Below are 144,179 nucleotides of genomic sequence, written 5' to 3'. Positions count from 1 at the left end.
CATGTCAACTCCCATCTCCTCCCACATCTTTCAAATTCTAGGAAGCAGATCAATCCCCATATGATGTTATGGCTGTTGGCGCCAAGGAGAGATGCAGTCGGCTTGCCTCAAATGACTGTCACTTGTCGGTTGCCTCCTCTAGTGAGCCGATGGTGTGGTGCGGCTTGTGCAGATCTAGCCATGGAGGGGCAGCGATGCGAGGCCCTAACGTCCTAAGAGATGGGGGTGCCCGGCAACAACGGTCATGGGTGATGAAGCTATGTACCTAGGGTAGGGTCATGGACCTGTCCAGCATACCCTCCCCGAGGACGTCTTTACAAAGAATCAGAAGCAGTCGAAGAGAAAATATCATCCACTCGACCATGAAGATGTGCTCACTCGACTTCCTTGAAGACACTCGACCACCTTGAAGACACTTGACCACCAGAAGATGAGGAACCCTCCACTCTGCAACGGTGAAGACTTAAACCATAGCATTATGAGCATTTATGACATTTACTGTAGACGTTACCTGTAACGCCTTTCCTTTATGAGCATTGAACTCTGTGTAACGGAGGGGAGCTGGGGTCCTGGCGCACTCTATATAAGCCACCTCCCTCCTCTGGGATAAGGGTTCGCACTTTTGTAAACACACACACACACACACACACACACACGTATAATCCAGTCGACCGCCTCAGGGCACCGAGACGTAGGGCTGTTACTTCCTCCGAGAAGGGCCTGAACTCGTAAAACTCGTGCGTACAACTACTCCATAGCTAGGATCTTGCCTCCTCATACCTACCCCCCATTCTACCGTCAGTCTTAGATCCATGACAGTTGGCGCCCACCGTGGGGCAGGTTTCTTAGCGACTTGTTGGAGAAGTTGCAGTTTTTCCGATCCCCATCATCATGGTTCCAGGCGGAGGTTTGGCTGAGGGCCGCGAGATCCGTCTCGGCGCGCTCGTGTTTGTCACCGACGACTCCGCTTGGCTTCAGGAGGCACAACTTGACGTCGATGCGCTCCCCGCCCGCGGGGCGACGCACTTTCACGCGTGCGTCCGCGGCGTCCTCCTGCGGCAACCGTCGACCTAGTACCAGTCGACTCCTACAGCTTTCCCCCTCCCTGCGACCCGCCGGAACAAGCGCACCGGCCGGTCGAGGGTTCAACGGTGGGTGAAGCATGCGGTGGCCCGCCAGTCGGCCACCCCTCAAGTCGCGGCGCTCGAGCCCGACGAGTCTCTCTACGGCCTGTTCGATCTGTCGACTGGCTCCGTAGAGACTGCATCCGAGTGCGGCAGCAATGACTCGACAGCGGAAGTCCTGATGGTCAATGGACCACGCGGTCCTCCTGGCTTCGATCGTGAAGATGGAGGCGACGGGAACGGCGATCCGTCGCGCGTTCACAAGGAGTACCGCCCCGAGCCTCTCTCCTCGCAGCAGAGAGAAGAACTTCGTCGCCGAAACATGGATGCCTTGCATACTCCTATAGTTGGAGAAACGCCCGAGGCCCAGGCCTTGGAACGGGCTCGCTTGGCCAATCTGGCTGAGCGCACTCGGCTGGAGAACCTACAGCGCGCACTCGACGATCGCGCTCGTCAACGTGCTCCTGAGTCTAGCCGACGCCAACTTTTTCCACCTCCGACTCAGGTATACCGAACGCCGATCCAAAACCTAGCAGCTGCGGCCCGGATAGCAGAGTCGATTCAACCTTCCCAGTCAGAAACTGGCCGAGGTCTGGCGCAGATCAAGGCCCTGCTCCGGGCAGCAGGAGAGCAGAATATGGCCGTGTCTCAGTCACGGGATAGGATCCATAGCAGATCTGCGGTCGCAGATACGGTCCAGTCGGCCCATAGCCCGAGATCGCCCCCGAGGCGTGAGGGACGTGGAGAGCGGCGTGATCAATACAGAAACCAGGAGCAGTACGATCGTCGAGCCGATCGCGATGGTCGCCGTCGAGTGCCCATGCCTCCTCCAAGGAGTGGGTCGTACGTGCCGCGACCACATGAAGACAGGCGCCCTAACAGCGTCGGAAGAGGTATTCCAGTCGACCCTAGGGAGCCAGGCTTTGATGCGAGATCTATTCTCGTACAGGGCTTGGTCGACAGAAACAGAGGTCACCGAGATGGCCATGACAGAGGCCCGCAAACCAGCAACAGGGTGCATGTCTCTGGCCCAGAGTGCTTCAGCAAAGCTATCAGAGCTGCAGTGATTCCCCCCAACTTCAGGTTGGCGACTGGAGTCAGTAAGTTCACCGAAGAGTCCAAGCCTGACACCTGGCTCGAAGACTACCGAGTGGCTGTCCAGATTGGTGGCGGCAATGATGAGGTGGCCATGAAACACCTTCCTCTGATGTTGGAGGGCTCGGCTAGGGCGTGGCTGAATCAGTTGGCGCCTGGCAGTATCTATACTTGGGAAGATCTCGCCCGAGTGTTTGTCAGGACGTTTGAGGGTACTTGCAAGCGGCCAGCAGGTTTGACGGAATTACAGTGTTCCATCCAGAAACCGAATGAAACTTTGAGAGATTATATCCAGAGGTGGATCACCCTGCACCACACGGTGGAAGATGTGTCTGACCATCAGGCAATTTGTGCTTTCAAGGAAGGCGTCAGGTACCGAGAGTTGAATCTGAAATTCGTCGGACAGGGAACATGACTTTGACTCGGATGATGGAAATCGCCACCAAGTATGCCAATGGTGAAGAGGAGGAGCGACTGCGGAGCGTCAAGCACAAGGCAGTCGCCCACGAAGCCGGAGGAGGAAACTCCAGTCGGAAACAAAAACGCAAGGCCGAACCAGCTGCTCCGGGTGAGGCCTTGGCTGTGGTTCAAGGAAAGTTCAAGGGGAATCCCAAAGGGCCGTGGAACCCCAAGAAAGTAAAAGATCAAGATGGAAATGACGTGTTGGATCTGCCGTGCCATATCCACACCAAAAAAGACGAAGAAGGTAATTTAATTTACCCGAAGCATACCACTCGACAGTGTCGGCTCCTGATCCAGCAGTTCCGAGAGAAACAGCCCAAGGAAAAGGAGAAGGAGGCAGACAAGGCTGAGAGTGAAGGGGAAGATGATGATGGTTATCCTCATGTGAATTCCACTCTGATGATTTTTGCTGATGTTGAAAACAAGAGTCGATTGAAAGTCATCAACAGAGAAGTGAACATGGTCGCTCCGGCGACACCCAATTACTTGAAATGGTCGCAGACTACCATTACGTTCGACCAGTCTGATCACCCAGCGCACATCGCCACCCCTGGGAGGCAAGCGCTGGTGGTCGACCCGGTGGTCGAAGGCACTCGACTGACAAAGGTCCTGATGGATGGTGGCAGTGGCCTGAACATTCTGTACGCAGAAACGTTGAAAGGAATAGGCATCCCGATGTCCAGACTCAGTGAAAGCCACATGAGTTTCCATGGGATCATCCCAGGCAAGAAGGATGCGTCCCTCGGTCAGATTGCACTCGACGTGGTTTTCGGTGATGCCAAAAATTACCGCAAAGAGAAGTTGACGTTTGAAGTCGTGGATTTTCAGAGTGCGTATCATGCAATTCTGGGCAGGCCATCTTATGCACGGTTCATGGCTCGACCTTGTTACGTGTACCTCAAACTGAAGATGCCTGGTCCCAGAGGGGTGATCACTATCTCTGGTAATCGAAAAAAGGCGGAAGAGTGTCTCCAGAAGGGCTCAAAGATCGCCGATGCCCAGATGGCCGTGGCAGAATTGCAAGAATACCAGAAAAATGCAGACCCAAGTGACTTGTTGTGAGCCAAGAAGCCAGCCACGGATTCAGCATTCCAGTCGTCTGGCGAGACGAAGTCTGTTCACATTCACCCGACGGACCCCAATGCAGCTCCGACCCACATTTCGACCACACTCGACTCCAAATAGGAAGAAGCGCTCATCCAGTTCCTCCGTGAGAACTGGGACATCTTTGCATGGAGGCCTTCTGACATGCCAGGTGTTCCCAGGGGACTGGCTGAGCATCGTTTGCTAGTTGACCCGAAAGTGAAACCAGTCAAAGAGCATCTTCGACAATCCGCCGTCCAGAAAAGAAAAGCAATCGGCGAAGAGGTGGCTCGGCTTTTGGCAGCTGAGTTTATCCGAGAGATTTACCACTCCGAGTGGTTAGCCAATGTTGTCATGGTCCCAAAGAAAGATGACTCACTCCGCATGTGCATCGATGTCAAGCATATCAATTGGGTCTGCCCGAAAGATCACTTCCCTCTCCCTTGCATCGATCAGATAGTCAACTCGACTGCTGGGTGCGAGCGTTTGTCCTTTTTGGATGCCTACTCCGGGTACCACCAGATCCGTCTGTACAGACCCGATGAAATAAAGACAGCTTTTATCACCCCGTTCGGGTGCTTCTGTTATGTCACAATGCCATTCGGCTTGAGGAACGCCGGAGCCACATTTATGCGAATGATTCAGAAGTGCCTGCCAAGGTTGGAAAAGGCGGTAGGCGTAAGCGAGGCGGTTAGCCTCCGCCTAGTGCCTAGGCGGTGCTTAAGCGCCCTAGGCGCGGCCTAGGCGGTAATATAGTTTTTACTGTCAGCGTGTATTTGTGATTATTATGTGTGTTGATATTAATTTAGGGCATATAAATAAGTAAACTACCACATTTTGCCATTTGAATATGGCATATTTGGCATATCAGTGCAGTATGGAGTGATTTCTCACTTGGGTAGAAAATTCCTTGCTTGCCCTGCCTAGACTTCCATTTATGCCCTAGGCGAGGCATTTGTCTACCGCCTAGCGCCTAAGCGTGCCTAGGCGCCTCCTAGGCACTGCCTTTTCCAACAGAGGTGCCTGCTCACTTAGATCAGTCGGAATGTGGAAGCATACATGGATGACATTGTGGTCAAGTCACGTAAAGGTTCTGACCTGCTGACCGACCTCGCCGAAACCTTTGCCAACCTCAGAAGGTATGATATCAAGCTCAATCCATCAAAGTGCACGTTTGGAGTTCCAGGCGGAAAGTTACTCGGTTTTCTTGTTTCCGAATGAGGAATCGATGCTAACCCAGAGAAAGTAGGCGCTATACTTCGGATGAAACGCCCTGTGCGTGTGCATGATGTCCAGAAGCTTACTGGTTGCTTGGCCACCCTAAGTCGATTCATTTCTTGCCTCGGTGAAAAGGCCCTGCCTCTTTACCGACTGATGAAGAAATCAGATGCGTTCGAGTGGACTCCAGAAGCTGATACAACATTTGCAGAGCTAAAAGCCCTGTTTTCCACCCAGCCAGTGCTTGCTGCTCCAATCAGCAAAGAGCCTCTTTTGCTTTATATAGCAGCCACTGGACAAGTCGTCAGTACAGTACTTACGGTCGAGCGGGAAGAAGAAGGAAAAGTGTACAAAGTTCAACGCCCAGTTTATTATATTTCTGAAGTCCTGACCCCGTCAAAGCAGAGATATCCTCACTATCAGAAGCTTGCCTATGGAATTTACATGACCACGAAGAAGGTTGCACACTACTTCTCAGATCACTCTGTTACAGTCGTCAGCGACGCTCCATTGTCAGAGATTCTGCACAACAGGGATGCAACTGGTCGAGTGGCAAAATGGGCGATTGAACTCCCTCCCTTGGATATCAAGTTTGAGGCAAAGAAAGCTATCAAGTCCCAAGCAATAGCAGATTTCCTCGCCGAGTGGATCGAACAGCAACTGCCGACTCAAGTTCACTCGGAGCACTGGACCATGTTCTTCGAAGGATCCAAGATGTTGAACGGTTCTGGTGCTGGAGTAGTTCTGGTATCCCCCCGAGGAGACAAGCTCAGATATGTCCTCCAGATTCACTTTGATTCCTCCAACAATGAAGCAGAGTATGAAGCACTCCTGTATGGGTTGCACATGGCCATCTCACTCGACGTCCGTCGCCTCATGGTCTATGGCGACTCAGATTTGGTAGTTAATCAAGTGATGAAGGAGTGGGACGTCAGAAGCCCAGCCATGACTGGTTACTGCAACGCGGTGAGAAAGCTTGAGAGGAAGTTCGAGGGGTTAGAACTCCACCACATCCCCCGATTGAAAAATCAAGCAGCCGATGAAATGGCAAAGATAGGTTCCAAGAGAGAGGCCATTCCCAGCAATGTGTTCTTGGAGCATATTCACACGCCGACAGTTCAGGAAGACCCTTTCATTGAAGAGCCCCCACAACCCAAGAGCGCCACGGATCCGACTGAAGTCGAGGTCCCAGCTGTGGTCGACCTAATCATGGAGGTTCTGGCCATTACTCCCGACTGGACGGTGCCCTACATTGCGTACATCCTCAGGAAAGAGCTCCCAGAGGATGAAGAAGAAGCTCGACAGATCGTCCGTCGATCTAAAGCTTTTACTGTGATAAGAGGGCAGCTGTTCAGAGAAAGTGTGACTGGAGTCGGTCAGAAGTGCATAACACCAGAAGAAGGTCGAATGCTCCTCAATGACATCCACTCGGGGACCTGTGGTCACCATGCGTCCTCTCGGGCCATCGTGGCTAAAGCATACCGAGCTGGATTCTATTGGCCACGAGCAAATGAGATGGCAAAAGATATAGTCGACAGATGTGAAGGCTGTCAATTTTACTCCAATATGTCTCACAAGCCAGCGTCAGCCCTGAAGACCACCCCCCTCGTCTGGCCCTTCGCTGTTTGGGGACTGGATATGGTTGGACTGCTAAGGACCGGCAGAAGCGGATTCACTCATGTGCTCGTTGCAGTCGACAAGTTTACCAAATGGATTGAAGCCAAACCCATCAAGAACCTTGATGCTAGCACCGCTGTCAGTTTTATCAGAGAATTGACGTTCCGATATGGAGTCCCACACAACATCATCACGGACAACGGATCGAACTTCGATTCTGATGAGTTCAGAATTTTCTGCGCCTCTCAGGGCACTCGAGTCGACTATGCTTCTGTTGCTCACCCGCAGTCGAACGGACAAGAAGAAAGAGCCAATGGCCTAATTCTCAAAGGACTGAAGCCCCGACTGATGCGTGATCTCAAACACGCAGCAGGTGCTTGGGTTGATGAACTTCCGTCAGTTCTGTGGGGTTTAAGGACAACTCCTAATCGGTCGATTGGAAGAACTCCTTTCTTCTTAGTCTATGGAGCCGAAGCTGTCCTGCCAAGTGACTTGCTCCACAACGCACCCCGAGTTGAACTCTTCTTCGAAACAGAAGCAGAGTAGGCCCGGCAAGATTCAGTCGATCTCTTAGAGGAGGAAAGAGAGATGGCCTTGATCTGCTCGACCATTTATCAGCAAGATTTGCGTCGATTCCACGCCAAGAATGTGAGGGGTCGAGCCTTTCAAGAAGGAGACTTGGTTCTTCGAGTGGATCAGCAGAAACCACACAAGCTCGCTCCAACTTGGGAAGGCCCCTTCGTTGTCACCAAAGTTCTCCACAACGGAGCATACCATCTTTACAGTATCGAGCATCAGAAAGACGAGCCACGGGCTTGGAACGCGGAGCTGCTCCGCCCCTTTTATACTTAAACACTTGTTTGAATAAAATGTAATAAGCAACACCTTTTGTAATTCGTTTATCAAAGACAAGAGCTTACGGTTCTCTCATTCGATTGTGCTGTTCTTATTTACTCCTGAAATCCCTCAGTGGGTGGGCTTAGTCGCGAATCCGTTCCGCCTAAGTTCAAAAAAATCCTACCAAGTGAAGAGCAATCCTTCCACTCGGGGGCTTAGCTGCAGTCGAGCACTCGCCTAAGTTCTCTCACTAAGAGGCTTAATGGCAGTCCAGCACTCGCCTAAGTTTGAAAAAATCCCACCGAGTGGAGAGCAGTCCTCCCACTCGGGGGCTTAGCTGCAGTCGAGCACTCGCCTAAGTTCTCTCACTAAGAGGCTTAACGGCAGTCCAGCACTCGCCTAAGTTTGGAAAAATCCTACCGAGTGGAGAACAATCCTCCCACTCGGGGGCTTAGCTGCAGTCGAGCACTCGCCTAAGTTCTCTCGCTAAGAGGCTTAACGGCAGTCCAGCACTCGCCTAAGTTTGAAAAAATCCCACCGAGTGGAGAGCAGTCCTCCCACTCGGGGGCTTAGCTGCAGTCGAGCACTCGCCTAAGTTCTCTCACTAAGAGGCTTAACGGCAGTCCATCACTCGCCTAAGTTTGAAAAAATCCTACCGAGCGGAGAGCAGTCCTCCCACTCGGGGGCTTAGCTGCAGTTGAGCACTCGCCTAAGTTCTCTCACTAAGAGGCTTAACGGTGGTCCAGCACTCGCCTAAGTTTGAAAAAATCCTACCGAGCGGAGAGCAGTCCTCCCACTCGGGGGCTTAGCTGCAGTTGAGCACTCGCCTAAGTTCTCTCACTTAGAGGCTTAACGGCAGTCCAGCACTCGCCTAAGTTTGAAAAAATCCTACCGAGCGGAGAGCAGTCCTCCCACTCGGGGGCTTAGCTGCAGTCGAGCACTCGCCTAAGTTCTCTCACTTAGAGGCTTAACGGCAGTCCAGCACTCGCCTAAGTTTGAAAAATCCTACCGAGTGGAGAGCAGTCCGCCCACTCAGGGTCTTAGCTGCAGTCGAGCACTCGCCTAAGTTCTCTCACTGAGAGGCTTAACGGCAGTCCAGCACTCGCCTAGGTTTGGAAAAATCCTACCGAGTGGAGAGCAATCCTCCCACTCGGGGGCTTAGCTGCAGTCCAATAGTCGCCTAAGTTTGAGACCCATCCCTATCCGCAAGGACGACGAGGTGCAGGTCGACTGCAACCTTCTTCTTCGGAGCTGCGGCACTAATACAACGTCCGCTCCATCCCTATCCGCAAGGATGACGAGGTGCAGGTCAACTGTCACCTTCTCCTTCGGAGCTGCGGCACAAATACAACGTCCGCTCCATCCCTATCTGCAAGGACGACGAGGTGCAGGTCGACTGGCACCTTCTCCTTCGGAGCTGCGGCACAAATACAACGTCCCTCCATCCCTATCCGCAAGGACGAAGAGGTGCAGCAAGCAAAGTCCATCCGAAGGCAAACACAAGCACATTCAAAGACAAATCAAATTCAGATAAATACTAAAAGGTTCCAAGCAGCGAATCAAAAGTACTCGGGCACCAAGCCCGAAGGAGTTTAACGGTTATAGAAACCACTCGGCATTCCGAGGCAAATTTAAAGTGTATCCAAGTTTCATAAGATTGTTCACTCAGTCGGAGGAGGACTGGCAGGCTCCACGAATGAGTCCAGATCGATCCCATCAGCGATCCGAGTGGCAGCAGCAATGAAAGTCTCCATGAAGGACTGGAAGTCGTGCTTTTTGGTGTTAGCGACTTTGATCACAGCCAGCTTGTCTTAACGAACCTCCTTGCAATGGACTCGCACCAGGGACAGCGCCACGTCAGCACCACACCGGGCGGAGGATTTCTTCCATTCTTGCACTCGGTCAGGGATCTCGTTCAGTCGAGTCATCAGAGATTCCAGATCATTCTGAAGCGTCGCATGCGGCCAAAGCGTCGAGTCGATTCGAGAGACAACCTCCTTCAGGCGTGCGAGGTAGCTTGTGGCGCTGGCGATACAGGACTCCAATCGGAGCACGTTCATCGCAGTTTCGTCGCAGACCGGGGAAGCGATAGGGTCCAGGCCCGTCTCGACCCTCCCAGTTTCTTCGTCAAAGTCTTGACAAAGTTCTGCAGCCAAGAGTCAGTTCAATCAACCAAGCAAAATCCGATGGCAAACATCATCACAGTCAGATTAAAAGAGATACCTCCCAGCACTAGATAAAGCTTCTTGGCGAGGGTCCTCAGATAGGCTTCTGTGTCGTTCCTCTTGCGGATCGCAGACTCCAACTTTTCGTTCAGGGCGACCTTATCCTTCTTCAGGCTGGTCACTTCGTGGTTAGCTTCATTAAGACAAGATGTCAGTCTAGTCACCTCTCCTTCAAGCGTTCCGACTGAAGCAAGCTTCTTCTCTGCGAGAGCGGTTTTGTCTTGGGCTGCTTTTTGTGCGGCGGCGAGGTCCGAGTCCTTCTTGTCCAGAGCCAACTTCATTTTCTCTGCAAAAGAAATAATCGAATCAAAAAAGAGATCAAAGAGATATATTGAAATTCAGTCGGCAATCAGTTACCTTCCATACCAGCAGCCTCGTCTTGAGCTTTTTTCAGATTTTGCTGAGCCAATTCCAAGTCTAAGTTGAGTTGCCTCTGCTTATCTTCGAGTTCGGCAAACTTGGAGGTAAGAGTACAAGACTTCTGCATGAGGCAAGAGACAGGTCAATCGATAGGTTCGAAAGCAGTTCATTTTCGAATGAATAAAACCTAAAGAAGTGGACAACAAGCTGTTCAGACCCCAGTCGACTGCCAGCAGTCGACCGCGGTCTCGGGGACTACACCCAGCGGGTGCACTTGGCGTGCCCCCACCGGTTCTGATCCCACTCGCCCAGCCCGCCGGAGTCGAGTGCAAGGAGTAAAAGAGAGAGAGAGAGAGAGAGAGAGAGAGAGAGAGAGAGAGACAGAAAGAACAATTGCACCGTCAAGAAAAGAAGAACTCGGACCACAGTCGACTGCCAGCAGTCGACCGCGGTCTCAGGGACTACACCCAGTGGGTGCACTTGGCGTGCCCCCATCGGTTCTGATCCCACTCGCCCAGACCGAGTGAAAGAGCGAAACTACCAAAAACGACAGCAACACCCACTGGGTGCTCTAATTCAACGCGAACAACAGGAGATTGTGCAGAAGAAGATTTTTCGAGAACAAAAACAGTCGGAAAGTCTACTCACCTCGACGTTGGCCCGAAGAGCGGCACTAGCATCGTAGGCAGCCTGACTGCTCTCGTGCACTATCTTCACCCGCTCCATCATCATATCAGCCTGTTGGATGGCTTCCGCAGCCGCTTCCGACTGGTTGTCTGGGACAGGGTGTTGGGGAACGTAGCAGAAATTCAAAATTTTCCTACGTGTCACCAAGATCTATCTATGGAGAAACCAGCAACGAGGGGAAGGAGAGTGCATCTACATACCCTTGTAGATCGCTATGCGGAAGCGTTCAAGAGAACGGGGTTGAAGGAGTCGTACTCGTCGTGATCCAAATCACCAGAGATCCTAGTGCCGAACGGACGACACCTCCGTGTTCAACACACGTACAGCCCGGTGACGTCTCCCATGCCTTGATCCAGCAAGGAGAGAGGGAGAGGTTGAGGAAGACTCCATCCAGCAGCAGCACAACGGCGTGGTGGTGGTGGAGGAGCGTGGTACTCCAGCAGGGCTTCGCCAAGCACCGCAAGAGACGAGGAGGGAGAGAGGTAGGGCTGCGCCAAGAGGGAGATGATCTCGCGTGTGTTGCAGCCCCCAATACCTCAAGTATATATAGGGGAAGGGGAGGGGCTGTGCCCCCATCTAGGGTTGCCTCCCTAGGGGTGGCGGCTGCCCCCAAACCCATCTAGGGTTGCGGCCAAGGGGGAGAGAGGGGGCGCACCTAGGGTGGGCCTTAAGGCCCATCTGCCCTAGGGTTTGCCCCCTCCCCTCTAGGAGGCGCCTTGGGCCTTGGTGGGAGGCGCCCCAGCCCACCTAGGGGCTGGTCCCTTCCCACTATTGGCCCATGTATGCCTCCGGGGCCCGTGGCCCCTCCCGGTGGACCCCCGGACCCCTCCGGTGGTCCCGGTACACTACCGGTGATGCCCGGAACACTTCCGGTGGCCAAAACCATACTTCCTATATATCAATCTTTACCTCCGGACCATTCCGGAACTCCTCGTGACGTCCGGGATCTCATCCGGGACTCCGAACAACATTCGGTAACCACATACAAACTTCCTTTATAACCCTAGCGTCATCGAACCTTAAGTGTGTAGACCCTACGGGTTCGGGAAACATGCAGACATGACCGAGACACCTCTCTGGTCAATAACCAATAGCGGGATCTGGATACCCATGTTGGCTCCCACATGTTCCACGATGATCTCATCGGATGAACCACGATGTCGAGGATTCGATCAATCCCGTATACAATTCCCTTTGTCTAGCGGTATTGTACTTGCCCGAGATTCGATCGTCGGTATCCCGATACCTTGTTCAATCTCGTTACCGGCAAGTCTCTTTACTCGTTCCGTAACACATCATCCCGTGATCAACTCCTTGATCACATTGTGCACATTATGATGATGTCCTACCGAGTGGGCCCAGAGATACCTCTCCGTTTACACGGAGTGACAAATCCCAGTCTCGATTCGTGCCAACCCAACAGACACTTTCGGAGATACCTGTAGTGTACCTTTATAGCCACCCAGTTACGTTGTGACGTTTGGCACACCCAAAGTGAAAGATTGTGGATGTCGCCTAGAGGGGGGGTGAATAGGCGTTTTAAAATAATTACGATTTAGGCTTGAACAAAACCTAGCGGTTAATTTGTCAAGCACAAAACCTAAAACAACTAGGCTCACCTATGTGCACCAACAACTTATGCTAAGCAAGATAAGCAACTATGTGATAGCAAGATATATGACAAGAAACTATATGGCTATCACAAAGTAAAGTGCATAAGTAAAGAGCTCGGGTAAGAGATAACCGAGGCACGCGGAGACGATGATGTATCCCGAAGTTCACACCCTTGCGGATGCTAATCTCCGTTTGGAGCGGTGTGGAGGCACAATGCTCCCCAAGAAGCCACTAGGGCCACCGTAATCTCCTCACGCCCTCGCATAATGCAAGATGCCGTGATTCCACTAAGGGACCCTTGAGGGCGGTCACCGAACCCGTACAAATGGCAACCCTTGGGGGCGGTCACCGAACCCATACACTTTGGCAACCCTTGGGGGCGGTCACCGGTACCCGTCAAATTGCTCGGGGCGATCTCCACAACCTAATTGGAGACCCCGACGCTTGCCCGGAGCTTTACACCACAATGATTGAGCTCCGAACAACACCAACCGTCTAGGGCGCCAAGGCACCCAAGAGGAACAAGCTCTAGGGTGCCCAAACACCCAAGAGTAATAAGCTTCTCAAACTTCACTTCCACGTATCACCGTGGAGAACTCAAACCGATGCACCAAATGCAATGGCAAGGGCACACGGAGTGCCCAAGTCCTTCTCTCTCAAATCCCACCGGAGCAACTAATGCTTTGGAGGAAAATGAGAGGAAGAACAAGAAGGAGAACACCAAGAACTCCAAGATCTAGATCCAAGGGGTTCCCCTCACAAAGAGGAGAAAGTGATTGGTGGAAATGTGGATCTAGATCTCCTCTCTCTTTTCCCTCAAAAACTAGCAAGAATCCATGGAGGGAATGAGAGTTAGCAAGCTCAAAGAAGGTCAACAATGGGGGAAGAACACGAGCTCAAAAGGTTAGGTTCAATGGGGAAGAAGACCCCCTTTTATAGGAGGGGGAAAATCCAACAGTTATGTGCTCAGCCCGCACACGAGCGGTACTACCGCTCCTAGTCCCGGTACAACCGGGACTCACAGTATACGTGCAGAACCCTACCAGGCGGTACAACTAGGCGACCAAGCGGTAGCACCGGTTGAGAAGAACAACCGGACCAACCGCCCAGCCACCGCTCAACCACCGCATAGGAACAGAAGGGAGTCACCCCTGAGTGCGGTAGTCGAGCGGTACCGGGCCGGTGCAACCGCATGGCCTTGAGCGCTCAGGCGGCTAAGTCCTGAGCGGTAGAACCACTCCGGACACCGGTGGTACCGGTACGACCGGACCAACCGGGCCACCACCGCCCGAGTACCGCATCAAAACAGAGGCCTGACCGGTACTTGGGCGGTGCCTGGCCGGAACAACCGCCCAAGACTTTGCTGAGCAAGTTGGCGGTACCACCGCCCAGAAGCAGCGGTACAACGGCTGAGAGCTCCAAGCGGTACTACCGCTGGGGCACGCGGTACTACCGCTGGGACCAGACAAAAACCACTCTCAAGAAAACCAGAACTGCCATAACTTCTGCATATGAGCTCCGAATTGAGCAAACTCAAGCTTGTTGGAAACAAGACGACGAGTAGCATCAAAACTGCGACTGGATATAGTAAGAAGAGGCAGGGGAGGTATGCCAACAAATAGAGGAGTGAAACCTCCAACCGAGAAGAACCAGCAAAACCTCCACCATCGAAAACATCATAGAAGATGCATGTGAACTCCGTTTTCGATGAACTCAAGCTTGTCATCAAGATGACCATAAGCTCTAAGACTCACAAAGAGAACCAAGCAAGAACCAAGAAAGATGATGCAAGGATGCAATGGTTTGAGCTCTCTACGAACGATACGATCAAGCTACTCATCAAGAGCCCCCCTTGATAGTACGGCAATCGATCCTATAACCCGGTCTCCCAACTACCATCATGAGACCGGTAAAATAGAAAACCTATCAAGGGTAAACCTTTGCCTTGCACATGGTCCACTTGATCTAGATGATGACAATCTTGACTCCCTCAAGTTGGACCACCTTTCTTGATTGTGTTGACTCGATGAAGACTAGTTGATTGCTCCCCCATACTCCACTATGGGTGAGCCACTCTTCCGCACATCTTCACAAGTCCATTATCACCACAAAGGACGGCAAGCTTCAAGCATTTGATCTCTTCGTGATGCTCCACTTGAACTTGCACACCGCAACCTAACCCCACAAAGAACCCTCACGAAGACCATGGGTTAGTACACAAAGCGTAATTGACAATGCTTACCATACCATGGGATCACTTGATCCCTCTCGGTACATCTTCTACGCTTTGTGGGTTGATCAACTTGATTCACTCTTTAACTTAGTCTTGATCAACCTCTCACAAGACCAATCTTTAGGTAATTCCTTGAATAGCACCTTGGTCGACACAAACTCTCCTTGAAACCAACACATGTACTCCAAGAAAAGCCTATGGACAAAACCTTCAAATATAACTCAAGGCAACCATTAGTCCATAGAGATTGTCATTAATTACCAAAACCAAACATGGGGGCACCGCATGTTCTTTCACAAAGTATTCCTACGGTATCTGGGAGTTGCACAATCTCATGGTCTAAGGAAATGATACTTGACATTAGAAAAAGCTTTAGCATACGAACTACACGATCTTTGTGCTAGGCTTAGGATTGGGTCTTGTCCATCACATCATTCTCCCAATGATGTGATCCCGTTATCAACGACATCCAATGTCCATGGTCAGGAAACCGTAACCATCTATTGATCAACGAGCTAGTCAACTAGAGGCTTACTAGGGACATGGTGTTGTCTATGTATCCACACATGTATCTGAGTTTCCTATCAATACAATTCTAGCATGGATAATAAACGATTATCATGAACAAGGAAATATAATAATAACTAATTTATTATTGCCTCTAGGGCATATTTCCAACAGTCTCCCACTTGCACTAGAGTCAATAATCTAGTTCACATCGTCATGTGATTAACACTCACAGGTCACATCGCCATGTGACCAACATCCAAAGAGTTTACTAGTGTCACTAAACTAGTTCACATCATCATGTGATTAAGACTCAATGAGTTCTGGGTTTGATCATGTTTTGCTTGTGAGAGAGGTTTTAGTCAACGGGTCTGCAACATTCAGATCCGTATGTACTTCGCAAATCTCTAGGTCATATTATAAATGCTGCTTCCACGCTCCACTTGGAGCTATTCCAAATGGTTGCTCCACTATACGTATCCGGTTTGCTACTCAGAGTCATTCAGATAGGTGTTAAAGCTTGCATCGATGTAACCCTTTACGCCGAACTCTTTATCACCTCCATAATCGAGAAACATGTCCTTATTACTCCAAGGACAATTTTTGACCACTATCTAGTGATCCACTCCTGGATCACCTTTGTACCCTCTTGCCAGACATGTGGCAAGGCACACATCAGGTGCGGTACTCAGCATGGCATACCGTATAGAGCCTATGACAAAAGCATAGGGGACGACATTCGTCCTTTCTCTTTCTTCTGCCATGGTCGAGCTTTAAGTCTTAACTTCATACCTTACAACTTAGGCAAGAACTCCTTCTTTGACTGATCCATCTTGAACACCTTCAAGATCATGTCAAGGTATGTGCTCATTTGAAAGTACCATTAAGTGTTTTGATCTATCCTTATAGATCTTGATGCTCAATGTTCAAGTAGCTTAATCCAGGCTTTCCATTGAAAAACACTTTCCAAATAACCCTATATGCTTTCCAGAAATTCTACGTCATTTCTGATCCACAATGTGTCAACAACATATACTCATCAGAAATTCTATAGTGCTCCCACTCACTTCTTTGGAAATACAAGTTTCTCATAAACTTTGTATACACCCAAAAACTTTGATCATCTCATCAAAGCATACATTCCAACTCCGAGATGCTTACTCCAGTCCTTAGAAGGATTGCTGGAGCTTTGCATACTTATTAGCATCTTTCAGGATTGACAAAACCTTCCGGTTGTATCACATACAACCTTTCCTCAAGAAAATCATCGAGGAAACAATGTTTTGACATCCTATCTGCAAGATTTCATAAATAATGCAGTAATCGCTAATATAATTCCTACAGACTCTTAGCATCGCTACGAGTGAGAAAGTCTCATCATAGTCAACTCCTTGAACTTGTCGGAAAAAAAATCTTAATGACAAGTCGAGCTTTCTTAATGGTGATACTTACCATCATTGTCCGTCTTCCTTTTAAAATCCATCTGTACTCAATAGCCTTACGACCATCGAGCCGTTCTGCCAAAGTCTACACTTTGTTTTCATACATGGATCCTCTCTCGGATTTTATGGCCTCGAGCCATTTATCGGAATCCGGGCCCACCATCGCTTCTCCATAGCTCGTAGGTTCATTGTTGTCTAGCAACATGACTTCCAAGACAGGATTACATACCGCTCTGAAGTAGTACGCATCCTTGTCATCCTACGAGGTTTGGGAGTGACTTGATCCGAAATCTCATGAACAATATCATAAGCTTCCACTTCAATTGGTGTAGGTGCCACAGGAACAACTCTTTGTGCCCTGCTATACACTAGTTGAAGTGACGGTTCAATAACCTCATCAAGTCTCCACCATCCTCCCACTCAATTCTTTCGATAGAAACTTTTCCTCGAGAAAGGACCCGATTCTAGAAACAATCCCTTATTGCTTTCGGATCTGAGACAGGAGGTATACCCAACTGTTTTGGGTGTCCTATGAAGATGCATTTATCCGCTTTGGGTTCGAGCTTATCAGCCTGAAACTTTTTCACATAAGCGTCGCAGCCCCAAACTTTTAAGAAATGACAGCTTAGGTTTCTCTAAACCATAGTTCATACGGTGTCATCTCATCGGAATTACGTGGTGCCCTATTTAAAGTGAATGCGGTTGTCTCTAATGCCTAACCCATAAACTATCGTGGTAATTCGATAAGAGACATCATGGTATGCATCATATCTAATAGGGTGCAGTTATGATGTTTGGACACACCATCACACTATGGTGTTCCAGGCTGTATTAGTTGTGAAACAATTTCCACAATGTCTTAATTCTGTGCCAAACTCGTAATTCAGATATTCATCTCTATGATCATATCATAGATCTTCTATCCTCTTGTCACGACGATCTTTCAACTTTACCCTGAATTACTTGAACCTTTCAATAATTCAGACTCGTGATTCATCAAGTAAATATACTCAACATCTACTCAAATCATCTGTGAAGTAAGAACATAACGATATCCACTACATGCCTCAGCACTCATTGGACTGCACACATCAAAATGTATTACTTCCAACAAGTTGCTTTTTAGTTCCATTTTACTGAAAACGAGGCTTTCAGTCATCTTGACCATGTGGTATGATTTGCATGTCTCAATTGATTCAAAATCAAGTGAGTCCAAACGGTCCATTTGCATGGAGTTTCTTCATGCATATACACCAATAGACATGGTTCGCATGTCTCAAACTTTTCAAAAATGAGTGAGTCCAAAGATCCATCAACATGGAGCTTCTTCATGCGTTTTATACCAATATGACTCAAATTGCAGTGCCACATTTGTGTGGTACTATCATTACTATCTTATACCTTTGGCATGAAAATGTGTATCACTACGATCGGGATGGTATTATTCAAATAAACAGAGTAACCATTATTCTCCTTAAATGAATAACCGTGTTGCGATAGACATAATCCAATCATGTCTATGCTCAACGCAAACACCAAATAACAATTATTTAGGTTTTAATACCAATCTCGATGGTAGAGGGAGCGTACGATATTTGATCAACCTTGGAAATACTTCCAACACATATCGTCATCTCACCTTTAGCTAGTCTCCATTTATTCCATAGCTTTTATTTCGAGTTACTAACACTTAGCAACCGAACCGGTATCTAATACCCTGGTGCTACTAGGAGTACTAGTAAAGTACACATTAACATAATGTATATCCAATATACTTCTATCGACAACCTTCTCATCTACCAAGTATCTAGGGTAATTCTGCTCTAGTGGCTGTTCCCCTTATTACAGAAGCACTTAGTATCGGGTTTGGGTTCAACCTTGGGTTTCTTCACTAGAGCAGCAGCTGATTTGCCGTTTCATGAAGCATCCCTTTTTGCCCTTGCCCTTCTTGAAACTAGTGGTTTCACCAACCATCAACAATTGATGCTCCTTCTTGATTTCTACTTTTGTGGTGTCAAACATCGCGAATATCTCAAGGATCATCATATATGTCCCCGATACATTATAGTTCATCATGAAGCTCTAGCAGCTTGGTGGTAATGACTTCGGAGAAACATCAATATCTCATCTGGAAGATCAACTCCCACTCGATTCAAATGATTGTTGTACTCAGACAATCTGAGCACAAGCTCAACAATTGAGCTTTTCTCCTTAGTTTGTAGGCTAAGAAAATCGTCGGAGGTCTTATACCTCTTGACGTGGGCACGAGCCTGAAATCCCAATTTCAGCCCTCGAAACATCTCATATGTTTCGCGACGTTTCAAAACGTCTTCGGTGCCTCAACTCTAAACCGTTTAACTGAACTATCACGTAGTTATCAAAAAGTGTATGTTAGATGTTCGCAACATCCACAGACGACGTTCGAGGTTCAGCACACTGAGCGGTGCATTAAGGACATAAGCCTTCTACTATGTGCATAATTGCTACTATCAACTTTCAACTAAATTTTCTCTAGGAACATATCTAAACAGTAGAACTAAAGCGCGAGCCACGACATAATTTGCGAAGACCTTTTGACTATGTTCAGGATAATTAAGTTCATCTTATGAACTCCCACTCAGATAGACATCCCTCTAGTCATCTAAGTGATTACATGATCCGAGTCAACTAGGCCGTGTCCGATCATCACGTGAGACGGACTAGTCAACATCGGTGAACATCTTCATGTTGATCGTATCTACCATACGACTCATGCTCGACCTTTTGGTCTCTTGTGTTCCGAGGCCATGTCTGTACATGCTAGGCTCGTCAAGTCAACCTAAGTGTTTCGCGTGTGTAAATCTGTCTTACACCCGCTGTATGTGAACGTTAGAATCTATCACACCCGATCATCACATGGTGCTTCGAAACGACGAACTTTCGCAACGGTGCACAGTTAGGGGGAACACTTTCTTGAAATTTTAATGAGGGATCATCTTATTTACTACCGTCGTTCTAAGTAAACAATATGCAAAAACATGATAAACATCACATGCAGTCAAATAATAGTGACATGATATGGCCAATATCATATAGCTCCTTTGATCTCCATCTTGGGGCTCCATGATCATCTTGTCACCGGCATGACACCATGATCTCCATCATCATGATCTCCATCATCGTGTCTTCTTGAAGTTGTCTCGTCATCTATCACTTCTACTACTATGGCTAACGCTTTAGCAATAAAGTAAAGTAATTACATGACGTTTAAGTTGACACGCAGGTCATAAATAAATAAAGACAACTCCTATGGCTCCTGCCGGTTGTCATACTCATCGACATGCAAGTCGTGATTCCTATTACAAGAACATGATCATCTCATACATCACATATATCATTCATCACATCCTTTGGCCATATCACATCACATAGCATACCCTGCAAAAACAAGTTAGACGTCCTCTAATTGTTGTTTGCTTGTTTTACGTGGCTGCTAAGGGTTTCTAGCAAGAACGTTTCTTACCTACGCAAAAACCACAACGTGATATGCCAATTGCTATTTACCCTTCATAAGGACCCTTTTCATTGAATCCGATCCGACTAAAGTGGGAGAGACAGACACCCGCTAGCCACCTTATGCAACTAATGCATGTCAGTCGGTGGAACCAGTCTCACGTAAGAGTACGTGTAAGGTCGGTCCGGGCCGCTTCATCCCACGATGCCGCCGAATCAAGATTGGACTAGTAACGGTAAGCATATTGAACAAAATCAATGCCCACAACTACTTTGTGTTCTTCTCGTGCATAGAAACTACGCATAGACCTGGCTCTGATGCCACTGTTGGGGAACGTAGCAGAAATTCAAAATTTTCCTACGTGTCACCAAGATCTATCTATGGAGAAACCAGCAACGAGGGGAAGGAGAGTGCATCTACATACCCTTGTAGATCGCTATGCGGAAGCGTTCAAGAGAACGGGGTTGAAGGAGTCGTACTCGTCGTGATCCAAATCACCGGAGATCCTAGTGCCGAACGGACGGCACCTCCGTGTTCAACACACGTACAGCCCGGTGACGTCTCCCATGCCTTGATCCAGCAAGGAGAGAGGAAGAGGTTGAGGAAGACTCCATCCAGCAGCAGCACAACGGCGTGGTGGTGGTGGTGGAGGAGCGTGGTACTCCAGCAGGGCTTCGCCAAGCACCGCAAGAGACGAGGAGGGAGAGAGGTAGGGATGCGCCAAAAGGGAGATGATCTCGCGTGTGTTGCAGCCTCCAATACCTCAAGTATATATAGGGGAAGGGGAGGGGCTGTGCCCCCATCTAGGGTTGCCTCCCTAGGGGTGGTGGCTGCCCCCAAACCCATCTAGGGTTGCGGCCAAGGGGGAGAGAGGGGGGGCGCACCTAGGGTGGGCCTTAAGGCCCATCTGCCCTAGGGTTTGCCCCCCTTCCCTCTAGGAGGCGCCTTGGGCCTTGGTGGGAGGCGCCCCAGCCCACCTAGGGGCTGGTCCCTTCCCACTATTGGCCCGTGTATGCCTCCGGGGCCCGTGGCCCCTCCCGGTGGACCCCCGGACCCCTCCGGTGGTCCCGGTACACTACCGATGATGCCCGGAACACTTCCGGTGGCCAAAACCATACTTCCTATATATCAATCTTTACCTCCGGACCATTCCGGAACTCCTCGTGACGTCTGGGATCTCATCCGGGACTCTGAACAACATTCGGTAACCACATACAAACTTCCTTTATAACCCTAGCGTCATCGAACCTTAAGTGTGTAGACCCTACGGGTTCGGGAAACATGCAGACATGACCGAGACATCTCTCCGGTCAATAACCAATAGCGGGATCTGGATACCCATGTTGGCTCCCACATGTTCCACGATGATCTCATCGGATGAACCATGATGTCGAGGATTCGATCAATCCCGTATACAATTCCCTTTGTCTAGCGGTATTGTACTTGCCCGAGATTCGATCATCGGTATCCCGATACCTTGTTCAATCTCGTTACCGGCAAGTCTCTTTACTCATTCCGTAACACATCATCCTGTGATCAACTCCTTGATCACATTGTGCACATTATGATGATGTCCTACCGGGTGGGCCCAGAGATACCTCTCCATTTACACGGAGTGACAAATCCCAGTCTTGATTCGTGCCAACCCAACAGACACTTTCGGAGATACCTGTAGTGTACCTTTATAGCCACCCAGTTACGTTGTGACGTTTGGCACACCCAAAGTATTCCTACGGTATCCGGGAGTTGCACAATCTCATGGTCTAAGGAAATGATATTTGACATTAGAAAAAGCTTTAGCATACGAACTACACGATCTTTGTGCTAGCCTTAGGATTGGATCTTGTCCATCACATCATTCTCCCAATGATGTGATCCCGTTATCAACGACATCCAATGTCCATGGTCAGGAAACCGTAACCATCTATTGATCAACGAGCTAGTCAACTAGAGGCTTACTAGGGACATGGTGTTGTCTATGTATCCACACATGTATCTGAGTTTCCTATCAATACAATTCTAGCATGGATAATAAATGATTATCATGAACAAGGAAATATAATAATAACTAATTTATTATTGCCTCTAGGGCATATTTCCAACACAGGGTAGCTGGTAAAAAAATGTGCAGACAACCCAGGTGCAGCTGCTTGAGGCTTCGCAGTGTGGAGTTGGATAGTTGAAGGAACCTCAGGAGCGGTCGACCGCGTGGGATGCCCACTCGGCAAGGGTGCAGCGAACGTCACAGCGGCCCTGCGCGCATCTTCAGCCTGACAGACGGGAGGCGTTCCTGCCGAGCCACCCTGCCAGCTGTTACCTTCTTGCTCTTCCTAGGCTTAGGAGCCACATCTTCGTCGTCGTTCGGAAGGTCAATGATGTTGGGTGGAGCTGCAAGACAGAACATTCGACCCCAAGTGAACCACTCGACCCTAAAAGGATCAAGAATCAAAATCGCAAGAGTTCATACCTGGGTTAGAGGTCACCGCATCCTCCATTTCCTCATCCCGGTACTGGTATGAAGAGGTCCCTGACGTAGCAGCACTGCAAAGGCCCGCATTCAATCGGTTACATCCAGTTAATTGAATCCACATAAAGGACAAGTCGGATGATTACCCGAAGATAGTAGGAACAGTCACTTTGATCCGAGGCAAAGCTTTGGGCGGTTTGGAAGAGATGGCTTTCAGCCCTTTCGGCGCTGGAAGCGGCGCGACCTTGGATTGCTTTGGAGGCTTCTCAGTCGGCGTCGGGGAAGACGTCCTGGGGCGCTTCGAGGATTGCCCGATCGGCGCAGCCACCAAGTCCGGAGCGCGTGCCGGGTCATGAGTGTGCTTGGACCTCCTCTCCCTGCGAGGAGGCGAGTCGACTTCTTCCTCATCGGTCGATTCATCACTCTCCTCGTCCTCCTCGGCTTCTGAATGCTCCTTGCCGCTCTCGCTCCCGCTCCCTTCTTCTTCAGCGCCGGGGTCCTGCACACCGTTGGGCATCGAGTACATTTCAATGAGGGCCTAAAAGGATAACAATCAAAAGACATTTAGTCGACCACAAACGGGACATCACGTGGCGAATCAGAAAGATACTTGATAAAACAGAAATATACCTGCTCCAGCTGGCGCGAGTTGTCGAATGGAATCACCCTCCTGGATCCCCGAGGGTTGTCCTTGTTGCCAGTGATTCCCCTCAACCAGTTCTCCAAGATATCCTCGCTGACCTCCTCCGGGTGGATCCGAGTGGTATCTTCGAGCCCAGAGTACATCCACATCGGATGGTCGCGCACCTGAAGAGGTTGGATGCGTCGACCGAGAAAGATCTCCAGCAGATCCATCCCGGTCACTCCGTCGCGGACAAGCTGGACGACCCATTCGACCAGCTCCTTGACATGCGCCTTCTCTTCTGGAACTACCTTCAGGGGAGCAGGCTTCTCCACTCGAGCCAAGGAGAAAGGAGGAAGTCCAGTCGACTGGCCAGGGGTTGGCTGATCCTTGCAGTAAAACCAAGTCGACTGCCAGCCCCGGACCGAGTCAGGAAGGATCATCGCTGGGAAAGTGCTATTGCTCCTCATCTGGATCCCCAGACCACCGCACATCTGGATCACCCGCGCGCTCTCGTCACTCGACTTGGCCTTTTTAACCGACTGGGAACGGCAAGTGAAGATGTGTTTGAACAGCCCCCAATGCGGTCGACAGCCCAAGAAGTTTTTGCACATGGACACGAAAGCGGCCAGATAGACTATAGTGTTCGGAGTGAAATGGTGGAGCTGAGACCCAAAGAAGTTCAACAAACCCCAGAAGAAAGGGTGGGGAGGCAGCGAGAATCCGCGATCTACGTGGGTTGCTAAGAGGAGACACTCACCCTCTCTAGGCTGCGGCTCAGTTTCGTCCCCCGGGAGCCGAGCCGACTTGTGGGGGATCAATCCCCCCTCCACCAGGTCGTCGAGGTCGTCCTGCGTGATTGCCGAGCGGATCCAGTCGCCCTGGATCCTGCCCGCCGGCAGGCCGGACCTCGACGAGGATCCGCCCCGGCTGGTCCGCTTGCCCTTCGCCTTCGCGGTCGCCTTCTTCGCGCATTCCAATGCCGCCGTCTTGTCCTTCCCCATGGTGGCGGATCGAGCTCGAGCGGAGGTCCGGCGACGAGGCGGAACCGAGAGTGGCGGAGGGATCGGGAGAAAGAGAAGAGAGAATGGTGGCGTGCGGAGCAGAGGCCTGGCCCGAGACCTTTTATAAGACCTTCCGCCGAGTGGCTGACTAGTGGACCCAAGCGATTTAAACAAATCACGCAACAGTCGCGCGCGCCGTACGTGGCGAAAAAGGTGGCGCGGGGATCGAGGAGACTTACCTAATCCGTCCTGATAACCTCGTTTCCTCCCGGCGGGCACGCTTCCCAAAATTTGAATCCCGCGAGATCCGCGGAGAGCGGAACAACCTGTCAGACTGAAGACAAACACCCTCTACATCATCATTCGGAATTCAACTATGAAAGTTCACTCGACAACAACCAAGAATGGACCAAGGTGATTGAGAAAGGAGTCGACGTCGTCTCCTCAACTCATTGTTTCAGGACAAGGCATATTCACATCACAAAGAGTGGGTCGGAAGTGTTCTCAACCCCTTCCTCACTCAAACCCTGATCCATTCGGGGGCTAATGATGAAGCTATGTACCTAGGGTAGGGTCATGGACCTATTCAGCATACCCTCCCCGAGGACGTCTTTACAAAGAATCAGAAGCAGTCGAAGAGAAAATATCATCCACTCGACCATGAAGATGTGCTCACTCGACTTCCTTGAAGACACTCGACCACCTTGAAGACACTCGACCACCAGAAGATGAGGAACCCTCCACTCTGCAACGGTTAAGACTTAAACCATAGCATTATGAGCATTTATGATATTTACTGTAGACGTTACCTGTAACGCCTTTCCTTTATGAGCATTGAACTCTGTGTAACGGAGGGGAGCTGGGGTCCTGGCGCACTTTATATAAGCCACCTCTCTCCTATGGGACAAGGGTTCGCACTTTTGTAAACACACACACACACGTATAATCCAGTCGACCGCCTCAGGGCACCGAGACGTAGGGCTGTTACTTCCTGAGAGAAGGGCCTGAACTCGTAAAACTCGTGCGTACAACTAATCCATAGCTAGGATCTTGCCTCCTCATACCTACCCCCCATTCTACTGTCAGTCTTAGATCCACGACAATGGGCACGAGGGCGTTACCAGACGGGGTTTAAATCTAGTTGGGAAGAATATTATGTGTAGAGAAAACAGAGGGAGAGAGAGAAGAAAAATACCGAAACCTTTCCAAACTAGGAAGAAGCTACCAGGTGGAAACGGGGCCCATATTTGGCGCATGACACGCTGCGAACACAGCTAGCGTGCACCCCAAGCTCCCCTTGTGCCCTTTTTGGCCGGCCCATGTACAGGGCGGGACGCTTACCTCTTTCTCATTTTGACTTCTTATTTTTTCCTATGATTTTCCTTTTCAAAGTAATCCGAGATTTCAAAAGAGTTCTTAATTTCAAAAGAAATTTAGAATTTTGAAAAAAAATGTAGAAATCAAAAAATGTTCCTGAATTTAAAAATCATGATTTTGTAAAATGTTCAGATTTTCGAATAATGATAAATGCTCATGAATTCTAAAAATGTTCATCTATTGCAAAAATGTTCACAAATTCAAAAATGATCATGGATTTCTCAAAAATGTTCCTGAATTTCTACAACATGTTCATAATATTAAAAAATCCGGAATTTCATAATAGTTCCTAAATTTGGAAAATGTTCACGAACTTCAAAAAATATTTTTAATTCAAAAAATATTCACGGACTGAAAAAATATTCGTAAAAAACAAAAAGTTCCTGAATTTCAAAATTTGTTCCCAAATAAAAAAAACTTGCCGGTGCAAAAAAAATGTTCATGTGTTCCCAAAGATGTAAGAAAATTTTAAAAATATTAATGAATTTGAAAAATGATCATGAATTTGTGAAATATGTTCACGCATTTTCAAATGTTCCCAATTTCAAAAAATGTTCATGTATTTGGATAAATGTTGATGATTTCGTAAACTGTACACAATTTTAAAAATGTTCAAGAATTTCTATAATGTTCAAAAATTAAAAAATTAAAAATTAAAAAATAAATATAGGAAAAAATTGAAAAAGAGAGAAAACAGAAAAATGAAAATAAAAAGAAAAATAGAGGAAACGAAAAAAGAAAAACGGAAAGTAAAAAAATACAGTTCAAGAAAGGTCCTAGAACCTTTCAAATCCGATAGAGATGAAATCTGGTAATGGGCCGGCCCATCAGAATATAACGTGCCACGTCGCTCGGTGGCGACCTGCGCGCTAAATAGGAGCTTCCAGTGGGGGACCTCCTATACAATGCATTGTGTGCCACGAATCGCTTCTGGCGCTCGAAGGGAGCTAGTAGGGCCGCGACATATTAGGTCGCACGGCTGCTGGCAGGATCGCTTGCACGTACGTGATTCTCCATAAAAAAAAGGTTGCACCCACGCTCGCTGGATGCTATTCCCTCCGTTCTGAATTACTTGTCGCAGATATGGATGTATCTAGATGTATTTTAGTTCTAGATACATCCATTTCCGCGACGAGTAATTTGAAACGGAGGAAGTAGTCGCTAGTTGACCATAACCACGAATATTGACAATTGACCAAGACAATTAGACATGCACTTTAACAAAAGTAGTGTATTTGAAAAAAAAAGTTTACAAATTTGAAAGAAAAGTCCATCCATTTTGAAAAACAAAGTTCACAAATTTGAAAAAAAGTTCACTGATTTTGAAAAAACTTCATCAATTTTAAAAAAATTATGCAAATTTGAAAAAAACATCAATTTTGAAAAAAAGTTCATCGATTTTGGGAAAAAGTTCACAAATTTGAAAAAAAATTAGATTTTTTAAAAAATCATTGATTTTGAAAACAAACTTCACTGATTTTGAAAACAATACATCGATTTTGAAAAAAATCAAAAAAAGTAAAACAATTCAGTGATTTTTAAAAAAGTTCATCAATTTTGAAAAAAGCATGAAAAGAAAAAAAATCACTAACTTGAAAAAAAAAGCTCATTGAAAATAAATAAGTTAAGGAAATAGAAAAACAAGTCTAGAGAAAAACCAGATCGAAAAAATGGTTGGGAATCATCTTCAAGCTTCCTAAAACCAGCAATCTAACTCCCTTGTATACCTTTTTAATGGGCCGCCCAACCAGCATCACTGGATGAGTCGGGGGGGGGGGGGGGGGGGGAGGGGCAGTGCCCCCATTTGCACCAATGCATGTAACCGTTGCAACGGGCGCCATATAAGATATGTCGGCCGATCCATTGGTCGTGGTGGGAGGGGGGCCTCCCCGCTGGCTTCACCCCATGTCCACAGTCATTTGTTCCGCACTTCCTACTAATAGTGTTACTATATTCTCTCAACTCATTGTGCTCACCACAACCACCGTGTGGATGTTTTCCTTAGCGTCTGCGGTTTTCATCAACACCCGCCTTCTCATGGAGACTAAGAGGTTGTTTCACCGCAATGGAGCCACCGAGCCAATACCAGCGCCAATCCATTTATATGGCTTCATACTTACACATTTCGCAGACTATGACCCTATGCTTGCCTGCACGCCGCCGATCCCTCAGACGGGGCTCCACGCGGTGCTCGCCACGACGACGGTCTCCCTTCGCTCGCCGGCACGACATCCTCATCGGCAGGGATAGGCCTCGTCGGCACGCGGTGGTCGGGGCGACGATGCTCGCTGAAGGCATGTTGGCGACTCTTGCAGGGGTAAAGTCTGTATTTTCTTCAATCTATGCAGCTACAGAAAAAAAATTCTTCAGAAAATATCACAAGGCTGGGGGCGATGCCCCCCAGGCCTCAACATAGTTGTGCCGCTGTTTGGTAGTATACAATCACTGGGCATCACAACGAGGATACAATTTCACCGTTATCCTTCCCTTCTTCGTGTCAACAGTCCCGTTTTTTTGGCGTTGTTGGTCATCAAGGTTAAAAATATCACCTTTATTTGATCATTTGGTCTCGCACCTCCTACTAATAGTGCTACTTTATTCTCTCACCTCATCGTGCCCACCTTGACCACCGTGTGGATGTTTTCTTTAGCTACATGGGTTTTTCACCAATGTTCGTCTTCTTAGGGAGACTCAGAGGCTGCTTCACCGCGACAGAGTCACCGAGCCATTACCATCGGCAATCCATCTATACGGCTTCATACTTACACATTTAACATGCCAACTGTCGTTCCTATTATTCAAGCAGTAGATATGCATGTAAAACCATGAGACTAAGGATTGATTTGGAGAGAATCACGCAGCTCCATAGGGCACGATGTCATGACCGAAACCTTTTCAAACGGGGCAGAAGATACCAGGTGGAAACGGGACCTCATATTTGGCGCATGACGCGTTGCGAAGACAGAGCGTGCACCCCCACCAACTCCCCCTGTGCCCGTTTTGGGCGGGCCCATGTACGGGGCGGGATGCCCACCTGTTTTCTCATTTCAATTTTTTCTATGTTTCTTTTTAAAAATAATTCAGGATTTAAAAAAGTTCCAAATTTCAAAAAAATTGAGAATTTTGGAAATGGTGTAAAAATAATAAAATTTTCGTGAATTCAAAAAAAGACAAGTGCTCATGAACTCAAAAAATGTTTGCCTATTGCAAAAAATGTTCATGAATTTCTAGAAAATGTTCACAATATTCGAAAAATGTTTGGGAATTTCGAAATTGTTACTAAATTTCAAAAAATGTTCGCAAAATTCACGAAATGATCGTTAATTCAAAAAGTATTCATGAACTCACAAAAATGTTCGTCAAAAACAAAAAATGTTCCTAAATTTCAATATTTGTTTCCAAATTTTTTAAATCTCCGGTTCAAAAAAATTGGAGCCGCCGGTGGCGACTTGCGCGCCAAATAGGAGCTGTCGGTGGAATCGTATATAGAGTTTTCTAAGGGCCAGTTCTTTTCCAGCTTCTAGGAGCTTATTACCAAAATAAGCAAGAAGCTCGAAAGAACTCTTTTTGAACTATAGGGCTTAACTTATTTCCACCTGCCTTTCCTTCACAATGAGAAAAGGCTGGGGGGAGAGGTGCTTCCCGTAGAAGCTCACTTACAATCAAAGGGGTATATCTCCTTACCACTAAAGTTCAGAAATATTACAGTGAAACTGCCACCGAGCCCACCTGCCCGTGGGGAAAATCCAGCTCTCGCTTGTCGCTCGTTCGTCCTCCAGGAACAGGCACTCGTGCGACAGAAGCGGGTACGTCAAAGCAGCCGCCGCCACCGCTCCCAGCCCTTATGTCCGGCGCCACTTCTTCGCGTCCTTCCCTCCGCCGCGGCCGCGGCCGCTCCCCTCCCTTCCCTCCCGTGTCGCCTTTTCCCCTTGCTTCCCTTGGCGTCGCCTTTTTCCCTCCCTCCCTTGACCGCTGGATCGTCTCACACAAAGCTAGGGTTAGTGGCGGCCGCCGGCGTTCCCCGCCCGTCCCGCTGCTCGCCGCCCCTCCCTCTGGCGATGCCTCCATGGACAACGGGTAGGCCTTCTTCCTCCACTGCTCCTCCCTCCGGGGCGCAGAAGCTGGCCGCCCCTTTCCGCCGGTCGCCACCAACCTCCCTCCACTGCTTTGCTCCGGCCGACGCCCCTCAATGGTGCTGCTATATGGTGTTGAGGAAATTTCTGTAGATTAGATGTAGCCTCGCAATCCTGCACACGTAACATAATTTGTGATGTGGTGCCGCTATGAACAAAAATGAGTGATATTTTTATGTGCTGCTATATGAGTGTATATGAACATAATTTTTGATGTGATGTTATATCCGTTATATGAGTGTATGTCAGACAATAATCATGTTGTGGGTTTGGAAGTCCAATTTATGTTCATACAGGCAAAACATTAAAAAATAACTCGATGTCGTTTAATCAGAACGACAACAGTCACTACCGGACTCGCGGTCTATGCCGACGGCCCGCGGTCTATGCCTACGGCCACGGGCCGTCGGCATAGGCCCCTAAGCCGTCGGCATAGATCTATGCCTACGGTTGCCGTCGGCATAGGCCCGTCGGCGTAGATATCGTCAGCGTAGTCTTGTCAGACCGTCGGCATAGGGGCCTATGCCGACGGCCTGACGTCAGCCGTCGGCATAGTATAGCCGTCGGCAGTGTTTTTCGTCTGACGGCAACGGACGGCGCCGTCAAAAGCGCTGACGAATCACGCAATGCCACGTCACAGAGCTATGCCGACGGCAATGCCGTCGGCATACCTCTGCCACGTGGCAACCCCTGGTACTCCTGGTGGCAGGGCTATGCCTACAGCAAAGCCGTAGGCATAGATGAATCTATGCCGACGGCTTTGCCGTAGGCATATCTATGCCATGTGTCATCTCCTGGTTCCTCCTGGCAGCAGGGCTATGCCTACGGCAAAGCCGTCGGCATAGATTTTCAGCTATGCCTACGGCTTTGCTGTAGGCATAAAAAGTCTATATTCATAATAAATAAGACAAGTGATATTGCAAAAACTGAATAAAAGAAACTATATTCATAATAAATGAAGCATTGCAATTATTTGGCCTGAATAATAAACAATAGACTTTATTAATATGAATGTCAACTACAAGCATTCAGGAATTACACTTAGAGGAAAAGGAAATAAAAGAAGAAAGGAAAAGTCCTAAACTAAACCTATACTAAACTATCTACTTCATCTTCTGCTTCTTTCTTCTAGTTCATCAGCCTGCAAAACAAGAAACAACAAATAGGAAAAACTTGATTAAGGTTAAAATGTAGCATTCCCCTTATGGAAATGCCTTTGCTGTAGGAGCTAGCACTTAGGAGTTTGGAAACATTAGTCAAACCCCAATAAGATTAAGTTGATAAAAGAAACATTAGAAGAGAGCCAACACTGCATAAATGGAGCCAATGGAACAGTAACCAGCAAGGCCAAAAGGAATAGGTTCAATTGGCAGTAAAGAATAACCCAATAGAGAAGTAAAGCCAGCAAAGTATAGATCAAAGCTAAACCCAAAGATCAACTCAAATTAGCACTAACTCCATGATTAGGGGATCCCTCGATTAAGCTTGGGTTAGTTTTCAGATGAAATCCAACTAACCCACTACTAACCAACTAACCCAGAGGTAGGGTTTGAAGTAGGGATTGTCCTCAGGCAACCTAGTAGTGCTAGGACTATTGCATCATTGGATCAAGTAGTGCAGCATCTGCTGTTAAGTAATGGTGAGAGCCTCAGGACACCATCATTGGCATGGCAAGATTAAGGAGCACCTGTTCTTATCAGTGAGAGTATGAAAGAGAGAAAGAAAGTGAAGAGACCAGTGTAGCATCTGTTCAAATCAGATTTAAGAGAGGGAATTGGCAAGGAAAGATACAGTCCATAACCTGCAAGAATAAATAGGCCATTGATAGCACATTTACTAAACATCTGCCGTAAGCAGAAGTGCAGAACACATACACCCACTTACACATGGGTACTATTCTGTATATAGGTACACAAGCACAACACATGGACCTGGTATAGATAGGAGTATAAGCATGCAGCAAAATCATCTGAAACATCTGAAATAGCTAAAGCAAAGAAAGAGTTAACACTACATGCAACCATGAGGACTATATCCTGTACAATATACAACTAAACCACCAGTAGATGATGTACTAAACCATACAAGAAATACCAATACATGGTATTTAGATAAAGACTAGTATATATCAAACACACATACCAGCTTGAAAGAGAAACTATAATTTTATACCACTACAGGAGCAAATCATGAACAACACAGAGTAATTGCAGTAAAGAGATGAATCAGTATATGTTGATCAATAAGAAAGTTACAGCTATATACAAATGAAGGACTATATCCTTTATAAGATAACAAAGAAACAGTAGCACTTGTACATATGAATAAATAGAACCAGCAGCCAACTAATAAAGAAACTAGCATGTGCTATAGGACAGGAACAATAACATCTATAAGACCAAGATAATTGCAGTGATAGACCAACAGTAGCATAGAATTTCTTGTAATCAGTCCATAGACATGAACTAGAACTAGAATATGAACATGTAAAGCAGCAGGAGCATAAGTAGACCAAAGTCCACATTGCCAAATCCATAAAGATAGCACAGTAATCAATTGAGCTAATAATAGGTGAGCCAACCTTCACCAAGCACTAACAGGACACGCAGAGCAGCATCAAATCGACCATGACATGCCCGAAGAGAGTAGTATGAGCAGGGGAGCAGAGGGATTGAGGAGCTTACCATAAGCAACGCCACCACCATGGTTGCGGTGTGGCCAAATCACCGCCGTCGCACGGTGGCAGGCGATAAGGTAGTCGACGCTGATGGATCTGGGGCAGTAGCACCACAGGCAAAACCCAGGAGGCGCTGGTGCACAAGGAGGCACGGGAGGTGGCGCAGGCGACTAGATCCACGAGCAAGAGCACGCCGACGACAAACCTCTCCCCACCACCGAAACCCTAGAGAGGGAGAACAGATGGGGGCGACCACGGGCGGCAGGGAGAAGCGAATCGAATGAGTGGAGGAGGTAGAGCGGCTCAACGGGGAGCCCTGGGTAGCTAGCTCAGCGACAGAGCTCGCCGGAGTAGGCTGGAATCGGCCGGCGACCGAGGCGGCGATGTGAGGCGACAAAAGAGAGAAGGGGATCGAGAGATAGGGGCTCGGGATCGAGAGATAGGGGCTCGGGATCGAGAGAGGGGGGCTTGGATCGAGAGAGAGGGGGGCTCGGGAGCTCGCCGGTGCCTGACCCGCCGCCCGCTGGCCTCGCCGTCGCCGGAGGTGAGGTGGCGGCCGAAACCCTAGCTAGCACGGGGGACGATGGAGGGCGGGAGCGCTGATTCTGGACGGAGGGGAAGGAGGCGTGGAGCTTGGGGAGCTCGGGGGAGTGCTTCCCGTCGCCGGAGCTCACCGGAATAGGCCGGCGTGGGTGGTGGCGGCGGCGAGGGAGAGGGGTTCGTGGGGGAGAGAGGAGCGAGGAGCGAGGTCGCGAGACAGAGAGGGGGAGGAGGCGTTCGGTGGAGTTGGGTGGGCTCTATCTCATGGGCTTTTTTTGTCCTTTTCTTTAGATGGATGGATGGATGGCTGGATGGATGTGGGGTGGAGAGCTAGATGGATGGATATGCGCCACGTCATCGATCCGTGGCACAAACGTTTCCACCAATAGGAATCAAGCTCATGCAATTGTGTTCTCCCTTTTGTTTTTCTTCTAAATTTTTTTACTCTCTTGGACCGCTGAAGGAGGGCAAGTGCTAACCGCGTCCACGCCGGTGAAGGGTCTGGCGTCCTCTGGCCTCGCCGCCATCGGAGCAGCGCTAGAGGTGGAGGCCATCGAAATCCTAGCCACGAGGTAGGGTTGTGGGTGGACGGAAGGAGCGGATCCTGACGCATGGATGGACGCGGCAGGACGAGGTCCCGCGGACCCGGCTGTCGGCGATCTGTGAGGGGAGAGGAGGATCACAGCGGCATGCCGGATCCAGCCACTTGTAAACTGCACCATCTTCGAGTTAGTATCTGGCTATCGAGAGGGAACGTGTCTGGTTTATGAAGGAAGTGTGTTGCCCGTTGCTCCGTTGACCTCGAAACTTCTCGTGCTCTCAAAGGGGGGCATTTCATGACACGTTCCCGGGCATGGCATTTTTTGGGACCGCCTGGAATATTTGAGACATTTACTGCATCTGTAGGGCTTCAATGTGGAAAAATGCAGATCTGCACGGCGGCCACTTGAAATGATGTCAATAAGTGGTTTGTAAATCATATATGATGTCTTTGCAGTATGCGTAGGCCTAGTGCAACGAAAGGATGAGGAGCCATACCACTGGGGGGCGAATGTACCTCGGCGGCATGTCGGATCTAGCCGTAAAAATCCACGGAAAATCATATGATGCCGGAAATCCTCGGGACCTGGCACGGTGTCGTCATATGGCCCTTGTAAGGTGTGGTAAAAATTTGAGCGTGTTTCGCAGAAGTCTGACCGGCGGCCACTTGTAAACCGCACCATCTTTGGGTTAGTATCTTGCTATAGAGAGATAATGTTTCGGTTTGTGAAGGAATTGCGCTGCCCGTTGCTCCGTTGACCTCGAAAATTTTCATGCTCTCAAAGGGGGCCATTTTATGACACGTGCCAGGACATGGCATTTTTCGGGCCCGCCTGGATTATTTGAGAAATTTACTGCATCTGTAGGGTTTCAATGCGGGGAATTGCAGATCTGCACGACGGCCACCTGAAATGATGTCCAGAAGTGGTTTGTAAAATCATATATGATGTCTTTGCAGCATGCATAGGCCTAGTGCAACCAAAGAAGGAGGAGCCCCACAACTGGGGGGCGAATGTACCTTGGTGGCATGCCAGATCAAGCCGTAAAAATCTGTGGAAAATCATACGATGCCGGAAATCCCCGGGACCGGGCACAGTGTCTTCATATGCCCCTTGTAGGGTGTGGTAAAAGTTTGAGCGCGTTTCGCAAAAGCCTGACCGGAGGCCGCTTGTAAACTGCAGCATCTTCGAGTTAGTATCTATCTATCGAGAGAGAACGTGTCTGGTTTGTGAATGAAATGCGTTGCCCGTTCCTCCATTGGCTATTTCAACCCTCCATCGCACTTGTATACATATATTAAGACACAATGCAAGTTTGGGTACCATTGATACCCCCAAGGCCCCCGACCGACCTAATCCTAGCCCGGTTGACCCGAAGATCTAGGCCTTTGACTTTCACCGAACCGCCTTTGACCAACGTACTTTTCCACCTGGTTGTGATAGGTCAGCCCATAGGAACATTTCAAAACAAGGTCTGGGCCCAACACACCAGCGGACCCCCCTCGTGTCGACCCGATGCGGCCATTCCCCCCCCCCCCTGCAAGTGTCGGCGGCAGCGCCTTCCGTGAAGGGGGTCACATTCCGGAGCCGCGTGTCGTTTGTTTGCACCTGACAGCACACTTCCAGACATGTAAGAGGACCTGGCGCAAGATTTGATGGCATAGCTAGCCCCCAAAGGCCCCCGACCACACTCGTAGACATGCGAAGAACAATCCATGGTGGGGGATTTTTTCACATACTCCTGCATCTTACAAAAATATAAGAAATTGCCACACATATTATATCATATGTGTCTGCACTGTGTAAAAATCTCATGAATTGATTACGCTTCAAGTGTTCAGGAATATTCATGCAACGCCAAAACCGCAGAAGGATTACTTCGATTGCATCGCCGTTCATGAGGGCAAACCTCACACCGGAGCCGCGTATTGCCTCTTTAGACATGGCACCACATCTTTCGACATGTATGAGGACTCGGCGCGATGCTCTGGTGGCATTGTCCCCCCCCCCCCCCCCCCAAGGCCCTCGGTCAGCCGAACCCTGGACAAGTTGACCCGGAAATCTACGCCTTTGACTTTCACCGGACGATCTTTGACCAATGGACGTTTTCACCTGGTTGTGATAGGTCGGCCCATAGGAACACTTGAGAATAAGGTCTGGGACAAACCCACCATAAGATTCCCTTCGTGTCAACCCGACATGGCCGTTTCCTCCCTCCAAGTGACAACGGCATTGGCGTCCATGAAGGGTCACACTCCTGAGCCAGTTGCCTTTGCACCCGCCACCACAATCCTTGAAACAGTCTGATGAAGCAAACATGATTTAAGTTTGTTCAAATTTGAAACATAGTATAGCACATAATCCTTTCAAGATTCTGATAAAAAACCATATGAATTTCGTCAAAATCAATCCAAGTATCAATTACTTATGATTTTAATAAAGCAGAAGGACCTATATGCAAAAGTACAGGAGGCCACATTTCTAACATACTCAAAAACAAAAACAAACTGGATATTCATAATCTATGGAAAATTCTACCCTAAATCGATGTATAATTTGTGTATGTTTAAGTTTAGATAAGTTAGATTTAAATTAAACAAAATTTAACTTAAAAATAAAAATAATTTAAAATAAAAACAAATAATATCTATGCCTACGGCCATGCCGTAGGCATAGTTCTCGGCCAGGGGCTGCCAGGAGGTGCCACGTGGCGGGGCTATGCCTACGGCAAGGCCGTAGGCATAGATGGAAAACTATGCCTACGGCTTTGCCGTCGGCATAGATCTGCCACGTGGCAGCTCCTAGTAAAAAATATAGATAATATCTATGCTGACGGCCGCCGTCAGGGCCGTCGGCATAGATTTGACGGCGTCAGCCCGCCGTTTGTCCCTGGGCCACCAGGGCCACATCTATGCCGACAGCCTAACTATGCCTACGGCCACCGTAGGCATAGATCGATATATGCCGACGGCCTAACTATGCCTACGGCTGCCGTAGGCATAGATGGAGGTATGCCGACGGCTTCTCTATGCCGACGGCTTTTCCCAGGCCGTCTGCGTAGCTCGAGTTATGCCGACGGCATAGATAAGGCCGTAGGCATATAGGGTTATTCCGGTAGTGAGTCCAAGGGCATTATAGAGTTTTCATTGGCTATGCCACAGATAAGCTGGAAAAAAAAGCACCGAAAATAACTGGTTGGCTTATTTTTATAAAAGTTTATTTCCACAACATAACTTAAAGGAACTGACCCTAACTGGGCCAGCCCATGTGGCGGAAGGGGTGAGCGTTCCTACTGTCTGCAAACTATAGTATACACGGGAGTACTAAACCGTCTCCGTACTTAATGAAAAAAAAAATACTGTCTCCCACTCCTACCGCTAGTTTTTTCCTTTTTTTGATGGGACCTACCGCTAGTTTTCTAATGTGAAGGCGATAGCCTTGTCCGAGTTCGACCGGAAATAGATCCAAGGCTCTACTTAGTTGGAAAGGCACGTTTTATTTCCGAATTCTCCTATCCATCATAACAAGAAAGAAAGCCCGGGCTGCTTAGCTTATAGAGTGGCTAACTGGGAACACTGCAGCATACTATTGGAAGCTGTCAGATGCTTGCCGCCTCCGGGCGGGGCTGGGATCATGGCGCGTGCTGTCGGAACTCCTGCTGCTTCTCATATAATGCTACGAACATCGACGTACCGCCAGACAATCAATCCTCACCGATCCTACTCCGACGTAACACATGGCGACAATATTCGGCGAGGCGTTTTTTCTGATCCTGCTGCCGCTGCTCCTCCAGTGCCTCTGCCGGCCGCTCCAACGCGGCCGGACGCACGGAAGAGTTCGCTCGGAGGAGGGTACCTTCGGCCGCAAGGGCGTTCGCGCCGCCCGCCGAAGCCCGGCGTCGTGTAGATGCCGCCAGATGTTTTTGAGCGTGGGCGATGAGGAGGACAGCGCCGCCGGCAGAAGAAGAGCATTGTGCCATTGTGATCCGGCGATGTCGACGTTGTACTGCCGTCTGGTGATGATCAATAGACTACGAGCTTACATCGCCGGGATTATATTGACGGCGGCTACACCCACTGGGCCGGGTGTTTACACTTTGGCGCGCTGGCGACATGCAGATGATATCGAGCCGTTGACACGTGAGACGTCGGGTGACAACTTTCACGGCACGTTGCCGTGCGTGGAGGGGAGCACCGCCGGCCGAAGGCGAGCCACCGCGAACGATCGCTGGACGACCTCGGAGAGACTCACAGACAACGTTGTGAAGGCAGAGCTTGGCACTTCGACGGGCATAAGAGGCCCATATCGACTGTCGGCTCTCGAGTGCCTTTCGATGCCGACCCTCGCGGGGCTTCAGTTACGCCACACCTTTCTACACCACGTGCTCAATCAACATTGTCCTCAGAGAACTTCGACCGACATCTGTATCGTATGCAATTGGGATCGGCACGTGAAGACGGAGTTTGGCACTTCCATGGGCACTAGTCCCGAGGGAACTTCGATCGACCTCCATATCGTACGCGATTTGGATCAGCTATCACGGTGGTTCATTGTATATGGAGGCCTAGATTTCCCCATGGGATTTTCTGAGCAACGGAACAAAGGGTCATCGCGGGCCTATTCCCCCGAGGGAATTCCGGTGGAGGATGAGGACGACTCACATGATTGGAGAGAGCGGACATTCAAAGATTCGACCCGTGAATTTTCCGATAATGACCCATGTCTTGATCAGAGCAGTGTGTGTTCTGACAGCCACAAGAAGGCCCACTGCAGCGCGACAATGACTACTTCGACGAGGTTAGCAGAATTTTTGTTGCATCGACCCGCGGACATGGCATGGTCGTCAATGCAGGCCCAGCTTGGAAGTAACAATGACAATGATTCACATGATTGGAGAGCGCAAACATCGAAGATTCGACCAACCAATTCTCTGGAACAGACAAAGACTCATATCCTGATCAGAACATTGTGTGTTCTGATAGCAAGATCGGTGCGCATTTCAGCGCGACAATGACGACTTCAAACAGTACCGTGGCATCTTCGTCAATGCAGCTTGGTGGCAGCAGCGACAACCTGACTAGCTCGACATCAGAGCAACCAAATAGCAACAATGACCATATCGAGACGTCTAATGAAGTTGATAAAACAAGTACACCATATTGGCTCTTTCCAGGATTCACATTTTGCCCGACAGACGAGGATATCGTGCTCCACTATCTCAAGCCCAAAGTCCTGAATCTGGCGCTTCAACCATATAGGAGAAGGATAGAAGAGCTGGTTAATATTTATGCTCTGGACCCAGATGACATAAGACGTAAGTTCCGAAAACATCTTTTACTGAGTTATTAATGTTTTTGTTTTGCTTGGTCTCGTCCGGTGAAGTGCAAATGCATCTTGGATTTTCTAAAAAAAATGTAGCTCAATGAACTGAGCCGAAGTTGCACGGAAGTTTTTTTCTCCGGCCAATTGCATGCTACCATGGTTGGCACATGCAGCTGGAATGACACTTTGTACTTGCAGATGAAGATCTAGGCTAAAAGCCATCACTTATTGATCTAGGTTTTCAAAAAGTGCTGGCGCCCTCACTAAATGGAGGGACCGTGAGCCATAAACTGTAAGAAAAATATCGAACAAACTAAGACTATATGCTTATTATGTTTCAGTAGTTAGAACTCACATGAATGAACAAGTATAAGAGAATTCAGTTGTGGATACACAACGCAGTTTCCCTTTGTATTTCTTAACGTGTGGGTAGAAGTTGGGTTCTAAACTATGTGACACAGTAAATAAATGTATATATAGCGTGTAAATTATTTAAATCCACTCGACTAATTTTCTGAATTTCAGACAACTTGTACGTTGCACTGTACTTGCATAGGCCGTATTTTTTTTTGCTTTCAGTGCATAAAGCAGCTGGACGTTGTGATTTATTACCAGATTGGCATGACACAGTCTAATTCTTCTACGTGTATGCACGCAGTTGATGGACACGGAGACAAAGAGCGACTAGGGTTCTTCTTCGTGCGCAAGCAAGCCACGGCGTACAGCCTAGTTTCAAAAAAAGCCACGGCGTACAGCCTCGTTTCAAAAAAAGCTGCGGCATACAGCAACCCGTGCTTCTACACCACCCCGGTCGGGTTCTGGAAGATCCGTGGCCCGCCGTCCCGCGTGAAGCACGACGGCCTCACCGTGGCCTTCAAGACGTCGATGGACTTCTACCGCGGCAGGGCGCCACACGGGTGCAAGACCCAGTGGAGCATGTTCGAGTACAAGCTCAACGCGGACCGAGAAGACCTCAGGAACCTCGCCCGGCCATGGGTACGTATGTGAACATATGAACCATTTTGCTTCACATCAATGATCTTTTCTCATCGCTTACCAAACTGTCATTGTTCTTGGAACAGATGAACTCCTACGTCGTGTGCAAGGTTCGCAAGAGGGACTGTCGCCGAGACGCCAAGGGCGGAGAGGTCGAGGATGCGCCGGCGGTGCCATCCAAGGCGAAAGGGTTGTGGCGGCGCCCCGCACCATTGCCGGGATCCCCTCGTGGGAAGCCAAACTCAAGGAGACACATCGACCAGATGGACAAGATAGTTGTGCCGAAGTGCGATGTAATACTACTAGCTCGGAAGCAGGAGGCAATGGGGGCTCCGGAACTAGAGGGCGACGAACCGGGCCTACTTCTTGGGAAGCGCAAGCGTCCTGCTACGTTTTAGGATGAATCCTGCCCTTTCGAGCTCGTGGGCTATAAGCCTCTAACCAAAGTTGTAGACACTAGTAGTTTTAGTGGTTTTATGTTTCTGATCGAGAGGTTTAGATAAACGAATAGAGGCTTTATAATTGTCGATTACTACATCTCTTGTATATCATAATATACTACATATGCCCGATTCGTTGCAACTTTTTGTATCCAGCAGTGTGCCACAGCGTGCCACTATGTGAATGTGAAGTTGTATTACTATAAAAGAAAAAAAATACAAATATCTAGATTCAAAAATGGAGGGAAAACTTTGCCAAACTTGCAAAAGTGGTTGCATTTTCTTGCTTTTAGCAACTTAATATTACTTGTCTGAGGTGTGTAGACCAGTAGATGATCTGAAAACTACGACTCCTATGACCTGAAGATAAGTAAAAAGCTTGATTCAAGTATGAAGGAAACTTCTATCGAACTTTCTCTTTGGTCATCCCGAGGTATGGTGGCCATCCCGAGGCGATTGAACCGCTAGGATATCGGGCTGATCTGAGCTCGAGCTCAGACACGAATTTTCCAATGGATGCAACGTATTGTTTCTCTTTGCATGACTAGCAATGATTTTTCTCTCTGCAATCAGTGAAGACACAACATGAATGTAGCACCCCAGCGTCATAAATTGCTTGGCCTTAAAAAAAGTGGTTACATATAGCCCTCCGGCCCAATAAACTGGACAAAGTGGGTACTGACGATTTGATGCAGACAAAACTTCTCATAGCATGCATGACGGTTATCAAGGATATAGAAGATGGCACAGGAGGGAATCATGCATATGTCGTGAGGAAGGTGATTGCGAGGAGAAATGAGTTCCAATCTTGTTTACTAGTGCATGAATCTCGTTGAAGGAAGTATGAAGCTGATAGTTTAGCAAAGTTTTCTTTATTATTAACTTTAGGTTGACATGTTTGGCTTATTGAGCAACATGATGCTGTAACGAACTATTCCTTCCAGATTGAGCAATAAAGTACAACATTTACCCCTAAACAAGATATATAATACTACTCCCTCCTTTCAAAAAAGGAGGACGTCCTAGTTTCTAGGTTTTTCTATGCTATATTATGTATTAGAAAATGCATAGCGAGCTAATTCATACAGGGCCACCTATGACCTACGACTTTATGAGCCAATGGTGTAGTACAAACAATTCTCTTGACTTTCTTTGTTTGCGAGTTATTGATCATGTGCTCATTTTACAATGGAGGGAGTACGGGCTACGATAGTCGGCTATTATCTTTTATTTTTCTTGAGGGAGTCTTTTCGAATTGTAAGCTGGAAATGGATTGCGATACCCTTCCCTGAGCAGGGCCTGTTTGGACTTGTAATTTATGGGTTGGGCTTGGTTCTGCTTATCATATACAAAAGACTTGACAATTTTCACAAAATTTTAAAACGTTCACGAATCCAAAAATATTCATGAATTTAAAAAATACTAATAAATTCAAAAATGTTCATTTGTTTAAAAAAATAGAAATTTGCAAAACTACTCCCAGGTTTTAAAAATTATTCATGAATTTTATGATTTTATAATAAAATATCTTAAGGAGAAATAAAATAGAAAACCGTAAGAAACCCGGTAAAAACCGATAGAGAAAACAAAGAAAGAAAAAGGCCGAAACCTTTTCCAAACCGTGCAGAAACTTCCAGGTGGAATCGTACATAGAGTTTCCTAATTGGACCAGCCCATGTGGCCAGAAGGTATGTGAAATATGAAATCACTAATTAAGAAGCACTCATGTCTTAAGAAAACTAATTAAGAAGCACTCTTTGTAAAGATCACTCCCACCTTGCGACAACTTGTCACAACTTTGGAGTTTTTCTTTTTTTATAGATTAATTTATTTAAAACATTTTCTCTCCTAAACCGTGAGTCCAAATCTCAAACCGTTTTTACCGTGGGATTCCCCGCGTCGATATCTTCAAAACTAGATCACTTGATGATAGGTTTCGACAAAAAAATGCAAAACAAATCGGACGAAAAACCAAACTGGGCGTACGTCTTTTCCCTTTTCGAAGAGGCACAACTGTGACTCTCGCGGGAGCAAATCCGTGCCTCCACAAGAAGTAAATCTATGCCTCTCATGGAAGAAAAAAAAGAAAAAAAAATTCTTTTCTTTCCCGAGGTTGTGCCTCTCGCGGAAACAAATCCATACCTCCACTAGAAATAAGTTTGTACCTCTCACGGAAAAATGTGTTTTTTTCCTTTCCTGAGGCACACACTGCCTCTCAAGAAAGCAAAATTCGCCCCTCCGATAGAAGTAAATCTGCACCTTTCAGACCGTGCCTCTCACAGAAGCAAATCCGTGCCTGCGCGAGAAGTAAATTTGTGCCTCTCGTGGAAGAAAAAAAACATTTTTTTCCTTTCCTGAGAGGCACTCGCGGAAGCAAATCCATGCCTCCACGAGAAATAAATATGTGGCTCTCGGGGAAGGAAGAAAAAAAAAGAAAAAACTTTTTTCGCGTAAAATTGTCCAAACCCTAAGAAAAATTGGAAAGCAGAATTTTTTTCTAAAAAATCATCTAACGCGCTTCCGGCGCACGAAAAGTGACCCTTGCGGTGGGCTCCCGAAGGAATACGCGTTGGTTGGTTGCTCTCTGTGAACTATTCTGCGCTATGGGCGTTAAATACGATTGCCCCTAGATAGATTCTTAGCAGGCCTATTTTGCACCTTTGAGCAGGGAAAAGCGTCGTGAGTGTCAAGTACTAAACCGTGTCCTATTATATCTTAAAAAAACCTAAACCGTGTCCGACTCCCATACAAATTCCCCTATAGTTCTCTAACGGGAAGGCGACGGTTTCCGAGTGCGACAGGAAATAGATCTAGATTCTGTAGACGGAATGAGACGTTTTATTCGACTTCTCCATGGTAAGAAACAAAGTCCGAGCTGCTTAGCTTAGTAGTACGTAGCTAATTGGGACACTCATAACTGTCAGATCGTGGCGCGTGCTGTCGGAATTTTCTGCTCTCTTCTCTCATAAAAGGCGACGAACATCGACGTACCTCCACACATTAATCCACACCGAGCCTCCTCCGGCGTACAAATATGGCGACAATATCCAGCAGCATCCCGGCCGACGGGTGCTCGCTCCTCGAGGCGTTTTTGGTGATCCTGCTGCCGCTGCTCCTCCAGTGCCTCTGCCGGCCGCTCCAACGCGGCCGCGCCCATGGAAAAGATCGCTGGGAGGTGGATACCTTCGGCAGCGTAGACGTTGGCGCCGGCGGCCAAAGCCCGGCGTCGTGTAACTCCCACCAGGTGTTTCCGAGCTTCGGCGATGAGGAGGACAGCACCGCCGGCAGAAGAAGAGCATCATGTCGTCGTCATCCGGCAGCGACATCGAAATCGATGTTGAATTGCCGTCTAGCGATGATCAATAAACTACAGGCTTATATCGCCAGGATTACATTGACGATATCTACACCCAGTGGGGCGGGTGTATACAATTTGGTGCCCCGGCGACACGACGATGATATCGAACTGTTGACACGTGAGGGGTTGGGTGACAACTTTCACGGCACGTTGCCGTGCGTGGAGGAGAGCACCCCCAGCCGATGGCGAGCCATGGCGAACCGTCACCGGATGATATCAGAGAGACCGACATACAAGGCAAAGCCTCGCACTTCCACTGGCGCAGGAGGGCGATACCGGTCTGCTAACGAGTACCTTTCGACGTCGGACATATCGGTGTTTCAGTTCTGCCGCAATGTCCTACAGCATGAGCTCAACGAGAGAGTTTCGATCGACCCCAGTATCACACACCATTGGGATCAACTATCGTGGTGGTGCACTGTGTACGGAGGCCTAGATTCCACCGTGGGAATTTCCAAGCAATGGGACGAACGGCTATGGCAGGGCGATTCCTCCGAGGGAATTCCCATGGAGGAGGACGACTCACGCGATTTCAGAGAGCAGATATCCAAAGTTTCCAACGATGAATTCTTTGGAACAGATAACGACTCATGTCTTGATCAGAGCAGTGTATGTTTTGACAGCCACACTAACGCGGAATGCAGTTCGACAATGACGACTTCAACGAGGTCGGCAGAATTTTTGTTGCATCGACCCGTGGAGAACGGTACCGTGGCATCATCGTCAATGCAGACCCAGCTTGGTGGCAACAGTGACAACGATTCACCCGATTGGAGAGAGCGAACATTCAAAGATTCGACCGACAAATTTTATGGAACAGACCAAGAATCATGTCCTGATCAGAACATTGTGTGTTCTCATAACAAGATCGTCACGCATTGCAGCGCGGCAATGACGACTTGGAACAGTACCGTGGTATCGTCGTCAATGCAGCTTGGTGGCAGCAGCAGCGATGACTCGACTAGCTCGGACGTAGAGCAGCCGAGTAGCAACAACGACGACATTGACGATTCTGATAGCATGAATAGCTCGATTACAACTGAACATGGGGATGTATCCAACGAGCAAGCAACCGAGCCGTCTACTGAAGTTGATGAGACAAGTAGTACACCATGGTGGCTAGTACCAGGATTCAGATTTCGCCCCACGGACAAGGAGATCGTGCTCCACTATCTCAAGCCCAAAGTCCTGGATCTGGCGCTTCCAAGAAGAATAGAAGAGCTGGACAATATTTATGCTCTGAACGCAGATGACATAAGACGTAAGTTCCGAAAACATCTTTTTATTGAATTATTTGTTGTTTTTTCAGTGCATAAAGCAGGCATGGACGTTGTGTTACACTTACACAGTGGCATGAAAGAGTCTAACTCTTCTACGTATATGCACGCAGTTGACGAAGAAGATGGAGACAAAGAGCGACTAGGGTTCTTCTTCGTGCACAAGCAAGACACGGCGTACAGCAACGGGTGCTACTACACCACCCCGGCCGGGTACTGGAGGATCCGCGGCCGGCCGTCCCGCGTGAGGGAGGGCCGCTGCACCGTCGCCTTCAAGACGTCGATGGACTTCTACCGCGGCAGGCTGCTGCACGGGTGCAGGACCCCGTGGAGCATGTTCGAGTACAAGCTCAACGCGGACCGAGGCGACCTCAGGAACCTCGCGCAGCCAGAGGTACGCATGTGAGCAACTGAGCATGTGAACCACTTGCTTCAGATTAATGATCTTTTCTCATCGCTTACCAAACTGCCTTGTTCCTGGAACAGATGAACTCCTACGTTATGTGCAAGGTTCGCAAGAGGGACAGTCGCCGAGATGCCCAGGGCGGAGAGGTGCTGGCGGCGCCGGTCAAATCCAAGGCGGCAAGGATGTGGCGGCGCCCCGCACCGTTGTCGGGATCCCCTGGTGCGAAGCAAAACTCAAGGAGACGCACCGGACAGATGTACAGTATAGTTGCGCCGGAGCGCGATGTAATACTACTAGCTCGGAAGCAGAAGGAGGCAATGTGGGCTCCAGAACTAGAGGGCGACGAACCGGGCGTACTTGGGAAGCGCAAACGTCCTGCTACGTTTTAGGATGGATCCTGCCCCTTCGAGCTCGTGAGCTCTAACCAAAGTTGTATAGACACTAGTGGTTTTAGGTTGTTTTTTGTTTCTGATCCAGAGGTTTAGGCGAATAGATTCAGAGAGCAGGTTTGTGTACAATTTTCAGTTACCACATCTTTTGTAAATCAGGGTAGATTAGTCGTTGGCTCATATCTTATGTGTATACTCTCCTTGTTCCAAATATAAGGTATATTGGTTTTCGTGCAAGTCAAACTTGAATATGTTCGACCAAGATTATGCCGCCTACTGTACTATCTTCTGCCTTGTATTCCCTCTAGATCACTACTTTAGGGCCTCTTTGATTCACAGGTTTTTAAAAACATGGGAATAGAAAAAGTATAGGATTGGAATGTCATGCCCACTTGAATCCTATAGGATTATCAAGGAGTGTTTGATTTCACGGGAAAAACAAAGGAATTGTAAAAAGAGGTTGGAGTGGATGTTAGATTTCCTATGAAATGTAGTACAAAAGATTTCATTGGAAAAATTCCTATGGGATTCAATCCTATGAATCAAAGGACAAACGTAGGAAAAATTTCAAAGGATTTCAATCCTCTAGAATTCCTATAGAATTCCTTTGAATCAAAGGAGCTCTAGTGATCCATAAAAGCTCATATATTTTTCTACGGAGGGAGTACAATGCAAGGTGCTTGGTAAAATAAACTGACTTCTTAAGCATCAATACTTATTTTCATAGGAGGGGTGTCTAATCAAGCGTTCACCTTTCACAAATAAGCACCAATGCCTAAGAAAACACTGGTTTATTTCTCTAAATAAGCATCTTCCTAAGCACCTTGCATTGTACAAACATTAGCGACCCGTTTGGGGACCCTGTTGCGGGAAATTAGCATGTTGAGCAGGGTTTTTGTCATCTTCAAAACATATCTGTAAGTTAAATATACATGAAAAAAATCCATATATTTGTAAGTTATCAAATGATTTAAAATTTAATTGATTTGCAGTAAGTAGTGTGGTAGTAAGGGATGACTTGGCGCTCATTGCAACGCTCTTCTATCTTGATGAACGGTAGAAATACATAAGATGTGAACGGATTATAGTTTAATAAAAGTTTAGGTTTCATGTTTTAGATATGTTCATGCATAAAAAGAGGGGAGATAATCTGATATTGGTACCAATTCTTTCAAATAAGTCTTTCAAAATGTGGGAATGATCTATTTCATAGAGAAGGAAGCACATTGGTATTTCTAATAGATGCAATTTTTCTCCCAGGAAGTTAAGCATTCATTCATGTCCCAAGGGCTATCTCTAGCACAAATGTATAACCTGTTAGAATTCATTTGGTATAATTTTAACAGTTCAAATTAGAGTGTTTCAAGTGTATAGCCCTGTAGAAAGATATAGTGGCATCCATTTCCAAAGCACGAAAACACCAACCATTGTTCGTAATGGAGATTATTGCAACCATCTGGTTCATGTAATGAACCTGAGGATGAGCCTTAAAATAACGGAAAATGAGCTTCTCTAAACTGAATATTCAGGAAAGGAAATGGGTTTCTAACAATCATAGCAGGTGCACTACCTATAAGCTATAATACCATGTATATATATAATTAGCAATCATGTACCTATATGTTTATCTGACATTATGCAGACCCTCTCTTTGCAGTCAATACTCGTTAGCAAGCATGCACCATATAGCTAGTCTATAGGCCCCAGGGATATCATCAATATTAGATATGGATGTGCAAGTATGTTCATAGATAGTTGTGTGTAAAATAGTAGAACCTACAGTAGTAGCACAAGAGTACCTAACCTGTGACCTATGCCACATCAGGTTGACATTCATCGCATCAGAGATAAATGTATTGGAAAGTCACATTGTATAAACAACATTGAAAATTAACAGCCCTTTATTTGGATGGCAATCTAAGTACATTGCTGTTTATATCTGATACATTAAAAATAGAGAAAAGTATATGTTTCGTCCCTCAACTTCTAGCCAAGTCTAGATTTGGTCCCTCAACTATAAAACCGGATAACTTGCACCCCTAACTCTTTAAACCGGACAAGTTTTGTCCGTAGAGCAGCGGTATCCGCGCTGAATCAACGTGGTTTTGACCAGTACAAAGTGAAACGTGGCCAAGGTTTTAGAGGTATAAAGAGAAGATAACACTTGCAGCGCTCATGGTGTTGTGCGTGCCGCTCGCATGGGCCATGCTGCTGTCCAGGATAACACCCATCAGGATCTCCTCCGGCACCTCCAGCTTCTCGTACACGCATCGGCATGACCAATAGTGCCGAGGACTGTTCACCACGGCAAGCTTGGGCAATGCACGGACGCGGTGGCGACGGTCAGCAGGGCCAAAGATGTCTCGGGCTCTCGGCACGGCGAGCCTGGCCAAGGCGCGGGTGGGTGTCGACGAGCAACTTGGCAGCAGGGCAGGGCAGACGACAGCGGTGCGGCAGCTCGAGCGGTGGCCGACAGCGGCCATGGGAGCGGGCGGGCGTTGAGGCTGCCTTGTTCGAGGAGCTCGTAGACAAGGACGCGCCGACGCGGTCGGGTCCGGCGACGTAGTAGCCGAGCCGGGCCATGACTTGCTGGCTGGGTTCCCGACGCAGAGACCGCGCGGAGTAGTCTGAGCTTCTCGTCCTTGCTGTACAAGACTACAAGTATGAGTGCAGCGTCGATGTGACCGGCGAGTGGCCGAGCTGCTTGAGCAACCCGGAGGACGCCACGGCTGCCACTCCGCTCGAGCTCTGCCGCCGCTGCCACTACGCTCGGCGCTGCAATCTGCTCGCCATGGCTGTCGGGTGGAGCGAGCGCGAGCGCGAGAGCTGAGGAAAAGAGCACCTGGAGCGAGCGAGTGTATGCTGTGGGATGTGCACGTGGTCTTGAGTGCGTCGCCGCCGCCGGTCACCGCCATGAGCTCCCGCGCCAGCGACATGCAGACTTTACTGCCGTCGTCCTCGTGCCGGTGAGCCCGGCACGGTACAAACGTGTTCGTGTCGCCAGAGCACGATCTCGGTGTCAACGTCGGCGGCGTGGATGGTTCGCTGGGGGACGCGAGCCGTAGCAGCCTTACGGAGGTCGCCAAGGACCAGAGTCACCTCGCCGGAAGCTTCCACGCCCATGTTCTCCTCCTGCTGCAACACGCACGCCAACTGCTCGACCAAATGGCCAGCCGAGTTGGAATAGGAAGGAAGAACAAGATCCGCTAAAGATTGCCACGTGGACACAGACCCAGTCAAAACCATGCCACATAATCGTGAAACCGCTTGCAATCGGGAGAGGAACTTAGTTTGTCCGGTTTCAGAAGTTGGGGGTGCTAGTTGTCCGGTTTCATAGTTGAGGGATCAAATATAGACTTGGCTAGAAGTTGAGGGATGAAAAGTATATTTTTCTCTTAAAAATATTCACGGAGTCAATCAAATAGGAAAGGAACACTCTTCTAAACACAAACTGGTCCGATTAATTCTGGAACATATATTGGTAGAATAAGGTGGTTAACACACCGCGAACGACTGCAAGGATATCAATAACAGAAGTTTATTACATGGTACCTGTTTATTATATCCTTTCAGAAATTCTTGAAGTAGAGAAGCTAACCATTCCATTTCTTTGATACCTACAGGAGAATACCAACAGAAGGTCATCATAGTTAAAGTCACTGGATTACCTCAACATGAATAATGGGGAAATGATGTTGAACACACATGTTGCTCGGCAACTTACTGTTCCCTTGATTTGAAGGCTCGCCTTATACCTCAGTTCTGATGAAGAATGCCAATATGGAACATCACTTGCTGCAAGCAATCAAAACAGTGACATTAATATTTCCTGTTAGCTGCATTTTTCTTGCGATTTCACTATGTTGTTCTAAGCCACCTGTCGCATCCAGTAGTAAATAGCACCATGGTATGAATTGGAAGCACTCGTACGCCGTAAAAACATGGAAGGATAAGGTCTGTCAGCCGAAGTGAAGTAATTACCTGTCCAGAGAGTAAAAAAAACTGCGATAACCAATCTCCAAAGATCTGGCCGAATCAATTGGCCACAACAGTATGAGTACCGCCTGTACAGAATTGGAATTCGGAGGATATTAGCGCAAATGTAGTCTTCGGGTCGAAGAACGAGTGGTACATGAAAAAGCAAATATAGAGCAGAACCTAGCCGAGAACCATGGTGGTGGATGTTCATACAGTATTCTGGACGGGAATATACACATGCAGCAGAAGGGTGATAAAACAGAGAGACATACATTAATCACGGCCGGCAAGAGGCCCGCATCATCCGCATTCCGCCATGAATTCCTCCCGAAAGCGAGGAGTGATTGCTTCGTGCAAACCGCGGAGCAGTTTCGCTCGACGAACAGCCGAGCAGCCAAACCACGATTGGCGTCGATCTACATCGGCGTGCGGTCCGGGAGGCCCCAACCAACCTCTACCGCACGGAGCTGGTCCGCGACCGAGATGGCGCAACCACAACGCCCGCGTCGCCTCCGCCGGCTGGGCTCTCCTCCGCAACCTCGCCGACCGCATCGAGATTTTTTTAGGAAGCCGATAACTGCCACACGTGTGACGTGGAGGGCAACCCGCCCGCACGCATCGTGTAGCATGGACGGGAACCGCCCCGCACGATCCTGTCCGCGCGCACAAAAGCGCGCCCGCACGTCCGATGCGTGGCAACCCGTCCGCACTGTCTCGTCCGGGCCAGACGAGTCGCTGCCCGCATGACCCAGCCGTTCCCGGCCTCCGATCCGTCCCCTCTCTCGTCTGCGCCCTCGCCCCCCGCCTGTCGAACCCCGACCTCCGTCGCCGGCCATCTCTGGTTGCCATGGCAACCAGGGAGGATCTGTAGGGCGCTCCCACCGCAAACCACACCCCTTATCTCCCCCCACCCCATCCCACCCCCCCAACCCCCACTCCAACAACGCCCTCCAGAGACGACCAGCTAAAAGCAGGTGAATCTCCCGATCTCCCTACTGTTTCTCATCCTCCTTCTGGGCAGAAAATTGCAAAATTACCGACGAAGTTGGCAACTAGATCCATCCTACAGGGTTAAAACACTACATATGTTGTGTGACTTCGCAGTTGCCAAGCAGAATACACTAGATCTGCCATGTAGTACGCTAGAGATAACCGTGAGTTCTCAGTAGGTTGATGCTCCTAGTTGGTGAATGAATGGATGTGCAGGAATCCATAAAAAGGGAGAGAGAATTGATAAATTTGGAATAATGGGGTGTGTGAAAATTAATTGCCATTGGTGTATAACGTCAGTTGCCACCTGTCATTGTCGTCAACTGCCACCATGTCAACTTATTGCTTGCCATCCTATTGTAGAGCCTGATGCCATCGAATCAAACGGATAGCTAGCACCAGATTTTAGAAAAGGATAGTGGATGTGCATGTCCTACTAGCCATGATATGTTGGTTGCCAACGCATGAAAATGTGATAGCACTGACGTGTTAACTTCTACATGCAAGCAGCACAATGATAAAAAAAAATTGGATTGTTGATGCCTTCTTGTTCATCCAGTGATTGAGAGCACATCAGAACAGAAGCGAGACACGAAAAAGAATGAATCACGAAGATGGTGCAGATGATTGGGGTTCTCAAAGGCCAGAAACGCCGCCACCTTTCGATGCATCAGAGTACAGTCAGCTCATCTCTGCAGGGCCGTTGCTACCGCTGCTAGAACAGTATGCAGGCGTAGGTACGATGCATGCTAAAAAATGAAGAGAAACATTTGCCATCTTCGCGACGATGGACATGACATTCTACTTATGTCGTGCACTGCCATTTGTCTTGCAGGTTCTTATGACCAGAACACTCTTAGGGGGGCCCCGTGGCAAGTGCAGTCACAAGGCGCTAACGCTGACAAATGTACGGGCAGCCAACTCCAACTAGCTAGTATGGCTAATCAAGGTAATGCAAAAACGAAAAAAGAGCACATAATGCTGTGGACATGAAAAATGAACATGAAAAAAAGATGGCAAAAGGACTCACGAGTTATCACGGGTGTAAAATGCAGAGCCTTCGTGCAGCACGTGGAATCGGGCAGCACCCATGTACCTGCCATCGACGTCGTACACAGGTGAGTCCATAAACATAGTGAAGATGCGGATGCTCAGTCAGCACAAGGAGCATAGTTGACAACTACAAAAATTGCCACGACTGGTCTTCTACGGTTGCCATGTATTAAAAACAACATTTGTCATCTCTGCACACCTGCGGTTACCATGTAGGAAAAGCTGCAGTTGCCATTTCATGACAACTGCAATTGCCATCTAATAACAAACTGCGATTGCCCTACCGATGCAACTTCAGTTGCCATGCAAGCAAAAATGCATTTGCCACATAAGGGCAACTGCAGTTGCCGTGCTAGCACGAAATGCGTTTGCCGCGATTTGACCAACCACTACTATGATTGCAGGTTATTACGCTGGCGGTGACCCGGCAAACGTCTCCTGGCAAGCTTCGCAAATTCCTGGTGGATCACGTCATTATGGTGTAACAGACCACACACGATGGTCAAATACAGCACAACAAGGTAGAGGGAAAATATCTGAACCACAAAAAACAGCGCTACATTTGCTATTTGTAGTTATTTGTAGGCAAAACAATGGTTGCCATGTTTGTTGAACAGTAGGTGCCATGTCTGCACACCTACAGCTGCCATAAAAATGACCACCCACAGACTGACAGCTTGCTGTCTGTAAAAGATGTCATGGAAAATCACTCGAAGATGGTGTGATCCGTTGCGATCCACATGTTATCCAACACAAAATTCTTAATCTCGTACCTGTTTTTCCCTGTTACAGAACCTACAACTACAATGCACAGCGGCGCTGGCACATCTACTGCGGGGAGCTCTGAGCGCACGGAAGACGCGTTCCACCAGACAGCAGACAAACATGCCGCAAACAATTTCGAGTCAGAGTCGGGAATGGCAATCATTCCAGCAATGCCGGCAAGCACCCCTTTGAACACAAGCACTGGCAACTCTCAGGTAGATGGGACTGCCGCCCATACTGAAGTGAACGATGAAACTGACGACGACGCGCAAGGGGATGAAGATGGTGGGCAATCAGAGATCGTGGTGCCTCATCCACCGTACATTGGGCAGAGATTTGAGTCATTCGAAGCAGCAAAGGAATACTACCAGACATATGCAAAGTTCCATGGGTTTGCGGTCAACACCGAGTACCGTAGGAAAATTAAGAAAACTAACGAGTACAGCAGAGGTGAGATGAGGTGCCACAAGGCACGCAGGAACAAGAAGGGGAAAGGCGATGCGCCTGTCATTCCGGAACGAAAGAGAGGTATCATTCAGAAGACTGAGTGCCCTGTCTGATGTAAGCTAAACGTAGATGGAGCACAGTGGGTGGTCAGTGAGTATTTTGACGAGCACAACCACCAACTGATAAAGAAGTTTGACCTGGTGAAATTTCTGACCGCCCACAGAGGGTTCACCCCCGTCGAAAGGCAATTCGTAAAGCTGCTACATGATTGTAACGTCGGTCCATCGAGAATGGTGCAGATACTATCTCTCATCCACAGCAAAAAGGGGACTCTGAGTAGCATGCCGTACATACCAGCTGACGTCACAAACCTACGGGCAAGGTACCGTAGAGAGAGCAAGTTGGCAGACATAGAGGCCACAATTGCCTACTTCGATGAGAAAGCCAAAGAAGATGCAGATTTCTTCTACAGGATAAGGTTGGACGATGAGGACCGTGTCAGGAACATGTATTTGGTGGATGGTGCTGCAAGGAGAGCCTACAAACATTTCCGAGATTGCATTTCATTCGACGCGACGTACCTCACCAACATGTACAAGATGTCGTGCGCTCCGTTCATAGGGATAAATAACCACAATCAGTCATTGCAGTTCGGCTGCGGGCTCGTCCGGAACGAAGAAACGGATGGGTACGTTTGGCTGTTCAAGACCTTCTTGGAGTGCATGGATGGACTTGCTCCGATGAACATAATAACGGACCAGGATTTCAGCATGCGTGCAGGCATAGAGGAGGTCTTTCCGTTGGCAGTGCACAGGCACTGTAGGTGGCACATTATAAAGAAGGCTGAGGAGACGCTATGACCATTCTTTGCTAACCGTCCAGAGCTGCACAAGGCATTCGAACTATGCGTGGACCACAGCTTGACGGTGGAGGAGTTTGAAAGGAGCTGGATGGCCATGACTGAAACACATCAAGTCCAAGACAACGAGACTCTTGTAAGCCTGTGGGAGAAGCGAATGTACTGGGTGCCGGCCTACTTCATGCAGTGCTTCTTCCCCTTTCTGCAGACTACGCAGCGCAGCGAGGGATTCAATGCTGTTTTGAAGCGGTACGTCAGTCCTGGCAACTCATTGCTACAGTTTGCCAAGCAGTACACAGCTTTGCAACAAAAAATTCTGGGATCTGAGCCACAGCAAGAAGCGAACACCGCGCTAAAGCAGCCAAAATTGCTAACGTACTTACCGATGGAGAGGCAAAAGAGCAAGATATACACCAACAAGATCTTTAACAAGTAAGTCAGTTGCGTTACAGTCTTATTTGCAGAAAAAGCACCAAGTCAGTATGTGCCTTATAGAGTGCGATGCAGTTGCCATGATTTTGCGGTTGCCATGTTTAATAAAGTACTGTTTGCCATGCTTACTCAGATGCAGTTGTCATATTCAATAGAAATTCTGTTTGTCATGCTTACCCGGATGCAGTTTCAATGTTCAATGAAATGCAGTTGCCATGTTTAATGCAATGTACTTCCACTGGACATGTTGGTGTGCAAATGCTAGTGTCAAATGGAAAATGTTATGTTGTTGCCATGTCTATTGAAATGCAATTGCCATGTTTACTAAAATGCAACTGCCATGTTTGTTGAAATGCAATTGCCATGTTTAATAAACTCTAGTTGCCATGTTTAACAAAATGCAGTTGCCATGTTTAAATAAGATGCATCTGCCATGTTTGTTGAAAATGCAGTTGCCATGTCTATTGTACTGCATTTGCCATGTATAGCGTACTGCATTTGCCATGTTCAACATACTATATTTGCCATGGTCAATGAATTACGTTTGCCATGTTCAAACAAAATGTATATCTATTTTCCATGACAACATAAGGTGCTACAAGAAAAAAGCCCACAATAGTTTAACAGAAAACACACAAAAAATGCAGATGCCAGGAAGAAATAAAGCGTGCCAGCATGTTCACGGCTTTCCAGGTGGATGAACGTACGTTCAAGGTGTGTTCTATTTTGGGCATGTCAGATTCAGAACCTAAAGACCCGGACAAAGGAAGGAACTACTTCGTCACAGCCTCGATAGGCGAAGGCGAGTTCTACTGCCAATGCTGCAAGTTCGAACGGGACGGCATTGTGTGCTGTCACATACTAAAAGTAATGGACGTGAACGCTGTGACACGGATGCCCCGACATTTCATAAGGCGGCGATGGACTTGGGACGCTGACGATGCGTTGGCGCCGCAAACAACACACGCAGTTCTGGCTGTGCATGACGAGAGACCAGAGTCAACCATGGAAGCCGTGAGGCACGTTGTGCTGACAAAGAACTATGCTGAGCTAATTGATGAAGCGTGCAAGAGTGATGACACAGCGAGAGTCGCAGAAAAACACAGGAAAGCACTAAAAAGAGAGCTTGATGAGATCAAGAAGAGGAAAGCCGAGGAAGCCTTACACCGGTTCCCCCGCACATCAAGCGTGCCTTCATCCACGGGGCCCTCGTCTGAAAACTCGGAGATAGGATCTGGAACAGCAAGCACACAGACCCAGGTCAGGAACCCACCCCGTTCCATCACAAAGGGTCGTCCAAGAGAGATAAGGTACAAGTCGGGATTGGAGATCCAAGCAAAACACAAGAAAACGGAGAAAGGGGCGGCCAATCCATGAGCAAAAATTATGGTGTTGTGGACATTTTGTTTTGTACCCTAGATGTTGAGAATTATTTTTTAAAACAATTGGGGGAATAACTCTTCAGGGGCATCAGAAGTGCAAGGGAAAATTCATTGAATGGTTAAATGCAATTGCCATGTTATGGGTACTTAATCTGCCATGATGTATGCATTTAATTTGCCATGTTATGTGTAGTTAGTCTGCCATGATTTTTGATACTAAACATGCCATGCTAATTTATGCTAAATATGCCATGCTGTTTTGTACTGAATATGCCATGCTAGTTGTAGTGGATCTGCCATGTTAATTGTACTGGATCTGCCATCTTAGTTGTGCTGTAGTTGCCATGTTAATTATGCTGGAGCTGCCATGTTGTTTGTACTGTATCTGCCATGTTAGATGTACTGGATGAAGGAAATATGCCCTAGAGGCAATAATAAAGTTATTATTTATTTCCTTATAATCATGATAAAGGTTTATTATTCATGCTAGAATTATATTAACCGGAAACATAATACATGTGTGAATACATAGACAAACAAAGTGTCACTAGTATGCCTCTACTTGACTAGCTCGTTAATCAAAGATGGTTATGTTTCCTAACCATGAACAATGAGTTGTTATTTGATTAACGGGATCACATCATTAAGAGAATGATCTGATTGACATGACCCATTCCATTAGCTTAGTACCCGATCGTTTAGTATGTTGCTATTGCTTTCTTCATGACTTATACATGTTCCTATAACTATGAGATTATGCAACTCCCGTTTACCGGAGGAACACTTTGGGTACTACCAAACGTCACAACGTAACTTGGTGATTATAAAGGAGTACTACAGGTGTCTCCAAAGGTACATGTTGGGTTGGCGTATTTCGAGATTAGGTTTTGTCACTCCGATTGTCGGAGAGGTATCTCTGGGCCCTCTCGGTAATGCACATCACTTAAGCCTTGTAAGCATTACAACTAAATGAGTTAGTTGCGGGATGATGTATCACAGAACAAGTAAAGAGACTTGCCGGTAACGAGATTGAACTAGGTATTGGAATACCGACGATCGAATCTCGGGCAAGTAACATACCGATGACAAAGGGAACAACGTATGTTGTTATGCGGTCTGACCGATAAAGATCTTCGTAGAATATGTAGGAGCCAATATGGGCATCCAGGTCCCGCTATTGGTTATTGACCGGAGACGTGTCTCGGTCATGTCTACATTGTTCTCGAACCCGTAGGGTCCGCACGCTTAAGGTTACGATGACAGTTATATTATGAGTTTATGCATTTTGATATACCGAAGGTTGTTCGGAGTCCCGGATGTGATCACGGACATGACGAGGAGTCTCGAAATGGTCGAGACATAAAGATTGATATATTGGAAGCCTATGTTTGGACATCGGAAGTGTTCCGGGTGAAATCGGGATTTTACCGGAGTACCGGGAGGTTACCGGAACCCCCCGGGAGCTATATGGGCCTTAGTGGGCTTTAGTGGAAAGGAGAAAGGAGCAGCCCAAGGTGGCCGCGCGCCTCCCCCCTCCCCTAGTCCTATTAGGACTAGGAAAGGTGGTCGGCCCCCCTCTCTCTCTTTCCCCCCTCAAGGAGTCCTATTCCAACTAGGATTGGGGGGGGGATCCTACTCCCAGAGGGAGTAGGACTCTCCTGGCGCGCCACCCTTGGCCGGCCAGCCTCCCCCCTCTAGTCCTTTATATACGGAGGCAGGGGCGCCCCAGAAACACACAAGTTGATCCACGTGATCTATTCCTTAGCCGTGTGCGGTGCCCCCAGCCACCATAGTCCTCGATAATACTGTAGCGGAGTTTAGGCGAAGCCCTGCTGCTGTAGTACTTCAAGATCGTCACCACGCCGTCGTGCTGACGGAACTCTTCCCCGACACTTTGCTGGATCAGAGTCCGGGGATCGTCATCGAGCTGAACGTGTGCTCGAACTCGGAGGTGCCGTAGTTTCGGTGCTTGATCGGTTGGATCATGAAGACGTACGACTACTTCCTCTACGTTGTGTCAACGCTTTCGTAGTCGGTCTGCGTGGGTACGTAGACAACACTCTCCCCTCTCGTTGCTATGCATCACATGATCTTGCGTGTGCGTAGGAATTTTTTTGAAATTACTATGAAACCCTACAGTGGCATCCGAGCCTAGGTTATTTATGTTGATGTTATATGCACGAGTAAAACACAAGTGAGTTGTGGGCGATATAAGTCATACTGCCTACCAGCATGTCATACTTTGGTTCGGCGGCATTGTTGGACGAGACGACCCGGACCAACATTACGCGTACGCTTACGCGAGACCGGTTCCCCCGACGTGCTTTGCACATAGGTGGCTTGCGGGCGACTGTCTCTCCAACTTTAGTTGAACCGAGTATGGCTACGCCCGGTCCTTGCGAAGGTTAAAACGGAGTCAAATTGACAAACTATCGTTGTGGTTTTGATGTGTAGGTAAGATTGGTTCTTGCTTAAGCCCGTAGCAGCCACGTAAAACTTGCAACAACAAAGTAGAGGACGTCTAACTTGTTTTTGCAGGGCATGTTGTGATGTGATATGGTCAAGACATGATGCTGAATTTTATTGTATGAGATGATCATGTTTTGTAACCGAGTTATCGGCAACTGGCAGGAGCCTTATGGTTGTCGTTTTATTGTATGCAATGCAATCGCGATGTAATGCTTTACTTTTATCACTAAGCGGTAGCGATAGTCGTAGAAGCACAAGCTTGGCGAGACGACAACGATGCTACGATGGAGATCAAGGTGTCACGCCGGTGACGATGGTGTTCACGACGGTGCTTCGGAGATGGAGATCACAAGCACAAGATGATGATGGCCATATCATATCACTTATATTGATTGCATGTGATGTTTATCCTTTTATGCATCTTATCTTGCTTTGATTGACGGTAGCATTATAAGATGATCTCTCACTAAATTATCAAGAAGTGTTCTCCCTGAGTATGCACCGTTGCGGAAGTTCTTCGTGCTGAGACACCACGTGATGATCGGGTGTGATAGGTTCTACGTTCAAATACAACGGGTGCAAAACAGTTGCACACGCGGAATACTCGGTTATACTTGACGAGCCAAGCATATACAGATATGGCCTCGGAACACGGAGACGAAAAGGTCGAGCGTGAATCATATAGTAGATATGATCAACATAACGATGTTCACCATTGAAAACTACTCCATCTCACGTGATGATCGATTATGGTTTAGTTGATTTGGATCACGTAATCACTTAGAGGATTAGAGGGATGTCTATCTAAGTGGGAGTTCTTTAATTAATTTGATTAACTGAACTTAAATTTATCATGAAACTTAGTACCTGATTAGTATCTTGCTTGTTTATGTTTGATTGTAGATAGATGGCTCGTGCTGTTGTTCCGTTGAATTTTAATGCGTTCCTTGAGAAAGCAAAGTTGAAAGATGATGGTAGCAATTACATGGACTGGGTCCGTAACTTGAGGATTATCCTCATTGCTGCACAGAAGAATTACGTCCTGGAAGCACCGCTGGGTGCCAGGCCTGCTGCAGGAGCAACGCCGGATGTTATGAACGCCTGGCAGAGCAAAGCTGATGACTACTCGATAGTTCAGTGTGCCATGCTTTACGGCTTAGAATCGGGACTTCAACGACGTTTTGAACGTCATGGAGCATATGAGATGTTCCAGGAGTTGAAGTTAATATTTCAAGCAAATGCCCGGATTGAGAGATATGAAGTCTCCAATAAGTTCTATAGCTGCAAGATGGAGGAGAATAGTTCTGTCAGTGAGCATATACTCAAAATGTCTGGGTATAATAATCACTTGATTCAATTGGGAGTTAATCTTCCAGATGATTGCGTCATTGACAGAATTCTTCAATCACTGCCACCAAGCTACAAGAGCTTCGTGATGAACTATAATATGCAAGGGATGAATAAGACTATTCCCGAGCTCTTCGCGATGCTGAAAGCTGCGGAGGTAGAAATCAAGAAGGAGCATCAAGTGTTGATGGTCAACAAGACCACTAGTTTCAAGAAAAAGGGCAAAGGGAAGAAGAAGGGGAACTTCAAAAAGAACGGCAAGCAAGTTGCTACTCAAGAGAAGAAACCCAAACCTGGACCTAAGCCTGAAACTGAGTGCTTCTATTGCAAGCAGACTGGTCACTGGAAGCGGAACTGCCCCAAGTATTTGGCGGATAAGAAGGATGGCAAGGTGAACAAAGGTATATGTGATATACATGTTATTGATGTGTACCTTACTAATGCTCGCAGTAGCACCTGGGTATTTGATACTGGTTCTGTTGCTAATATTTGCAACTCGAAACAGGGACTACGGATCAAGCGAAGATTGGTTAAGGACGAGGTGACGATGCGCGTGGCAAACGGTTCCAAAGTCGATGTGATCGCAGTCGGCACGCTACCTCTGCATATACCTTCGGGATTAGTATTAGACCTAAATAATTGTTATTTGGTGCCAGTGTTAAGCATGAACATTATATCTGGATCTTGTTTGATGCGAGACGGTTATTCATTTAAATCAGAGAATAATGGTTGTTCTATTTATATGAGTAATATCTTTTATGGTCATGCACACTTGAAGAGTGGTCTATTCTTGTTGAATCTCGATAGTAGTAACACACATATTCATAATGTTGAAGCCAAAAGATGCAGAGTTGATAATGAGAGTGCAACTTATTTGTGGCACTGCCGTTTAGGTCATATTGGTGTAAAGCGCATGAAGAAACTCCATTCTGATGGACTTTTGGAACCACTTGATTATGAATCACTTGGTACTTGCGAACCGTGCCTCTTGGGCAAGATGACCAAAACACCGTTCTCCGGTACTATGGAGAGAGCAACAGATTTGTTGGAAATCATACATACATATGTATGTGGTCCGATGAATATTGAGGCTCGTGGCGGATATCGTTATTTTCTCACCTTCACAGATGATTTAAGCAGATATGGGTATGTCTACTTAATGAAACATAAGTTTGAAACATTTGAAAAGTTCAAGGAATTTCAGAGTGAAGTTGAAAATCATCGTAACAAGAAAATAAAGTTTCTACGATCTGATCGTGGAGGAGAATATTTGAGTTACGAGTTTGGTGTACATTTGAAAAATTGTGGAATAGTTTCGCAACTCACGCCACCCGAAACACCACAGCGTAATGGTGTGTCCGAACGTCGTAATCGTACTTTACTAGATATGGTGCGATCTATGATGTCTCTTACTGATTTACCGCTATCATTTTGGGGATACGCTCTAGAGACGGCCGCATTCACGTTAAATAGGGCACCATCAAAATCCGTTGAGACGACGCCTTATGAACTGTGGTTTGGCAAGAAACCAAAGTTGTCGTTTCTGAAAGTTTGGGGCTGCGATGCTTATGTGAAAAAGCTTCAACCTGATAAGCTCGAACCCAAATCGGAGAAATGTGTCTTCATAGGATATCCAAAGGAAACTATTGGATACACCTTCTATCACAGATCCGAAGGCAAGACTTTTGTTGCTAAATTCGGAAACTTTCTAGAGAAGGAGTTTCTCTCGAAAGAAGTGAGTGGGAGGAAAGTAGAACTTGATGAGGTAACTGTACCTGCTCCCTTACTGGAAAGTAGTACATCACAGAAAACTGTTCCAGTGACACCTACACCAGTTACTGAGGAAGCTAATGATAATGATCATGAAACTTCAGATCAAGATACTACTGGACATCGTAGATCAACCAGAGTGAGATCCGCGCCAGAGTGGTACGGTAATCCTATTCTGGAAGTCATGCTACTAGATCATGATGAACCTACGAACTATGAAGAAGCGATGGTGAGCCCAGATACCGCAAAATGGCTTGAAGCCATGAAATCTGAGATGGGATCCATGTATGAGAACAAAGTATGGACTTTGGTTGACTTGCCCGATGATCGGCAAGCAATTGAGAATAAATGGATCTTCAAGAAGAAGACTGACGCTGACGGTAATATTACTGTCTACAAAGCTCGACTTGTCGCAAAAGGTTTTCGGCAAGTTCAAGGGATTGACTACGATGAGACCTTCTCACCCGTAGCGATGCTTAAGTCTGTCCGAATCATGTTAGCAATTGCCGCATTTTATGATTATGAAATTTGGCAAATGGATGTCAAAACTGCATTCCTGAATGGATTTCTGGAAGAAGAATTGTATATGATGCAACCAGAAGGTTTTGTCGATCCAAAGGGAGCTAACAAAGTGTGCAAGCTCCAGCGATCCATTTATGGACTGGTGCAAGCCTCTCGGAGTTGGAATAAACGCTTTGATAGTGTGATCAAAGCATTTGGTTTTATACAGACTTTTGGAGAAGCCTGTATTTACAAGAAAGTGAGTGGGAGCTCCGTAGCATTTCTGATATTATATGTGGATGACATATTATTAATTGGAGATGATATAGAATTTCTGGACAGCATAAAGGGATACTTGAATAAGAGTTTTTCAATGAAAGACCTCGGTGAAGCTACTTACATATTAGGCATAAAGATCTATAGAGATAGATCAAAACGCTTAATTGGACTTTCACAAACAACATACCTTGACAAAATTTTGAAGAAGTTCAAAATGGATCAAGCAAAGAAAGGATTCTTGCCTGTGTTACAAGGTGTGAAATTGAGTAAGACTCAATGCCCGACCACTGCAGAAGATAGAGAGAATATGAAAGATATTCCCTATGCATCAGCCATAGGATCTATCATGTATGCAATGCTGTGTACCAGACCCGATGTGTGCCTTGCTATAAGTCTAGCAGGGAGGTACCAAAGTAATCCAGGAGTGGATCACTGGACAGCGGTCAAGAACATCCTGAAATACCTGAAAAGGACTAAGGATATGTTTCTCGTATATGGAGGTGACAAAGAGCTCACCGTAAAAGGTTACGTTGATGCAAGCTTTGACACTGATCCGGACGATTCTAAATCGCAAACCGGATACGTGTTTACATTAAACGGTGGAGCTGTCAGTTGGTGCAGTTCTAAACAAAGCGTCGTAGCGGGATCTACATGTGAAGCGGAGTACATAGCTGCTTCGGAAGCAGCGAACGAAGGAGTCTGGATGAAGCAGTTCATATCCGATCTAGGTGTCATACCTAGTGCATCGGGTCCAATGAAAATCTTTTGTGACAATACTGGTGCAATTGCCTTGGCAAAGGAATCCAGATTTCACAAGAGAACCAAGCACAACAAGAGACGCTTCAATTCCATCCGGGATCTAGTCCAGGTGGGAGACATAGAGATTTGCAAAATACATACGGATCTGAATGTTGCAGACCTGTTGACTAAGCCTCTTCCACGAGCAAAACATGATCAGCACCAAGGCTCCATGGGTTTTAGAATCATTACGGTGTAATCTAGATTATTGACTCTGGTGCAAGTGGGAGACTGAAGGAAATATGCCCTAGAGGCAATAATAAAGTTATTATTTATTTCCTTATAATCATGATAAAGGTTTATTATTCATGCTAGAATTGTATTAACCGGAAACATAATACATGTGTGAATACATAGACAAACAAAGTGTCACTAGTATGACTCTACTTGACTAGCTCGTTAATCAAAGATGGTTATGTTTCCTAACCATGAACAATGAGTTGTTATTTGATTAACGGGATCACATCATTAAGAGAATGATCTGATTGACATGACCCATTCCATTAGCTTAGTACCCGATCGTTTAGTATGTTGCTATTGCTTTCTTCATGACTTATACATGTTCCTATAACTATGAGATTATGCAACTCCCGTTTACCGGAGGAACACTTTGGGTACTACCAAACGTCACAACGTAACTGGGTGATTATAAAGGAGTACCACAGGTGTCTCCAAAGGTACATGTTGGGTTGGCGTATTTCGAGATTAGGTTTTGTCACTCCGATTGTCGGAGAGGTATCTCTGGGCCCTCTCGGTAATGCACATCACTTAAGCCTTGCAAGCATTACAACTAAATGAGTTAGTTGCGGGATGATGTATCACAGAACGAGTAAAGAGACTTGCCGGTAACGAGATTGAACTAGGTATTGGAATACCGACGATCGAATCTCGGGCAAGTAACATACCGATGACAAAGGGAACAACGTATGTTGTTATGCGGTCTGACCGATAAAGATCTTCGTAGAATATGTAGGAGCCAATATGGGCATCCAGGTCCCGCTATTGGTTATTGACCGGAGACGTGTCTCGGTCATGTCTACATTGTTCTCGAACCCGTAGGGTCCGCACGCTTAAGGTTACGATGACAGTTATATTATGAGTTTATGCATTTTGATATACCGAAGGTTGTTTGGAGTCCCGGATGTGATCACGGACATGACGAGGAGTCTCGAAATGGTCGAGACATAAAGATTGATATATTGGAAGCCTATGTTTGGACATCGGAAGTGTTCCGGGTGAAATCGGGATTTTACCGGAGTACCGGGAGGTTACCGGAACCCCCCGGGAGCTATATGGGCCTTAGTGGGCTTTAGTGGAAAGGAGAAAGGAGCAGCCCAAGGTGGCCGCGCGCCTCCCCCCTCCCCTAGTCCTATTAGGACTAGGAAAGGTGGTCGGCCCCCCTCTCTCTCTTTCCCCCCTCAAGGAGTCCTATTCCAACTAGGATTGGGGGGGGGGGGGAATCCTACTCCCAGAGGGAGTAGGACTCTCCTGGCGCGCCACCCTTGGCCGGCCAGCCTCCCCCCTCTAGTCCTTTATATACGGAGGCAGGGGCGCCCCAGAAACACACAAGTTGATCCACGTGATCTATTCCTTAGCCGTGTGCGGTGCCCCCAGCCACCATAGTCCTCGATAATACTGTAGCGGAGTTTAGGCGAAGCCCTGCTGCTGTAGTACTTCAAGATCGTCACCACGCCGTCGTGCTGACGGAACTCTTCCCCGACACTTTGCTGGATCAGAGTACGGGGATCGTCATCGAGCTGAACGTGTGCTCGAACTCGGAGGTGCCGTAGTTTCGGTGCTTGATCGGTTGGATCATGAAGACGTATGACTACTTCCTCTACGTTGTGTCAACGCTTCCGCAGTCGGTCTGCGTGGGTACGTAGACAACACTCTCCCCTCTCGTTGCTATGCATCACATGATCTTGCGTGTGCGTAGGAATTTTTTTGAAATTACTACGAAACCCTACACTGGACATATGCCATGGTATTCCTGATGACTCTGCATGGCATGTATTCACATGACAAAAACGACGCGGTTTACGGGCACGTAGTGTGTTGTGTGCAAGTGTATGGGAAACAAGTTGGAAAATAGCGTAACGTGCATAAACCCCAGCAAAAACGTTGTGGCTGCATGATCAACCTACCCCCATGCAGTTACCGATGAAAATGAAGAAGCAAAATAGCCAAAAATGTAAAACGACAATGACTTCCACTACCCATGTCTAATGAACTACATTTGCCATCGTTTTTAAAACATCATAGACGCGTTCAAAGCATCAAACCGGTGCTAGAAACGACGAAACCATTGTAATAATTACGCCTAAAAGTAGGTTCACGTCCACACATATATTACATGAAACTATTCAAATGTCACTCGCACACCACCACTACATAGTAGCCTACGCGGGGTTGTAGCCACAACATAGCACACAAACATAGTTTTCAACGATAAACAACGAGATAATACCTTACATTCCTCGGCAATAGAATGTAAGGTGTGCGTCCGGTCTGTAACGCCACGTGATCACTTGTACTTCTTGGTGACTTTCTTGACAGCTTCCTGCACAAACTCGCGTGCTCCCGACCGCTTGTTGAAATCTTCATTCGTCAACCAGTTCCATGTGTGGATTTTCCGGAGCTCAACGACCGTTGCAGCTGTGATAGCAGGGACAATTCTGCCTTCCCACTTCGCAAGGTACTCCAGCGCGTGAAAGCCACAGTCCGTCCTGCACGAGGAAAAGAGTAACGTGACCACGCAAAGAGCTCAGACGTAACAAAAGACAGACTTCAATTTCAGATCTGACAAACAAAACAGGAATTGGATTGATGTAAAATGGCAGACGAAAAGGGAGGAAGGAATTACGTGTTCCCTTGCTTTGTAGTCGCCACATACTCAGTCGGGAAATGACTGATCTGGACCTTTGAGTGTTCATAGTGACGGTGCCATGTCTCTTTGAGGTTCTTACTGAAGAATTCAACATGCGTGGTGAGGTCTGCATCATCTTCCGAACGGATTGAATCAAGCACCTCAACACGTTGGTTCTTCAGGTCAAGACAGATCACGTAGTGGTGACCACACTTGTCGTGTGGGTCATGTGGTGAAAGCTCCTGGAACATGGGGAACATGACCTGCATTTAAAAAAGTGAGGAAAATGAGAATCAGCGTTCGCGTAAAGAACAGCAGAGGGACAAAGGAATTAGAATCACGTAGAAAAACTCTGGTTATGGGTGGGGGTAGTTGAAATAAAGTTGCCATCCATGTGTGAACAAAAGTATGCCATGTATTTTACTGTCAAGTTGCCACATAGTTTGCGCGGCATGCAAAAATCAAATAAGTCAGTGTGCACGGTAGCTGTTGCCACATGAAAACAGCTGCCACGTAAAACACAACTTTAGATGATGGCAACAAAAAGCACACCTTGTGAAAAAAAAGTGCAGACATTGAAGGAGTACTCACATATTTCTTCATTGTGAGCTTGAAATCACCGTGTTGGGCAAAGTTCTTCCTCAGGATTTTGTGGTGGAAGTCACCGTCCCATATTTTGCAGGTCACACTGTAATGCATGATTGTCTTGTCGGCGCACACATCGGTGTGGTTGTTGATGTAGTCAATCCCGCATGCAACTACGTTCGTCGACATTTTGCCGTTTGGCCTCACGGACTCAGCAAGATCACCAAGGTCGACGTACGTCGCTCCGCATTGAATGACTTTGGTTCTGTCCAAACATGAGCTGTATGAAAACAATATAACATGGAAGGATCATGCCTACTAAGTAAAAAAAAATTTATGAAAGAACTAAAACAATATAACATAGAAAGTACGAAGGATGTGAATGGTAAAAAAGGAGCAAAGCAAAATAAGATGTTATGGGGTGTGGTCGTTTACGCTTTCAGCTCCTTCATGTGCTTGCCGCTGGACCTCGTATTTCCAAACCGCTTGACGATATCATACAGCTGGGTCTGTTCTTTAGTGGCTCTGAATTCGGGCTCGTAGTCTTCCGCGGGAGGTGGGTGCACTACCCTCTGCTGCCTCACAGAACCAGGAGTGGCACTCTTAATGGTATCCTCAGATACCGTGTCTGCAGGCACGTTGGAACTTGATTGCCCTTGCCCTCGTGAGGACTTCCTCTGCAATGCTGCCTCCTCAAGCATGCGGTAAGTTTCTTCAAGAGACGGTGAAATCTCCTCGGGTGTGGCTGCAGTGATAAAAAAAGTGGGTTAGGATACCTAGGAAATCAAAAGCAGATGGATTGTGAGAAAAGATGGGGTGCATGATGTGAGTTGTAGGTAGGAAAAAGTGAGGCAGTTGCCATGTGTGGTCCAGCTGTAGTGACCATGTCATAGCAACTACATTTGCCATGTAGTTGGAATGTAGTTGCCATCTAGTTGGAATGTAGTTGCCATGTCACAACAACTACAGTTGGCATGTTGTGTCAACTGCACTTGCCATGTGATTGCTTTATGAAAAAATGCAGCATGGAAACAAAAAAAATGCAGGTGACATGGTGTTGAATCAATTCCAGTTGCCATGTGTGATGCACTGTGTTTGCCATGTTACATAGACTACGGTTGCCATATTGAATCAACTTCAGTTGCCACATGGTTGCCCAAATGTAAAATGCAGCATGGCAGAAAAAAAGTAGGTGACACGGTGCATCAAATCCAGTTGCCATGTCATCGCATGTCAGTTGCCATCACAAGTGAGAACCCCCCAAAACAAAAAATATGATTGGGACAACAGTGAAACTACACAGACGTGTGCAAGAAAAATCATATGGACATGGCAAGTGTACCTGCCACAATCGGCTTTGCGAACTTGACAGCCTTCCTGCCCTCGACCATTGGCTGCGCCATCATTGCAGGCATGCCTCCTGGGAATGCAAAGGAAACTGGCATAGGATCTTGCACAACCGGTTGATCTTGACTGATGCCAAGGTTGAAACTCGGTGGGGTAAAGGCCATTGGGTGCCTCTCATTCCTGCTGGCCGGACCACGAACGACTTGCGGGGCAGAATCCAAGGGTGAAAGATCAACAAACATATCTGAATCGGCCGTTGCAGAATGATCGTCCTTATTTGCAGGGCGGGGCGTGTTGTCAGTGGTATCAACCGTAGCTTTCATGACAATCTTCTTGTTTGGGCTGTAGGGGACACCGACGTTGACTGGGAGCCTGGAAGTGCGCAGATTTATGCTGGGGATTTCCACTGCAGGAAAAGGCGCAGTCTGCTCCGGGTGTTCACCTGCGTCGCTCGTGCCCGGCTTGACACCTGCATCAGTTGTGCTCCGGTCTTCAGGTTTCTCTGTCACATTGCTTTTGACAGGTGGCGGGAACAGTGTGGACGCAGGAACAAAACCAGACTCGTCTCTCCTGCTCCTGGCTACTGTCGGTGCGTTCGGTATGTCTGTTGGTTGCTTGCGGGGGCTACGACGCCTAGGTGGTAGACCAACACGCGAAACAGTCGCCTTAGCAGTATATGCACCGCCAGGAGCTGGAGCTGTTGTGCCAGGACTCTCACCTATAGATGGCATGTCCTTGTGAACTGCTGCCTCGACCGCTTCTGTCGTGGACACAGGAGTGCCACCGCGCACGCGCTTGGAATCAGTGTCAGATGAGCGGGAATCTTCCTTGCCTAGGTTCGTCTCGGGAGCGTCCACTTGAACGCTTGCTGATGGGGTGGCATGACTCACAGCAGCATCCTTCATTGCCAGAAGGGTTGGCAGTATTTCAGCTGTCCTGGCAGATACCGACTCATCACTCCCCGATGTACGGATGCCTGTTGTTGTAGGCTGCACATCTGCAGCCGGCGGAGATGGTCTGCCACTTGCATCAGAGTTGGTGGGAGCGGTCAATGGTGCAGCAGCAGTATTGTCGACTAGTGCCTCCTGTACATCTGAGTTGCCCCCTGTTGACAACTTTGAATGCATGCGTTCGAGCGGGTCCTTACTGATATGCTTGGACCCACGCGTAGTAGTCTTCTTCACCCTGCAAAAAAAATGAAGCGCATGAAAAAGGTATTTAAAAATGAAACAAAATTATGTTTGCCTTGGTAGAAATCTTAAGAAAATGGAAAAACAGGTGGAAAAGCTGGCAGTTGCCATGTAAGGGGAACGTCAGTTGCCATGTGTCATAACTAGCAGTTGCCATCCAGCAGCAGTTGCCATGTTAGCAACCTTGAAAGAATGATAAAAATGTCTGATTTGCCATGAATGCAATTTCAAACCTAGGCGTGGGATGAGCTCACAAGACAACGGTAAAAAGATGGCAGTTGCCATAAGGTACATTAAAGTTACCATTTGGCCTACATTCCACTTGCCATGTGAAAAACAAAAATAGAAGTTGCCACACATTTAGAAAGTAAATAAAATATCATTTGGTAAAACAACGGTTGCCACGTGGGGGGGGAGATGACAGAAGACAATGTGACAAGCTAAACGAATGCATTGGAAAATCAAAAAATATAGCGCTATGTCAATAAAAGCGGATGAAGAAACCTACTTCCTGACTGCCTTCCTCAGGTCTGGCAACACGACAGGATCCCCGGTGTTGGTTGTCGTCGTGCAAGGAGATGTCCTGGTGGAAGTGGTATCACCGGCAATGGGGGCACCTTTGTTCAACCGAGCAGAAACACGGGTTGGCGTTGGCGCCTGTTTCTTTGTAATTGCTCGTCCACCAGCTGTCGGCTCGTTGCACGTATGAGATGGAGGTCAAAAAAAGAGGTGGCAATTGTCAGTCAGCAATCTCGTTGCCGCGTTTGACAGAACACAAGTGCAAAAAAGAGGATGAGTCTGTTCGAAGAAAATAGACAAAGCAAAAAGCTAAGATGAAAGTCGAGCCTCTTCCTGGCAGCTACAGGGTCGGTCCTAGACCTCTTGCCAGCAGAAACTTACCCAGCACCCTCTGGAGCCATCCCCCTCTTTGATGGCAAAACCCCTTCGCCTCTCACAGCCATGTGTTGTTTGACTTTATCCGGTTGGGGGACATCTGTTGCATCCTTGCCCTTGTTACCACCTGCGCGAACTTCAGCGTGTTCATCATCATCGGTGTCCTCTTGCACATTATCCATGACATCATCGTCATCCTTGCTGAGACCAGCGTCTCCACCTAGTTCATCTTGTGTGTCAGCGGGCTCCTGGGAACTGTTGTAGTCATACCGGCCACGGCAACCGGTTGGCCGGTGTGTACGTTCTGGGACGAATGAAGTGAATTGCCTCGCAACCACGTCGCCGTCAGAGCCACTAAGGGACGTCCACCCCTCAACCAACTTCCCGAGCAAGCCAGTCATTCCAGATGCAAACTGCCCTATTAGCTGCTCAACAGGTGCCCTCGCCTGTACACAAAACAAAGAGGCATCAATGACAACCCCGTATTGCAATCACTTGCACGACATCAAAAAATACTCCACGGCAAACCATATATGTAGATCTTTTGATTACCTCTGAAGGACAAGCCGGAACTGAGTGCACGTCCATCCACTTTTCAAAGTTTTGAGGCCCCCCAAACACGCTGTAGTCTATAGAATGCTTGGCCATCAGCTGGGGAGAAAGAAAAAAAAGTAGCAACGATATAAGAGAGAGAATGATAAACACTGACTAGCAGTTCATGTGTTGCAAAAAAAGTAGAACTAACCTGCAGTTTACCATATTTGCTATCAGTTACCCTGTCTGCAGCAAGCACAGCCTTGACAGCATCGATAGTCCACGCAGAAACAGCAAACTTGTGCGCAGGCGGTGGGCCTCCTGTCCCAGTGAAGTCCACGGTGGACAGATCAAGGCAGTCGACGTACATGAGCTGATGTACAACAATTTTAAAAAGAAAGAAAAATCAGTTGCGGTCATGGTATTTTGAGACAAATAACAGGATAAAATATATGGTATTTTACGAAGAATATGGCATCTGCATGTGCTAGTTGCCATCATAGAGTGATGGCAGTTGCCATCATAGTATGATGGCAGTTGCCATGTTGTCATGTTGGCAGTTGCCATATAGTCATGATGGCAGTTGCCACATAATCAACATGGCAGTTGCCATCTTGTTATGATCATGTTAACATGCATGAATAAAGATGTGTTAAAAAATAGTGTTCACATAAAGGACCGGTAAAAAATACCATTAAATGCAGTCGACAACCCTTCTGGTACACCTTGCTTGCAAATGCATCATGCAGGAAGTCGGCAATGAACTTACACCAGTTCATGTTCTTCACATCTTTCAGTTCCGCCTGCACCGCATAAAATTCAGGACAAGGAGTTGCCGCGTCAGAATTCCAATGGAAAAAACAACAAAAAAAACTGTCAGTGACTAGCTTGCACATGACATCGGAGCAAAAAAATTGAAGGAAAAATAATGTAGTAAAGATAGATCATTCACCAGGATGGGGAAGCATTTGTTGCTTGGGCGAAGAGAAGTGGTCGGCGCGAAAACGGCTGAGATGAGGTACATGAGTAGCTTCATCTTGAAAACATCTCCGTGCGTCGTCATGGCCTCCAACGAATCTGCCACTGCAGTCGTGTTCGGCATGGATTCCAACCCAGGAAACAAACGGGGGAACAGCGCTTCCTCGATCTCGTTGTTGACCTCATACGGGACTTTGATATGTCCACGGGGCACACCCAACGTGCAGAACACGGATTCCTCATTCAGCGGTAGTCTTCCGCGTCCCGGAATCACGAATTCTCTAGAGGCGGGGTCGTAGATCTCACCAAGCCAATCGCATACAGGGTTGACAAGGTCCGTGCACCGGACAGCCATCATAGACTGCATACCCATCTCAGCAGTAGCCCCCTTCTGATCGTCGCTGAATTTGTCAGTCAACGCAGTCAGTCGTTCTTGGGAGGCTCTGTTGCGAATACGTTTCTTCTTCTGCAAAAAACAGACATAAAGTGATCAGTTGTTGCCATGTTTTTACAAACAAAAACAGGATATCAGTTGTTGCCGCATTTTGCAATGTAATGAAATTTTAGTTCGTGCCAGACGATTGCGGGCTCAAAGGTGTCAACCATTAACATACATCAGGAAGAAGGGGTGTGTGTGAACATTTACCTCATCACCCTCTTTTCTCTGCCCAGTTGCCCGATTACGCTGTGGTGGATCCATGAAATCATCATTATCGTTTTGACGATCGCCACGAGCCATTCTGCTGAGATGGGAACATACCAAATTGTCATGGTGGAAAATGTAAATGCAAGGGGGTCAGCAAAAACACTTGCCGCATGCAACGCATACGTATGGCATCTGAAACATTTGATATGCAAATTCGGTTGCCACATTGTGCAGACAATTTGCCACACTGTCTTATATGCAGAAATGGCAGCAGGCAGTCTGTTCACACTCTATTTGCCACACTGTCTTATATGCAGAATGGCAACAGGCAGTGTGTTCGTACTCTATTTGCCATATGAATATACTACCTAGATGGCAACAAGCACACTTTAAGTGCGCAGTGGTTGCCATCCAGTGCACTTGGCTCTTGAATGCCCACTGACTACCGATTGTGGCAACTGTCACACCGTGGTTACTGTCACATAACATTCAGAAAACACACTGGCCGCAATGGCACTTGGCTCTTGAATGCCCACTGACTACCAATTGTGGCAACTGTCACACCGTGGTTGCTGTCACATAACATTCAGAAAACACACTAGCCGCAATGAAAATAGAATGGTTGTGGCACCTAACACAGGAATTCAGCAATCTTAGTTGCCACACGGAAAAAAGAGCGTGTGTTTGGTAAATATCACATTAGTTTAGCAGAATTAGTTGCCACATGGAAGAGCGTGTGTGTGGCAAGTATCGCATTACTTCAGCAAAATTAGTTGCCATGTGCGAAAGCTAACATGTGGCAACTAACACAGTCGTTTTCACTAATTTGTTGCCGCAAGGGGAAACACGTTTGTGGCAACTATCAAATATGTTCAGGGAGTAAGTGGTCGCGCAATCATGATAGTTAATGTAACTATCAAGTTCGCCTCATTCTGCATTTTCAAAAACCAAACTAACTAGATCTAGGGTTCAATGGCAACTACTTCGACTTCAAATTCACCCTCGAAATTCTCCCACGAACTCACTGCAAAACACAAAATTGAACCAACGCGCATCAAAAACTACCCGGAAGACACCTGCTCAATCCATATGCAAAAACTAGTGCGTGCCTCCGAACAAGCAGAACCACGCCGACGATGCCGCGGCCGCGGCCGCGACGAAACTGGCCAATGCAACCAAAAACGTCTAGCAGACGACTTCGGCGCCGGCGGGAACGCCGACGCATCGACGAATCGCCTGAATCTCTACAAATCTTGATCGAGGAATCGAACAGGGAGGGAAGGGGAGGAAATGCAGGAAGGGATTGTGAGGGGTGCATCGAGCAGTACCTTCAACCCGCAGGCGCTCCGGCGAGCCGCTCCGTTCCGACGAGCACCACCGACGGTCCCGAGCACCGTCGATTCTTCCGCCTTCACCGTCGCCTTCTCCCCTCTCCTTCTCCTTCGATAGTTGGAAATGCGAGTGGGTTCTGCCAGTAACTGCGGTGCAGAAGAGTAAATGGGAGCGTGAGGGGGAGGGGCAGAGGCGTGCGACGTCAACCGCAATCGAAGCGTGGCGTGCGGGCGCATTGCAGTTCCACCGCACGACTCAGATGGCAACCGCTGACCGCGGGGTGGCAACCAACGTGCGGGCGAACCTACTCGCACACCGCACACGCGCCTCATCCTACGTGGCACAAAAAACCACCTGGTTTGTTCCAAGATTCGTGCACACACCTGCCAACGGTGATGCTTGCGTGTGGTCGGGGTGGTGAACGCCCACACGTGTGGGTGTTAACATTACCGTTTTTAAGGGGTGCATCGAGCTTTTTCGTGGAGGGAGGGAGGAGGAGCGCAACGACCGGTTGATCCCTCGTCCGCTTTCTCTGAGGAGGCCAACGGGATCACGGGATAAGCCCGAACGGTTATGGACCGTGGCTCGGTTAGTTAAATGGGCTGGCTAGCGGGCCCAGTTAACTAGAGGGCTTTACATTTTCCTCTGTGCAAGCGGCCGACTTTAGGCCCAAGAATCAGCAGATGTGGGACCATACCGAGTTAGACAGCAGCTATGCGGGAGCAGAAGTGTCCAACCGTCGTCACATGTCGCCTGCTAGACGCTCTTTTTGGATTTTATCTTTTACTCCCTCGGTATTTGGACACATGGTTCAAAAGATTAAGCGTTGAAAAAATGAAATTATGAAAAAGGGAGACTTCCAGGTTGTGACAAGTGGGCACATGCAGTGCGCCATTTGTCAAACCAGAGAAGGTGGGGGAGTGACCTTTGCAAGGTGTACTTCTTAACTAACGATTTCACAAATATCCGGTTGAAAATGTTCATGATAGAGATTGTAGATCTTTCTATTGATAGATCCTTTGATAAATCTCTATTGATCCTCTTTCAAGATCTATGAATTAGAGAACAAAAAACTTCATGTAAAAAAAGAGAGATGAATAGATAGGGCCGAGTCGATAGGAAAACTGGGTACGATGATGGGACGAGAGAGAGGAGAACCCTTCGGAAAGGATCGGGAAAAGCGACCTCCCCCTCAACCCACGGCTCACATAGCTCAGGTGACTCCCTTCCCCCTTTTTTCTAGAATGAATTAGTCTAACACGACGAACCTGACATTCATGTCTTTGTTCTCATTGAATGAACCAGTACCTGGCACACCCCTATGCCAGTAGGGGAGCATGCTATTGTCTGGTTCCTGCGGGAGAAGATCATAGCATTATTTTTTCCTTTATCTGTCTTTGTCTTATCTATATTAGTTTTTCTTGCGGTTTTCAGCTTTCTATGTTTCTATAACAATTTTATTTAGTTTTCTTTCTTTTATTATTTCTTTTTCTCTTTCTTTCTTTTTTTACTTTTCTGTGTCAGTTTTCAACGGTTTTGTTCTGGGGTTTGGGCTTTTGTGTTTCTTCACTGGTTTCCTCGTGTTTTCATATTTTTACTTTTCAATAATTTCTAGTTTTTAAATATATATTAGGAACAATTTTTTGTATGCATTTATCATTTTTCAAATTCATGGTAATAGTTTTACAAATATCTTCTGATGTATACTTTTTTCATACACATTCAACATTTTTTGTATATATGTGAAAAAAATGCGTTTAACATTTTTCAAATATCTGATTAACAATTTTGTTCAAATACATGTTTTAGAATACATATTAAAAAAATCCAAATGCACCTTGAAATATTATTTTAGTGATATGAATCATTTTAAACTACAGAGCTTTTTTTACATTATATAAACATTTTCTAAAGGTCATAAACATATTTTTGAGACACACGAACAATTTTTTAAATGTACTCCCTCCGTCCCATAATATAAGATATTTTTTGACACTAATGTAGTGTCAAAAAACATCTTACATTATGGGACGGAGGGAGTACCTTACATTTTTTAATGGTATGAAACATTTTTTTTCTAATTACACGTACATATTTTAACATGGTATAAACATTTTTTTACATTTCACATAAATTTTTGTTGAAATGCATGAACGTTTTTCCAATGTCACAAACAAGTTTTTTTTAATCCTATCAACATCTTTTATAAATTACGCTAGCAAATATTTGCACTGTGTTAACATTTTGAAATTTGTGGTTTTTAAAATTGAAGTAAATTTAATTTTCAGAATAGACGTATTTATAATATTTTCAAAAATATAAACAATGAAAAAACCAATAAAGGACACAGTGAAAGAAAATGAACTTTTGTTCGAGACAATGAAAGAAAATGAACTAACCTGCAGGAAACTACTTGGACTGGCCCATTAATAGCGACGCTGAAGTTAGACAAGCTTCTGTCTCGCATAAAGTGAGACAAAGCCGCTCCCAATGTTCAGATCATTAAAATTGACGGCTAAGAACACTAAGGACGTTTAAAAAAAGGAACACTAAGAACGTGAGATGGTTGAGAAGTGGATCAGTATACTTTTAAAATATTTTGTATATGTGTTTGCTCGTTCAGCAATTAAAAGAAAAAATCAACATCGCGCAACATCTTTTTAGTATCATTGAATTAGCCAAATAACTGGGTGAATTTTCCCTTGGAGTTCTAGCCTGATGACATGCATTGATCAAGCTGAGCGGGCCTTTCATGATCCCCAAATTAGGTGTCATGCTAGCAGACACCAGAACAACATTTTTTTGGGGGGTGGGGTGACACCAGAACAACATTGAAAAGCGAGTTTTCACCCAAGTTTGGATGTCATGCTATCGCCACGTTGCAGAGACACCAGAACTCAAGCCCAATCATACCACATTTGTCTCCGAGTCCTTCTCCACTTCGTACTACAACGTGTGCAGACCCAGCACAAGTCCTTCCTTTCTTCTAATAACGAAATAAACTAGTACTACACTTCTAATTAGACTCGGATTATTGCACCAGCGTATCAAGCTCTCTTTATATATGCACGGCTGTTGCTTGCCAAGCTAATTTCCATCCATCACGAAGGAGAAACCACGTGAGCCGCAAGTCGCTCCGCTACCGCGACGCCGATGGTGCATCTCAACCCGCTGGCGTGCGTGGGTTTCGCCGGCTACAAGGGCGCCAAGCGTGCCAAGGCGGCCACTACGGAGTACGCGAAGACGACGAAGCCTGATCCAGCCCCGCCGGTCGCCGCGAATGGCGCGTCGGCAGGAAGCCAGGACGCGGCCGCGTCCGCTGGGACGAAACGAAGAGGCGCGGCAGGCAAGAGCGACGGCGTCAAAACGCGCCCGCGCCCGCGAGATCACGAAGGAGAGGCTACGGTGTGCCGTGGCGGTTTCATGCCCTACCGGCCGCTCTACAGCTACGACATGGATCCCCTTGCCAACTCCATGTACTTTTACGGCTCCGTCGCCGGAATCATGTGTTGACCTTGTGACTTGTGAGGCCGGGAATCTGTGTTCCCCGCCAGACTGGTTCAATTTGGACTAGTAAGGCAGTAGCTAGGGCATAGGACTCCCTCCATATGGTCCTTGTTGTTGCTTATTTGCTAAAGCTAGTCCTATTGTATATGGGATCTCTGTTTGTATGTACGCATGTAAAACTATGGGTGAATTTTGTAATACTGCACACGTAATAAATGGCGGTTTTACTATCTATGGGTTGCCTAAGACAAATAATTTTCAACACCAATATCATGTAAGAGATGGGGAGGGCGACTGGAGGCGCGGCGGGCGGGGCGACCACGGGGCCGCCGCCTCCATCCTCCGGTGACCATCGGCGGGTGGGCGGCCGGTTCTGGGCCCTAGCCGACGATGATGAGGATGATGGAGAAAATGACGCGGATGCGACGTCGCCATCTCCGCCATCGCTGACGCCTTCCGATTTCTTGTGTGAGTTTTTGAGTGCAAGTTACGACAAAGATGAAGGGGCAACTACGATCGACAAAATTCTGCCCCCCCCCCCCCCCCCCCCCGATGATCCGGCTAGGGTTGGGCTTCATGCGGGAGAGAAGAAGGAAATGCTTCGACACGTGGTTCATCGGAGGACGGCGGCGGCGGCGGTCCGGCCATGGAAGGGCCCCCTACCTAAGGTACAGCTTCCGAACCTAACGCTTTTTGATCTGATCCGGCCGGACTCGTGGATCACCGTGAAGAGTAGAAGAAAGCCACGCCGGGCAGGGCCTAGATCGGCGTCGGAGGTGGCTGCGGCGGCGAAGCCGACGGTCATGGCGATCCCGATCCAGGCGGCTCGCCAGGAGCGCTTGAAAACGCTCCTGGGCCGAAGTGGGCTGGGTGTGGGGGATGGGCTGCAGTGTATCTATGGGCCGGGAACTGCTGGGTATGAGGCCCAGTCAAGTCCAGTCCAGATCGATATTGTGGGCGACGTCGCATGCAGAGTTCGATCGACGTCCCTAGCCTCTCCCTCGCACACTAGGGTTTTTCGTCGCCGGAGTCCGCACCTCCGTTCTGCTGGGGGGTGGACGTGCTCGGCGAATTCCTCCACTTGGGGCTATGGCGGGCCGCGGTGGTGCGCTGCCGCCCGGGAAAAAGCCCGCAGTGCCCTCAGGGTCAAGGACACACCGGGGTTGCGCCGCCGCCGGGCGCTGGCGGTGGCCATGGCGCGATGCCGCCGCCGGTCCCTGGGTCTGGCCGCGGAGGGGCGACTCCGATGGTTTAGGTTGTGGGTCGGGGCACGACGACGGCCGGTGCGGCTGCGGGCCGTGGTGGTGCGTTGCCCGGTGCCCGCCCGCCGGTGACTGGCTCGACTGCGAGTCTTGCGGTCGGGCGCGGTGGGCAGCATCCTGGGCCTCGTCCACCGGCGCCTGGCTTGGCTGGGAAACACTGCTGCAGGCCGGGGCGGCACCGCGCCGAGGCCGCCTACGCTGGGGAACACGAGGTTGACGATCGGGCAACTGTCGAGTGTGACGCCCGAATAAATAGGCTACAATAATCCCACGTTAATGTCGCCACGTCACCTCGGTTACTATACCTAACCCGCGTTGATTCGAAACCGATTCAAATTCAAATTTAAAATAAAGTCAAATAATTAAAGATTTCAAATGATAAAACTAAAATGTACAAAATATGGAAAATAATCCATAGATAATTATTGTGGAGAAATAATCTTTTTATAAAATATTTAAGTGCCTTTAAACCATTAAAACAGGGGCAAAACAATATTTGTATTGCTAATTTATAGAAATTCCCAAAGTATTTTAAATAAATCCCAAGCTTTTTATGGCATTGTCTAATTTTTCGATGTGAATTATGGGACAAGTTCTCTATTTTACTAAACCTATTTGCTATTTAAAATAAGTACAAAGCTTAACAAAAAAAGAATAAAAAGAAAACGAAACCAGAAAACAAAATAAAAGAAACCCCCGGCCAACCGGGCCAGACGGCCCGCCGGTCAGCCCACTGGCCCAGGCCGTCCCCCACTCACCTTATCCTCCCCGTCCCGAAACCCTAACCTCCCAATCACCCCACTTCCCTCGACTCGCCTCCCTCTTTCCCCCCGATCCAAATCGGATCGGGCCGACCTCATCGCCGGCGCCCCGTCGTCCCTGTCGCCCGTCTCCAACCACCGCCGCCTGAGGCCCCGATGTCGGCGCCGCTCTCCCCGTCGCCCCGCCTCGCTGGACGCCACCGCCGCCTCGACGCCGCACCGCTGCTTCGGGTCGTTGTCCACCCTTCGCCTCGTCGGCGCCGCCCGACCCGCGCCACCTCGTCCGAGTCGTGCTCGCCGCCCCGACGCCTACTCGCCGTCGCCCCGCAGCTCTGGCCCTCCCCGAGCACACCCATGCACCTCTACAGGGCCGGTGAGGACCTCCCGGTCTGACCCCATCTTCACTCCCTACGGTCACCGTGCTCCCGCTCGCGCGCCGCTAGCTCGATGCCGACGCGCACCCCTGCCGCTCGCGTGCGAGCCCCTGTGACCGTCCCCTGCTCGTCCAGCCCCCTCACCCCTGCGCTTGCTGCTGCTTTGTGCCGCAGCCACGTCCGCCACTGCTAGCGCCGCCTGGTGCCTCCCGCTTGCGCTGCCTGCTTCTGCTTCCCCCGCTACCGCTCCCCTTCACCGCTGAAACCGTTTGCGCACGTGCCCCGGCGCTCCGAGCCTCGGCCGCCCGCACTCCTCGCCTGCCTCGCCACGCCTGAAACCCCCCTCCACGCCGCTGTGCCCCCTTCGCCCGGCGACGCCGCGCCCGCGCGCTCGGGTTCACCCGTCGGGCGCCCGCACCTGTTACCCGCACGCCCGATAAGGACCCCCTAGCCAATGACAGCAGGGGCCCAACCACAGAACGTTTAAAAAATATAAATAATAATTAATTAATTAATTAATTAACTTAATTAATTCTATTAGTTAACTAATTAAGCCTAATTAACCTGCTAATAAAACTACCTACTGTTAATTAGCTAACAATCATTGACAAATGGGACCCACCATTAGTTTACTGGTCAACTTTGACCGCTGACGTCATACTGACGCAGTAATTCTTTTTACGAATAAAGTAAATAATAATTAAATCAATTAACTAATTAAGTGAATTAATTAACCTAATTAATCATGTTAATTAACCTATTAACTAGTTAATTAGTCTAACTAATCCTATTAGTTAACTAGGCAGTAAATGACAGGGGGGCCCACCCCCTGTTGACCAGTCAAAGTTTGACTGGTCAACTGGGTCCCCCGGTCCCACATGTCAGCCAGTGTACATTTTGTGTACACTGTGCTGGGTACATCTAGCAATTTAACATTTAAATTTCGAATTAAAATAATTTACTTTAAAAATTAATATAAAATAATTCGTAACTCGGATGGAAAAACTTTGTATATGAAAGTTGCTCAGAACGACGAGACAAATCGGATTACGCAGCCCGTTCGTCCGTCACACATTCCTAGCATAGCGAACACGCAACTTTTCCCCCTCGGTTCATCTGTCCGAAAACGTGAAACTTCGGGGATACTTTCCCGGATATTTTCCCCCTTTGCCGATATCACCTACTATCGCATTAGGGTATACCTAGCACCGCGTAGTGCCATGTTATACTTTGTGTTGCTTTGATTGCTCTATTATTTATTTGTGTTCCCCTTCCGTTACTTTTTTCGGTAGACCTCGAGACTGCCGTTGTTACCCCCGTGATCGACTACATCGACGATGACCCCTCCTTCTTGCCAGAGCAACCAGGTAAGCCCCCCCCCCCCTTGATCATCAGATATCGCCTACTCTTCTCTCTACTGCTTGCATTACAGTAGTGTAGCATGTTAGTGCTTTCCGTAAATCCTACCTGATGCATAGCCTATCATTGTTGCTACAATCATTGATACCTTACCTGCAATCCTAGATGCTTAGTATAGGATGCTAGTTTATCATTAGTGGCCCTACATTCTAGTCTGTCTGCCATGCTATACTATCGGGCCGTGATCACTCGAGAGGTGATCACGGGTATATACTTATATGCATATTATATGATACTTGTGGTGACTAAAGTCGGGTCGGCTCGTAGAGTACCCGTGAGTGATTCACGGATTGGGTCCGAAAGGACGTTTGTCCAGACGGCCCTCTGAGTGAACCTTTGTGGCGGAGCGACATGGCAGGTTGAGACCGCCTAGGAGAGAGGTGGGCCTGGCCCTGGTCGGCGTCTATGGTTATTTCAAAATAACACGCTTAACGAGATCTGGGTATTTGATCTGAGTCTAGCCATTGGCCTATACGCACTAACCAACTACGCGGGAACAGTTATGGGCACTCGACGTCGTGGTATCAGCCGAAGCCTTCGTGACGTCAGCGACTGAGCGGCGCGCGCCGGGTTGGACTGGAACGCCTGCTCTTGTATAAGGGAGGCTAGGTCTGCTCGCCGGTCGCGTACGCAACGTGCAGGTGTGCAATGGGCGATGGGCCCAGACCCCTGCGCCATAGGATTTAGACCGACGTGCTGACCTCTCTATTGTGCCTAGGTGGGGCTGCGACATGTTGATCTTCCGAGGCCGGGCATGACCCAGAAAAGTGTGTCCGGACAAAGGGGATCGAGCGTGTTGGGAAATGTGGTGCACCCCTGCAGGGAAGTTTATCTATTCGAATAGCCGTGTCTCTCGGTAAAAGGACGACTCAGAGTTGTACCTTGACCTTATGACAACTAGAACCAGATACTTAATAAAATACACCCTTCCAAGTGCCAGATACAACCGGTGATCGCTCTCTCATAGGGCGACGAGGGGAGGATCACCGGGTAGGATTATGCTATGCGATGATACTTGGTGAACTTACCATCTACTCTCTTCTACATGCTGCAAGATGGAGGCGGCCAGAAGCGTAGTCTTCGACAGGACTAGCTATCCCCCTCATATTCATGCATTATGTAGTTCAGTCCACATATGCTACCCTTCTCCATTTGATACCAATGCATACATATGTAGTGTAGCTCCTTACTTGCGAGTACTTTGGATGAGTACTCATGGTTGCTTTACTCCCCCTTTTCCCCTTTCTATACTCGATTGTTGCGACCAGACAATGGAGTCCAGGAGCCAGATGCCACCGTCGACGACGACTCCTTCTACACTGGAGGTGCCTACTACTACATGCAGGCCGCTGACGACGACTAGGAGTAGTTTAGGAGGATCCCAGGCAGGAGGCCTGCGCCTCTTTCGAGATGTATCCCAGTTTGTGCTAGCCTTCTTAAGGCAAACTTGTTTAACTTATGTCTATACTAAAATATTGTTGCTTCCGCTGACTCGTCTATGATCGAGCTCTTGTATTCGAGCCCTCGAGGTCCCTGGCTTGTAATATGATGCTTGTATGACTTATTTTATTTGTAGAGTTGTGTTGTGATATCTTCCCGTGAGACCCTGATCTTGATCGTACACGTTTGCGTGTATGATTAGTGTACGATCGAATTGGGGGCGTCACACCGAGGCCGGCCCTGCCGCCTCACCTCGTCGCCAAGCCTTCGCAGAGCAGGGCTGGGACGGTGCATACGCAGGCACCGCCCCCGCCTCATAACTCCGGTGTTGGAGGTTCTTCGGCCGCGCCCCGGGGTCAGTGGGGAGATGATGGTTTCAACACATATGGGGTTGGTCAGCACCGTGGATCCTCGTCAATGGGTGGTGGTCGAGGATATTGTCGGCGTCCTGGGAACGGGGGTCCCAGACTTGCCTTCCTGCGGCCCGTGGCGTGGCTGAGCCTGCAGGCCGTACAGCCCATCTTCACCAACAAAGCATCCAAGGCCCTCGCGAGGGTCCAAGCCTCGCGAGGCGGATGACGCAATACCTCCTCGGGAGTAGCCTAGATAGGCAGGCTCACGAGGAGCAGAGATATCAAGGCGGGGCAAACCTCACGAGACCCTCATGACATGAGCCATGACGCATGGCACCAGGCGGGCGCCAGAGCGTGCAACGTCCTTTTTTCCTCTTTGGTGCTAAGGAGGCCAGCGTAGGCGAAGATTACCGAGGCATCATGCAAAGGTTGCTATATTGGTGCAACGAGATTAAGACCAGGAGGACGACAAGACGGAGGTCATTGTGGAGTCCAAGACGGCGTCACCACCAGAGCCTTTGGCAGGCGAAGATCACTTTTGTCAGGATAGCTTGTACTAGCTGTCCCGCTTCGAATTAGCCCGCCATTGTTGGCTCCCTTCCCGCTCGATATTTGGGAAGAGGACCAGGGCCAATATAAATAGGGCTAGCCACCACCTTAGCAAAAGGAGGGGGGCCGGATCACGAAGGCACGGATCATTCGGGGACGAATCATTCAGACCATCCCACACACACACACACACAAGCTCACCGAGCTCAAGAACACCTCAACCTCAGGAGGCCGTTCTTCCCTTGTACTGTTCATCATCAGCCCTAGAGGCAATCCACCACCACCAGACTAGAGTAGGGTATTACACCACAACGGTGGCCCGAACCAGTATAAATCTTGTGTCTTTCTGTGTTGCGAGTTCGTCGAGTTCGTCCGCGAGATCTTAGCGAGCTAGGGCGTGGATTGGTGGGAAGGAAAGACTTCGCGCGCACCCCAGTGTTCGAACCTTAAGGGTTTGCCGGAACCCCACATCCGACATTTGGCGCGCCAGGTAGGGGTGCGCCGTAGCCTCCCTTCCATCAGTTCGTCGCTTCGTCGCTCCGTCGTCTCTATGGCGGACACTCGCCGTGCTCGAGCTGAGCATCGGGCTGCCCTCACCGCCCGCGTCGCTCAGACGGCTCCCGTCGGCGGGCCACATCACCGTTCTCCGTCCCCCGCCGCCAACGCTGCCACCGGCCCGGCAGGGAACGAGCAGCAGGCGTCCTCACTGCATCCTTCGGTGTGGCAGGACGACTGCACCGTCACTCCATCGCTGACCCCTGCCGGTTCTTCGTCTCACGCGCATCGCGCTCCCATGAAGGCACGGGCCGCGCTCCTTGCAGTGAATGAGCTCCTGCGCTACCGTCCCATTGACGACCTCTAAGAGGAGTGGCTCGAACGTGTTGCCGAGCTCGTCTGCGCCGCGGGGGGCTCTCCGGCGCCGTCCCACTCTCTGCCTCCCCCTCAACCAGCCGCGGGCGACGGGGCTCATGGCGCGCCTCCACCACCTCAGCCCCAAGACGTCGCCTTAGCACCAAGGCGCGCGGCTCCATGACGTGATCCGCCGCGCCCGGCACCCGCGCGAAGCTGCCAAGAAATTCCGCGGCCGCGAGAAGCTACACCTGCGCTCCCCGTGCCACCTCGTCAAGACCGCGCACCACCCGCAGCAGTGCAGCGCACACCTTGTCAAGACCAAGCTCCACCTCCGAGGCGGGCCCCGGCAACCACGGCTGGCTGCCACGCCTTCACTCCCGAGCTGTGTAGCGTCGCCTGGCTAGGCAAGTTCAAGACGGATCTGCCTCCTTGCTACGATGGTACCGCCGACCCCGCGGAGTTCCTGCAGCTCTATGAGCTGAGCAACGAAGCGGCCAACGGCGACGAAAAGGTCATGGCGAACTGGTTTCCCATGGCTCTCAAGGATGGAGCTCGCTCCTGGCTCCTGAACCTGCAGCACGGCTCGATCTCCTCCTGGGACGAGATGCGCGACCGCTTTGTCGCCAACTTCCAGGGCACTCGCAACCGTCCACCGGCCGTGGGTGACCTGCGCCGCATCAGGCAGCAGCCAGGAGAGACCCTCCAGAAGTACATCCAGCGCTTCAACAACACCTGCCTCAAGATCCCCAAGGTCACGGACGAGGCCATCATCTCCGTGTTCTCCGATGGCATCCGTGACATCAAGATGAAGGAAGAGCTCGCCATACACGAGGAGCTATGCACATCTCAGGAGCTGTTCAACCTGGCGAACAGGTGCGCAAGAGCTGAGGAGGGGCGCCTCTCTCTCCTTGAGCCGCCAGCCGTGGGCGCGGAGGAGAAGAACGCCAAGGCCAAGGACGTAAAGCGCAAGGAGGTAGCTGTGCTCGCAGCGGAGTCCGACATCAAGGGGGGCAGAGATCAGCCCGAGTCATCCAAGAATGGCCGACCATTCTGCGCCTTCCACAACCTGAACACCCACAACACCATTGACTGTCAAGAGCTCAGAGCCATACGAGAAGGACGCTACGGTCGACGCCTCGAGCGCAACGACCAGGGCTATAGCCGCGGAGGAGGACGTGGAGGCGGACGCTGGGATGACCGTGGCCCGCGCCAGGAGTGGCGCGACCGACCTTGTGAGGACCGCTGGCAGGACCAGCCCCGTGAGGGCGCCTGGAGGGACCCACCTCATGAGGATCGCCCCTAGGGCAACGCCGGTCTTCCCCCGCTGCCGCCACTAAGAAGGAACGATGACCACCTCTAGGACGAGGGGGCTGGGGGCTTCCAGGAGCCGCGTGCCATCGCCTGCATCTTGGGCGGCGCCCAGGCCCCAGCCTCTCAGCGCGTCTTCAAGCAGTTTGCTCGCGAGGTGAACGCGGCGCTCCGCAAGCTCGAGGCCACGCGCCCGCTCAGGTGGTCCCAATGCGCCATCACTTTCAGCTCGGCGGATCAGCTCAAGTGCGCAACCACCGCTGGCACCCTCCCTATGCTGTGTTCCCCAGTCATCAGCAATGTGCAGGTCACCAATACCCTCATCGACGGCGGCGTAGGGCTCAACGTCCTGTCCGTCGACACGTTCGACAATCTCCAAGTGCCATATGAGCAGCTCCATCCCACCAAGCCTTTTTTAGGAGTGACCGACAGCTCCACCACGCCGATAGGGCAGGTCCGCCTGCCTGGAACCTTCGGGGAGCGCAAGAACTACCGCATCGAGCTCATCGACTTCGACGTCGCGCACATCCGCTTGCCGTACAATGCCATCCTCAGGTATCCAGCCCTGGCCAAGTTCATGGTAGTCACTCATCACGGCTACAATGTTCTCAAGATGCCAGGAAGCGGAGGAATCATCACGGTCCCGTGTGAAGAGAGAGATGCGGTGTGCTCCCTTGAGCGCGCCTTTCAAGCCGCTGCTATCGACGACCCCGACAACAAAAATGAAGGCCCTCTGGAGACCATCCCCAAGAAGAAGCAGCCACGCCGTGCAGGACCTCAGGAGGACGGCGTCGCGGCAAAAGCCATGTCAGGACTGACGCCCGCTCCAGGCGCGCCTCCCTCCGTCGCATAAGAAGGCGCGCCCGGCGCCCTCCTCAGGCAGGGCTCAGGGGCTCTTTTCCGGAGGGCCTCAGACCTTGCTAACCTCACGAGGGAGGCGCTTGGGCACCACTTGGAAGCGTGCTTCGCGACACGTGACCCTCAGGAGAGCACAGGGCAAGGAGTGCCCACCACTCAGGAGTTCATCACCAAGACCATCCAGGAACTGCAAAGAAGCAAGAGCCATGCGCGACGACGGCCGCCCACAAGGCGCAGCTCCGCATCCTGGCGAGGATGCTGGGCTGCGTGTCTGCATCGACGTCCCAGGGCTCAACAGGGCCGCATCTCAGGAGCGTTTCTGGCCTTCATGTGTGGGCCGCTACGAGGGCCTGCCGCACAGCTACGTTCGTATGCCCTTTGGCTTGCCGAGCGTGGCGTCGGCCTATCAGCACAACATGCGACGTCTCCTGGTGGCTCAGGAAGCCAGGTACCACGCCGTTCTGGAGGAGATGGAGACGGTCTTCAGGGAACCTCCCGAGCCCCCAGAGCCTCCCGAGGCTCAGGGTCCTGGCGGCTCATGAGGAGTCATTTCTCCAACGCACACCTTCAGCTGCACCAACTCTGCTTCGTCTACAGAACCAGGTGACATTTTCCAAGCTCGTTTACCTGGGAGCGCCCCTGGGCTGCATTATTCCCAGGCCGCGTGGATCCGTCCCTGCGGCATGTATCCCTTTCGCTTATGTCTTCATCTTACCCTGTTGGGGGCGCCCCTTGGGCTGCATCATCCCCAAGCCACTCGGGCCGGACCAGGTGGCATGTACCTTCCTGCATTTATCCAAGTTGATCTGCTCTCCATGCTTAACCTGCCAACTGTTGTCACCTGCTTGATTGCTGCCCACCACGGGTCTGTTCATCCTATGCAATCCACTTGCACGTTAAAAGGGGGGCTCCTGAGCATCGTGACTCAGGAGCTCTTACTGGCTCTCCAGCCCTCACCCCTGGCCTTGACCACAGCATCACGACCTGGCATACCAGTGGCGGCTGAGCTCGCTCGAGGGCCGAGACCTAAGGACGTAGAGTGCTTGCATCTAACCGCCTTGCAGGGACATACAGTCACCAAGACTCAAGACCAGGCGCAATCCGCCTTGAGGTAGGGCCTCGTGAGTCCCGCACTGGCTCACGAGTGCCCAGATACACCTCGCAGCCCTGCCATGCAAGCCATGTGTCAGGGCGGGGCTGTACACGCCCCGGGGCTCCTCCCGGAGGCCCCCCATCCCATGCCCAAGTGGAAGCACCATGCTCCGCGCTGGCTGATGACACTGCCGAGGAGCGGCTATGCCTGTGCACAAGCGGAAGCACTATGCTCCGCGCTGGTGATAAACAACTGAGGGCGGCCCCACGGTCGTACCAACCTCAGGGAGCCCAGAGCTCAGCACCCAGCCTCGCCACAACGCCTCCCCTCGGAAGAGCCGCACGAGGGGGCTGGGCACGGGGGCTGCGCTCGGGTCACGCCCAAGCGCACGCCACCCAACCAGGTCCCCCGGACCTGGGCGTCGCGCGCCCCTCCCGAGGCCTCGACGAGGGCAGGTATGGAAATTGTTTGCACGTCAAGGGGGACCCATGAGCACCGGGACTCAGGAGCCTAACTGGTCACGTAGCCCCTCACTCCTGGGTCCGTCTTGGTCTCCGGTCGGCCCAATGGCGGTTGAGGTATGCGCGGGGCCGAGCTCTGACGACGCAGAACATTAATATATCCTCACGAACTCTCCCTATATGTTGTTTGCGCGTCAAGGGGGACTCTTGAGCATCGCGACTCAAGAGCCTAACTCGTCACGTAGCCCCTCACTGCTTGGTCCATCCTGGTCTCCGGTCGGCCCAATGGCGGTTGAGGTATGCGCGGGGCCGGGCTTTGCCGACGCAGAACGGAAAGCAAATAGGAAGGAAATCACCAAATCTCGAAGCAAATATTACAAGCATATTGTTCTCACAACACCAAATGAAAAGTCTAAACGCCTCCACGAGGCCTGATACATGTCGAAGGAACGAAACGGGAAGAGTAGCCGCATGTCACCCCTAGATATCGCCATCGCCTGCGGAAGGTGCTCCCCCGTGGGCGACGATGTTCTCACCTTCAGCCGCAGGATCCGCGACGTCGCTAGACAGAGGATTGGAGACAAAGCCGCGGAACTTCCCCAGCAAAGCCTCCACTTGACCTTCAACAGCTGCAGCGGCGGCTTCGCAATGATCTTCAGCCACAGACTCCAGCAGCTTGTCAAGGCGGGCGTTAGGGTCGCGGAGGTACATATGGCTGAGGACGTGAGTCAGTGCGGCTGAAGACAGGATGCGAGCTTCTGCTTCCGCCATGGGACCGAGCCTTAACGGGACATGCGTTCACCAAATTTTCATAACAGGGAAGATAAGCACAAAGGACATTACAGACCCTTACATGCCCCCATGGGGTAATTCATGATTCATTGTAGGAAACAAAAGCCGATACTAAGGGAAATCCTATCTACATCCTTCTGTGGTGGACACCATCATCAACAGTGGGCCATGGGAGGCCGGCGCCAACCCCATCCAGATCAGCGGCGACGACAGCCGGGCGCCGCAGCTCTGCTCCGAGCGCGGCGAGAGCTCGGGGGCACGTAGCTGTCGTCGCTCGTCTCCAGAGTCTCGTAGAGCTCAGGAGAGCTGCTGGACTCCCAAGGGCTGCTGCTGCTGGAGTGGTCGCGAGCGGGGCGCGCATCAGCCTCGCGCTCCTCTCCGGAGCAGCACTCCAGGCGGCGGCCCTCGGCATCGAAGACCTTGAATAAGAGCGTGGAGGCGCCGTCGAACTCAAAGTGGATCGTGAGGGCGCCCCTCGCACGGCAGACCCGCGCGATCTCGCCCCAGCCGTGCGTCATGAAGATCTTGCCGGTGGGGACCGCTTCGATCTCCGCTCCGGTCACCGGAGCGCTGCAGTCGGTGTGCTGCAGCCAGAGCTCGAGTGGCCCCCTTGGCGGCATCACGTCGGAGAAGAACCGAGGGAAGCGGATCCAGGAGCTCGGAGGCATCGGCGCCCATAGCACCAACTCGCTCGAGGAGTCCGTGGCGTGAACCCAAGGGGCGACGGCGCGTGTCACCATAGCGCGGCAGCCCTGGACGCGGTGTGGGCGGCGCTGCTCGTCACTCCGTCCTCCCGAGCCTTCGGCATGGGTGTACAAGGGCAGCGGGTACCCCGGAGGAGTCCGCTCGCACCAAGGCCTCGACACCACCTGCATCGCCGCTTCATCGCGGCGATGGATCGACCTCTTCTTCGGCGGAAGAGGCCCCAGATCATCGCGGGGAGCCTTTCCTTTCTCTTTAGTAGAAAACTTTCTGATGGGCTCCATTGTTGTTGGCAGTGGAGCAAGGAGGAAGAAGCAAGCAAGCGAGGAAGAGATGGGCAACGGGGGCTCCGCCCCCTCCTCATTTATAGCAAGGGAAGGCCAACCGGCGTCTCCCACAATCATAGGTAATGATGGTTTTCCTCGCATGTCGCAGGGACTTGTCAAGTCATGCAGTTGCCGAGGCAACATGGGGAAGCGGAGGCGCCCACGTCCAATCAACCACCACACGTCAATCGAGGCCACAGGCTTTTGGGGCCCGCGGTGCTCCGAACTTGGCCCTTGGCTTCGCCGCGAAGCCAAGCCCGAGCGCACCTTGGGCCCAGGGGCTACTGTCGGCGTCCTGGGAACGTGGGTCCCTAGACTTGCCTGCCTGTGGCCCACGGCGTGGCTGAGCCTGCAGGTCGTACGACCCATCTTCACCAACAAAGCATCCAAGACCCTCGCGAGGCGGACGACGCAAGACCTCCTCGGGAGTAGCCTAGCTAGGCAGGCTCACGAGGAGCAGAGATATCAAGGCGGGGAAAACCTGACGGGACCCTCGTGACGTGAGCCATGACGCACGGCACCAGGCGGGCGCTAGGCGGGCGCCAGCGCGCGCAGCGTCCTTGTTTCCTCTTTGGTGCTAAGGAGGCTAGCGTGGCAAAGGTTGCTATATTTGTGCAACGAGACCAAGACCAGGAGGACGGCAAGATGGAGGTCATCGTGGAGCCCAAGACGGCGTCACCACCAGAGCCTTTGGCAGGCGATGACCACTTTTGTCAGGATAGCTTGTACTAGCTGTCCCCCTTCGAATTAGCCCGCCATTGTTGCCTCCCTTCCCGCTCGATATTTGGGAAGAGGGCCAGGGCCAATATAAATAGGGCTAGCCACCAGCTTAGCAAAAGGAGGGGGGATGGATCATGAAGGCACAGATCATTCGGGGACGGATCATTCAGACCATCCCCCCCACACACAAGCTCAACGAGCTCAAGAACGCCTCAACCTCCGGAGGCCGTTCTTCCCTTGTACTGTTCCTCATCAGCCCTAGAGGCAATCCACCACCACCACATTGGAGTAGGGTATTACACCACAACGGTGGCCCGAACCAGTATAAATCTTGTGTCTTTCTGTGTTACGAGTTCGTCGAGTTCGTCCGCGAGATCTTAGCGAGCTAGGGCGTAGATTGGTGGGAAGGAAAGACTTCGTGCGCACCCCAGTGTTCGAACCTTAAGGGTTTGCCGGAACCCCACATCCGACAGATATGCTTGGCAGAGCGCTGGCTCAGCGGAGCGACCGTTTATGGGACCCCGGGAGGTTTTGTTGAGGGGGCGACTAGCCCGGGCTATCGACAGCGGGGTGGTTTCCGCGGTCATCGTGGTGTTCGCGGTGGTCGAGGTGGCCGGTACCGCCCACGACAGCCTCCTCCGCCTGTCTTCGAGCAGATGTCCGTTGATGGGTCTGTTGAGGAGCTGGTCTTGTCTAGTCAGGCTATGGAGGTGGTGTCGGCACTAGCTAATGCTGAGATACCCGGGAATGAGTCCGTGTTGACATCGTCAGTGGAGGCGACAGACATGGTTGAGTCGGAGAGGGCGTCCAAGTGAGCGCGTAAGAAAGAGAAAATGTTGTGCTATCGCTGTGGTGGGAAGGGTCATTTTATCGCTAAGTGTGTGGCTGAACTTTGTGGCACTTGTGGCAAACCGGCACATGATACGGGGGATTGTCCATTTTTGCGAGATCAGGCACCTTCTCACATGATGTATGGAGTGTACTGTGTTGAACTCACGTTCTTTGAGTCTCCTACTGAGAGGGAGGTTGTCGCTGTCAAAACCAACGGATCTTGGGTAGGGGGTCCCAAACTGTGCGTCTAAGGCGGATGGTAACAGGAGGCAGAGGACATGATGTTTTACCCAGGTTCGGGCCCTCTTGATGGAGGTAAAATCCTACGTCCTGCTTGATTTATTCTTGATGATATGAGTATTACAAGAGTTGATCTACCACGAGATCGGAGAGGCTAAATCCTAGAAGCTAGCCTATGGTATGATTGTATGTTGTCCTACAGACTAAAACCCTCCGGTTTATATAGACACCAGAGGGGGCTAGGGTTACACAAGGCCGGTTACAAAGGAGGAGATATACATATCCGTATTGCTTAGCTTGCCTTCCACGCCAAGTAGAGTCCCATCCAGACACGAGACGAAGTCTTCAATCTTGTATCTTCATAGTCCAGCAGTCCGGCCAAAGGATATAGTCCGGCTGTCCGGAGACCCCCTAATCCAAGACTCCCTCAGTAGCCCCTGAACCAGGCTTCAATGGCGATGAGTCCAGCATGCAGTATTGTCTTCAACATTGCAAGGCGGGTTCCTCCTCCGAATACACCACAGAAGAATTTGAATACAAGGATAGTGTCCGACCCTGCAAAATAAGTTCCACATACCAAAATAGAGAGAATAATATTTCCACAAATCTAATCTGCTAACACATTTTGGCAACATGACATTATGCCATGGCCCGGTGATTATTCGAACCGTTTCCTTTAACTAGCCCCGCACATAATGCGAGGCAGTTTCTTGACACATCTTGTCAAGCAGAGATCGTGTCCCCCTTATTACGGGATTCTCATCAATACGGGCGTGGGTAACCCAACCGCGCCATCGATTACGGCGCTTGGGGGATAGGCGAGTTTCACTAGGCTAGTGGGAGTGCGTAGTTTCGGCCACCCTTATAAAGGGACAAGGTTTAACCTTTTTCTACCCACGCCTTCTTCCTCCTTGCTCATCCATTCTTGTGCACTCGAGCTCCAACGCCCAAGTCCACATCCTTCCCCTCAACCTTCTCCAATCATGTCCGGAGCAGGAGGCAAATGGATGGCTTCCTCCGTTACGGAGGGACACATCAAGAAGCTGCGCGGAGCCGGATACTTAGCCGCGAATATTGCGCATCGGCTGCCCGCTGCGGGGCAGATCGTTCCTACCCCTAAACCTCACGAGAGGGTAGTTTTCCTCCACCACTTCCTCCGCGGACTGGGGTTTCCCCTCCATCCATTCGTCCGCGGTCTCATGTTCTACTACGGGCTGGACTTTCATGATCTGGCCCCGAACTTCATCCTCAACATTTCGGCGTTCATCGTCGTGTGTGAGGCTTTCCTCCGCATCTGGCCCCACTTCAGCCTGTGGCTGAAGACCTTCAATATCAAGCCGAAGGTGGTGGGAGGCCAACAAGCAGAATGCGGCAGAGCCATGGTGGGCAAGATGCCCAATATTATATGGATTGAAGGCTCCTTCGTGGAGACCATAAAGGGGTGGCAATCGGCGTGGTTCTACATCACCGAGGCGCGCGACACCAACTGGGTGGCTGCCCCTGAGTTTCGATCCGGAATCCCCACGCGGCTCACCTCCTGGAAAGAGAAGGGCCTGTCCTGGGGTTCATCGGTGGAGCTGGACGGACTCCAGAAATGTATCCGGAATATGGCAGGCAAGAAGCTCAAGCTTGTCAACATAGTCCAGGTCATGCTCATCCGCCGGATCCTCCCGTGTCAACGACGGGATTTCAACTTGTGGGAGTTCGACCCAGCCCAGCACCAGACTCTGAGCGAGCTCTTCGACACGACGCACAAGGACGTCTGGAGGGTGCTGTTCAAGGGCGCCGAGGTCCTTCCCTCTCTCACCGAGGACCGCGGGCTAAGCGTGAAGCACCCAGCGCATTCGGTGAGTTCTATACATCTGGTAGGATATTTATTTCCCCTAGCTTAACCATGTGCAGGGTCTGAGCTCGATGCCTTTGACAGGACTGGGTGGAGACGTCGGGGCACATTAACTGTCCGGCCCCTCTGCCCGAAGACATTGTGGACGCTCTCCTGATGGAGGCGCTGACTCCGGCTCCTTACAAGGTGCCGGAGAAGACCAAGAAGGCCAAGGGAACCTGAAAGAGTTCCCGACGCCAGGTGTTATCGGACTCATCATCCGATAAATCCGCGACGCACTCCTCCCCCGAAGACGAGGAGGAAGATGAAGATGCTCCCCCTCCAGTCGGGGGAGACAAGAAAAGGAAGGCCGCCCCAACCAGGAGGGGGGGAGGGGCGAAGGGTCCAAGAAGGGAAGGAATTGATGACCCACAAGTATAGGGGATCTATCGTAGTCCTTTCGATAAGTAAGAGTGTCGAACCCAACGAGGATCAGAAGCAAATGATAAGCGGTTTTCAGCAAGGTATTCTCTGGAAGTACTGAAATAAGTGGTAACAGATAGTTTGGTGATAGGATAAATTGTAACGAGCAACAAGTAACAAAAGTAAATAAAGTGCAGCAAGGCGGCCCAATCCTTTTGTAGCAAAGGACAAGCCAGAACAAACTCTTATAATAGGAAAAGCGCTCCCGAGGACACATGGGAATATCGTCAAGCTAGTTTTCATCACGTCCATATGATTCGCGTTCGGTACTTTGATAATTTGATATGTGGGTGGACCGATACTTGGGTGCTGCTCTTACTTGAACAAGCATCCCACTTATGATTAACCTCTATTGCAAGCATCCGCAACTACAACAAAAGTATTAAGGTAAACCTAACCATAGCATGAAACATATGGACCCAAATCAGCCCCTTACGAAGCAACGCATAAACTAGGGTTTAAGATTCTGTCACTCTATAGCAACCCATCATCTACTTATTACTTCCCAATGTCTTCCTCTAGGCCCAAATAATGGTGAAGTGTTATGTAGTCGACGTTCACATAACACCACTAGAGGCTAGACAACATACATATTATCAAAATATCAAACGAATACCAAATTCACATGACTACTCATAGCAAGACTTCTCCCTTGTCCTCGGGAACGAACGTAATTACTCACAAAGCATATTCATGTTCATAATCAGAGGGGTAATAATATGCATATAGGATCTGAACATATGATCTTCCACCAAATAAACCAACTAGCATCAACTACAAGGAGTAATCAACACTACTAGCAACCTACTAGCACCAATCCCGGACTTTGAGACAAGAATTGGATACAAGAGATGAACTAGGGTTTGGAGATGAGATGGTGCTGGTGAAGATGTTGATGGAGATTGCCCTCTCCCGATGAGAGGATCGTTGGTGATGATGATGGTGATGATTTCCTCCTCCCGGAGGGATGTTTCCCCGGCAGAACAGCTCTGCCGGAGCTCTAGATTGGATCCGCCAAGGTTCCGCCTCGTGGCGGCGGAGTCTCATCCCGAAAAGTTCCTTTTTTATTTTTTTCTCATCGAAAGACCTCATATAGGAGAAGATGGACATCGGGGAGCCACCAGGGGGCCCACGAGGTAGGGGGCGCGCCCCCACCCTTGTGAGCAGGGTGTGGGCCCCCTGGCCTTCATCTTTGGCATGGATTTTTCTTTATTTCTTTTAAGACGTTCCGTGGAGTTTCAGGACTTTTGGAGTTGCGCAGAATAGGTCTCTAATATTTGCTCCTTTTCCAGACCAGAATTCCAGCTGCCGGCATTCTCCCTCCTTATGTAAACCTTGTAAAATAAGAGAGAATAGCCATAAGTATTGTGACATAAAGTGAAATAACAGTCCATAATGCGATAAATATCGATATAAAAGCATGATGCAAAATGGACGTATCAGGACTCTCCTTCCGGACTACTCCACCACCGCCGCCGAAGGCGAAGACGAGTGGCTGCTCAGGGCCAAGCCCCTGGCGAAGTCCTAAGTATTTGGATGCCAGAATAACTCATAGCATACCTTTGTCGCACTGCTTCTCCTAACGCCGAATTATGATTATGCAGACCGCCACGAGCCTGTATCGACGTATCTTCGGACGGCTCCCTGGGCTCGTCGGATATGGATAGCGATCCACTTCCGACCGCCACCTCCCCTTGCCCTACAGACAACGCCGAGGTATTGTCTCAAGAGGCACCGGGTCGAGGGGAGACAGTCCCAGAGGCGCCTCAAGGCGACCTTCCGGATTCCGGGAGCAGAGGTAGCAAGGCTCCCAAGGGCTCCGAGTTCGGCCCTCAGCCGAACACCACGCCGGAACCTCCAGTGGTTCCAAACTTAGGTAGGCGGCCTCCTTCCAAAAGGGGCAAGACGCCTGTGCTGGTGACCTCCGTCCATCCAGAGGCACCGGACAGTCTGCTGGGAGCGCTTCACAGCGCTTCCATCGACGAAGAGCACCGCACTATTATGAGTGCGGTGGTCCAGAAGGTTCAGTCCGCCAAGAGCGGACTGACTGAAGCCTGTGCCAGCCTTCTAACAGGCTTTGAGGTAGGTTTTTGAAATATAGGAAAAATATTACCGCATAGACAGTAGCCCCTGATGCTCTGTTCGGTGTTCACAAAGAAAAGCCGAATAGAGGATCAAACAATATCGCAGGAGTCTAATATAAGTATGTCTATATGTGTATGCAGGCTTCGCTGCTGGCTTCTGCCACACTGACTGCGAAGGTCGCCGCACTGAAGCAGGACCTTAAAGGGTCCAAGGATGAGCTCGGCCTTGCCAAGAGGCAGCTCAAGGAGAATAAAGGTAAGTAGTACCTAGTCTATGGATATATATAAAAACAATGCGATTGCAAAATGACAGGATCATCGTAAATTTGCCAGGGGCCACGACCGAGGTGGCGACCCTAAAGCAAGCGCTGTCCGAGGCCGAAAACAAAGCGGCCAAGGAGCGCACCGAGCGGGAAAGGCAGGAGGCTCGGGTGGGCGAGGTGCAGCAAGAGCTCCATGCTCTCGTGACGAAGCATGAGGCGTTGGAGCTTGACTTGAAGACGCGAGAGTCTGAGATTGCCGCGGCCCTCGAGAGCGCAAAGAATGCCAAGGCCGAAGCCCAAAAGGCCCTCCAGGAGATTGATGCGATGAAGAAGATAGTGGCGGGTAAGGCATTCTATATGCAAAGCAAGCATGTGAAAGTAAATTACTTGTTAGTTACCCAAATCCGGAGCTCTCCAGGAGCATTCGCAGATTTGCCCCGCAGCGTGTCGGATGCCGCACAGTTTTACCAGGCCGAGGAGGGAAGCTCAACGGAGAAGCTGTTCTGGTCTCAGTATACTGGGACCGAACACCCGGTGCCTCTGAGCGACCAGCTGAAGCAACTAGTCGAGATGCACAAGGCGGCCGAACAGGCCATGATGGGCTTTATAGTCCGGATGTGGCCTGGCGACGCCCTTCCCAACAGGTACTTCGGCCTGGTGAGGCGGCTTGTGGATGCCTGCCCATGGCTGGAAGTCATCAAGCGGTCCGTCTGCATCGAAGGTGCACGCTGGGCTTTCGCCCGTGTGAAGGTGCAATGGGCCAAGATGGACGCCGTGAAGCTGGTGAAGGAAGGGCCGCCGTAGGGCAAGGAGCATCGCCACCCCGAGATGTACTATGAGGGTGTCCTGAAGGGTGCCCGTCTCGTAGCGGACGAGTGTACGAAAGATGTAATATTTGAGTAAACTTGCTCGCGTGATCCTGTATTATGAAAACTTGTTCATATGCGCTATGCAACGCTTGTTTGAATTTAAAATATTACCTTATGTTCGGCTGTTTATCAAATCTGAGAGATGGCTAGTCATCGGCTTCTGCCCCCATGCCACGAGTGCTGGGGTGTTCGGGATAAACCTGAGCACTCTTGTTCCCATTTTGGGCCCTTCGAGGGAGGTGCTCAGCACAACGAACAAGCCAATTGGACTATAATGCGTTATCAGTCTCACTTAGCCATAGAATTCTATAATTTTAAATTTCGGCGAAGCCCCTAGTATTCGGAAGGCCGAATTAGGGGCGCGATACATGCCTTAAGCCGGACAGGGCCGACTCCTCGCTCTAAGCGGCATAAGTCTTTAGGGACTCGAAACCTCTCGAACAACGACCAGTCTCTCGCCTTATCATGACAGTCAGTTTTAGCTTTCTCTACTGAGGTGCTTAGCCCAGCAGAACCGGGGCACAATCACAGTAGTTCTCCCAGTGCTACCTTAGCCGATATAGCGGAACGTAAGTTACCAAAACATGGGAGCCGGGCAAACCCAACTATTGACCCAAGACATGATTCGGAGCTGATGCATATAATGCTATAAGTTCGGGGTGCCGCACTGTCAAAAGTATTTAGACTTCTCACGCCGTATTATGGGGTATGCTTAAGCCCCTGGCGTATTGGCCGTACCAGAGTGTACGGGTGCTAGATGTCGTGAATGAACATATATATAAAAAGGAATAATGCAATAATAGTCTTAATGCTATGCATTGTTTATTCAAAAAGGTGCGTTAAAGCAGAATGATACAAGTAGTGCGATAAGCAAAAAGTAGGACTGTTTGACATGTCCCTTCCAAGGGCAAGCTGAGGAATAGTACTAAAGCAAATATTTCACTTGTTATCGTAATCCACCTGGGAGTTCCTTGGTGTGACGTAGCTTTCTGCCTCCTTGGTTGCTGCATCATGTGTTCGGCAATCATGCTACCAGACAGGGTTTCCAGAGATTAAAGTCCTGAAAGAGAAAAATAACAAAGCGGGAAGCCCCTAGTGCGGTTTAAGCCGCGACTTGGAGCATGCCGTAGTCGTGCCCCCTCCCCACCTGTGCCCATGGTATTTTTAATGCGTAATTATGTACACGTGGCACGGATTTCGCTGTTTGGCTGGGACCGGGGTGGGGGCCGCATTTCTATGCGATCTCAGAACATGCCAGGCGGTCCTGTTGCCGATTACACCGGGCGCGCTTGAAGGTGTCCGGGTCCTTAATCACCGAACTAGTGGATTGCCTTAAGAGGCTGCTTTGTGCTTCTGCTGCGAGGGCCGTAGTGTGCTCCTCCGTGCAGAGAGAGCGCTCTGTGTTTCCATTGACTGTGATGACCCCCCGAGGTCCTGGCATCTTGAGCTTGAGATATGCATAATGCGGTACCGCATTGAATCTTGCAAATGCGGTTCGCCTGAGCAGTGCATGGTAGCCACTGCGGAACGGAACTATGTCAAAGATTAACTCTTCGCTTCGAAAGTTATCCGGAGATCCGAAGACCACTTCCAGTGTTACTGAGCTTGTGCAATGGGCCTCTACACCTGGTATGACGCCTTTGAAGGTCGTTTTAGTGGGTTTGATCCTTGAGGGGTCTATACCCATTTTGCGCACTGTGTCCTGATAAAGCAGGTTCAGGTTGCTGCCACCATTCGTAAGGGCTTGAGTGAGGTGAAATCCGTCAATGATTGGGTCTAGGACCAGTGCGGCGAATCCTCCATGACGGATACTAGTGGGGTGGTCCCTGCGATCGAAGGTGATCGGACAGGAGGACCATGGGTTGAACTTTGGGGCGACTGGCTCCAACGCATATACGTCCCTGAGCGCACGCTTCCGCTCCCTCTTGGGGATGTGGGTTGCGTATATCATGTTCACCGTCCGCACTTGCGGGGGAAACCTCTTCTATCCTCCAATGTTCGGCTGCCGGGGCTCCTCCTCGTCATCGCTATGTGACCCCTTATCTTTGTTTTCGGCATTTAACTTGCCGGCCTGCTTGAACACCCAACAATCCCTGTTGGTATGGTTGGCTGGCTTGTCGGGGGTGTCGTGTATTTGACACGAGCGATCAAGTATACGGTCTAAACTGGACGGGCCCGGAGTGCTTCTCTTGAATGGCTTTTTCCGCTGACCGGGTTTAGAGCCTTTGAATCCGGCATTGACTGCCGTATCCTCGGTATTGTCGCTGTTAATGCGGTGCTTATGTTTGTTGAGACGTGACCTGCCATTGCCGTCCTTGGTATCCGAAGTACCATGGTTCTTTGATATGTTATTACTGCGAGCCAACCAGCTGTCTTCTCCCGCACAAAAGCGGGTCATGAGTGTCGTGAGGGCTGCCATAGATTTCGGCTTTTCCTGACCAAGGTGCCGGGCTAGCCACTCGTTGCGGATGTTGTGCTTGAAAGCTGCTAGGGCCTCTGCATCCGGACAGTCGACGATTTGATTTTTCTTTGTTAGGAACCGTGTCCAGAATTTCCTGGCCAATTCCTCTGGCTGCTGAATTATGTGGCTCATGTCATCGGCATCTGGTGGTCGCACATAAGTGCCCTGAAAGTTGCCGAGGAATGCGGCTTCCAGATCTTCCCAACAGCCAATGGACTTTGCTGGCAAGCTGTTGAGCCAATGCTGAGCTGGTCCTTTGAGTTTTAGTGGGAGGTATTTGATGGTGTGTAGGTCATCACCGCGGGCCATGTGGATGTGCAGGAGGAAATCCTCGATCCATACCGCAGGATCTGTTGTGCCGTCGTATGATTCAATATTTACGGGTTTGAAACCCTCTAGGATTTGATGATCCATTACTTCGTCTGTGAAGCATAGGGGGTGTGCGGCGCCTCTGTACTGGGCTATGTCGCGGTGCAACTCGAATGAGTCTTGCCCACTGTGTTCGGCCCGGTCGGACTTACTTTTACTGTATCCGGCGTGACGATTATCGTCTCGCATAGTGGCGCACCCTCGTGATCCGTAGATCGATCTTGCATGTTTTGCTTTGTCCTCCAATATGTCTCGCAGGTCTGGCGTATTTCCCCATGCCTTTTTATTTGAATGGCGTCGGGGTGCGGGCTGAGCTTTTGGCTGGAATGTTTCTCTGTTGCGGCCACGAGGTGGCCGATCAGCCGCGTCATACGCCGGGGATGTAGGTTTTGGTGCTTCCTCCTCCAGTCGGGGTAGCAACCTAGACTTTGGGTAACTCTTGGAGGGGCGTTCGAGTTTATATTCCTCGGCCGCCAGGACTTCAGTCCATCTGTCAGCTAGCAAATCTTGATTAGCTTGAAGCTGCTGCTGCTTTTTCTTAAGGCTATATGCCGTGGCTATAAGCCGGCGCTTGAAGCGCTCTTGTTCGACGGGATCCTCTGGCACGACGAGTTCGTCATCGGCGAGGCTTGCCTCATCTTCGGAGGCAGGCATGTAATTATCATCCTCCGCCTCTCCATCTGCCGCTCTCTCGGGAGGGCTGGCTCCTCCATCCTCCTGCTCTAAATCTTGCTGGAGGGGATTGTTGTTGTCTTCGGCACTGTCCGGAGTGCTATTATCTCCGGTGCCGGTATCACCACTTTTGCCTTGGCGGGACTTAGAGCGGCGCCGCTGACGCCAGCGCTTGGGTTGCTTTTTGGAGGGGTCATCCTCCGTTGTCTCGTCGCCATTGCCTTCTTTGGGTGTGTCCACCATGTATATATCGTATGATGAGGTGGCTGTCCAGTGCCCTGTGGGCAGTGGTTCCTCTTCGTCTCCCGCATCGTCGTCCATACCATCGATGTCTTCGGAGTCGAAGTTGAGCATGTCGGTTAAGTCGTCGACAGTGGCTACTAAGTGGGTGGTGGGTGGGCGGCGAATTTCTTCGTCATCCGCATCCCAATCCTACCGGACATAGTTCGGCCAGGATCCTCCTGACAAGGAGAGAGACCTTAATGAGTTCAGTATGTCGCCAAAGGGCGAGTGCTGAAAAATATCCACGGAGGTAAACTCCATGATCGGCGCCCAATCGGATTCGATAGGAACGGGCGCAGGCGGTTCGGAGTCCGTGGCCGGAGAAGAATCCGACAGTTTAGCAACACGGCTCTCGTGAAGGGTAAGGTCGATATTCGGCTCGATCACCGCTGAGGATACCACCTCCGTGACGGGGTCCATCCACCCGTCCATGGATGGCGCAACTGGCTCTGAATTGAGGCTCGAAGCGGCTGCCGGTGCGATCTCCTGAATACGGTCCGATGGTAGAGCTAAATCGTACTCATCGTGACCGCACGGCGCACGAGGCAGGGGCTCGAATCCGTCAAAGATCAAGTCTCCGCGGATATTGGCCGTGTAGTTTAAGCTTCCAAACCTGACCTGGTGGCCAGGGGCGTAACTTTCGATCTGCTCCAGATGGCCAAGCGAGTTGGCCCGCAGTGCGAAGCTGCCGAACACAAAGATCTGTCCGGGGAGAAAAGTCTCACCCTGGACTGCATCGCTATCGATGATCGTAGGAGCCATCGAGCCTAACGGCGACGACATAGAGGAACTCTCAATGAAAGCACCAATGTCGGTGTCAAAACCAGCGGTTCTCGGGTAGGGGGTCCCGAACTATGCGTCTAAGGCGGATGGTAACAGGAGGCAGGGGACACGATGTTTTACCCAGGTTCGGGCCCTCTTGATGGAGGTAAAACCCTACGTCCCGCTTGATTTATTCTTGATGATATGAGTATTACAAGAGTTGATCTACCACGAGATCAGAGAGGGTAAACCCTAGAAGCTAGCCTATGGTATGATTGTATGTTGTCCTACGGACTAAAACCCTTCGGTTTATATAGACACCAGAGGGGGCTAGGGTTACACAAGGCCGGTTACAAAGGAGGAGATATACATATCCGTATTGCTTAGCTTGCCTTCCACGCCAAGTAGAGTCCCATCCGGACATGAGACGAAGTCTTCAATCTTGTATCTTCATAGTCCAATAGTCCGGCCAAAGGATATAGTCTGGCTGTCCGGAGACCCCTAATCTAGGACTCCCTCAGAGGTTCCGGACAAGACCCTGAGTTTGACCACTAGGATAGTCAAAATTACCAGAGGAGATGCCTCTGAGACACAGATTGTGTAGAGGCTGAAGGATTTAGCTCCAGGTGACTTCCAGTGGGAGCTTGTTAGTCTCGAGGAAAAACTTTTTAGGGTTGAGTTCCCTTCGGTTGAGGATCTACAGAGACTTTTGAGTTTTGGGATGTGCAAAGTGCCGGGTACTGATTGTGTCCTTGAGTTTCATGAGTGGAAGAGGGTCGAGCCTCAGGGTAAGCCTCTGACTCAGGTTTGGCTGCATTTTTCTGGGGCTCCCTCGAAGCCGATGCAGGATGCTAGGGTTGCGGCTAGTTTGGGTATTATGGTGGGGCGACCGGAGCGAGTGGATATGGACTTTACCAGAGCTCACGGGATAGCCCGACTGTTGGTCAGTGTTCTAGATATTGAGCACGCTCCTGAGGTGGTCAAGTGGGCATATCGAGGCCAGATCTATAACCTCGTGATTGAGTTTGAGGACGAGAGTCTGTTTGCCGAGGTGGTTAACGGGACTGATATTGATAGGCACGAGGGAGATGACAGTTCGGGCTTAGGGAGGCGCCGGTTGATGATACTGGACAAGAGTCGTCCACTGCACCGGGAACCGTTTCTCAGACGTCAGGGGATGGGACGGTACCACCCTCCTTGGTGCATACGACTACTCTGAGTTTTGGGTCCTTCGAGCCAGCTTCTGCGCCTCCGAGGCTTTGGAGTGAGCGGGTGGAGTCTGTTGAGGTGTTTGAGCACACGTTACCTGTTTTGGATTTTGAGGAAGCTGTGAGTCCACTACTTGGGGTTTCGCCGATCCCGGTCAGGAGTGAGGAGGAGGAGGTTCCCTCCCACCTGCTTGTTGATTCCCCTCAAGTCGAGGGCCCGGAGGTGGAGGTTTTTCTCCCAGGAGGGGGTCCGGGGATGGTGATCTCGGTTCCCTCTCCTTCTGTCGCGATGCCGGAGCTGCAGGAGGCGGTTCCGTCTTTTGAAGGGGGCTCGGGGCAGGTGGCCTCGGCGCCCTCTTCTTCTCTCGCGATGGATGTGGTCTCGGTGGTGGAGGTTGTTTCTTTGGGAGGGGGTCCGGGGCAGGTGGCCTCGGCACCTTCTTCTCCTTTTGCCAGGCCAGATATGTAGGTGTCGGCTCCGCTTTCCGGAGGGGGCTCGGGGCAGGTGGCCTCGGGGCCCTCTTCTCTTAGGGCGCCTAGGGGGACCGGCCCTCCTGGGGCGCCGGTGACTCCTGCTAGCCGAAGGGCCGGGGTGGACGAGGAGCTCGGGCAGGTGGCCGAGGTTCCACCTTCCCTCGGCATGGTGGAGTCTCTCGGTGGTGGGGCGCGACAGACGTCGCCGGTGCCGTTCAACGCCCCTTCACTTTCGAGCGGTCAAGCTGGTTCGTCGATGGAGGATGGTCGGCTGCGTGTTCGGGGTGGGGCAGGAGGCCCCACAACGAGCATGGTTACTCGGGAGGAGGTGATTGCGTTCGGTGGTATTCGGATCCGGTCTCTGAGGGGCGACGGTTGAGCAGCCATCTCCAGGATCATCCGAAGGTGGATGACATATAGCAGCGGTGCGCCATGAGGGCGGCCAAGCTTCGTGACGTTGAGGTCACTACTGATATGTCGGTTAATACCTCTAATTCTATTTTGCATTTTTCTAATGATGAGATTATTAATAATGCAAACCAGCTAGGAATTTCACTAGGTAGTAATGATAGTGAAACTTCAACTTCTATTAATGATATGCTGGATTTAGAGGTAGAGCGGGCTTTAGAGATGATTCGCAACTTAGCTGCGGTTAAACCCATGAATGATTCCGATATTGATGCTTTGGGGGTCCGGGTGCTCGATAATTTTTGTGCGGATGTTGCTCCTCCTCTTCCTGAGCCTGAGGAGGAGGATGAGGGTGTGGAGAATGTTGTAGTTCGAACTTCTGAGCCTGGTTGTGAGGACCGGCTGGAGAGTAAGAACTTTCCTAAACGCAAATGGAAGCGGAAGATCTACCCGGATTCCGCAGTGCATAGGAGTGCTCGGATCCGAACGACTAAAAAATTCCATGACGAGATATGAAAGGAATATTTTGGAATAGCAGAGGTCTAAAAGACTTGGCTAAAAGAAGGTTTCTTGCAGAGGCATCTATTGAGCATAGGTTGGACTTTATCGCATTGTCGGAAACTGGTAGAGACAACTTTTCACCACAATTTCTCAATACTTTATCGGGCGGTATTGATTTTGACTGGCATTGTCTGCCACCGCGAGGAAGATCGGGTGGGATCTTACTCGGGGTTAGATGCGATTCGCTAGAAGTCCGGAGTGTGGTCATGGGAGATTTTGCTGTTAAGTTTAGGTTGTGGTCGAAGGCTGATGGGTTTAACTGGGCTTTGGTGGCGGTATATGGTGCCGCACAGCCCGAACTAAAGCCGGACTTCTTGGCTGATCTGGTGAGGATCTGCGGTTCTGAGCAACTTCCTATCCTAGTGGGGGGTGATTTCAACATTATTAGAAGGCGTCATGAGAAGAATAATGATAATTTTGACGACAGATGGTCGTTCATGTTTAATACGATCATTCAAAGCTTGGATCTGAGAGAGATAGAGCTTTCGGGCCAAAAGTTTACCTAGGCTAACGCGATGCCAAATCCGACATTTGAAAAGTTGGATCGAGTCTTGGCTAGTGTCGAATGGGAACATAAATTCCCCTTTGTAATAGTTCAGGCACTATCTCGTGGTATTTCTGACCACACGCCTTTATTTCTTGACTCTGGTGAGGCCACCCACTTGGGAAATAAAAATTCATTTTCTTTCGAGCTTGCTTGGTTTGAGAGAGAAGGCTTCTTTGATCTCGTAGCCAGAGAGTGGGCTAAGGATGCAGGAGGTAGGTCAGCGCTTGAGCGTTGGCAGAATAAGATTAGGCACCTGAGAAGTTTTCTATGTGGGTGGGCTAAGCATCTGAGCGGGATTTATAAGGTAGAAAAGGAACAACTCCTTACACTTATTCAGTCCCTAGATGTAAAAGCAGAAACCATGGTTTTGCCAGCCTTGGAGCTTCATGCCAAGCTCGACGCCGAGATGAGACTGAAAGAGCTTCTTTGTGAGGAAGAATTAAAGTGGGCGCTGCGGGCCAAGGTCCAAAGAGTAGTCCAGGGGGACGCGAACACTCAATTCTTCCACATGATCGCTAATGGCAAGCACAGAAAGAAGAGGATCTTTCAGCTTGAACAAGATGAAGAAACAATTCTTGGTCAGGAGAACCTAAAATTATACATTACTGAGTATTACAAGCAGTTGTTTGGGCCTCCAAAGAATAACCGTGTGTCATTGGATGAGTCTAGAATTGAGGATGTGCCTCAACTTACTGTTGTTGATAATGATATTTTAGCTGCTCCTTTTTCTAAGAAAGAGGTGTTTGAGGCTATTTCGCAGATGAAAAATAATAAGGCTCCCGGCCCGGATGGATTCCCGGCTGAGTTTTATAAGAAGTGCTGGCATATTATTAAAGGAGATCTGTTGCCGTTGTTCCATGATTTATTCTCTGGCCAGCTTCACCTTTTTCAACTGAATTTTGGAACGATAACCCTGCTTCCTAAGAAGACAGAGGCAGTGAGAATCGAGCAATTCAGGCCCATCTGTCTTCTTAATGTTAGTTTCAAAAATTTTACCAAGGTCGGGACGAATAGGCTCACATAGATAGCGCATGCTGTGGTGCAGCCTACTCAAACTACTTTCATGCCGGACAGGAACATCCTCGAAGGGGTTGTGGTCCTTCATGAAATGCTCCATGAGATTCACACGAAAAAACTTGATGGAGTTGTTTTCAAGGTGGATTTCGAGAAAGCGTATGATAAAGTCAAATGGCCTTTCCTTCAACAAGCCTTACGCATGAAGGGTTTTGATGAAGCTTGGCGACGCCAAGTAGAATCTTTCACGCAAAAAGGGAGTGTTGGAATTAAAGTGAATGACGACATAGGTCATTATTTCCAGACACACAAGGGCTTGAGACAAGGTGATCCAATGTCTCCTATTCTGTTCAACATTGTCGTTGACATGTTGGCAATCTTGATAGGTAGGGCAAAGGAGGCCGGTCAGGTGGGTGGCTTGGTGCCTCATCTAGTTGATGATGGTGTGTCCATCCTACAGTACGCTGATGGTACAATCATCTTTATGGAGCACGGCTTGGCAAAAGTGAGAAATATGAAGCTGGTAATATGCTTATTTGAACAATTGACCGGTTTGAAGATTAACTTTCATAAAAGCGAGTTGTTCTGTTCTGGTAGAGCCAATGAGGAACAAGAGGCTTATAAGCAATTGGATTAACTTAAGAACCGTGCATCGGATTAACTTAAGAACCGTGCATCGGATTAACTTAAGAACCGTGCATCGGATTAAAACAATTTATATATGAAACTTGCTTAGAATTTTGTCTAGTTTCATAATATGTCATTTTCATCCATGTTTAAAATGTCTTAAAATGTTGTTTGTGTAATTTTTGCTTAATGCCATGCTAAAATGCTTTAATTCATAACAAATTAACCGTAGCTCCAAACTTAACAAACTTTATATGTAAATGGGGTAGAAAAATGCCTATTTTAACATGGTGCACTTGTTTTGCATGTTCAATAACTTTAAAATTATGTTTAGGGCAGAACAGTACCAAACCTAATATATGCATATGAGGAGTTTCCGGACTTGTTGTTTTGTTGTTCCGGCCTCATTTAAACTTGCCTAGATTAGATAGTTTCATCATGCTTCACTTTCTGCCATGCTAACAACATTTAACCTTGTTGGGTACATAAACGAGAGAGAAGTAAATAAGTCATGTGGTGTTTTCTTCAATATGCAACTCCGTTGCATATTGAGCTCCACTTAATTTGTAGGGTTGCTTGTGCACTTTGCCATGCCATGCTTCATTAAACCGGACATGCATCATACTTGGTTGTGCATCATGCCATGTTTATGTGATGGTTGTTTACTATATTGTTTGCTTTCTTTCCGGTGTTGCTTCTTCGGGTTAGTTCCGATAACGTCGTGTTTGTGAGGAACCGTTTGTCTACGTCCGTTTGTCTTCTTCATGGACTCGTTCTTCTTCCTTGTGGGATCTCAGGCAAGATGACCATACCCTCGAAATCACTTCTATCTTTGCTTGCTAGATGCTCGCTCTTTTGCTATGCCTATGCTGCGATACCTACCACTTGCTTATCATGCCTCCCATATTGTTGAGCCAAGCCTCTAACCCACCTTGTCCTAGCAAACCATTGTTTGGCTATGTTACCGCTTTGTTCAGCCCCTCTTATAGCGTTGTTAGTTGCAGGTGAAGATTGAAGTTTGTTCCTTGTTGGAACATGGAGATGTTGTTCCTTGTTGGAACATGTTTACTTGTCGGGATATCACAATATATCTTATTTAATTAATGCATCTATATACTGGGTAAAGGGTGGAAGGCTCGGCCTTATGCCTGTTGTTTTGTTCCACTCTTGCCGCCCTAGTTTCAGTCATGTCGGTGTTATGTTCCCGGATTTTGCGTTCCTTACGCGGTTGGGTAATAATGGGAACCCCTTGACAGTTCGCCTCGAATAAAACTCCTCCAGCAATGCCCAACATTGGTTTTACCATTCGCCACCTACCCTTTTTTCCCTTGGGAGTCGCGCTCCTTAGGGTCATTATTATTTTAACCCCCCCGGGCCAGTGCTCCTCTGAGTGTTGGTCCAACCTGTCAGCTGCCGGTGGCCACCAGTGGCAACTCTGGGCTGGCCTACCCGTACCTTGGACAATCTGAGTGTGCCCTTAGAAAGAGATATGTGCAGCTCCTATTGGGATTTATCGGCACATTCGGGTGGTGTTGCTGGTTTAGTTTTACCTGGTTGAAATGTCTTGTAACCGGGATTCCGAGTCTGATCAGGTCTTCCCGCTAGAAGGAATATCCTTCGTTGACCGTGAGAGCTTGTTATGGGCTAAGTTGGGACACCCCTGCAGGGATTTGAACTTTCGAAAGCCGTGCCCGCGGTTATGGGCAGATGGGAATTTGTTAATGTCCGGTTGTATAAAACCTGAAGTTGATCTTAATTAAAAAATACATCAACCGCGTGTGTAACCGTGATGGTCTCTTTCCGGCGGAGTCCGGGAAGTGAACACGGTGTTGGAGTAATGCTTGACGTAGGTTGTTCTAGGATCACTTCTTGATCATAGTTGTTCGACCGTGCTTTTGCCTTCTCTTCTCGCTCTCATTTGCGTATGTTAGCCACCATATATGCTAGTCGCTTGCTGCAGATCCACCTCATACTTCTACTTTACCCATAAGCTTAAATAGTCTTGATCGCGAGGGTGTGAGATTGCTGAGTCCCCGTGACTCACAGATACTTCCAAAACCAGTTTGCAGGTGTCGATGAGTCTGTGCAGATGACGCAACCAAGCTCAAGGAGGAGCTCGATGAAGATCTTGTCCTTTGTGTTGTTTCGTTCTAGTTGATCAGTAGTGGAGCCCAGTCGGGGATCTGTGTAGCTTTTGGGGTAGTCTTCTTTTATTTTGGCTCCGTAGTCGGGCCTTGATTGTAACTGGTTGATGTAATGCTTTATTCTTGTAATTGTGTGAAGTGGCGATTGTAAGACAACTATGTATCTCTTTCGCTTATGTATTACATGGGTTGTGTGAAGATTACCTCACTTGCGACATTGCTTTCAATGCGGTTATGCCTCTAAGTCGTGCTTCGACACGGGGGAGATATAGCCGCATCGAGGGCATTACAAAGACTTTGTCATAGGCGACAGTGAGACCGACTGACTCGCCGTTTTGGAAGGGGCTCATGAGAGTCAAAGCTGCTTTCTTTAAGAGAACAAAGTTTATTGTCGGTAATGGTAACACCACTCGCTTCTAGGAGGACACTTGGCTTGGTGAAATGCCATTGGCGCTTTAGTATCCGTCCCTGTATCGTATTGTTCAGCGACGTGATGCTCTGGTTGCAATGATCATGCAGTCCATTCCCCTTAATATTCAGTTTAGGAGGATGCTCATTGGCGACCGGTGGGAAGCATGGCTTCATCTAGTGAGTAGACTGATGGGGGTTCAGCTAGCTCATCAGCCCGATCAGTTGTGTTGGAAGCTTACTAGGTCTGGAGATTTCACAGTCAAGTCGATGTATATCGATGTCATCAACTCTAGTGTTATTCCTAGTTCCAAACATGTTTGGAAAGTCAAGGTTCCTTTGAAAATTACAGTGTTTATGTGGTTTGTACATAAACAAGTCATTTTAACAAAGGATAATTTGGTTAAGCGCAACTGGACATGATCTACTAGGTGTAGTTTCTGTGATCGGGACGAAACTATCAAGCACCTTTTCTTTGATTGCCCATTGGCAAGAGTGTTGTGGCACATGGTGCAAATTGCCTTTAACATTACTCCTCCGAATTTGGTCAGTTTGTTATTTGGAACGTGGCTTGTTGGGATAGAGTCCGAAACAGCTAGACATATTCGTGTAGGAGTTTGTGTGTTGTTATGGGCAATTTGGAACTGCAGAAATGATTTGGCTTTTAACAGAACAACAACTATTCATTTTTTGCAGGTTTTATTCCGAGCTACTGCGCTGATCCGTATGTGGTCCTTACTCACTCCGACGGAGGCCAGGGAGTGTTTGGTTATTGGATCTGTCCGGTGGGAGATGGTAGCGCGGGATATCTTCGACCGGTTTGGATGGCGGTCATGTAATAGGATATGCGATTAGTTTACCTATCTTCGTTATGCCAGCCCGTTGTGGCGTTTGGGCCTTTTGTTTTTGGCGGTGTGGCTCTTTGTGAGCTAGACATTTATTTGTTTTCAGACTTTAAGACCTTGTTGAACATCCTTTTTTATCTATAAATGTGGCCGTATGCATCGTTCTGATGCAGAGGCCGGGGAGTCCCCCCTTTTCGAAAAAAATGTATAACTTAGACATATACAACATTGTGGCCGACTGCACCGCTTTAGCCAAGGCCATGCTCACTGCTTTAGTCAAGGCGGTGCTCACTGCAATAACCATTTATCATCTCATATCCATTGACATTTCTATCGTTCGTGTTGCAATAAACAGGCAAGCTTAGGAGGGCCTTCCCGTGGGCGGGTTCGGACAAAATTTCGCGTGGCAAATGCAAGATCAATTGAGGCGTTGTTTGTTGCCCTACCCCACTTGGTGGCCTCGGGGTCCTCAATTTAGAGATGTTCGTTCGGACCCTTAGATTGCGATGGTGGTGGACTGAGTGGACCTCACCAGACTGGTCTTGGGTGGGAATTGGGAACCCGTGTAATCCCAACGACATGGAGCTATCCTATGCTTTCACTTAGACTGCAGTTGGTGATGATAGAAAGGCAAGGTTCTGGCATGCGGCTTGGCTGCAAGGCGTTGGGCCTAAGGATGTGACTCCCTCCATTTTTGACATTTCCAAGATGAATATTTTGGTCCATGGCGTCCTCAGTGACAATGCTTCGGTTACTCACATCAACTTGGCGAATGGCCTCTCTATTCGGCACATCAAAGAGTTCCTCAACCTTTGGCAGCTTACGACCAGGTTTAGTTGCATGACAACCAGGCAGACACCATAATCTGGAGGTTGGCAGCTCCGGGTCATTATTTCTTGCTTACCGTGCTCAATTCATGGGGGCCATGATGTCTACTACACAACCTTCTTCTTGTAGACGTTGTTGGGCCTCCAAGTGCAGAGGTTTGTAGGACAGTAGCAAATTTCCCTCAAGTGGATGACCTAAGGTTTATCAATCCGTGGGAGGCGTAGGATGAAGATGGTCTCTCTCAAGCAACCCTGCAACCAAATAACAAAGAGTCTCTTGTGTTCCCAACACACACAATACAATGGTAAATTATATAGGTGCACTAGTTCGGTGAAGAGATGGTGATACAAGTGCAATATGGATGGTAGATATAGGTTTTTGTAATCTGAAAATATAAAAACAGCAAGGTAACTAATGGTAAAAGTGAGCGTAAACGGTATTGCAATGCGTTGAAACAAGGCCTAGGGTTCATACTTTCGCTAGTGCAAGTTCCCTCAACAATAATAACATAATTGGATCACATAACTATCCCTCAAAATGCAACAAAGAGTCACTCCAAAGTCACTAATAGCGGAGAACGAACGAAGAGATTATGGTAGGGTACGAAACCACCTAAAGTTATTCTTTCCAATCAATCTATTGGGCTATTCCTATAAGTGTCACAAACAGCCTAGAGTTTGTACTAGAATAACACCTTAAGACACAAATCAACCAAAACCCTAATGTCACCTCAAGTATCCGTGGGTATGATTATACAATATGCATCACACAATCTCAGATTCATCTATTCAAACAACACATAGGACCTCAAAGAGTGCCCCAAAGTTTCTATCGGAGAGTCAAGACGAAAACGTGTGCCAACCCCTATGCATAAGTTCACGAGGTCACGGAACTCGCAAGTTGGTCACCAAAACATACATCAAGTGAATCACGTGATATCCCATTGTCACCATAGATACGCACGGCAAGACATACATCAAGTGTTCTCAAATCATTAAAGACTCAATCTGATGAGATAACTTCAAAGGGAAAACTCAATCCATTACAAGAGAGTAGAGGGGGAGAAGAAACATAAGATCTAACTATAATAGCAAAGCTCGTGATACATCAAGATCGTTCCAAATCAAGAACACGAGAGAGAGAGAGAGATCAAACACATAGCTACTGGTAGCCCCTCCTCGTCATGGAGAACGCCGGGATGATGAAGATGGCCACCGGAGAGGGATTCTCCCTCCGGCAGGGTGCCAGAACGGGTCTAAATTGGCTTTCGGTGGCTACGGAGGCTTCTGGCGGCGGAACTCCCGATCTATTGTGCTCCCCGATCGTTTTAGGGTATATGGAGATATATAGGTGGAAGAAGTACGTCGGGGGAGCCACGAGGGGCCCACGCGGGTGGAGGGCGCGCCCAGGGGGCGTGGGCGCGCTCCCCTGCCTCGTGGCTTCCTCGTTGCTTCCCTTACGTGGACTCCAAGTCTCCCGGGTTGCTTTCCTTCCAAAAATAAGTTTCGTGAAGTTTCAGGTCAATTGGACTCCATTTGATTTTCCTTTTCTGCGATACTCTAAAACAAGGAAAAAACAGAAACTGGCACTGGGCTCTAGGTTAATAGCTTAGTCCCAAAAATCATATAGAATAGCATATAAATGCATATAAAACATCCAAGGTTGATAATATAATAGCATGGAACAATAAAAAATTATAGATATGTTGGAGACGTATCAGCATCCCCAAGCTTAATTCCTGCTCGTCCTCGAGTAGGTAATGATAAAAACAGAATTTTTGATGTGGAATGCTACCTAACATATTTCTCTAAGTAATTCTCTTCATTTTTGCATTAATGTTCAGATCCATAAGATTCAAGACAAAAGTTTAATATTGACATAAAAATAATAATACTTCAAGCATACTAACTAAGCAATCATGTCTTCTCAAAATAACATGGCCAAAGAAAGTTATCCCTACAAAATCATATAATTGGCTATGCTCCATCTTCACCACACAACGTATTCAAATAATGCACAACCCCGATGACAAGCCAAGAAATTGTTTCATACTTTTGATGTTCTCAAACTTTTTCAATCTTCACGCAATATATGAGCGTGAGCCATGGACATAGCACTATAGGTGGAATAGAATGGTGGTTGTGGAGAAGATAAAAAGGAGAAGATAGTCTCACATCAACTAGGCATGTCAACAGGCTATGGAGAAGCCCATCAATAGATATCAATGTGAGTGAGTAGGGATTGCCATGAAACGGATGCACTAGAGCTATAAGTATATGAAAGCTCAACAAAAAGAACTAAGTGGGTGTGCATCCAACTCGCTTGCTCATGAAGACCTAGGGAATTTTGAGGAAGCCCATCATTGGAATATACAAGCCAAGTTCTATAATGAAAAATTCCCACTAGTATATGAAAGTGACAACATAGGAGACTCTCTATCATGAAGATCATGGTGCTACTTTGAAGCACAAGTGTGGTAAAAGGATAGTAGCATTGCCCCTTCTCTCTTTTTCTCTCATTTTTTATTTTATTTTATTTTATTTGGGCCTTCTCTTTTTTATGGCCTCTTTTCTCTTTTTTTATTTGGGATTCTTTGGCCTCTTTTATTTATTTATATTTTTTTCTTCGTCCGGAGTCTCATCCCGATTTGTGGGGGAATCATAGTCTCCATCATCCTTTCCTCACTGGGACAATGCTCTAATAATGATGATCATCACACTTTTATTTACTTATAACTCAAGAATTAGAACTCGATTCTTAGAACAAAATATGACTCTATATGAATGCCTCCAGCGGTGTACCGGGATGTGCAATGACTCATGAGTGACATGTATGAAAGAATTATGAACGGTGGCTTTGCCACAAATACAATGTCAACTACATGATCATGCAAAGCAATATGACAATGATGGAGCGTGTCATAATAATGGAACGGTGGAAAGTTGCATGGCAATATATCTCAGAATGGCTATGGAAATGCCATAATAGGTAGGTATGGTGGCTGTTTTGAGGAAGGTATATGGTGGGTTTATGGTACCGGTGAAAGTTGCGCGGTACTAGAGAGGCTAGCAATGATGGAAGGGTGAGAGTGCGTATAATCCATGGACTCAACATTAGTCATGAAGAACTCACATACTTATTGCAAAAATATATTAGTTATCGAAACAAAGTACTACGCGCATGCTCCTAGGGGGATAGATTGGTAGGAAAAGACCATCGCTCGTCCCCAACCGCCACTCATAAGGAAGACAATCAATAAATAAATCATGCTCCAACTTCATCACATAACGGTCCACCATACGTGCATGGTACGGGAATCACAAACTTTAACACAAGTATCTCTCAAATTCACAACTACTCACTAGCATGACTCTAATATTACCATCCTCATATATCAAAACAATCATCAAGTACCAAACTTCTCATAGTATTCAATGCACTTTATATGAAAGTTTTTATTATATCCCTCTTGGATGCCCATCATATTAGGACTAAAATCATAACCAAATCAAATTACCATGTTGTTTAGGACTCTCAAAATAATATAAGTGAAGCATGAGAGTTCATCTATTTCTATAAAACCACCACCGCGCTCTAAAAGGATATAAGTGAAGCACTAGAGCAAATGACAAACTACTCCCAAAGATATAAGTGAAGATCAACGAGTAGTCGAACAATTATGCAACTATATGAAGACTCTCTAACATTTAATAATTTCAGATCTTGGTATTTTATTCAAACAACAAGCAAATCCTAACAAAATAAATTGACGCTCCAAGCAAAACACATATCATGTGGCGAATAAAAATATAGCTCCAAGTAAAGTTACCGATGAACAAAGACGAAAGAGGGGATGCCTTCCGGGGCATCCCCAAGCTTAGGATTTTTTTTGTCCTCGAATATTACCTTGGGGTGCCTTGGGCATCCCCAAGCTTAGGCTCTTGACACTCCTTATTCCATAGTCCATCGAATCTTTACCCAAAACTTGAAAACTTCACAACACAAAACTTAACAGAAAACTCGTAAGCTCCGTTAGTATAAGAAAGCAAATCACCCTCATAAGGTACTGTATTGAACTCATTCTAAATTCATATTGGTGTAATATCTACTGCATTCCAACTTCTCTATGGTTCATACCCTCCGATACTACTCATAGATTCATCAAAATAAGCAAACAACACATAGAAAACAGAATCTGTCAAAAACAGAACAGTCTGTAGTAATCTGTATCAAACGTATACTTATGGAACCCCAAAGATTCTAAAATACATTTCTGGACGTGAGGAATTTGTCTATTAATCATCTGCAAAAATAATTAACTAAATAGCACTTTCCAAATAAAAATGGCAGCAATTCTCGTGAGCGCTAAAGTTTCTGTTTTTTACAGCAAGATTAAAAAGACTTTCCCCAAGTCTTCCCAACGGTTCTACTTGGCACAAACACTAATTGAAACATAAAAACTCAATCATAACATAGGCTAGATAAATTATTTATTACTAAACAGGAGCAAAAATCAAGGAAAAAATAAAATTTGGGTTGCCTCCCAACAAGCGCTAACGCTTAACTCCCCCAGCTAGGCATGATGATTTCAATGATGCTCACATAAAAGATAAGAATTGAAACATAACGAGAGCATCATGAAGAATATGACTAGCACATTTAAGTCTAACCCACTTCCTATGCATAGGGATTTTGTGAGCAAACAACTTATGGGAACAATAATCAACTAGCATAGGAAGGCAAAACAAGCATAACTTCCAAACTTTAAGCACGTAGAGAGGAAACTTGATATTATTGCAATTCCTACAAGCATATGTTCCTCCCTCATAATAATTTTCAGTAGCATCATGAATGAATTCAACAATATAACCAGCACCTAAAGCATTTTTTTCATGATCTACAAGCATAGAATTTTTATTACTCTCCACATAAGCAAAATTCTTCTCATTCGGAATAGTGGGAGTATCATAAGAGACTCGAATACTATAAATTGTTTCCACATTAAAAGAGTAATGTTCAGAAAAGGGGTAACCATAATCATGACAAGTTTTATAAATATAATCACTACTTTTTATAGCATAAGTATCATCACAATAATCATCATAAGTAGGAGGCATGCTATCATCATTATAAATTTGCATATCAAAACTTGGGAGACTAAAAATATCATCTTCATTAAACGTAGCATCCCCAAGCTTGGTACAAACATTAATTGCAGCATATATATTCTCAAAAACATCATCTTCATCAAACATAGCATCCCCAAGCTTGGGCCTTTTCATATCATAAGCATAATCACTCTCATCATTAATAGTATGGATAGCACCAATAGTATAGCAATTATCATATTCTTCCAAGCAAGTGCCAAAAAGATTTTCAAGATCATAAGAAGTATCGTTATCTTCCACAATTATATTTTCATGAGGCACAATAGTAATAGGAGCAGCATTATTTGGGGGAGATATCTTTTTACCTCTCTTCCTTTTTCTTTTCTTCTTCTTCATCACATCATGTGTGGGTTCAATCCTCTTTTTGGAGCTCCTTATTAATGAGATTGGTTAAATAGGAGGCTCTTCCTTGTTACCTGATTCATCATAAGAAATAATAGGAGGGTATTGGGAAGTCTCTTCCCTTTCATTAGCATTCTCTTCATCTTCTATTTCTTTTCTTTTCTTTATGTAGTTGGCAATATAAGGATTTTCAATACAATTCACCGCACAATACATATAAATTTCCTCTAGATCAAAGCCAAGAAGTTTATCACGGGAAAATACTAGAAGATAGTTAGTTATACGTTTCATTTCTTCGTAACCCATAAGCAAACTAAGTTCATTATGATGTGCAAGAGAAATCAAGTCATCACAATTTTTGGAAACGATTAGATCATGAAACAATTTGCATCGGATGGTTAAATGACCACGTTCATTGCAAAGCTCACAAGTATGGCTACGAAAATTTAAATCTTCAGCACAAACATCTAGCCTTTCTTGCAAAAGCCAAGAAGTTTATCACGGGAAAATACTAGAAGATAGTTAGTTATACGTTTCATTTCTTCGTAACCCATAAGCAAACTAAGTTCATTATGATGTGCAAGAGAAATCAAGTCATCACAATTTTTGGAAACGATTAGATCATGAAACAATTTGCATCGGATGGTTAAATGACCACGTTCATTGCAAAGCTCACAAGTATGGCTACGAAAATTTAAATCTTCAGCACAAACATCTAGCCTTTCTTGCAACAATTTAGTTTCTAAGTACTTATGCCTCTTGCAAAATCTATCTTCCCTAATTGGTGTGTACTTACAAACCCAATGCACTCCACAAAAATTGACATGTTTATAGGAGACATTTTCATCATAACTAGTGCAATCATCATTAGTACTATGGATATTCAAGGAGTTCATACTAACAACATTGCAATCATGCTCATCATTCAAAGATTTAGTGCCAAGCATTTTAATGCATTCTTCTTCTAGCACAATTTTCCTTTCCATCATACTCACGAAAGACATTAAAAAGATGAAGCGTATGAGGCAAACTTAATTCCATTTTTTGTAGTTTTCTTTTATAAACTAAACTAGTGATAAAACAAGAAACAAAAAGATTCGATTGCAAGATCTAAAGATATACCTTCAAGCGCTAACCTCCCCGGCAACGGCGCCAGAAAAGAGCTTGATGTCTACTACACAACCTTCTTCTTGTAGACGTTGTTGGGCCTTCAAGTGCAGAGGTTTGTAGGACAGTAGCAAATTTCCCTCAAGTGGATGACCTAAGGTTTATCAATCCGTGGGAGGCTTAGGATGAAGATGGTCTCTCTCAAGCAACCCTGCAACCAAATAACAAAGAGTCTCTTGTGTCCCCAACACACCCAATACAATGGTAAATTGTATAGGTGCACTAGTTCGGCGAAGAGATGGTGATACAAGTGCAATATGGATGGTAGATATAGGTTTTGCAATCTGAAAATATAAAAACAGCAAGGTAACTAATGATAAAAGTGAGCGTAAATGGTATTGCAATGCGTTGAAACAAGGCCTAGGGTTCATACTTTCGCTAGTGCAAGTTCCCTCAACAATAATAACATAATTGGATCACATAACTATCCCTCAACATGCAACAAAGAGTCACTCCAAAGTCACTAATAGCGGAGAACGAACGAAGAGATTATGGTAGGGTACGAAACCACCTAAAGTTATTCTTTCCAATCAATCCATTGGGCTATTCCTATAAGTGTCACAAACAGCCCTAGAGTTCGTACTAGAATAACACCTTAAGACACAAATCAACCAAAACCCTAATGTCACCTCAAGTATCCGTGGGTATGATTATACGATATGCATCACAAAATCTCAGATTCATCTATTAAAACAACACATAGGACCTCAAAGAGTGCCCCAAAGTTTCTACCAGAGAGTCAAGATGAAAACGTGTGCCAACCCCTATGCATAAGTTCATGGGAGGAACCCGCAAGTTGGTCACCAAAACATACATCAAGTGAATCACGTGATATCCCATTGTCACCACAGATACGCACGGCAAGACATACATCAAGTGTTCTCAAATCATTAAAGACTCAATCCGATGAGATAACTTCAAAGGGAAAACTCAATCCATTACAAGAGAGTAGAGGGGGAGAAGAAACATAAGATCCAACTATAATAGCAAAGCTCGCGATACATCAAGATCGTGCCAAATCAAGAACACGAGAGAGAGAGAGAAATCAAACACATAGCTACTGGTACATACCCTCAGCCCTGAGGGTGGACTACTCCCTCCTCGTCATGGAGAACTCCGGGATGATGAAGATGGCCTCCGGAGCGGGATTCCCCCTCCGGCAGGGTGCCGGAACGGGTCTAGATTGGCTTTCGGTGGCTACGGAGGCTTCTGGCGGTGGAACTCCCGATCTATTGTGCTCCCCAATCATTTTAGGGTATATGGAGATATATAGGCAGAAGAAGTACGTCGGGGGAGCCACATGGGGCCCACGAGGGTGGAGGGCGCGCCTAGGGGGGTGGGCGCGCCCAGGGGGTGGGCGCGCCCCCTGCCTCATGGCTTCCTCGTTGCTTCCCTTACGTGGACTCCAAGTCTTCCGGGTTGCTTTCCTTCCAAAAATAAGTTCCGTGAAGTTTCAGGTCAATTGGACTCCGTTTGATTTTCCTTTTCTGCGATACTCTAAAACAAGAAAAAAACAGAAACTGGCACTGGGCTCTAGGTTAATAGGTTAGTCCCAAAAATCATATAAAATAGCATATAAATGCATATAAAACATCCAAGGTTGATAATATAATAGCATGGAACAATCAAAAATTATAGATACGTTGGAGACGTATCAGGCCACAACCTCCTGCTTCAAGCCCACTATTTGAAAGATTTGGGCTCATCCAAAATGCAACCCAAGCCGATGTATTCAAGATTTTGGGCTCAACCTTGAGAATTTGGGACCCATCAAGATTTCTTTGCCCTTCTTTGACATCAACTTCACTTTATATCGTTGCAGCGGCTCCCATATTCTAACATGAATGTATTTAAAACAACTATACCTCGACCTACCTACATAGCACGATAAACCGATGTACTTTCCTTGATGCCCTTCATAATGCAACCCAAGTAAATGCAGCAGGAGATCCTTTCCCTGGCGTGATGTGTTCTTGCTAAAGAGGATTGCAAAATTTTCACGGTTAATTGTTTGTCTAGTTCCCCGCTCATACACCTCCAAGTTATTATTGACCATCATCACACCTTTTTCCATGGACTCCATTAGGAGAAGTGAGTCGCCGACAAGAGCAAGTGTGTCACCAATGGTGCATAGGGATTTGGCCATTGATTCAACATGGTTGAGGAGAGCCGAGAGGCCCTTGGCACAAATCAGAAAGAGATACGACATTATCGGATCGCCCTGGCAGAGTCCAAGCCCAAGTATCATAGTGTCCATACACGAATCATTAATCTTGAATTTGAACCTTAGCGTGTGTGCATACACTTGCTGATCTTCTCAACAAAAGCTCGAGAGAATCCCAACTGAACCATATGTTGGGGAACGTTGCAGAAAACAAAAAATTTCCTACGGTTTCACCAAGATCCATCTAGGAGTTCATCTAGCAACGAGTGATCGGATTGCATCTACATACCTTTGTAGATCACGCGCGGAAGCGTTCAAAGAACGGGGATGAGGAAGGCGTACTCGACGTGATCCAAATCACCGGAGATCCTAGCGCCGAACGGACGACACCTCCGCGTTCAACACACGTACGGTCAGCGTGACGTCTCCTCCTTCTTGATCCAGCAAGGGGGGAGGAGAGGTTGAGGAAGATGGCTCCAGCAGCAGCACGACGACGTGGTGATGATGGAGCTGCAGTACTCCGGCAGGGCTTCGCCAATCACTATGGAGGAGGAGGATGTGTTGGAGAGGGAGAGGGAGGCACCAAAGGTGTGGGGAGAGAGGCCCTCCTTCCCCCACTATATATAGGGAGTCTAGGGGGGGTCGACGGCCCTAGGAGATCCAATGTCCTAGGGGGGCGGCGGCCAAGGGAGGAGTCCCTCCTCCCCAAGGCACCTCGGAGGTGCCTTCCCCCTTTGGGACTCTTCCCTTCCTTAACCCTAGGCGCATGGGCCTATTGGGGCTGGTGCCCTTGGCCCATGCAGGCCAAGGCGCACACCCTTACAGCCCATGTGGCCCCCCGGGATAGGTGGCCCCACCCGGTGGACCCCCGGGACCCTTCCGGTGGTCCCGGTACAATACCGGTGACCCCGAAACTTGTCCCGATGGCCGAAATAGCACTTCCTATATATAATTCTTTACCTCCGGACCATTCCAGAACTCCTCATGACGTCCGGGATCTCATCCGAGACTCCGAACAACATTCGGGTTACTGCATATACATATCCCTACAACCCTAGCGTCACCGAACCTTAAGTGTGTAGACCCTACGGGTTCGGGAGACATGTAGACATGACCGAGACGACTCTCCGGCCAATAACCAACAGCGGGATCTGGATACCCATGTTGGCTCCCACATGCTCCTCGATGATCTCATCGGATGAACCATGATGTCGAGGATTCAAGCAACCCCGTATACAATTCCCTTTGTCAATCGGTATGTTACTTGCCCGAGATCCGATCGTCGCTATCCCAATACCTCGTTCGATCTCGTTACCGGCAAGTCACTTTACTCGTACCGTAATGCATGATCCCGTGACCAGACACTTGGTCACTTTGAGCTCATTATGATGATGCATTACCGAGTGGGCCCGGTGATACCTCTCCGTCATATGGAGTGACAAATCCCAGTCTTGATCCGTGTCAACCCAACAGACACTTTCGGAGATACCCGTAGTATACCTTTATAGTCACCCAGTTACGTTGTGACGTTTGGTACACCCAAAGCACTCCTACGGTATCCGGGAGTTACATGATCTCATGGTCTAAGGGAAGGATACTTGACATTGGAAAAACTCTAGCAAACGAACTATACGATCTTGTGCTATGTTTAGGATTGGGTCTTGTCCATCACATCATTCTCCTAATGATGTGATCTCGTTATCAATGACATCTAATGTCCATAGTCAGGAAACCATGACTATCTGTTGATCAACGAGCTAGTCAACTAGAGGCTTACTAGGGACATGTTGGTGTCTATTATTCACACATGTATTACGATTTCTGGATAACACAATTATAGCATGAATAAAGACAATTATCATGAACAAGGAAATATAATAATAATGCTTTTATTATTGCCTCTAGGGCATATTTCCAACAGTCTCCCACTTGCACTAGAGTCAATAATCTAGTTACATTGTGATGAATCGAACACCCATGGAATTCTGGTGTTGATCATGTTTTGCTCTAGGGAGAGGTTTAGTCAACGGATCTGCTACATTCAGGTCCGTATGTACTTTACAAATATCTATGTCTCCATCTTGAACATTTTCACGAATGGAGTTGAAGCGACGCTTGATGTGCCTGGTCTTCTTGTGAAACCTGGGCTCCTTGGCAAGTGCAATAGCTCTAGTGTTGTCACAGAAGAGTTTGATTGGCCCCGATGCATTGGGTATGACTCCTAGGTCGGTGATGAACTCCTTCACCCAAATTGCTTCATGCGCTACCTCCGAGGCTGCCGTGTACTCCGCTTCACATGTAGATCCTGCCACGACGCTCTGCTTGCAACTGCACCAGCTTACTGCCCCACCATTCAAAATATACACGTATCCGGTTTGTGACTTTGAGTCATCCAGATCTGTGTCGAAGCTAGCGTCGACGTAACCTTTTACGACGAGCTCTTCGTCACCTCCATAGACGAGAAACATTTCCTTAGTCCTTTTCAGGTACTTCAGGATATTCTTGACCGCTGTCCAGTGTTCCTTGCCGGGATTACTTTGGTACCTACCTACCAAACTTACGGCAAGGTTTACATCAGGTCTGGTACACAGCATGGCATACATAATAGAACCTATGGCTGAGGCATAGGGGATGACACTCATCTCTTCTATATCTTCTGCCGTGGTCGGACATTGAGCTGAGCTCAATTTCACACCTTGCAACACAGGCAAGAACCCCTTCTTAGACTGATCCATATTGAACTTCTTCAATATCTTATCAAGGTATGTGCTTTGTGAAAGACCTATGAGGCGTCTTGATCTGTCTCTATAGATCTTGATGCCCAATATATAAGCAGCTTCTCCAAGGTCCTTCATTGAAAAACTCTTATTCAAGTAGGCCTTAATGCTGTCCAAGAGTTCTATATCATTTCCCATCAAAAGTATGTCATCTACATATAATATGAGAAATGCTACAGAGCTCCCACTCACTTTCTTGTAAACGCAGGCTTCTCCATAAGTCGGTGTAAACCCAAACGCTTTGATCATCTCATCAAAGCGAATGTTCCAACTCCGAGATGCTTGCACCAGCCCATAAATCGAGTGTTGGAGCTTGCACACCTTGTTAGCATTCTTAGGATCGACAAAACCTTCCGGCTGCATCATATACAATTCTTCCTTAAGGAAACCATTAAGGAATGCCGTTTTGACGTCCATTTGCCATATCTCATAATCATAGAATGCGGCAATTGCTAACATGATTCGGACGGACTTTAGCTTCGCTACCGGTGAGAAAGTCTCATCGTAGTCAACCCCTTGAACTTGTCGATAACCCTTAGCGACAAGCCGAGCTTTATAGATGGTCACATCACCATCCGCGTCTGTCTTCTTCTTAAAGATCCATTTATTTTCTATGGCTCGCCGCTCAACAGGCAAGTCAGTCAAAGTCCATACTTCGTTTTCATACATGGATCCTATCTCGGATTTCATGGCTTCTAGCCATTTGTCGGAATCCGGGCCCGCCATCGCTTCTTCATAGTTCGAAGGTTCACCGTTGTCTAACAACATGATTTCCAAGACAGGGTTGCCGTACCACTCTGGTGCGGAACGTGTCCTTGTGGACCTACGAAGTTCAGTAGCAACTTGATCTGAAGTTTCATGATCATCATCATTAACTTCCTCTCTAGTCGGTGCAGGCACCTCAGGAACATTTTCTTGAGTTGCGCCATTTTCCGGTTCAAGAGGTAATACTTCATCAAGTTCTACTTTCCTCCCACTTACTTCTTTCGAGAGAAACTCCTTCTCTAGAAAGGATCCATTCTTGGCAACAAAAATCTTGCCTTCGGATCTGAGGTAGAAGGTATACCCAATAGTTTCTTTAGGGTATCCTATGAAGACGCATTTTTCCGACTTGGGTTCGAGCTTTTCAGGTTGAAGTTTCTTGACATAAGCATCGCATCCCCAAACTTTTAGAAATGACAGCTTAGGTTTCTTCCCAAACCATAATTCATACGGTGCCGTCTCAACGGATTTCGACGGAGCCCTATTTAAAGTGAATGCGGCAGTCTCTAAAGCATACCCCCAAAAAGATAGCGGTAAATCGGCAAGAGACATCATAGATCGCACCATATCTAATAGAGTGCGATTACGACGTTCGGACACACCATTACGCTGAGGTGTTCCAGGCGGCGTGAGCTGTGAAACTATTCCACATTTTCTTAAGTGTGTGCCAAACTCATGACTCAAGTATTCTCCTCCACGATCTGATCGCAGGAACTTGATTTTCCTGTCACGTTGATTCTCAACCTCACTCTGAAATTCCTTGAACTTTTCAAAGGTCTCAGACTTGTGTTTCATTAAATAGATATACCCATATCTACTCAAGTCATCAGTGAGGGTGAGAACATAACTATAGCCACCGCGAGCCTCAACACTCATTGGACCGCACACATCAGTATGTATGATTTCCAATAAGTTGGTTGCTCGCTCCATTGTTCCTGAGAACGGAGTCTTGGTCATTTTACCCATGAGGCATGGTTCGCACGTGTCAAATGATTCGTAATCAAGAGACTCTAAAAGTCCATCAGCATGGAGCTTCTTCATGCGTTTGACACCTATGTGACCAAGGCGGCAGTGCCACAAGTATGTGGGACTATCATTATCAATCTTACATCTTTTGGTATTCACACTATGAATATGTGTAGCATTACGCTGGAGATTCATTAAGAATAAACCATTCACCATCGGAGCATGACCATAAAACATATCTCTCATATAAATAGAACAACCATTATTCTCGGATTTAAATGAGTAGCCATCTCGAATTAAACGAGATCCTGATACAATGTTCATGCTCAAACTTGGCACTAAATAACAATTATTGAGGTTCAAAACTAATCCCGTAGGTAAATGTAGAGGTAGCGTGCCGACGGCGATCACATCGACCTTGGAACCATTCCCGACGCGCATCGTCACCTCGTCCTTCGCCAGTCTCCACTTATTCCGCAGCTCCTGCTTTGAGTTACAAATGTGAGCAACTGCACCGGTATCAAATACCCAGGAGCAACTACGAGTACCGGTAAGGTACACATCAATTACATGTATATCACATATACCTTTCGTTTTGCCGGCCTTCTTGTCCGCTAAGTATTTGGGGCAGTTCCGCTTCCAGTGACTACTTTCCTTGCAATAAAAGCACCCAGTCTCGGGCTTGGGTCCATTCTTTGGCTTATTCCCGGCAGCTTGCTTGCCAGGCGCGGCAACTCCCTTGCCGTCTTTCTTGAAGGTTTTCTTACCCTTGCCTTTCTTGAACTTAGTGGTTTTATTCACCATCAACACTTGATGTTCCTTTTTGACTTCTACCTCTACTGATTTCAGCATTGCAAATACCTCAGGAATGGTCTTTTCCATTCCCTGCATATTGAAGTTCATCACAAAGCTCTTGTAGCTCGGTGGAAGCGACTGAAGGATTCTGTCAATGACCGCGTCATCCGGGAGATTAACTCCCAGCTGAGTCAAGCGGTTATGGAACCCAGACATAGTGAGTATGTGCTCACTGACAGAACTGTTTTCCTCCATCTTACAGCTGAAGAACTTGTCGGAGACTTGATATCTCTCGACCCGGGCATGAGCTTGGAAAACCATTTTCAGCTCTTCGAACATCTCATATGCTCCGTGTCTCTCAAAACGCTTTTGGAGCCCCGGCTCTAAGCTGTAAAGCATGCCGCACTGAACGAGGGAGTAGTCATCGGTACGTGCCTGCCAAGCGTTCATAACGTCTTGTTCTGCAGGGAGAACAGGTGCGTCACCCAGCGGTGCTTGTAGGACATAATCTTTCTTGGCAGCTATGAGGATGATCCTCAGGTTCTGGACCCAGTCCGTGTAGTTGCTGCCATCGTCTTTCAGCTTGGTTTTCTCTAGGAATGCGTTGAAGTTGAGGACTACGTGGCCATTTGATCTACAAGACATATTGTAAAAGTTTAGACTAAGTTCATGATAATTAAGTTCATCTAATCAAATTATTCAATGAACTCCCACTTAGATAGACACCCCTCCTGTAATCTAAGTATAACATGATCCGAGTTCATCATTCATCACAACTTTGGCCATATCATATCACAAAGCACTTGCTGCAAAAACAAGTTAGACGTCCTCTAATTGTTGTTGCATGTTTTACGTGGCTGAAGTAGGGTTCTAGCAAGAACGTTTTCTTACCTACGTGAAAGCCACAACGTGATTTGTCAACTTCTATTTACCCTTCATAAGGACCCTTTTCATCGAATCCGCTCCAACTAAAGTGGGAGAGACAGACACCCGCCAGCCACCTTATGCAACTAGTGCATGTTAGTCGGTGGAACCGGTCTCACGTAAGCGTACGTGTAAGGTTGGTCCGGGCCGCTTCATCCCACAATACCGTTGAAGCAAGATAAGACTAGTAGCGGCAACAAAGTTGACAACATCAACGCCCACAACAAATTGTGTTCTACTCGTGCAAGAGAACTACGCATAGACCTAGCTCATGATGCCACTGTTGGGGAACATTGCAGAAAACAAAAAATTTCCTACGGTTTCACCAAGATCCATCTAGGAGTTCATCTAGCAACGAGTGATCGGATTGCATCTACATACCTTTGTAGATCACGCGCGGAAGCGTTCAAAGAACAAGGATGAGGAAGGCGTACTCGACGTGATCCAAATCACCGGAGATCCTAGCGCCGAACGGACGGCACCTCCGCGTTCAACAAACGTACGGTCAGCGTGACGTCTCCTCCTTCTTGATCCAGCAAGGGGGGAGGAGAGGTTGAGGAAGATGGCTCCAGCAGTAGCACGACGGCGTGGTGATGATGGAGCTGCAGTACTCCGGCAGGGCTTCGCCAAGCACTATGGAGGAGGAGGATGTGTTGGAGAGGGAGAGGGAGGCACCAAAGGCGTGGGGAGAGAGGCCCTCCTTCCCCCACTATATATAGGGAGCCTAGGGGGGGGGGGGCGCCGGCCCTAGGAGATCCAATCTCCTAGGGGGGCGGTAGCCAAGGGAGGAGTCCCTCCTCCCCAAGGCACCTCGGAGGTGCCTTCCCCCTTTGGGACTCTTCCCTTCCTTAACCCTAGGCGCATGGGCCTATTGGGGCTGGTGCCCTTGGCCCATGCAGGCCAAGGCGCACACCCCTACAGCCCATGTGCCCCCTGGGATAGGTGGCCCCACCCGGCGGACCCCCGGGACCCTTCCGGTGGTCCCGGTACAATACCGGTGACCCCGAAACTTGTCCCGATGGCCAAAATAGCACTTCCTATATATAATTCTTTACCTCCGGACCATTCCGGAACTCCTCGTGACGTCCGGGATCTCATCCGGGACTCTGAACAACATTCGGGTTACTGCATATACATATCCCTACAACCCTAGCGTCATGGAACCTTAAGTGTGTAGACCCTACGGGTTCGGGAGACATGTAGACATGACCGAGACGACTCTCCGGCCAATAACCAACAGCGGGATCTGGATACCCATGTTGGCTCCCACATGCTCCTCGATGATCTCATCGGATGAACCACGATTTCGAGGATTCAAGCAACCCCGTATACAATTCCCTTTGTCAATCGGTATGTTACTTGCCCGAGATCCGATCGTCGGTATCCCAATACCTTGTTCGATCTTGTTACCGGCAAGTCACTTTACTCGTACCGTAATGCATGATCCCATGACCAGACACTTGGTCACTTTGAGCTCATTATGATGATGCATTATCGAGTGGGCCCAGTGATACCTCTCCGTCATATGGAGTGACAAATCCTAGTCTTGATCCGTGTCAACCCAACAGACACTTTCGGAGATACCCGTAGTATACCTTTATAGTCACCCAGTTATGTTGTGACGTTTGGTACACCCAAAGCACTCCTACGGTATCCGGGAGTTACACGATCTCATGGTCTAAGGAAAGGATACTTGACATTGGAAAAACTCTAGCAAACGAACTATACGATCTTGTGCTATGTTTAGGAATTGGGTCTTGTTCATCACATCATTCTCCTAATGATGTGATCTCGTTATCAATGACATCTAATGTCCATAGTCAGGAAACCATGACTATCTGTTGATCAACGAGCTAGTCAACTAGAGGCTTACTAGGGACATGTTGGTGTCTATTATTCACACATGTATTACGATTTCCGGATAACACAATTATAGCATGAATAAAGACAATTATCATGAACAAGGAAATATAATAATAATGCTTTTATTATTGCCTCTAGGCATATTTCCAACACCATAACCTTCTTGAAAAAGAGCATTCCACATGGTCATACGCTTTGCTCATACCAAGTTTGAGTGCAGCATATGCTCATGATCTCCGATCTTCACCTCTTTAGGAAGTATGTCATCTCATACGCCAAAATAGTATAGACAGGAATCAACCTGCCCGAAACAAAGACACTCTGGTTCGGCGAGATAATCTCTACAAGGATGCCCCAAAGCCGATCGGCTAGGACTTTGGACACGAGCTTATACACCACGTTACATTGGCTAATAGAGTGAAGATCCTTTAAAATTTCCGGGTTCCGAACCTTTGGGATAAGCACCACAAGGGTATTATCCCATCCTTCAGGTATACTACCACCTTGTAACACATGTAAAACCTCGCGTACCACATCGTCACAAAACAACTGCCAGTAGTGTTTATGAAAGATCACCGGCAGACCGTCAACACCTGGTGCTTTAAGATCACCGATACTATACAAAGCCACCTTCACTTCTTCCACAGTAAAACCAACCATCGGGAACCCATTCATCTGGGTGTTACTTTTGGGTGACGTGGTTTAGAATTTCATCCACGTCCACACCTTCCATGGGGGTAAACAAGCTAGAGAAATAATTAGTATCGAGAGCCTTTAAGCCCTCCTCCACTGACAGCTCCACCCCATCCTCCACTTCAACTTGACAATGGTGTTTCTCTTCTTCCTTTCAGACGCAAGGGCGTAAGAATATTTTTTTGTTGTGGTCACCATATGTCATCCAGTGTACATGTGCCCACTGCCGAAAAATCAGCTCTTGTTGTTCTTCCAATTTATCAAGTTTATACTTCATAGTAATACCCCCCACCCCCGAATCGGTCATGAGATAGTGGTTCCCGCCATACCATCTCCAGCTCCTCCTTTATTTTCCTTGCATGTTTGAAGAGATCCCCTAGCACATCCCGACATAACACTACTAGGGAAAACGTTATACACAGAACTTTAGCTGTAGCGCGTGTTAAAAAAGCACGCTGGTGCTAAGTAGCAGTAGCGCACTGGTGTAAATGGCGCTACAGATACAATTGTAGCTGTAGCGTGCCTGAAGATAAAAGCGCTACTACTAAAATTCCCACGGCTTAGCCGATAGGCTACACATAGTAGTAGCGATCTATGTAGAACTGCGCTACCGCTACTTGTTTTGTAGCAGCGCGTTTACGAACAAAGGCGCTACTGCTAACGAAAATAAAATTAAATGGAAAGCAAATAAAAAGAGTAAGAAAATAGCAGTAGCGCTTGTTAAAAAACGCGTTAAAGCTATCGTAGCAACAGCACACTTCCTGGAACGCGCTACTGCTACTTTTGACTTAACCGCACGGTTCGTTCTTCCCCCACGGCCACTTCCTCCAAATCCCTACTCCTCCGCTATCGCCGCCCTGCATCGCCGTCAGCCGCCATGCGCGACCCGTCGCTCTCCGCACACCCTCGACCTCGACGCCGCCCCCGACCCCGACCTCGACGCTCTCCTACATCATCGCCCTCCGTCGTGTGCCCACCGCCCCGACCGCGACCCCGTCCTCGACCTCGACGCCGCGTGCCCCTGTCCCTAACTCCGCCGGCGCCCGAGGTGAGCACGCCCTCCTCCTCCTCCTCCCCTACCTCTGCCTAGCTAGGTTTCTTAGGGTTAAATTTCAGAGTTCATCTAATTAGTTAGGGTTCATCAAATTAGATGCTAATTATGGCAGTAGTTGTTAAATAGAATTAGTTTTAGAGTTCATCGAATTAGTTAGGGTTAAATTTTAGAGTTCATCAAATTAGTTAGGGTTCATTAAATTTTAGAGTTCATCAAATTAGTTAGGGTTCATTAAATTTTAGAGTTCATCAAATTAGTTAGGGTTCATTAAATTTTAGAGTTCACCAGTTAGGGTTAAATTTTAGGGTTCATCTAACTAGTTTTTTACTGTTTTTTAGTAAGTGTTTAATAGAATTAGTAAGAAAATTAATATAACTAGTTGAACTAATTTATTTTTAGTAAAAACTAGTTTATTTTTATTTATAGTAAGTGCTTAATTGAACTAGTTGAGTTAATACAACTATTTTATTTTTAGTACAAAAATTAATAGAACTAGTTTACTTTTTTAGTTAAAGCAATTATTCCTGCATCGACGTCAACGATGCCTATCCCGCATCCTCGTCGTCGAGTCGGCGGAGGACACCTGCGTCACCAGATGGGCCATGTTCGGGACTGGGCTCCACCGGGGTGGTACTGGGAGGTGCTACCTACCGGAGGCGTAGGTTGGTGAGGAGTCAGCCCGTCGTTGACCCGAACCTTCTTTGGTGGCGGTCGCATGGGCCAGTGACGGTCCAGAGGCTCGAGGACCCCGCGGAGGTGGTGCGTCGTGTCAGTGAGGAGGACGCGCATGTCCGTCGCTACTTGTTTGCGTTGGATCACATGTTCTCCAATACCTGGCAGGTTCTCCAGGGATCTCACTGGAGCTATGATCCTGTGATGGTTCCTTCTCTGTGGGTGTCCACCGCCCGCGCCGATACCCGTCGTGCGCTAGGGTTTTAGTAGTATTAGTGATGTTATATGTATGATACTATTCGGGATGTATTAGTGATAATATTAGACGATGTACGGACGCACGAGATGATTTACTTTTGCTTATTGAATGCATGCTAATTTGAATACTTATTTATTTTACGATTTAGTTTTGCTTATTGAATGCTCATGTCAATATGAGTCATATAAGATATTTTGAAGTGTATACCTTGTGTTGCTCAAATAAGATATATGCTTGCCCAAGTGGCCGGTCATGTTTGCAGGTTACACCTCCGAGTGGCCTATGTTTTACCGGAGTGTTGATTCATTTCCGTTCCGGCAAATTTCAGGCGCTCGATATGTCCTATTTTAGCAAAGGTCATGCCGGATTTTTCCGTGAATTTTGGCATGACTTGTGCCAGAATATGTAGGAAATATAGAGTGCCCCGGATTTGTGTGTTGAGTATCCTGGTAGTTGTCTTCGATCGATTTTCAATTAATGTTTCAACTCTGAACATAGGAAATGTCTAACGACGAAAAGGATTTCGGTATTTGCAAATACTGCGAAGACGAGCGCGGCCTGTGCGACAGAATCTTCCTAGATGATGATAGGCTCTTCAGCATCAAGCTGGATGAGAACTTCGAAGTGGATACAATAAGTCACAACGGCAAGTGTTTTTTCGTAATTAAGTATGACATCTACTTTATTTGCTTCAACTTATAATTTAATTTTTTTACTATTCTACTAGCGTATCCCGTGCCATGCAAGAGTTTTTGTCTTGGATAAGATAGGTTTCAGTCGTACTATGGAGGTAAAGGGAGTTTACTTGAAGACCGAGCATGGTTGTATTTTCCACGCAAAATTATACAACGCATACGACTACACCTATTTTGGATGTAGAACTTGGCGAGTACTATGCAAGACTTATGCATTTGAGCCTGATATGGTTATCACCTTTGATATTCGTCCGGAAGATGATATTGAAGGTAATATCGACATCCGGGTCAATGTGTAGATGCCTCCAGTTATACCATTATGTGAGTTTCTCAACCATATTTATGTCTTTGATATTGTTTATTCAAAAATAGTTGACAACTAATTTCTATTGTCAGCTTATTTCCGTTCAAGCAAACATGTCCAGCGCTTGGTAGACAGGACCTACTACTGTCCCGGGGCTGAACTAAACTGTGAGGAGATAAGTCATTATGTTTCATGGCTTGAGGATCTTCATACTGTCAAGACAATTTTTTTTCCTGCACTTAGAAATGTTAGTACTCAAAACGTGCGACCAATAGTGTTCGTACTGAACTACGGTCACGTCTATTTAGGAAAGATTGTAAGATTTTTACTATTTGTCCTCAGTGCATCTTTTACATACATTATGTTTTAAGCTAAACTTCATTGCTAAGTTACTATACGATGTTCTTCAACAGGGACTCCCGATGAATGTTGTGCCCGATTGGGTCGAGACTAAAGGTACCATGAATATTGTTAGCTTACGGCCAAGATATCCTACAATGCACTTTAGTGCTTTCAGAATTTCTAATAGCGAGGAATGCTTAATAGTGAAAGACTGGAGCAAAATTGTGAACGATCACAGAGAAGTACTAGGGGGCAGCAATCAAAAGCACAACCCATGATTAAGAGACATGTTCATCTGCATGCTCCAACTTGATGAAGGAGGAGAGCTACACATATTTTATATTATTTTACCTGAGAGAGAGCACTAGGAGTGATTAGCCTAGAAATGAGTTTGAAGATGATGATGTGCTAGACTATGACTATGATGATTAAATAGCTATTGTTGGTGGTAATGACTGTGATGATTATTATTAGCTAGTGTTGGTGGTGATTAGCTAGCTAGAATGAGTTTGATCGGATGATGATGTGCTACTCTATGACTATGGTGATTAAATAAATACTGTTGGTGCTAATGACTATGATGATTAAATAGCTTGTGCTGGCGGATTAGATTCAAGTGGAGGCAATATGTGGTGCATGTCAAAAGTATACTACTAATCCAAACTTGATTAGATTCTAGTTTGGACTAGTAGTACTTTCGATGTGCATCACATGTTGCCTCCACTTGAACCTAATCTACCTTCATTTGACACACTGTTATGGACATAATGATATAAACCTCATAATTGGTATTGTACCAAAATTTGTATAACGGCGTATAAATACACTAAAAATAAAAAAAATAAAAAAAGAATACTAATAGCGATGGATAATAAACACGCTGCAACTAGCTAGATTAGCAGCAGCGCGGAAGAGAACAAGCGCTGCCGCTATGTGTCTTAGCAGTAGCACGTGTCGCACGCGCTACTACTAAGTAATAGTTGTAGCGCCTTATTAGTAGCGCGGTAGCCCGCACTACTAGTGAGCATTAAACCCACGCTACTATTAGGGTTTTCTCTAATAGTGTAATGTGCGTAGCGCTTGGTTGATGACCGTTAATCTGTAAGCAACAGAAGTAGCATTGGTTTGCTCCCAAGCTGTACTGAGCGTCTCATTGTAGCCCTCCTCCAACACCTAGCGAGCTTCAAACCTCCTAGCCTGCTCACCCCCTGTCCTCTATGCCTACCTTCGACTACCATACACCCATAAAATCACAGGCCTATGATCAAATTGTTCAGGGTTACCATTTACAACTTTATAATGCGAAAACCGAGCACACCACGACGCTAAAGCAACCACCCTATTGAGATGTTCATGGATACCTTCAATGCAATAATTGTTATTCCTTCAGGTGAACACAACAGCATCAAAGCCTAAATCAATGAGATTACAACGCTCTAAGGCATCCTGATTTTTTTGCGTGAAAGTATGGCATCTAGGAACATTGCCTTGCTATTCATGATTAAATGGTATCTTGTTGAATCATCCATACACATGCACGATAGATTTATTTGGTGGTTCAGAGTGCACACAGGCTTCCAAGTCTCCACCTTCTGTTTAGCTTTAGCTTCACCGTAAATTCATGTTAGTCTCCATTTGAGACCATCACCTTCTTGCACAATCACATCAATATGCATTCTCCCTGCCCATCTCAGAGTAACATTTATTCCCCTCCTCCATAGAAATGCTAAGCCACCATCTTGCCATTATTATTTTGCAGTAACATATGTTGCAAACCCGACATACTACGAAACTTTTCCATCCTTGCCTTGTCAAGTTTTGTCTCTGAAAGAAAAAGGATCAGAGTACTCGTTCTTCTAAACCTTTAGAAGACCACGAACTGTTGGCCTAGGCCCCAATCCCCGACAGTTCCACGAGATAATCTTCATTGGGTTGCCCCAGGTTGTCCCTATGACCCGGCGATCTCACTTTTGTGCATGTCATTGCCCTCGCTTCTTTCGACATCCACAGCTTCTGCGCACTATATTCTCCTCCGCACCATCAATATCTGTTTGTTCTGCTCTCCTCTTACCACCCAGCTCACATCTCGCCTTGTCCTTTCTGCATCCGTCCCTCCACCTTCCTCCCCTTCACCTTCTTATACGTACTAGTGCCTTTATATTTTTATCCACCTCCTTTATTTTATTATAGTCCAGCTTGCCCCCACCTTTCTCCTTGTCTCATTCCTTATATTGATCTACATGGCTTTCTGCATGATCTCGGTGCTCATGCCACCACTAACATATCCTTGCTTTCCCTTTTTCGACACATCTGTTATGCCTCCATTCTCCTTTTCATTCATTTCGGTAAACGTGAGCTCCTTGGCAGTACCCTCGCGGGCAGATGGTGGGTTCTTTTTTAGAGGTCTCATTACTTCCTTCTCCAGACCTCCTTTACCATCAGAACACTTGTTTGTGCCCTCATTGCGCCAAGACGGGGCCTTGCTGCACTACCCTTCTTCACTTTCCATATACCCATGATGCGTGACCCACTGTTGTGACTCCTAGAGTTAGAATGGCCCTCACTCCAACGCCCCTTCCATCTCACTCCTATGGTTTGGCATAAACGCGCATAGCCATGGCCCAAACTGTGTGCTCTCACCCTTCTCCAGTTTGATCTCATGGGCTCTATTATCATGTCTAATTATCCCGCAAGTGTAACAGACTTCTGGCAAATACTCGTATTCAATCGGACCATCATCTGCTGCTTCTGGCAAATACTTCTGGTTCTCTTCTCCATCATCCCATTTCCTATCGTCTGCTGCTGATTTCCTCCATTTCCATCCTCCTCCTCCAGAGTGAAGCCCCAGCCCTCATCAAAGCTGGATTTTTAGGTCTTTGGTTTGACTAATAAAACATGTATAATATGACATAAAAAATATATGATTAGAAACTTCATTTAACAACGAATCTTAAAGACATAATTTTTGAAAAATATATTACATATTTTCCTGGTCAAACTGAATATATAAAGACCCATGCCCGACTTATAAACCCAACTGGCATGAGTAATATGTTTCTCAGCATGTTAAATGAGTCGGCTCTTGTTGATTGCAAGAGCCATGTGATATCGATGTACTCACTAGGTTCAAATCTTTTGATGCTCATATTTACACACACGACAGTGCGTTTAATAGGAGTTTAAATTTATCCTGCAAAAAAATAGGAATTTAAATTTATTGCTGTTCTCCATCTTTCTAGCTAGCACGTGATTTATCAGGAGACAGGTCCGTGCATGTGCCTCCCGCGACCGCAAATAGAATACAACATTTGAAAAGGAAGTTTTCATGATTCCAAACTTTAGAGGCGAAGCTATCATCATGTTGTAGACACCGGAACTTGAATCCCAGTCGAACTGTTGCAACAAGTCATACCAGACGCCCCTGTTCGAGTCCTTCTCCACTTCGTACAACACTACAACGTGCAGACCCAGCACGAGTTGCTGTCGTGACTAAATCTAGCTATGATTGGACTCGGATCGTACCAGCGCGTCAAGCTATCTATATATGCACGCCTGTTGCGCAGCTTCGACGTTCACAAATCGCACACCAGCAAGCAAAGTCATCGCTCGATCTCGTCGATTTGCTTACCCGGCCGACATGGCGGGACTGAAGCCCAGCGTGAACCTCTTCGCGCTCCTCGACCGCAACGATCCCGGCGACAAGCTCGTCCCCGACTTCGACAACGCCGATGCCAAACAAGAAGTGACGGCGGCCAAGCACAAGAAGAAGCCGACGCCGGCCGCCGATCATACCAAGGATCTACTCGGCCAGGCCTACCCTTCTGCCCGGGATTACGTAATCAGGAAAAACCAGCGGGAGAGACAGGCCAGGGCCAAGGCAAAGGCGGAAGCGGAGGCAAGGGCGAAGGCGGAAGCGGAGGCAAGAGCGAAGGCGAAGGCGAGCAATGGAGTTTCCGGTGATGATAAGAGCGCAGGGGCTTCGGCGGATAGCAGCAAGGCACAGGGCGCAGCAAAGCAAGGTAGATATTACAATAACAATAACTACAACGGAGCATCGAGGAATCAGCAATTCGGAGCGCCAAAGAGGTCCATGAACGAGGCGGCCCCTGCAGAAGGCGTGGAGGCGCCGGCGGCTCCCCAGCAAGCTCCTCCGCCGCCGCCACCGAGCCTAGATGACACCACCGAGTTCCCTTCGCTGAAGTAGTGCTAGACGATAGCTTTCCGGCCCTTAACATATTTTGTAGGCTTTCGATTTGTATCGGCTTGCTTTTTAGGACATGTTCGTGTAATTGCCGTACAATATTTTATTTTTGCAACAAATGTCTTGGGACTACTCGATCGACTGGTCTGTGGTATCTTATCTAGCTATTGTGTCTTTGAACTATCACCTATAATCCCCGCAATAAAAATTACCTATAAAATATCCATGGATCTCCATCCTCTAGATGGATAAATCATGGTAAAAATGGATTAAATTTAAGTATTCGCGTTGTTTAAAAGGCAATTAGTGCTAGTCGACTAAGATTAGTCGATTTTACAATTTTTGGTAAAAAAAGGATAAAAAGCTTTAGCAAGACTGTTAAACGTAAGTATTCGCATGGTAAAAAAAGGGCAATTAGTGCTTAATCGACTTAGAATTAATCAATTTTACAATTTTGTCCATACATGTTATCGTAAAAGGTTTTCGCCCCGCTTTATAAATAAAACAAACCACCGAGCAAAAAGTCAACAAGGAACCAATCCGAACAACACACATACAGCGCCAACACAGGCAAGGTCCAACACACATGCACACACACACACTACCCAAGATCTAGCCGTGGGCACATCACAACAAGCCCAACACAGAAATGAAGCACGCACAACACATAAACAGCGGTGGCGGCGAGGTAGAGAAGATCTAATCCGACTTTGGTGGTGGTGGGGGAAGCGGGGAGCCATCTTGAGAGCCATCGCACGAAGTTGGGAGATGATGAAGGTGATGGTGTCTCTCTCCCTGCCAAAACTGCAAGTAACCAGACCATTTGAACAAAGTGTTAGTAGCGCGACAAAGAGGGACATGCTGAATCACAAGCTTATTCCTAACAGTCCATAGCGTCCAGTCTAGTCCCCCGATGGTCAACCACCTAATATGGCGAGACGCGGGTGGTAATGCCTGAAGTTCGGCGAAGAGAGCGGGGAAGTTGGTGTGATCCCATCTTCCACCCACTACTTCATGGAAACACGCAGGCGCTCATATACACGCGCATATACTCACCCCCTATGAACGCGCACACACACACCCTATCCCTATGAGCACCTCCGAAAGACTGAGCCAGCATATCATATTGAAATATACGAGTCACCGTAGGCACCTCTGAAATAAATCCAGGAATAAATGCGAGCATCAGGACTTGAATCCTGGTGGGCTGGGGATACCACTGTCTTTTTAACCATCCAATCATAGATTGGTCCGCGTGCCCTTGCTCTTTGACAATAACTCAAAGAGCAATGCTACACGTACGAAAGCTACCGTGAGGATTTTACGTAAAAAAGAGTGATGTGGAGGTTATTAATTGGATCAAGATTAGCGGCTGGGCCCCACCCCAGTTAAAATCAGGGGGCGGGGGAGAGGATTTAGGGAATGTTTAGTAAACTTACGTAGCATCTTTTGTAAGTGTAGAATTATTGTAATTGAAATGTTCGTGGATGGAATAGGGAGGAGGGGGGGGGGGTGATTATGTGTTCCTTCAGATGGATGCTATTTTAGTGTCGATTTATATTTACTAGTTATTCGTTCGATTAAAAAAAATCAGATTTTAGTGTCGAATTAGCTATGGCACATCTAAGTTTTTCATCGCTAGATCAATTGTTGTAAGATTCATACAAACTGTAGTCTCGAGCGTGCAAAGTGGTATTTTTCTACGTTGTCTCGTGCAGCTGCATTATGTTTTTTTGACAGGCACATGTGTTGTCGTTGTGGATGTACTAGTGGTTGGGGCATCCCAGGTGGCGCCGCCTTAGAATAGCATATGCACTGACAGTTAGATACGCGACCCTTTCTGCTTTTTTTCCTAATTGCTGGCAAACATGCATATATAGAACTTATAACTGCTTATCAACTGAAAGCAGATTAAACTCTTGGCTAATTTTTTTTGCTATGGAGTCTCATATTTCGTGCCCTCATCGCGCCAAGACGGGGCCTTGCTGCACTACCCTTCTTCACTTTCCACATACTAATGATGTGTGACCCACTGTTGCCTCCTCCCCCCCTCCCTCGGAGTTAGAACGGTCCTGACTCCAACGCTCACGTCCATCTCCACACCTATGGTTTGGCATAAACGTGCATAGCCATGGTCCAAACTGTGTGCGTTCACCCTTTTTAAGTTTGATCTCACGGGCTCTATCATCATGTCCAATTATCCCGCAAGGGTAGCAGACTTCTGGCAAATACTCGTATTCAATCGGACACTAGTTCTTGTCCTCTTCTCCATCATCCCTATCGTGGAATTGTCACGGCAGATGTCTTAGTGTGAGGACTTATTAGTCATGGGGCCAACGCATCTTTGTAGTAGCTTGAGAGGGGTTGAGCGGAATCGGGAGACGCAACATAAGACAAGTATTTAGACAGCTTCGAGCCCCGGGAAACATCATCCGGTAATAGCCCTACATGCTGTTTGTGGCTAGATCTCATTATGCTCATGAGAGAGTCGCCGCATAAGCCGGCTCCCCCTTTGGTTGTGTCTAGCCCTATAGATTATTGAGCTTCTTGCTTGTTGCTTGTCCCTCTTTGGGGAGCCCTGCCCCTCCTTATATATATTGAAGGGGCGGATTACATGTGGAGTCCTATTAGGATTAGGACTAGTCTATCTTCTAATACAAACCGGATACAAGTCCGGGTCTTGACTCCTTGTAAGGGAAATATTCCTCACACCTTTTCTCTTAAACCGGCCCACCATTAACATAAACCGGCCTTCTGGGCCTTGGGCGTTGTCATCCGTCTGTCCCGCCCGCCGGGTTACTAGTGAGCCATAATGTTCAGTCGGGTTGCTTATAAACTGTCTGGTCAGTGCGGGTCGCCGGTGAATCGCCAAGTCCGTCCGGGTTATACTTCCAACCGGGTTACGCCGCGGGGTATATCCCCGACATTAGCCCCCAGTTTAATTTGTATTTATCCATGTTGAACTGATCATGTAAAACAAACACAAGAACAACCTTGACAAGTCGTACTCCGAGTTAAAAATTCTTGTAAACCGGCACTTGATCATCTTTAAGTCCTTATCATTTCCTTCTTGATACATGCCCATCAACTCGTAGCAAATCTCCTTTAGTAGATACGTCCAAACTTTGTGAATGCAAAATATCCAGATACTTTTCTTGAGAAATCCGGGTCAATAAGCCAACTTCAGAGTCAATTTGCTGACATTGGTCTCTTGTAGAGAAATATTGTAAGAAATAATCCACTTGAACCGGCTTCCAAAGCGCCAGATTAAAAAATATTGGTATTGAAATACTCATCTGACTTTCAACCGGCTTGAAGATGTAAAACTTGCCGGTTTATTATTATCAAAATTGCCAGGTTATAAAACAGACGCTGCCGGGTCATAATTGTTGTTGACACCGGGTCATGTAATCGATCTTATATCCATATTACCTGTAGCCCCCAAGTCTTGAGCAGAATAAAGTGATAACTTAAGACTTGCTTCAATATAAATACTTCCACTTTGAAGAAATCCATGTTGTTCATCTCAGCCACTAATAAAAACTGAATACTCCATATTATGTAGCCCCCAAGTGCCGAGTTGTCATGCTTGCAGCAACCTGGGACTTGTAATACTCTGATGCTAAAAAAAATCAACCAGTGTAGCCCCCAAGGGCCGGGTTATTATGCAATAATGAGCACGGACTTTATAAATATGATCATGTAAATTAGAACATCAACGTGTTTCTGTTGGGGAACGTAGCATAAATTCAAAATTTTTCTACGTGTCACCAAGATCAATCTATGGAGAGACTAGCAATGAGGGGAAGGAGAGTGCATCTACATACCCTTATAGATCGCTAAGCGGAAGCGTTCAAGAGAACGGGGTTGATGGAGTCGTACTCGCCGTGATCCAAATCACCGATGACCAAGTGCCGAACGGACGGCACCTCCGCGTTCAACACACGTACAGCCCGGTGACGTCTCCCATGCCTTGATCCAGCAAGGAGAGAGGGAGAGGTCGAGGAAGACTCCATCCAGCAGCAGCACAACGGTGTGGTGGTGGTGGAGGAGCGTGGCTATCCTGCAGGGCTTCGCCAAGCACCACAGAAGAGGAGGAAGAGAGAGATGCAGGGCTGCACCAACGAGAGATCGAATCGCGTGTGTTCTGGGCAGCCCAATCCCTCAATATATATAGGGAAGGGGAGGGGCTGCGCCCCCTCTAGGGTTCCCACCCCTAGGGGGGGCGGCAGCCCTAGATGGAGAGGCAAGGGGGCGGCCAAGAGGGGATGGGAGAGGGAGGCGCACCAATATGGGCCCTAAGGTCCATATCCCCTAGGGTTTGCCCCCTTTCCACCTCTTAGGCGCATGGGCCTCAGTGGGGCTGGTGCCCTTGGCCCATGTAGGCCAAGGAACACTCCCTACAGCCCATGTGGCCCCCCCGGGGCAGGTGGCCCCACTTGGTGGACCCCCGGGACCCTCCCGGTGGTCCCGGTACATTACCGATAAACCCCGAAACTCTTCCGGTGACCAAAACAGGACTTCCCATATATAAATCTTTACCTCCGGACCATTCCGGAACTCCTCGTGACGTCCGGGATCTCATCCAGGACTCCGAACAACATTCGGTAACCACATACAAACTTCCTTTATAACCCTAGCGTCATCGAACCTTAAGTGTGTAGACCCTACGGGTTCGGGAGACATGCAGACATGACCGAGACGATCTCCGGTCAATAACCAACAGCGGGATCTGGATACCCATGTTGGCTCCCACATGTTCCACGATGATCTCATCGGATGAACCACGATGTCAAGGACTTAATCAATCCCGTATTCAATTCCCTTTGTCTAGCGGTATTGTACTTGCCCGAGATTCGATCGTCGGTATCCCTATACCTTGTTCAATCTCGTTACCGGCAATTCTCTTTACTCGTTCCGTAACACATCATCCCGTGATCAACTCCTTGATCACATTGTGCACATTATGATGATGTCCTACCGAGTGGGCCCAGAGATACCTCTCCGTCACACGGAGTGACAAATCCCAGTCTCGATTCGTGCCAACCCAACAGACACTTTCGGAGATACTCGTAGTGTACCTTTATAGCCACCCAGTTACGTTGTGACGTTTGATACACCCAAAGCACTCCTACGGTATCCGGGAGTTGCACAATCTCATGGTCTAAGGAAATGATACTTGACATTAGAAAAGCTTTAGCATACGAACTACACGATCTAGTGCTATGCTTAGGATTGGGTCTTGTCCATCACATCATTCTCCTAATGATGTGATCCCGTTATCAACGACATCCAATGTCCATGGTTAGGAAACCATAACCATCTATTGATCAACGAGCTAGTCAACTAGAGGCTTACTAGGGACATGGTGTTGTCTATGTACCCACACATGTATCTGAGTTTCCTATCAATACAATTATAGCATGGATAATAAACGATTATCATGAACAAGGAAATATAATAATAATCAATTTATTATTGCCTCTAGGGCATATTTCCAACAGTTTCCCCCAAGGGCCGGCTCGGTAAGATAATATTGAGCTGGGACTTTATATATACTTCATTGAAAATAATATCATATGATGTAACCCCCATCTTGGGGCTTGAATCCATGTCCACAAGGTTAAGAGCCTTGTGCTTTACCAACTGAGCAGTGGACCCTTCAATATAATGGATTAAAAGCTTTGTACCTTGAATTGTTGACAGAAGCAATTGGTAACCTCCAAGGGCCGGCTCAGTACAATGTGATGAGTCGGGTCTTCAATAAGGTTAGTAAAAGTGACTTTGCATTAGCCCCCAAGTGCCATGGTGCATGTTGGCAGTGACATGGGACTTGCATATTCGATGTAATCTCACTTTGAATAATGTAGCCCCCAAGTGCCGGGTCGTAAGCCTGCAGCGACTCGGGACTTTTCCTTCCATTGTAGAACAAATCATATCCATTAATAAAACAATAGCCACTGCGCTAAAGCGACTTTGAAAACCTCAATCGTAATACTTGGTTATTGATAACCATAAAAATCCAGCCATGTTGGCTATTCAAGATTTGAAGAATATAATCCGGTATGAAAACCTCAATCCTCCAATATCATCATGACAATCTAGCCAAGTTTGGCTATTAAAGATTGAAATATCTTATCAGTTGACAAGTAAAACTGGAGTTTAAATACTCAGTGGCTCTTGGCCAATGGCGACTTAATGCGCATTCATTGCAATCCGGGATTTTATAACCCAGCGACTTATAGCCTTTGAGAAAATCCGGAAATGGATAATCATTTTGAAGCATCAATGAGCTTGGACTTAAGCATTTATATAAGTCATAGTTCTGCAAATCCTGCACAGAGTTTAAACAACGTATGCCCTGGCGACTTAACGTCAAAAGCCAGGGCCGGTTTAAAAATAATCATGTATAAATAATATCATACCTGTAATATTGAATCGTACTACCGGCTTATGATACCTGTGCAGTAAGGGTGATAACCCAATCCTTTATAAGCCAACACTTCCAAATGTATGCTGATTGTCATATGCTGGCGAAGCTATGCTCTCTTTGGTTCGAATATCAACTCCTGTAGCCCCCGAAGGCCGGTTTATGATAAAACCGTACCGGGTTGTAATAAACACCGGATTATCCATATGTAATTTTGGCAACTTATAGTCGAAACCAGGCCGTGTCAATAAGCACGGGATTATAACTGATCATGTACTGACAACGTGTAGTTGAAAGCCAAACCGGGTCAATAAACGCCGGTTTATCAGAAGATACTATAAATCTCATCAAAGCAGAAAAGACTTGGCAAATAAAAACATGCGAGGCTTTTCATGGGCTGACAGGACCAAAATTGAGGCTTTTCATGGGCTGCCAGGCCACTGAGTTAACCATTTCACAAAGCCTTTTAAGATGAACCTCAATCATTAACCAATCGTCATTTTAACTTTGACAAGTTCAGGGTCTATGAGATTGACTTGTCAAACGTTCGGCGGGTCGTGCCAGGTTTACCTGGGCGAAGTGACTTACTTAAAGAAGGCAGGATAACCCGGGGTTTTAGGTGCGAACACCTGGCTTCCAAGCCTATTACAAGGGTGCAGACTCTTAGTTCCTTGCGAAGTAAAGAGCCCCCAAGTAACTTCCTTGGTGGCCTTATGCTGATCAAGAGGTGTAGCTATGGTTCAAATACAACCAAACCCCCAAGTGATTTCCCTGGTGGCCTTATGCCGATCAAGAGGTGTAGCTATGGTTCGAATACGACCAAGCCCCCAAGTGATATATTTCTGAGCTGTGCTCGCCGGGTGCCTATGTTTGAGTTGTGCTGTGCAACAAACTCTCTTTGGCCCCTTATGATAATATTGGCTTTATAGTTGGATTACCGAAGTAACCAGAGCTGTGCTCTGATGACAATATTGATAATATTGGCTTGATAGCCGGATCAAGAGGGTATTCACAGCTATGCCCAATGAGTAGGAAGCCCCCAAGTGAGCAATAATATGATAAGCCAATAAGGGAAGGATACCCATGTTTGAACCACGCATCATGGCAACAGGTCCTCTTCGGCAACCTTTAACTTCTTGCAAGAGATAAATTCTTCTTGAACCGCGATTTTGAACCGGATATTGAGAGCGTCAGAGATTTGCAAGAGATAGTTTCCTCTTAAACCGGATTTGAACCAGGTACTAAGGGCTTCAGCGCTTGTGTGGGAGACGGGATTTCCCTTGAGCCGGATTTTAAACCGGAATCCTTCTTTTTAAGCCGGAAAATTTTCTGACGGCCTTCAAACTCGAACTTGTGAGAGATTGATTCTTTTTAACCGGAAATTCTTAAAATGGATTTGAGAGCTTCAAAGCCTTATGGGGGATATCTTTCCCTTGAGACGGATTTTAAACCGAAATCCTTCTTTTTAAGCCGGAAAATTTTCTGGCGGCCTTCAAACTCGAACTTGTGAGAGATTAATTCTTTTTGAACCGGAAATTCTCTGACAACCTTTAAATTTTCACCAATATGGTAGTAGCCTCCGGGACCGGGTTATCTTTCCCTCCAACGTCCTGGGGTTCTTGACTTCACTGAAAACCGGCAACATTTGCTGAGTCATATCATTGTAGCCTCCGAGTCTCAAGGCGACTCGAGGAGTTGGCTTGAGATTCTCCATATTTGACCATAGCATATGGCGTATATCATTGGTGTTGATAGCGCAATGTGAATCCACAGAAGGTTGAAGTGACTGCGACGGGTTATAAATGATCTGTATAAGTCGTGTCAGCAACTCAGCCAATGGTTCCTTTCAAACTGGCTGTTTTAACCAAACTGTAGTAGCGGCGACTTGTATGCCTGCCCATTAAGTCATCCAGTGCAAACGGCGGTTGATAATACATGATAATTTGCCTCCAATTTGTTGAAAGAAAACTGGGGTACCCAAGCCGTGACTTGCTCATACTTAATAAACCGCTCATGCAGACAGGTGCGGCCCTGGTGTGTCGATGTAGACCAGGCCGCAATAGACGGACGGTAAAGACGTCCACAGTATTAGAGGTGACACTTGCGCATAATAATAGTGGCACGAGCTATATATCCATGACACGGCCATATCTTTTGCAGTGAACAATTGCTCCTGATATGTTGAGCCGGAATTTATCCGTCGCAGAGTTGATGATTACTGCGGTGAAGCTGAAATCCATGACGGACGAGTCGGCCATGGGAGCAGACAGATGAAACATTATCAGTCGGCACGGTCGGGCGAGTCAATCACAGGCGCAGACAGACGAGCCGGCTGCGGCATTGTTGATGTAATCCGGACTGCGGGGGCGGCGGTGTGTGTTCCGGTTCATCGATGTGATATGCGCAGATGCCGATGTAGAACAGCTATCGCGCGCCGTCCGCGGTAGGGCATCACTTTCATAGTGAGCAATTGTCCTGTGTATAAAAAAGATATAAGCCAGAGTAATTGTTCTCAGACAAAGTATGTGTTGATAAAATACGTAGGAGGGGTAACACCTGATTCGCCCGGACAACCGATAAATCAACTGGCATTGTAAGCCGGTGCGGACAGGGAGAGATGGCACCAGCGTTGTAAG

The 144,179-nt window shown here is 47.9% G+C and overlaps 7 protein-coding genes and 1 long non-coding RNA gene across 8 annotated transcripts; 6 read left to right on the top strand and 2 right to left on the bottom strand.

The window, feature by feature from the left end:
- Positions 1 to 39,299: 39,299 nt before the first annotated feature.
- LOC147986059 (uncharacterized) lies at positions 39,300 to 40,246 on the top strand. The gene is made up of 2 exons (XM_087539978.1): positions 39,300 to 39,674; positions 39,761 to 40,246. Exons 1-2 carry the CDS (start codon positions 39,300 to 39,302, stop codon positions 40,070 to 40,072), a joined length of 687 nt encoding a protein of 228 aa, XP_087396104.1. The 3' UTR covers positions 40,073 to 40,246.
- Positions 40,247 to 43,131: 2,885 nt separating this feature from the next.
- Positions 43,132 to 45,715, top strand: LOC147986058 (uncharacterized). Its single transcript, XM_087544430.1, has 3 exons — positions 43,132 to 44,733; positions 44,863 to 45,143; positions 45,236 to 45,715. Exons 1-3 carry the CDS (start codon positions 43,149 to 43,151, stop codon positions 45,542 to 45,544), a joined length of 2,175 nt encoding a protein of 724 aa, XP_087400556.1. The 5' UTR covers positions 43,132 to 43,148; the 3' UTR covers positions 45,545 to 45,715.
- LOC147986057 (uncharacterized) lies at positions 44,590 to 50,139 on the bottom strand. The gene is made up of 5 exons (XR_015616990.1): positions 49,795 to 50,139; positions 49,526 to 49,608; positions 49,269 to 49,339; positions 49,097 to 49,161; positions 44,590 to 44,711 (listed from the first exon to the last, which is right to left on the bottom strand). It is a non-coding gene; the product is annotated as an uncharacterized LOC147986057 (long non-coding RNA).
- Positions 50,140 to 52,371: 2,232 nt separating this feature from the next.
- On the top strand, positions 52,372 to 55,445 carry LOC147986056 (protein FAR1-RELATED SEQUENCE 5-like). The gene is made up of 4 exons (XM_087541852.1): positions 52,372 to 52,780; positions 52,907 to 53,557; positions 53,660 to 54,068; positions 54,716 to 55,445. Exons 1-4 carry the CDS (start codon positions 52,372 to 52,374, stop codon positions 55,443 to 55,445), a joined length of 2,199 nt encoding a protein of 732 aa, XP_087397978.1.
- Positions 55,446 to 64,931: 9,486 nt separating this feature from the next.
- Positions 64,932 to 65,749, bottom strand: LOC125537350 (uncharacterized). Its single transcript, XM_087539977.1, has 2 exons — positions 65,478 to 65,749; positions 64,932 to 65,340 (listed from the first exon to the last, which is right to left on the bottom strand). Exons 1-2 carry the CDS (start codon positions 65,747 to 65,749, stop codon positions 65,139 to 65,141), a joined length of 474 nt encoding a protein of 157 aa, XP_087396103.1. The 3' UTR covers positions 64,932 to 65,138.
- An 11,025-nt stretch (positions 65,750 to 76,774) lies between these two features.
- Positions 76,775 to 109,261, top strand: LOC147986054 (uncharacterized). Its single transcript, XM_087541851.1, has 2 exons — positions 76,775 to 77,161; positions 108,989 to 109,261. Exons 1-2 carry the CDS (start codon positions 76,775 to 76,777, stop codon positions 109,145 to 109,147), a joined length of 546 nt encoding a protein of 181 aa, XP_087397977.1. The 3' UTR covers positions 109,148 to 109,261.
- On the top strand, positions 78,556 to 81,900 carry LOC147986055 (uncharacterized). Its single transcript, XM_087539976.1, has 3 exons — positions 78,556 to 78,889; positions 80,183 to 80,257; positions 81,578 to 81,900. The coding sequence occupies exons 1-3, from the start codon at positions 78,673 to 78,675 to the stop codon at positions 81,670 to 81,672; spliced, it is 387 nt and encodes a 128-aa protein (XP_087396102.1). The 5' UTR covers positions 78,556 to 78,672; the 3' UTR covers positions 81,673 to 81,900.
- A 25,250-nt stretch (positions 109,262 to 134,511) lies between the features above and the next one.
- On the top strand, positions 134,512 to 135,200 carry LOC147986053 (uncharacterized). Its single transcript, XM_087539975.1, has one exon. The coding sequence runs from the start codon at positions 134,550 to 134,552 to the stop codon at positions 135,114 to 135,116; it is 567 nt and encodes a 188-aa protein (XP_087396101.1). The 5' UTR covers positions 134,512 to 134,549; the 3' UTR covers positions 135,117 to 135,200.
- Positions 135,201 to 144,179: the final 8,979 nt, after the last annotated feature.

Source organism: Triticum urartu, chromosome 2A (genome assembly GCF_056163025.1).
Source record: "Triticum urartu cultivar PI428250 chromosome 2A, HENAU_Tu73, whole genome shotgun sequence".
In the NCBI taxonomy this organism is placed as follows: Eukaryota; Viridiplantae; Streptophyta; class Magnoliopsida; order Poales; family Poaceae; genus Triticum; species Triticum urartu.
The sequence above is the reverse complement of the archived record's forward strand: the minus strand, read 5'-3'. Positions and strand labels throughout refer to the sequence as shown.

Coding starts and splice junctions, on each gene's coding strand:
- LOC147986055 (XM_087539976.1), top strand. CDS start 78,673: ATGTCGGCGCCGCTCTCCCCGTCGCCCCGCCTCGCTGGACGCCACCGC. Junction 78,890..80,182: donor CATGCACCTCTACAGGGCCG/GTGAGGACCTCC, acceptor TTTTTTCGGTAG/ACCTCGAGACTGCCGTTGTT. Junction 80,258..81,577: donor CTTCTTGCCAGAGCAACCAG/GTAAGCCCCCCC, acceptor TGTTGCGACCAG/ACAATGGAGTCCAGGAGCCA.
- LOC147986054 (XM_087541851.1), top strand. CDS start 76,775: ATGGGGAGGGCGACTGGAGGCGCGGCGGGCGGGGCGACCACGGGGCCG. Junction 77,162..108,988: donor GGAAGGGCCCCCTACCTAAG/GTACAGCTTCCG, acceptor CATTTTTTGCAG/GTTTTATTCCGAGCTACTGC.
- LOC147986056 (XM_087541852.1), top strand. CDS start 52,372: ATGCACAGCGGCGCTGGCACATCTACTGCGGGGAGCTCTGAGCGCACG. Junction 52,781..52,906: donor AACTAACGAGTACAGCAGAG/GTGAGATGAGGT, acceptor AGCTAAACGTAG/ATGGAGCACAGTGGGTGGTC. Junction 54,069..54,715: donor ACCAACAAGATCTTTAACAA/GTAAGTCAGTTG, acceptor CAAAAAATGCAG/ATGCCAGGAAGAAATAAAGC.
- LOC147986059 (XM_087539978.1), top strand. CDS start 39,300: ATGACACAGTCTAATTCTTCTACGTGTATGCACGCAGTTGATGGACAC. Junction 39,675..39,760: donor GGAACCTCGCCCGGCCATGG/GTACGTATGTGA, acceptor TTCTTGGAACAG/ATGAACTCCTACGTCGTGTG.
- LOC147986053 (XM_087539975.1), top strand. CDS start 134,550: ATGGCGGGACTGAAGCCCAGCGTGAACCTCTTCGCGCTCCTCGACCGC.
- LOC125537350 (XM_087539977.1), bottom strand. CDS start 65,749: ATGCAGGTCATGTTCCCCATGTTCCAGGAGCTTTCACCACATGACCCA. Junction 65,341..65,477: donor ACTACAAAGCAAGGGAACAC/GTAATTCCTTCC, acceptor TTCCTCGTGCAG/GACGGACTGTGGCTTTCACG.
- LOC147986058 (XM_087544430.1), top strand. CDS start 43,149: ATGGCGACAATATCCAGCAGCATCCCGGCCGACGGGTGCTCGCTCCTC. Junction 44,734..44,862: donor GAACGCAGATGACATAAGAC/GTAAGTTCCGAA, acceptor ATATGCACGCAG/TTGACGAAGAAGATGGAGAC. Junction 45,144..45,235: donor GGAACCTCGCGCAGCCAGAG/GTACGCATGTGA, acceptor TTCCTGGAACAG/ATGAACTCCTACGTTATGTG.